Source organism: Bubalus bubalis, chromosome 19 (assembly GCF_019923935.1).
Source record: "Bubalus bubalis isolate 160015118507 breed Murrah chromosome 19, NDDB_SH_1, whole genome shotgun sequence".
Taxonomy (NCBI): domain Eukaryota; kingdom Metazoa; phylum Chordata; class Mammalia; order Artiodactyla; family Bovidae; genus Bubalus; species Bubalus bubalis.
In genome coordinates this window covers 27,913,276-28,057,454 of record NC_059175.1, presented here as the reverse complement: position 1 = coordinate 28,057,454, position 144,179 = coordinate 27,913,276, and positions in this window count along the sequence as shown.

Sequence of the window (144,179 nt, the reverse complement as noted above, 5' to 3'; positions counted from 1 at the left end):
TTTTGTCATGGAAAAATACATTTCTAAAGTATTTTATAATGAGATTTGCACAAGTCAAGTGGGCCTTAGAAAGCATCACTATGAACAAAGCTAGTGGAGGTGATGGAATTCCAGTTGAGCTATTCCAAATCCTGAAAGATAATGCTGTGAAAGTGCTGCACTCAATACACCAGCAAATTTGGAAAACTCAGCAGTGGCCACAGGACTGGAAAAGGTCAGTTTTCATTCCAATCCCAAGAAAGAAAGGCAATGCCAAAGAATGCTCAAACTACCACACAATTGCACTCATCTCACACACTAGTAAAGTAATGCTCAAAATTCTCCAAGCCAGGCTTCAGCAATATGTGAACCGTGAACTTCCTGATGTTCAAGCTGGTTTTAGAAAAGGCAGAGGAACCAGAGATCAAATTGCCAATGTCCGCTGGATCATGGAAAAAGCAAGAGAGTTCCAGAAAAACATCTATTTCTGCTTTCTTGACTATGCCAAAGCCTTTGACTGTGTGCATCACAATAAATTGTGGAAAATTCTGAAAGAGATGGGAATACCAGACCACCTGATCTGCCTCTTGAGAAATTTGTATGCAGGTCAGCAAGCAACAGTTAGAACTGGACATGGAACAACAGACTGGTTCCAAATAGGAAAAGGAGTTCGTCAAGGCTGTATATTGTCACCCTGTTTATTTAACTTCTATGCAGAGTACATCATGAGAAACGCTGGACTGGAAGAAACACAAGCTGGAATCAAGATTGCTGGGAGAAATATCAATAACCTCAGATATGCAGATGACACCACCCTTATGGCAGAAAGTGAAGAGGAACTCAAAAGCCTCTTGATGAAAGTGAAAGTGGAGAGTGAAAAAGTTGGCTTGAAGCTCAACATTCAGAAAACGAAGATCATGGTATCTGGTCCCATCACTTCATGGGAAATAGATGGGGAAACAGTGGAAACAGTGTCAGACTTTATTTTTCTGGGCTTCAAAATCACTACAGATGATGACTGCAGCCATGAAATTAAAAGACGCTTACTCCTTGGGAGGAAAGTTATGACCAACCTAGATAGCATATTCAAAAGCAGAGACATTACTTTGCCAACAAAGTTTGTCTAGTCAAGGCTATGGTTTTTCCTGTGGTCATGTATGCATGTGGGAGTTGGACTGTGAAGAAGGCTGAGTGCTGAAGAATTGATGCCTTTGAAGTGTGGTGTTGGAGAAGACTCTTGAGAGTCCCTTGGACTGCAAGGAGATCCAACCAGTCCATTCTGAAGGAGATCAGCCCTGGGATTTCTTTGGAAGGAATGATGCTAAAGCTGAAACTCCAATACTTTGGCCACCTCATGCGAAGAGTTGACTCATTGGAAAAGACTGATGCTGGGAGGGATTGGGGACAGGAGGAGAAGGGGATGACAGAGGATGAGATGGCTGGATGGCATCACTGACTCGATGGATGTGAGTCTGGATGAACTCCGGGAATTGGTGATGGACAGGGAGGCCTGGCGTGCTGAGATTCATGGGGTCGCAAAGAGTCGGACATGACTGAGTGACTGAACTGAACTGAACTGAGGCCCCTTAAACGGAGAAGGCAATGGCACCCCACTCCAGTACTCTTACCTGGAAAATCCCATGCACGGAGGAGCCTGGTAGGCTGCAGTCCATGGGATCTCGAAGAGTCAGACATGACTGAGCAACCTCACTTTCACTTTTCACTTTAATGCATTGGAGAGGGAAATGGCAACCCACTCCCGTATTCTTGCCTGGAGAATCCCAGGGATGGGGGAGCCTGGTGGGCTGCCATCTATGGGGTCGCACAGAGTCGGACACCACTGAAGCAACTTAGCAGCAGCAGCAGGCCCCTTAAAAATGTTTCCTAAATTTGGGACAATGTCTACTGGAAAAAATATTGTGCAAATTTGTATAATAATGTATATGTTTTCAAAGGTCAAAATGAAAATACATCTTTTTGTTTCGATAAAAATCTCTTTAACTGGGCTGCTTCCTGATCTTCCTCTCCAGAGCAATTCACACATTGCTGGAATTGTTATCCCAAGACTTATTCCAAACATCTTCATTCTTTCCTTAATCTGAGAAACCAGTAGGACATATCAAATTATAGTCACTATACTAAAGTATAATTCCTCAGAGGTACAAGATACTTTCTTGGTGATAAATTTATCTAAAGATGGGGCAAAAATCCCAATTGCCTTTAGGCTGTTGTCAGAGAGTATTTTCAGTTGCTAAATGACACTGGGCTCTATTCTCATCTCTGTAACCTTTTCAGGGCCTGATTCACAATATGACTCCCACCATGCTCTGTGCTGTCATTTCCTGCCTATAAAATGCTTTGCTCACACTGGTCTCCTTAAAGAGTTCTGTGGGTATCAGATCGGATCAGTCGCTCAGTCGTGTCCAACTCTTTGCAACCCCATGAATCGCAGCACGCCAGGTCTCCCTGTCCATCACCAATTCCCGGAGTTCATCCAGACCCATGTCCATCGAGTCAGTGATGCCATCCAGCCATCTCATCCTCTGTCATCCCCTTCTCCTCCTGCCCCCAATCCCTCCCAGCATCAGAGTCTTTTCCAATGAGTCAACTCTTCGTATGAGGTGGCCAAAGTACTGGAGTTTCAGCTTTAGCATCATTCCTTTCAAAGAAATCCCAGGGCTGATCTCCTTCAGAATGGACTGGTTGGATCTCCTTGCAGTCCAAGGGACTCTCAAGAGTCTTCTCCAACACCACACTTCAAAGGCATCAATTCTTCAGCACTCAGCCTTCTTCACAGTCCAACTCCCACATGCATACATGACCACAGGAAAAACCATAGCCTTGACTAGACGAACCTTTGTTGGCAAAGTAATGTCTCTGCTTTTGAACATGCTATCTAGGTTGGTTATAACTTTCCTTCCAAGGAGTAAGCATCTTTTAATTTCATGGCTGCAGTCACCATCTGCAGTGATTTTGGAGCCCAGAAAAATAAAGTCAGACACTGTTTCCACTGTTTCCCCATCTATTTCTCATGAAGTGGTGGGACTGGATGCCATGATCTTCGTTTTCTGAATGTTGAGCTTCAAGCCAACTTTTTCACTCTCCACTTTCACTTTCATCAAGAGGCTTTTGAGTTCCTCTTCACTTTCTGCCATAAGGGTGGTGTCATCTGCATATCTGAGGTTATTGATATTTCTCCCAGCAATCTTGATTCCAGCTTGTGTTTCTTCCAGTCCAGCGTTTCTCATGATGTACTCTGCATAGAAGTTAAATAAACAGGGTGACAATATACAGCCTTGACGAACTCCTTTTCCTATTTGGAACCAGTCTGTTGTTCCATGTCCAGTTCTAACTGTTGCTTGCTGACCTGCATACAAATTTCTCAAGAGGCAGATCAGGTGGTCTGGTATTCCCATCTCTTTCAGAATTTTCACAGTTTATTGTGATGCACACAGTCAAAGGCTTTGGCATAGTCAAGAAAGCAGAAATAGATGTTTTTCTGGAACTCTCTTGCTTTTTCTATGATCCAGCGGATGTTGGCAATTTGGTCAAAAGCAAAGTGTTGCAACAGTGCAGTCTTTCTTAAAATACAATTATCTAGAATCCTCTTTTCCAGGCTGCATTTCTCTCAGAGTGTCAGATGATTGGATTTTAGCTGTGCTTTCTATGGATGGTTCAAGCTACTCTGGATCTCCAGCTCAATCAGGTAGCTTTAAAAGTCAATGAGTACTGTGTCTTCCGACTGAGTAGTACTTTAACATCACAGCTTGTACTAACTTGAAGAAGAGCAAGCAAATAATGGAGTTGCTTTCCACCCCTCTCTCTGTCCCATTCGCTTGTCTCCCTCCAAAAAGCTTTGGCTGAAAGGACAGAGGGGCTCACTTCTGGAGTCTCTGCTCTCTGTGGGTTGCCCCCTCGATTCTTCCCCGAAGTGACATCCTCCTTGTGTATTCTCAGCAGTTTTTCCTTCCACAATTTCCAGAGGAGCCTCTCCATGACTCTGTGGCAGTGGCTGCCCTGTTTTTAGTGATCTCTCAAATTAGTAGTCTACTCTCAGAGTCAGCTTCTCTCAGCGGTGAGAGTCAATGACCCTGACTTCTGGCATCTTCCCGCAGCTCTTTGGAGTGGGAACTGTTTAAACCTATAATGTTTACTGTTCTTGGCTCATGACCAGTACCTGCTCCTAACTGCCAGCCTGCGCCGAGTCTCCAGCCTCCCTTTTCTTTTCTTGGCAGTTCTTAGCTAAATCCTTAACCAGTTAGGTAAGCCAGAATCACTCTCAGTCATATCTGAAGGTGATTGCAAAAAGGTCCTCTGGAGCTCTTGAAATGGCTTTGATGGCTACATTCTCTCAAAAATAGCCTTTCCAAGTTATTTTAAATCAACCTAGAGTTGGAGGAGGGGAGGAAAATCTTCAACGCTTGCTGCACAGTCACTCACTTGATTTTTCTTCCTGTTTATCTGTGCCCTACAGTTAATTTACTCAGGGCAAGTATTCTTAATCATTAATATTCTCTCAAAAGGCCAGTGTTCTTCATCATTAACATTCTTACACAATTTACAGGCAATGACCTAACTCAGAATAGAGGACATTTTGGTATTGTCTCTTCATGAGCCTCTAGATCACTCATCAGTAATACATGTCATGGCTTAGGAATCACTTGGGTACCCCCCAACAGTGTACTGCAAGGAAGATAACACAGCATGGTAGCTGAGAGTATGAGATCTGACATTACAAAAGCCTGTAGTAAAATCCTGCCTCTTTCACTTATTAATTATGTAACTCTGGGCAAGTGACTTTATTTTCCCAGCTCCTAGAATCCTTGTGTGCTACATGAGGATGATAATTACATCTATCATCCTCATTTGTATGGATGCTATGGATGCCTGATGCAGTCAGCAGTCCATAAAATTTTATGTTGTGAGTTTTTGCACACACCATTTAGATGTACAAAGCAAATAGATTATTTTCAACTTTCTTAAAAATCATTTTGGTCTTCCTCATGAACCAAAACAGGAACCCAAAGAACTATCCTGGTAACTAGTTTATTGCAACTTGGTCCTTTTAAGTAATGCTTGGCCTCCTTAGATAAAAATAATCAGTCTTCCATCCCGCTTTGCCTGCAGCCCTCCAAAATGACATCTGATATATGAAGGATGGGTGAAATTAACTATGTCTTCATCACATCAGGGAATAAAGCATCCAGAGATCCATGTGAAATCTGTGTACTTTAGTCTCCATGGTGATGACTTTCTGTACCCTGCTTGGCCTGCTGGTATCCCAGCTCAAGTCTAGGCATTGACTAGTCTTTTTTACAGTTTCATTATTTCCCTGTGAAGCATCCCAGTGACTCAGCCTACTGGCAGTCTGGACACCTTCCCCTCCCCCCAAATTACTTTTGGATTTAAACCTAGAAAAGGGATATTAGCACCTGCATGTCTTTGTTCTCTCTGTTTTGTCTCAATATAGGAAGACCAGGATTCTTTTTCATCTCTCTAGATCCTGTTTTCCTGTTCACAGCTTCAGCTTTATGACTAAAGTTTAATGTTGGATTGGATGTAGATATAAAAGTGAGATTTACTTTCTGATAAGAGAATCCAATTTAGAGGTACTTTAAAATACTATACCTGTTTTACTCTCTTCCTGCTAAACCTTGTACCCTCTTCCCATTTCTGACATTAAGTTTCTAAGATAGACATTAGGTACCTGAGGCTGCAGACAAATACTCAGTCATGTCTGACTCTTTGTGACCCCACGGACTGTAGCCCGCGAGGTTCCTCTGTCCTTGGGATTTTTCCAGGCGTGAATACTGCAGTGGGTTGCCATTTCATTCTGCAGGGGATCCTTCCGACCCAGGGATCTAACACAGTGCTCTTGAGTCTGCTGCATTGGCAGGCAGCTTTTTAGCCACTAGTGCCCCCTGAGGTTCTCCAAATTTGACCAAATAATTCTGGGGGTCTTTGCACCCCTGGATCTTGGTTCTCTCCCTGCCCTGGGATCATTCCTCTTCCACATGCACATCAGCAGAGTCTGGAACAAATCTCCTGTGGGTTGGGAATCACCAGTAGAGGAGTGGAGTGGTGTCTCTGCCTGAAGTCAGCAGGAACTGCATGTCTCTGAGCTCCTGCTAGGCCCTTCTTTCCCTCCCAGTCTCTGAGTTGAGAGAAGAGCCCCTGAACAGAGCTGGCTCCTCGAGACAGGTGCTATGGGCCTTGGTTTCACAAAACTGTGGGTCTTCTTTTTGGTTTGGCTGTCTCTTTAAATTTTTTTTACTGGTCTCAATTTCCCAGCTTTTTCACTGGTAGAACTTGGCTTCTCTCTCTTGAGTCCAAAAAGGGGCTTAGAAATCATTTTCATTGCCTCACTCTTTCTTCTTTCGGTTGACTATTGGTATCTACCTGAGCATTAGATTTTTTTTTTTTTTTTTTTTGAAAGCAAAGTTACTGTCCTGACTTTAAGATGACTAAGTATAGATTTGAAATTAGTCCAAAGTACAGATTTTTGCTAAGCACAAATCTTTTTAAAAGAACAGTCCTGACAGGTTTACCCAGTCTGTCATCCCCAGCCCTCTCCCTAGGCACTAAGTTTTTTCTTCCCTACTCATCCTCACTGGGTTTTTTCCCTTATATTTAAATGGAGTTTGAAGTAAAATACTGTTGCTCAGTGTGTGGAAGAATGAGCACCTCATTTGGTTTCCTAGTGAAAATTCATTTGCTCAGCTTGGGGTTAGAATTTTGTTAGCTACCTGCTGCACAAATACGCCCTTCAGTTTGTTTGCAAAAGTCCAAGGAGATCACTGACTGAGAAGTTTAACAGAGCTTTTAAAAAAATGAGGAATTTTAATTAGAACATATGACAGAGAAGTCAGCTTGTAGCATTCCTAGCATACACCTAAAAAAACCAAAAGAAATGATGCTCCGGTTTTTCTCTTTCTTTCTTGATGTTTATTCAGGACACCAGAGATCCCACTTTGGTTGGGTTAAGGAGATGAGATAAAAAGGAACTTCCTCATTGTGCAGTTAACGTTGGGCCAAGTAGTGACCCTTAGATCAAATTAGTGAACAGGTCACTTGGTATCCATGACCTCACTTTGTCCACCTTTGAATACCTGGTATAGTACGGTTTTCACAGCCAAATATGCCCTAATATGTGGAGCCACATTTAGAGGTATAAATTCTGGACAGAATTCTTATTTCCTCTCCAATCCTCATCTCCATCTCAAGGGCTGAATGATGGTGAGAAGAAGCATGTGGATGAAATGATTATAAAGTTTATATTCGCTTTCATGAATATTAAGTTCATGATTGGGGTGGCAGTTATTATACTTTGACACAGTCTATGTGCTTTCCATATCTATTACCTAGCCAGAGCTATCCACAGCGACCCACAGACAAGTATAAACGAAAATGTAAACTTGAAGTAAAAGAATCAAAATGCAAAATATAATCTAAGTCAAGCTTCCTTTTTTCCTCATAAGTTGTTGTTGTTCAGTGGCTAAGTTGTGTCCAGCCTATCTTTCAGTATCTCCAGGAGTTTGCTCAAATTCTCGACCATTGAGTTGATGATGTTATCCAACCATCTCATCCTCTGCTGCCACTTTCTCCTTTTGCCTTTAATCTTTTCCAGCATCAACCATGTCTTTTCCAATGAGTCAGCTTTTCGCCTCAGGTGGCCAAAGTATTGGACCTTTAGTTTCAGTATTAGTCCTTCCAATGAATATTCAGGGTTGATTTCCTATCACATTGACTAGTTTGATAGCCTTGCTGTCCAAGGGACTCTGAAGCATCAGTTCTTCGGTGCTCAACTTTCTTTATGGTTCAACTCTCACATCCATACATGACTACTGAAAAAACCATAGCTTTGACTATATGGACCTCTGGTTTTTAATATTCTGTGTAGGTTTATCATAGCTTTCCTTCCAAGGAGTAAGCATTTTTTAATTTCACAGCTGCAGTTACTGTCAGCTGCGATTTTGGAGCCCTAGAAAATAAAATCTGCCACTGCTTCCACTTTCCCTTCTTCTGTTTGCCATGAAGTGATGGGACTGGATGCCATGATCTTAGTTTCTTTAATGTTGAGCTTTAAGCCAGATTTTGCACTCTCCTCTTACACCCTCATCAAGAAGCCCTTTAGTTGCTTTTCACTTTATACCATTAGAGTGGTAATATTTGTATATCTGAGGTTGTTGATATTTCTCCCAGCAATCTTGATTCCAGCTTGTGTTTCATCCATCCTGGCATTTTTCATGATGTATTTTGCCTGTAAGTTAAACAAGCAGGGTGACAATATACAGCCTTGTTGTACTCCTTTCCCAATTTTGAACCAGTCAGTTGTTCCATGTAAGGTTCTAATTATTGCTCCTTAACCCACATGCAGATGACACCACCCTTATGGCAGAAAGTGAAGAGGAACTAAAAAAGCCTCTTGATGAAAGTGAAAGTGGAGAGTGAAAAAGTTGGCTTAAAGCTCAACATTCAGAAAACGAAGATCATGGCATCTGGCCCCATCACTTCATGGGAAATAGATGGGGAACCAGTTGAAATAGTGTCAGACTTTATTTTTTGGGGCTCCAAAATCACTGCAGATGGTGACTGCAGCCATGAAATTAAAAGATGCTTACTCCTTGGAAGGAAAGTTATGACCAACCTAGATAGCATATTCAAAAGCAGAGACATTACTTTGCCAGCAAAGGTCCATCTAGTCAAGGCTATGGTTTTTCTTGTGGTCATGTATGGATGTGAGAGTTGGACTGTGAAGAAGGCTGAGCGCCGAAGAATTGATGCTTTTGAACTGTGGTGTTGGAGAAGACTCTTGAGAGTCCCTTGGACTGCAAGGAGATCCAACCAGTCCATTCTGAAGAAGATCAGCCATGGGTGTTCTTTGGAAGGAATGATGCTAAAGCTGAAACTCCAGTACTTTGGCCACCTCATGCAAAGAGTTGACTCACTGGAAAAGACAGTGATTCTGGGAGGGATTGGGGGCAGGAGAAGGGGACGACAGAGGATGAGATGGCTGGATGGCATCACTGACTCGATGGACGTGAGTCTGAATGAACTCTGGGAGTTGGTGATGGACAGGGAGGCCTGGTGTGCTGCAATTCACGGGGTCGCAAAGAGTCAGACACGACTGAGTGACTGAACTGAACTGAACTGAACCCACATACAGGTTTTTCAGGAGACAGATAAGATGGTCTGGCATTCCCATCTCTTTAAGAATGTTCCACAGTTTGTTGTGATCCACACAGTCAAAGGCTTTCACATAGTCAAAAAAGCAGAAGTAGATGTTTTTCTGAAATTCCCTTGCTTTCTCTATGATCTCATAAATGTTGTCATTTTGATCTCTGGTTCCTCTGCTTTTTCTAAACCCAGCTTGGGCTTTTTCATTTCTATTGGAGCAAAATTCCAGGTCATCTGAGAAAAGGAATCTCCTTAGCTTGTCTCATTACTGGGCTAGCAACCTCCCATCTACTTCTGCCTGTATGTCGCCTGAGGTGAACACGAATAGCCTTAATACCGAATGGGCTTTTATATCCTGCAGCATCTGACTGACAGAGGAAACCAACTTCCTTTATGTCAAGGATTATTACTTTATTGACATTAATATTATAGACAAGCAAACTAGTTACCTTAGATGATGCATCAATACATGCTTCAGAGGAATCCAATCTAATTCACTGATAAATTCTTAAATAATCACCTTAAAATTTTTTTATTGGAGTACAATTCCTTTACACTGTTGTGTTAGTTTCTGTTCTACAGCAAAGTGAATCAGTTATACATATACATATATCCCCTCTTTTTGGATTTTCTTCCCATTTAGGTCACCTTAGAGCACTGAGTAGAGTTCCCTGTGCTGTACAGCAGGTACTCATTAGTTATCATTGCAGGCAGACTCTTTACTGTCTGAGCCACCAGGGAAGTACCTATCTAATTTATACATAGTATCAATAGTGTATATATGTCAATCCACTCTTCTAATTTATCCCATCCCCTTTGGTGTCCATATGTTTGTTCTTTATATCTGTGTATTTCTGCTTTGAAATAGGTTCATCTGTATAAATATTTGTTTTTAAATCACTGCAACATAACTAAGTGATAATGGAAATATGGCCGAGAAACTAAACAGATAACTATGAAGGTTAGTTGTGGTGGTGGTTATTATAATCATTTGCTATTACCAAAGATGGTTGTTTTGACATTTTAAAGATCCAAATTGTGTGATATTTAAACTGATGCAAAGAATACCAGTTTCCTCCACTTTCTCACTCCAAATATGTTAGATGTTGATGTCTCCATATTGAATCAGAAAATGATATATCTATGAGCAGAGACTTTGATTTTTTTTAGGCCCATGTCACCTAGATCAAAATAAAGATTTTATTGGAAGCACATTTATTTAGTTCAGCTGGTTAGGAATGCAAAGGAAGCCATGTGAAGATCATGTGACTCCAGGCCAATATAATTTGGGACATGTTTCACACAGGAGTAACTAAGGCCTGTCCACACTGGTTTAAATACACCTACAGCTCAGCTGTGGAGGAGAATGCCTTTAGGTAAGCAAACTGAAACCCATCTTCTGTGGACGATTCTGTTCAAAAAAAAATGTGCAGTGGGACCAAGTCAGCATGCCGACCTCTCAGTGCAGGCTGGCGGGCAGCCAGGGCAAGCCTGCTGAGAGAGAAAATTAAAGGAAGAAAAATAAAGCAGCTGCACAAGGTGAAGTCTGATGGCAGCCGTGGAGACTCCTGGGTGAGCGAGAGAAAAAGGTCAAGGTTTTGCTTATGTGGCGCCTTCAGAGTTGAAGCCACTGCTGGGGTGCCCTAATTTCACAAAAGTCCCAGTCCTTTTACTGGGGGAAAAAATACACACATACACAAACCATCTAGGAGCTTGAGTACTGAAGTGCAGTGTTAGGAACAAATAGCCTCCAGAGACCACTGTTTTGTTTTTAGCATTTGTCAATTGTAGGATATCTAGATTTCAAAGTCTATTCATCAACTTCTGGGTTAGGATCAATGACTCCTCAAAATTAATACAGTGTGTGAAAGTTCTTCATTCCAAGAAGGAATAGGAATAAAGTGATTTCAGAGCAGAAAGTTTTTTTTGGATACGAGTACAAAGTGATACTCAATCTTCTGACCAGAGGCTCCCACACCCAAGTCTTCATCAAATATCTCTCACTGCATTATTAATTGTTGGTCTTAGGGCTCGTGGCTGCAGAACACGGAAGTTCATTTTTCTCTGAAGACTCCCCACCTCACCAACTCATGCTGACCTGTCTCTTTGACAATTCCTATTTCCCAGTTTATTCAGCAGATGGTTATTGAGCTCCTGATGTGAAGAGCTGACTCATTGGAAAAGACCCTGATGCTGGGAAAGATCAAGGGCAGGAGAAGAAGGGGACGACAGATGATGAGATGGTTGGATGTCATCATTGACTCAATGACATGAATGTGAGCAAGCTCCAGGAGATGTGAAGGACAGAGAAGCCTGGCATGCTGCGGTCCATGCGGTAGCAAAGAGTCAGACACAACTGAGCAACTGAACAACTGTGTGCCACAGAAATGGTAGCTCTTGATTCTCAGCATTACATGATTATTTGTCATTCTTAGGACCATGTCCTATCTAAGGCTGCTAAGTTGCAAAACTTGAGATATGTTATCATTCATGTTGTCATCTTTATAAATGACTTCTCTTGGAGCTGTGCACTTCAGAGGTTTTATTATTTAAACAAAGAAGACTGTATGCTCTTTGAGGGAAAAACCACGTATGTTGCTTCTTGAAGTTATCTCTTGAGTTTAGCAGAAGACGCTGTACCTAATAGTTGCTCAGTTAATGGAAGCATATTCTTATGACAATGATGACGGTAGTGAATTTATCTCCCCTGAGGAAATAATTAAGTATATGCACAGTTCAAGTTGTCTGGTTCCTGAACATTAAGCATTAATTACTCTTTCACTACCACCTTTTTCTTATTCCTCATCTTAAGAATGTGAACAATACTCAGATTGGGGAGAGATTTCATAATGATAGATTTTTATCAAGGAAAAGAATTCAGTTTAAATCAAACACAGTTCAAATCATCTTGGTACAGATTCCCATGGTTTTATTTTAGCCAGAGACAGCATACATCTTTGCTTTTACTGCACTATTCAAACTGGTTTCATAGTAAATGAAATAGAAGTATTAATTTTCATGCACACGATTATAGTTCCTTATGTATGCTTTACTACCATGGAGATTGCTAAAAACTCACTTGGGGGACTCTGAAACAAGCTCACGCCCCATTGTTTACTGAGATCACTTGGAAATTATTTAACCCATTTTGTCCCAGTTTCTAAGTTGACTTTGTATTCCATGATAGTTTTCTTATAGATACAAGACAGTTTCACAGTCCATATTTGGAAATTACATATAATTTCGCACATTAAACTTTGCTATTTATTTAACTTCCAGTGAAAGTTCCAAGCTAGTATAGTTGGAAGCTACAAACAAATGCAAGCAAACAGTCTCCCTCCGGCTAGTCAAGGCTATGGTTTTTCCTGTGGTCATGTATGGATGTGAGAGTTGGACCGTGAAGAAAGCTGAGCGCCGAAGAATTAATGCTTTTGAACTGTGGTGTTGGAGAAGACTCTTGAGAGTCCCTTGAGAGTCCCTTGGACTGCAAGGAGATCCAACCAGTCCATTCTGAAGGAGATCAGCCCTGGGATTTCTTTGGAAGGAATGATACTAAAGCTGAAACTCCAGTACTTTGGCCACCTCATGCGAAGAGTTGACTCATTGGAAAAGACTCTGATGCTGGGAGGGATTGGGGGCAAGAGGAGAAGGGGATGACAGAGGATGAGATGGCTGGATGGCATCACTGACTCGATGGACGTGGGTCTGGGTGAACTCCGGGAGTCGGTGATGGACAGGGAGGCCTGGCATGCTGTGATTCATGGGGTGGGAAAGAGTCGGACACGACTGAGCGACTGAACTGAACTGAACTGATGGAGAAGGAGAAGGCAATGGCAACCCACTCCAGTACTCTTGCCTGGAAAATCCCATGGATGGAGGGGCCTGGTGGACTGCAGTCCATGGGGTCACTAGGAGTCGGACACGACTGAGTGACTTCACTTTATTTTTTCACTTTCATGCATTGGAGAAGGAAATGGCAACCCACTCCAGTGTTCTTGCCTGGAGAATCCCAGGGACGGGGGAGCCTGGTAGGCTGCCATCTATAGGGTCACACAGAGTCAGACACGACTGAAGCGACTTAGCAGCAGCAGCAGCATGGAGAAGGAAATGGCAATCCACTCCAGTTTCTTGCCTGGAAAATCCCATGGACAGAGGAGTCTGGGGGTACAGTCCATGGAGTCACAAGAGTCTGACACGACTTGGTGACTAAACCACCACCACCACCATTGTTCAATAAAGTGTTAGACTTCAGACTTGGACACAGATGATTTTAAACATGGCTCTTGTGCTCAAAAAACATATAATTTGAAGACTGATGGAGATGATTACAAATGGTTGAAAACAATGATGTAATGACTGTACTTTGCATTTAATATTATTTTAAATACGCCACAAGAATGATGTAGAATGTGTTGAAGCTTGAAGTGGTACTTTAAAAATGAGTTGAAATTGAATGTTCAAGGATACATAGCTAGGTATCACTTTCACTCTCTGTCATCACTGAGACAGCCAAATATTCACTAATGTCTATCTAGCTCAGACTCCATACACATGCATTTCCCTATAACTTGAAATATTTTTCCTTAGACTTCAAATTAAATTTTACTTCCTCAGCTCCCTTTCAATCCAGATCTGGTTAATTCTCTATTTTACTTTGTTCTTTTGTTGCTTTTATCAGACCTGAAAGCAAATAACTGTATAATTATATTTTTATGTTTATCGCTTTGATCAAAATGCAGGTTCCAAAGTGTGAGGATCAGGTATACTTTGCTCATTATCTGATGCAGTTTCTAACACATCCTAAGTACTTGATGCCTAACATGTATGAATGAACGAGCCAAGCCAAGTAGAAGCTGGGAGAATAAAGATGAACAAGACTTAGTGTTAGTCTGGAAGAATATAGCATATAACAAGAAGAGGAGGGACCCATAATGCAGTTAAGATTTTTAGGGACAGCTTTTTCAGAAAAGTTTTATAATGAAGAATTTTCAATGTGGAGAGGATTTATAGTGTTCCTAACTTGTGAAGATCACTTTGTCCCACAATATATAATTCCACCTACCTAATATAAGCCTGAATGGATACACTACAAGATCTACTTGCAGATTTTAAAAGAGTTATGAGACAAATGCCTTTGAGAGAGTAAATGCATTTGAAGCACAGTACTTTTAAAATAAATTACAATCTGAAATGGTACTCTAGGGAGAGTGGAAAGATTCAAAATGCTCTTTGTTCTTTGATTTTTTTCCCCTCATTCGTATGTAATTATTCTTCTCTTTTGTCTTTGGAATTATTGTTTTATGCTTCACATTTCAGCCTGTTTATTATATGACAAGATTAATAACTGACACAAAAATAACCAGTAATTATAGGCATTTGCTATTTTATGAAGCAAAAGAGATGACAATTAGCAGGTTTTAGAACATTGGAGATTTTATTTTTAGATGTATTTTTCCTGATATTAATTGCTATATGTAAGTCAACTGCAGTACTCAGTTGTAGTAATATAATTATGTTGGATGAAAGAAATGATAATTCAGAAGTGCATATGCGTGTATACAAATATAACACCGTTGTAAAAATTGTCCTTAGTGAAGGCTTAAGAAAAATACAACTGATTCAAACAAAGCTAAGCATTTTAGTACAAAGTGAATCAAGAGAATTGATGTTTTCTCTTGTTTAAAAGAAAAACTAAAAAATGCATTATTCTGGTGGTAAACATTGATAATGGGGGAGCTATGCATGTGTGGGGGCCAGGAATACATGGAAAATCTCTGTATTTTCTTAATTTTGCTGTGACTCTAAAACTGCTCTAAAAAATGAAGTCTTAATAAAAAGAAAAATAAAAACCTGTCTGGAATGTCATCCATGATTGTGTTCTATGATCAGTCACTCAGTCATGTCCAACTCTTTGCGGTCCCATGGACAGTAGCCCACCAGGCTCCTCTGTCCATGCGGATTCTCCAGGCAAGAATACTGGAGTGGGTTGCCATGCTCTCCTCCAGGGGATCTTTCCAACCTAGGGATCAAACCCAGGTCTACCACATTGTAGGTAGATTCTTTACCGGGGAAGCCCATGAATACTGGAGTGGGTAGCCTATCCCTTCTCCAGGCGAACTTCCTGACCCAGGAATTGAACCTGGGTCTCCTGCATTGCACGCAGATTCTTTACCAGCTGAGCTACCAGGAAAGCCCGTCCATGATTATAATAGGAAATAAAAACATGCACAGGAAGATAATCGTATTGGAGAATTTAAGTCCATAAAATTTTTGGTTATCTCTATTTTATCATACTATTGATAGAAACAATTTTGCTATGAATGGGCTTGATGTGGCACAGATATTGCTGGTTCAGGAAAAGGAGTTCAGTCAAATGTTCTCCATCCATGTAAATCTTATGTCTGGGTTTTAGGTATACAGTTAGAGAATACTCTCTTCTTTTTTAAAATTATTTTTTGTTTAGGAGCAAATAAATGTCCTGCCTCTTATTTTTCATTCAAATGTATAAATATGACATATTAGGGATATGTAATGTAATATATAATAGCATACATAGCTGAATCATTCAAGGATACATTCACAATGAGTTATACAGTATCTGACAAACAATGACTTTAAAAAAGTTAAGTTTCTTATGCAAAAATAATTCTGGAGGAAGGAAACACAGGGCGAATGTAGCTACTTCAGGAAGTCATCAGAGAAACAGGTTGCTTCTTTCTTCTTTACTAGAGTGCCCTACTATAGTATGTGGCTTTCATCCTCATGGTCTCAAGATGGCTGCCACATTTCCACGGAACACATCCAGTATATTATGTAACTCATTAGTGAAAGAATCCTTGATTGATTCAGCATGAAGAAGAAGGCAAAAGAGAAGGGGGTTGGAATGGATGTTGATTGTGCCACCTTAAGAAGTTCCTAAACATCTAAAATGTTTACTTAAGAAGCTCTGCCTAACAAGTTCTACCCTCCCTTCAAAAGATCCCTGTAACACAGATACTTAGTCAATGCAGCTGGAGGACAGCTGCTTTGGTTACTCTAGCTGTGTAACAAACTACCCCAACTTGGTGGTAAAAACAGTTAACTTTTTTCTGTGCTCACGTATTGTGTTGGTCAGAAATTTAGATAGGACACATTGGAAATAGCTTGTCTATGCGCTACAGAGTCTGGGCCCTAAGCTAATATGCTGATGGCAAGGGCTGGGGGTGACTCTCATCATGGGATGCCTGGAATCATTCAGAGGCTACTTCACTTACATGCCAGGCATCTGGGCTGGCATGACTTGAAGGCTGTACTCAGCTGAAGGATCAGCTGGAATACCTACACATGGCCCTCTCATGCTGCCTGGACTTCTCTCAGCCCGGGGGCGAGAGTCACAGAGAGAATATCCCAAGAGCAAGTGTGACAAGTAACTCAGGTTAAAACAGCATGGTGTTGTTTTTATGTAGCCTTGGAATTTCAGAGTGACTTATAGAAACAGTCACAAGTGCACCCAGATTCATGGGGAACCAACAAAGACCCTTTTCTCTCAATAGGAGGAGACTCAAGGAGTTTTTGCAACCTTTTAGCTCCAATACTTTGGACACCTGATGTGAAGAGCTGACATTGGAAAAGACCCTGATGCTGGGAAAGATAGAGGGCAAGAGGAGAAGGGGCAACAGAGAATGAGATGGTGGGATGGCATCATCAACTCAATGGACATGAGTTTGAGCAAATTCTGGGAGATAGTGAAGGACAGGGAAGGCTGGTGTGCTGCAGTCCATGGGGTCACAAAGAGTCAGACATGACTGAGCTACTGAAGAAGACAACAAAAACACTTTTACAGGCACTTCCCTGGAGGTCAAGTGGTTAAGACTCCATGCTTTCTCTGTAGTGGGTGCCGGTTGAATCTGTGATTAGGGAACTAAGATCCACCAGGCTGCATGGCCAAAAAAAAAAAAAAAAAAACCAACAGAGTTGAAAATACTGCCTTAGTAACAAAAGTGAAAAGTGAAAGTGAAAGTGAAGTTGCTCAGTTGTGTCCGACTCTTTGCGAACCCATGGACTGTAGCCCACCAGGCTCCTCCATCCATGGGATTCTCCAGGCAAGAATGCTGGAGTGGGTTGCCATTTCCTTCTCCAGCCTTAGTAACAAGGATGGGACTAAACATAGAACATGATTCTCTCTTTTCTTCAATTTTCTTTACCATCTTCACCATTCCTATCACACATTGAGGAAAGGCAGTTTTAAATCTATTGGGAAAAAATCCTTTCCTGTATTTCTGAAGGGTGGTAAGCTGTTTAACCCACCAGGCAGGATGGAGCACCCAGAAGCGAGGCTGGTCCCCAGTGGCCGAGTCTGATTACGGTGGAGCATGGCTGGGACAGGGCTGCAGACATGTAATTAAGCAGTCTCATGCTCACAAAGTGGCTCTCCTCTTAAGTACTGTCAGAAATTTTTCCATGTGTGAATTCTCTGAGTGTAGAAAATCGCTTTTCTATTTTCCACAGAGTGTGGAATGTATGACCTGTGCCTATATGAAAGCAGCCAGCTATAAAGTTAGATCACTGAACAGACAGTGAAGTGGAACCAGAGAAGGCTCCTCTTTATTTGAAGCGAGGAGTGGCGTGTTGTCATATTCTTTACAGCACAGGAAAAATATCACAGTAACATTTCTGAGTGAATCAGGTCCATGAAGAACAATTTCAGGCATTAGATACCATTTCTGGTCTCAAGGCCCTTATAGTAATATCCTTTGCAGCTAAGTGCTGTGGAATGATTTAATCCTGGCTTACAAACACTTACTAACTCCAGGACTCTGGACTTTGTTTTTTTAGCTCTTTCTCTCTTTCCACTTCTTTTTCTCATCTCAGGAGGTGGGGATAAAAATGCCTATCTTAGTTACTGTGAGGATTAAATGCAAATTCTTCCTAGGATACCCTGGACTCCCCGAAGAGTCTCCCTACCTCCCCGTGTCTGTCCCTGGTGATGGACAGTCTGCAGGTCCCTGAAGGGTGTCAGCTTCGCTTGGAAAATGTCCATGATGCTAAGAGACTGGATTAACTGTCTTGTCTATGTACTCCCGAAACGAACTTTGGGCTTACCCCGTCAGAGTTCTTAACATTCAACCATGCACTTCACAGATTCTAACTGAAAAACAATTATGTGCCAGGGACTGTACTAGGGTCTGGAAATGCAGCAATGAATATAATTAGAACAATCTCTGCTCTGGTGTTTTGCCACTCTTGTGAAGCAAAAGAGGCAATAAACAAGGAAGCAAAATAAGAATAAAAATAATCCCACCTTGTGAAAAAGGCTATAGGGATCCAGAAAACATGGTATAACTCTCTGTGTATTAACGCTCTTTATTCTCACAACAACTTCTTGAAGAAAATATTCTTCTTACTCCCACTTTACAGATGAGGAGACCAAGGTAGAAGGGTGAAGTAACTTGCATGAGATTACAGATCTAGGAAATGGCAGAACTTGGATCCAAACCTAGACAGTCTGCTTTTGAAAGCCCATAGTCTCACTACTCTGTTATCAGCTGTCTCTCCAAAGGCATTTGATATTGCATTGATATTTACTTTTCACTTTGATGTTTCTCCTAGTAGACCAGGAATAAATGGATGTTTAGAGTTCAGTCCCATGAATCATGCCCAGCTTTTAGTACATTCTCAATAATTGTTTATTGCATGAATGCATGCCTGCAGTGAGCAAATCTAGATGAAATAAAACATTCATCCAGTGCTTAGCATCATATAAGTATATAAAATGTTAGTTCTCCCTCCCTCTGTTACTCTCCAACTCCTTATGTTAGACTCCCATAGCCTGCTGCAAACTTGAAGTAACTGGAAGATTTATAGGGGAAAGGGGGGTCACCTTCACAATGTATCAAAAAAAATAAATTAAGAAAACAAAGTCTTTTAATTTGTTAGCAAATGATGAAAAAGAGTAACTTTGGTGACTTTTGAAGAAAAACACATGGAAGCAAGGAAACTGTAAAGTAATAAATTTCCTTCCTCCGACATAAAAATGATGGCCCCTGTGTTTTAAAGGAAAGCAATTTGGAAAACTTCCACACATACACAGTTCAGGGAAAATGTAGGGAGAAATATGAAGTTGGTTAAATGTCTTTAATAGGCACTTCAAAGTCCTGGACCATTAAATCATTTCCACAGCTTTTTGACTGTTATCACCCCCTAGCCATTGCCAAAACCACTCCTTGAAAGGTTGCAATAAATTTGAAAGGCAAATCAGATTTGGAAACTTTGCATGAGAGAGAACGGTGTCTTGTACTTTAGAAATGTTTTTCAATGTCAGGACATAGCTGCCTCTTGCAAAGATGAGTTTGGGAGCGGTGACCTTTGTCAATGACTTCTCTTTGTTAGATTTTTGCCCTACAGGATTTTGGAAGCCTGGTCACAGGAACATTTAAGGATACCAGGTGGTTTTGAAATGCTTGGTTGAGCTGGGTGACTTATCTAGACTTGAATGTAACATTTGAAAAAAGCAATTCTCCTATGAAGAAAGTGAACATTTTTACAAGACTGATTAATCACAGGGCTTTCAGGAGTAACTACAATGTACTTGCTGCTGCTGCTGAGTTTGATGGAAAAGGATGGTGCTTAGACTAGATGCTTGTGTCCCTCTAAAATTCATATGTTGAAATTAGAAATCTCAAGGTGATGGCATTAGCAGGTGGGGCATTTGGAAGGTGACTAGCATTTGGAAGGTTCCACCCTCATGACCAGGATTAGCATCCTTAGAAAAGCGAGCTCCCTTGACCTTTTGCATCATGAGGTTACAGCAAGAAGACTGTCATCCATGGACCAGGGAGCCAGCCCTCCCCAGACACTGAATTTGGGAGCATATCATCTTTCACTTTCTTGCTTGCAGGTCTATGAGAAATAAATGTCTGTTGTTTATAAGTCACCTGGGCTATGGTACTTTTTACAGAATTCTGAATGGACTAAGACAGATGGTAAGCCTCAGAGGAAAGCAAGAGGTCATTTCCTATCCATATATATTTTTTAACCCACTACCAGGTTTAAGTTGTTTCCAGTTAAACATGTAGAGTGTCACAGTCAAAATCAGCCCATGCAACTTCTGTCCCAAACACTTTATCTCTTGAAGATGCACTAAAACTGTTCGTAGGTGGTCTAGCAATGTTAGGATGAGACTTTATGTTAAATGAATTACCTGAAATGAGCATAGTTATAAATTAAAAAAAATAGTATTATATATTATTAACCACATAGTTTCCAGGCAAAGTCTCTATTTTCAATCTAATTTATAATTCCAGAGTTAGAGAACTGAGCTTGCTAAGTAGAAAAGCAGCACAAAAAGAGCAGAAGAGACAAGGAAGCAATGTTTGCTTTACCCCAACCTTCCCTGTCAAAGAGATGACAGTGAGGAGTACAAGCAGCCACTGAGGACCAAGTCAAGGTAGGGTAGCTGGATGCAGGAGATACAAAGGAAATGTTGCTAATTAATTAGTATGTTACTGGTGATCTGAGCTTACAGCTATGGCCTTGCACATCATAGATACTCAAGAAATTTTTAAAGACTAATTGAATGAACAGTCTGGTGTGCTTGAAAAGAAAAAGAAACAGGGTTTCTCGTGTTATCTTGCTATTAATTTGGAAAAGAGGGTTGACGAAATCAATGAATGAAAATATTAAATGCAATTAGAGGTTCAGAGATCATGTTGAACTGTGATCATGTAAAAGAGTTTAGCTAGGAATCAGCTCTTTTTTTTCACCCATTCCCTGAGGTTAGCAAATACACCATCAACCACAGACAGAATGTAAAGCCCTCATAAACACAGAATGAACAGCAGGTGGCAGCAAAGGACGCTGAACGAGAAAGTGATTTCAACAAGTATATTTGGGAGAATTCTAGAAAACTTATTTTGACAGGCTGCAGGTAGAGAGGGCACTCAACATGATTGCTTTGTTACCTGTGAGTAAAGCATCTGATATAAAAAGGAAGCGTGTGGGAAGGTTGATCATGATAACTAAGTTTAGATGCTTTTCTGTCATTTTAATCACCTTTTGACTAAATGAGAGGATTAAAAAAAGCTTACTGAAAATACAAGTATTCCACAGCAAAGCCCAACTAATCCTCTTACAAAATGGACATTTATGCTGAAGAGAGATTTTTGTAATAAGATATGACATGCAATATTTATTACAAAAATTATCATTCAGACTCACGTGGAAATGTGCCAGTTGGAAGGTGATTTGTCTCTTGGCTCAGAAGAAATATTAATGGAAGCATATTAATATTGTTCAAAGAAAGGATATAAGTAAAGAAAACATTAAAACATTATTAGGTGTAGGTGGACTCGAAAATGTGACAATGCCATGAGAAAAAAAAAAAAAAAGAGCATGGAGCCTCTGGATCTTCTTAAGTGTGTGTGTTAGTTACTCAGTCGTGTCCGACTCTTTGTGACCCTACGGACTTTAGCCACCAGGCTCCTCTGTCCATGGTATTCTCCAGGCAAGAAGAATGGAGTGGGGATCTTCTTAAAGTATCTAAAAATAGGAAAGATGATAACACTACAAAAATGTGCATTGATTTGTTGCAGTTAGTGGGGGAGTGTGTGAAATGTGACAGTCTGTGAATATTTATAACACAGGAGATCTATTTACAAGCAAAACCCAGAGGGACCTCAATATTAAGAACTACCATCTAGGTTCCCAAGAAAGGCTTCTCTGGTGGCTCAGACAGTAAAGTGTCTGCATGCAATTCAGCAGACCCGGGTTTGATCCCTGGGTTGGGAAGATCCCCTGGAGAAGGAAATGGCAATCCACTCCAGTACTCTTGCTTGGAAAATTCCATGGATGGAGGAGCCTGGTAGGCTTCAGTCCATGGGGTCGCAAAGAGTCGGACACGACTAAGCACCTTCACTTCACTTCACTTCCCAAGAAAACCAAAGCAGTGGTCCTGGTAGATCAATTTTGCAAAAGAATTTATTTCTTTACATTTCAGCTATTATATCTGATGTTCCAGCTGGGGTCCAATAACCTGATGAGTAATGGATGGAGTTGAGTGTTTCCCAAGATACTTAAAACAACTGAGAGAAGGAAAGGCTCATAGCATAATGATTTTAGGTTATGGCATCAGCTCCCAATGACGTCTCGGTCCCTGAATAACTGTATGATGTTGTCCAAGTTATAAAATTCCCCGAGTCACAATTTCTTGAATGTCAAGTGGGCATGTAAGAGTATCTGCTCTCACCAGGCCTTGTGAGGATTAAATATGACAATGTATCAAAATGCTTGCCTCATGTTAGTTACTTAATAAAGTCTATATATTTATTTTCTCTCTTCAGGAATATTCCCAACTATGTTGAGGTACTTCAAGGAATGTCTCTAAAACATCTCTCTTACCAAAGCCTCTGTGTCAAAAATTCCTAGTTATAATATTCTGCCTTCAGATGGAGAAAAATCCCTTAGAGAAGTAACACGGTCCAAAGGTGGGCAGATGCTAACAGTGGAGGACGGCAGACGAAGTGGAAGCGGTCAAGCTGCGGCTCCCAGGTGACTCGCTCTCTGTTTTAAACACAAAGACTGTCTAGTTAACTTTATCTGGATTCAAGGTCATAACCTTGATAGAGAGACTGAATTCTCCCTGGATCCTTGAAAAAGAGATTTACTCCTTTCTGGTCAGTTGTGGGGAGGTGGGAGGTAGGCGTAGTTGGAGTTAAATAGGCTTCTGGAGTGAAAACATGGCTGCCCAAGTTCATGTCTGGCTGGAGGTGGAGTGGGTGTCATTCCCCCCAAAACATTACTATTGCTACACACACATTAATACACACTCACATTCTCTTCTTTATTTCTCTTATGTTATCAGAAAAATTATTATAAAGTGACAGAAGATTATGGATGCTTGTTATTTTGCTTAAACATTACAGATGAGAGGTTTTCTTTGTTAAGCAACCATGAAAAATAAGTTTTTTGAACTAAGTTGCCAAGAATACTGTGAAAGTCTTAAATATCAACAAGACTTCAAAGCAAGTCCCTTGATCAAACTGGTACTTATTTACTAGGAAAAAATTCACCAGGCTGGGAAGCACAACACAGATAAACCAGTCCTGAAGCCACTATGATGAATGAAGTAGGGGCTGTGGACAATTTCAGAGCTGTGTCTTTGAAATGTTCCTTCTTATGGTAACCTTAGAAAATTCACCTCTCATGATGAAGAACACCTCTATTTTACATGGTTAATGATTTATTTTACTACTTAAAAAAATCAATATGAATGTTCATGTAACTATAGATCACCTAAATGTAATACTATGTTATGATTCTTGGTGAGAATAGATGAAGTGGGAACACCACATTCTGTTGCTGTTTATAATTTTTTCTGTTTCTTTTTAGATATTTTATCTCTAGTTGCTTCCTCCCAACGCATCCTTCTGTTGTTACTAATAATGTCAGACTTCTCTGCTAACATTTCCATCAGTGATATTGCTCTGACTCTTGAGAAGGGAAACTTAGAAAAAGTTTCAAAGATTTTATACAAAGACATTTTATACAGAATGGGCAATCACAAATCTTGGCTCACTACTTGGTCAGAGGCTCCAAAGTCAGCTGTTTATTCCCTCCTTTATATCAATTTATTTGTGAAGATCATTACAAAACTGTCAAAAATAGTATTTTTGGATTGCAAGACTGGGGGTTACATTGGATGAATGGGGGTAATAATAAGTTATCTAATTTTATCTTGGTATGTTAACGGTATATTTTCCTTAAGATATATGTGTCATTTTTGGGGGGTGGGTACCATGAAAGCATTTCTAGCTATGTTGTGACTACAGAAAAGACCACATCTCAGGACTCAGCATTTTCAGTAATAGTTGTTATTTCAGAGAATGAATAGAATAATGATACATACATCAACTTTTTCATTGAAATAACACTGTTTTGTTAAGTGAGTTTTAAATTAACAAAGTCTAGAAAGTGCCTTAAAATTACCTAGTGAGATTACTCCATTTATTGAAGAGAAAATTGAGATACAGAATGATTAACGGATTTGTCCAAATTGAGACAGCAACTTACTGCAGTGCAAACACCGGAATCCAGACTCTAGCTGTGAGCCAATTGCTATTTCTAGCCTTTCTCACAATTACAATTTGATACTAACATTATTATTTTCATCATTATTGAAGCTCTACCTGTGTTTACCCCAAGAAAGGAAGAAACTAAGAACATAGTCTCAAAAATCTTAAATTATTTCAAGATACAACCTGCCATTAAAATTCTGAGCAAGGTTCTCCAATAAATTGAAAAAAATCAGTTGAATAACATCTCCCAAGTAGCCTGGGGTAATGATGAGCCATGGTTTTCTAAGCAGAATCAGTAGCTATCTATCAAAGGATGTATATCACAGTTGTGTTAAACCAATCAACTTTTTCACGTGCACTCTAGTAATTATTTTGGAAAGAACCAGAAATTTTCAAATATTGGTTCTTTACCCTGCCTGCATATTAAATTATCTGGGGTGGGGGTGGGCAAAGTGCCTGAGTTCCACCTAAACTCAATGTATCCGAATCCCTGAAGAATTCAGACTGCCCAAGGAATATGTGTGTGCGTGTGTACGTGTGTGTGTGTATGTGTACAGTTTTGTTGCTGTTGTTTAGTCGCTACGTCGTGTCCGACTCTGCGACCCCATGGACTGTAGCCCACCAAGGCTCCTCTGGTGGAAGGAGAGGCTTCCTCCGTGGAATTCTTCTGGGCAAGAATACTGGAGTAGGTTGCCATTCCCTTCTCCAGGAGGTCTTCTGCGTCCAGGGACCAAACCCTCGTCTCCTGCTTTGGCGGCGGCTTCTTTACTCTGGAATCCACTAGGGAAGCCCGTGTACAGTTTAGGCTACAATTTATTAAAACTCCCTAGGTGTTTCTAGTATGGAATCTCATCCTCAGCCGTATCCCACTTTAGTCCGCTAAGGGACAGCATCCGACCGCTGAAACTCAGGCATTCCGCCAAGGCATCTCTTACAGTTTGGTCGCAGTAGGGGGCGCTCGGGCACCGAATTTCCTCCTTGGCCACCTCATCCCCCCCCATTCCCCTAAAACGCAAGAAGTCACCGCAAAAAAAGGCATTCATTTGGAAGCCAACGGAGAGGGAAAAGACAGGGAACTGCCCTTCATGATTTATATATCCGAGAGCCGGCAAGTGGTCCTTTAAACAGTATCCCCAAATTTGGCTTTAGGGAACAGCTGACCCAAAGGCAGCCCCCTTTCTTTTCATCCTTTGGACTTGGAAAAACTTAACTTCCCGCAGGGGTAGAGTCCCAGCCCGGCGGCGGGGTGGGATGGTTTATGGCTTTGGATCTTGAACAGTTCACTGTTTAAATAAATCTTGGTGAGCAATGGAGAACAATCTCCACATTAATCTTGTGTAATTAGCGTTATAACCCTCAGCAGCCTAAGAAGCACTAAAGACAAAGCTTTATGCAAATATCCCTTCCCTCGCCAGCCGCCCCTTCGCCTAGCAGGATCCCTCTCCCCCAGCTCTTTCTGCCCCTCCATTTGGGCTCTGGCGCAGTTTGTGAGCCTCTTTTTAATGACAGGCTCCACCGGATACCTTAAAGTTAATGATAAAGTTCCTGACCTTAAAAATTAAAAAAGGAGAAGCAGGAGCAACCTAAGGAAGGGAGGGGTTTGAGCCTGCCGAGGCTATTAGAACGATTTAGCCTATTGGAAACTGGCACCTGCCTTTGGCAGCCGGTATTGTCCACTTAAGGATAGAACCTACTGTGTGGAGAGAATTAGGGGCTGGGAGGAGGCATTTTCTCCAACCAGCCGCTTTGGGGGGGGGGACACCTAGAGTGGGCTCTCTTTCGACAGGAAGGGGTGGCTATCCAAGTTCACCCCCAAGGACCCCACACCGCCCTCCAGACGCGCATATTTCCCAGGCATTAGTCAGGAACTGAGCCCTCGGCTGAGAATCGTTGCTAAAAGGAGATACAGCCCTAAAAGAGGAGAAGAGTGTGGGGAATTTCAACACACAAGTCTTTACTTGCAATTGCGGGGAGTATGGGGGAAGCAGTGCGCAGAGGCCGAGATGCGCGCACAGCCCGCACAGACACCGAGCCAAGGGCGTGCAGATCCCCTGCCTGGCTGTGGATTATCTGCTCTGTGTTTACTGTTTCGGAGGGCTTTACGTGAAGCGAATAAATTTTTACTTGCTCCCAGGGACTGGCTTGTTGTTTTATGACATGTACTTATTTAAAGCCTCTTTGTCGGTGTTGAAATGGTCCAAGCTCCCAAATACTGTGCAGGACTGGGAGCATGGAACAAGCCGGAATGCAATGAGCATCACTGGCGTAGCCAAACGCGGTGGAGAGGCGAGCCTTATTCTTTTCTTACACACACACACACACACTGAATGCTTGCTTTTCTTTTTCACAAACCAGAACCTAATGTTTTTTAATGTCTTATGCAGAGAGCTAAGGGAATGCAGTCTAGAGAATTATACCTGAAATACTGCAGGCATTGAAGAATTTCCACAAAAACTGTATTCTGATTAAAAACAAACCTCAATACAAATCTATTTATCCTCCTTCCATCTGTATCCGCTTAGAGTTTATTCCTCCCTTTTCCGACTCTCCCTCCCCCCACCCCGTACCTAAAGGTAAGCACAATGCTAGGCAAAAGCTAAGGTTTGGCTCTTTTAACCCGTAATAACTGTCGTCTCTACACTTTGTTTATGAAATGGAATAAGAATGGGAGGGGGACTTCATTTAATGGCACAACCAGGCTGTATAAATACAATACTCATTTTTTTTAAGTGAAGTGGATTTGGTTTACTCTGAAGAACAGTAATTCAAACAGCACCTATCTGCTCCAGATAGAGTAGCTATGCACATCTATACAGGCAAGTTTGAAATTTAGAACAAGGCTTTGATTTATTCCCTTTCTATCAGTGATTAATGCCCCTTAATTAGCTAATCTCAAAGCCATTATTTACAACCAGGGCAGACAAAGGGAAAACTGATGATCCAACACTTATGTCAGTTTGAAATTTTGAGACAACAACAAAAAAAATGCTTTATTCAGAGTGCAGTCCTGAGTCTTTCAAATGAACCTCAAAATAACAAAGAAACCCAAAAGAAAAATATTAAAAGCCAAAACAAAATAAAATAATTAAGACCAAATCAAACCACCCCTCCAAACAATCCTAACTATATTCTTCCCTTTCTTACAGAAACTTGAGAATGTTGATATTTAAACAAAAAGTAATCAATCCTTTGTATCTTCCTCTCACTTAAAATCTACGAAAGTTCTCAATTTTGGTGGGTGAAGATGGGGAGGGGTTTATAGTTGAGTTTTTGAAAATCGTTGATGGGGAGTTTGGGAGTTTGAAAACAGTCTTCTCTTTGTAGGTTTTCAAGGTAGGCGTTCAGGGCTAGGGGACCAGGCTTGCATCTCAAAATCGGGTGCTTCAAAACCCCTTCTCTCTTGGGCTCCTAAGGCGCCTCTTAGCCCAGGGGCGGGACCTAGGTTGAGAATTTTTGTTTTCACTCCGCCAACGCGACGGGCTTTCAGAGGCTCAATTTCAAGTGACCCTTAAAACTCATTTCTCGAGAGAGTTACAATTTCTTCGCTCTTTCTTGGGAGAAAACCAGATAGATCGTGTATCCTTGAGGCGTTCGGAGCTTCCTTCTTGGGGGGCTTGAGCGGTTCACCTCGGGAGCTGGCCTGGTTGCGGAAAGCCTTGGCGTTGCCTTGGAAAGGGGAAGAGTGGGCCAAGCCTGAGCTTGGACCTTGGATCTCCACAGGTCGGTTCAGGCCACCTGGCTGGTCTCGTCTTTGAGGCTCGTCAAAGAGGGCTCGTCTGGCCCTCTTTGTTCCCTTTCAGAACCTACAGAGATGAGAACATCCCCTCATCCCCATCCCTTTTCTCCGGGGAAAAACCGTTCCTGCGCTGCATCTATAGTCCTTTTGCGCTTTGGCTTGTTCATAAATAGAAAATACAGAAAGAACAAGAACCCGGGAAATGTTTCCAAGCCGACGTGGGCAGACAAACAAGGGTGGGACTGAGGGGCGGGGAGCTTGAAAGGCGCCCAAACCGAAAGGTTTGGAGGGAAGCTGTGGATTTGTTCGTGGACTCCTGAATCCAAGACCAGAACCGGAACAGAAAACGATCTCCGGAAATCGGAGCGTGCCCTTCAGGCAGCAATATAATGGGTGTCGAAATCCCGTCTGGAAAGTAGCCGGCCAAGGAGTGGGAAAAAGCACAGGACTGGATCGTAGAGAAGGGGAAGGAAGGGCTTCGGAGCGAGGCGTGTGTGTGTGTGTGTGTGTGTGTGTGTGTGTGTGTGTGATTGAAAGGGGGGGGGCGGGTGGGCTGGGGAAGTGCCTAGGGGAAGAAGGGAGGAGGGAGGAAACGAGAAGGTAGAAAGAACCTACAGGAGCGAAGGAGGAAAAGCAAGAGGACCCGTGTCCTTTGTTTGAAAGCACTCGCATCCTAAATCGTAGGAACGAGGTCGTCATTAGCGCTCTGACCCGGAGGAGAGACGCATTAGAGACAGAAATGAACAGAGAATCTCCCCGCCTGGTTTATTTCGCTTTCCTTGAAATCCTCGGCCTCGAGGTTCCCGTCGCCTAAGCTTGCCCCCTCTCTCTCCCTCCTCCGCCCCTTCTCCGCACAAAGCCAGTGACTGAGAAGGGAGGGAAGGAAGGAGTCAGTAAGAGAAAACCAAAAGCCTTTCCGGATAGAAAATAAAATCTGCGCATCCAGATTACCAACATGTTCCCCCCCCCCCCCCCCCATTTTGCGTCGAGTTCTTTGGAAACAGTTGTTGGAGTGATAATTTAGCCTGAGAGATTATTAAAGTCTCAAAGTTCCCAAAGATTGTGGAATCCTGCCTGTAAAAATACTTTTTTTTTTTAACTGTTTCTTTTTTCTGTCTTTACCAAAAGAACCCCCGAGAATGCACTTCGGTCTTGGGGACTGAAGGCATGGTGGGCAAACAGCTGTTGAATGCAAACAAAGACTATTCTGAATCCGACTCTGGGGTTCCGTCTAGGAGATTTTCCTTCTTCCCATTCCAGTGGAAAGAAATGAACTGGGAATGGGCTGGGCAAAATTGTGCGTTTATGGCAGACAGATGGGACAGGACAGAATGAACCTTAAGCAACAAAAGGATGTTCAAGATTTGGTTTCTAGGTGTACAAATTTGGAACGAACAAAATAACCAAGGAAGCACAGAGATACCAACACTGGGGAAATATCTACAATGTTAACTCATAAACAACTCATCCCTCTCCTTCTCTACCTTCTTATGGATCAAGAATTGTGACCCCATCTAGCAAGCTGCCATGGAAGCCAAAACTGCAGGACATTTTGAGAAACAAGGCTTCAAACCTGCCTGAAACTAACAAAGCAATCCTTTAGTCTGCCAGATCACCTCTTTTTTTCCCCCTCTTCTCCCCCCTCTCTCCTTCTCACCCTCCCTTCTCCTGTCTTTCTCCAGCTAGCCTCACCCCAATTAGCCCCCAAGAGCAAGTCAGTCTTACACCTGCTGGCTGGATCTTGATGGGGGTGGAGGGAAGAGGTGGGTTTGGTTTTCAGCAGAGCAGTGGAGGCACCTTGTCAAGCCTGCCCACTTCCCCCCACCCCACCACCAAGGATCCTCTTCGGGAGTATCTCGGAGCCAGAAGCCAGGCAGGCTTTCTTCCGCCTGCGTCACTGCTCACAGCCACTTTCAGTTTCTTCTATCCACCAGTGCCTGCCACCTCTTTCCTCTGTCCTCTCAATGAGCAGTTCTAACACAGAGTTTGCAAAGCTCTTCTGCTGACTTAGGGTGCCAGGTTTAAAAGGGGGAGAATAGAGTGGCTTGAAAGAGAAGGAGAGATCCTTCTTAGATGCTTTTTAAATTTTTAATTTTATTGACACATCTTTGAAAGATTTGTTTTGGTATAAGGCAAAGCTGCCAATTCCAAATACAAACAGATGGACACACACTGTGTATATCAGATGTTGGGAATAAAAATGGTTTATTGATTGAAATAATAGAGGCATTATTTTGATTTGTCTTGACATGAATGCTGATTTATAAAGCTCTTCCCCCACTGATTTCTTCTTGTAGTCCAGACACATGGAAATGATCAAAATCTCACCAAAGCTCACCTTGGTGCTAATCAAGAGTGCTCAATGCACGTTATAAATCTGATATTATATTTATTGCTTATCTTTATTTGAGAGGTTAGTCCCCATCCTAGGATTGTCCCCTTTCAAAAAAAATGGGGGGGGGGCGGTGCATCTGTTTTCACTTTGCACTTTCAACGGGCTGGAGCAGACAATAGTGTGAAAAACATCTGAAAATATGAGGCGACAGAGCTGCATGTGTGTTTCATTTCTACAGTGTTAGGAGGAGAAAAATAACAAAAGAAACACACCACACACACGCACACTGGCCCAGGACCATGCACAAAAGGCTCGTTGACCCAGGGCTAACATACAAGACGAATTAAAGAGAGGAGCACATCGTAGGAGGGGCCAGGGCAACCTGGGGCCGGGCAGTTTGGGAAAAGATCAAGGGCAAACGATAGTTAAGAAATTGGACACGGGTAGGGAAAGAACAGAAGGAGAAAGCAAAGTGTCCAGGACTGGAACTCGTGTCCCCGAGGAAGAGAATAATAAGTTTTCTTAAAACACTGAGTGTTTTCCTTTGCTGCACGATAAAAGAAAGTCATAAAACATACACAAATCCGTCCAACGAAAGCAGCCAGTCACCCCAAACCTAGCTGTCTCTGATTAACTGTTGCTGGGTCACAAGAGACCCCCATCTGGCTCCGAGACTGCCTCGACGGGACAGGCTGCGGGTAGGCTGAGGAACGCCTTATCCCTGAGGGAGGCAACCAATATTTGTGGGGTTTAAAGAGGCAGGAATACAAAGGCAGGAGTGAGTTTATCTGAGTATCAACGGATCCCCAACAGATAACTACGTAAAAAATAACAAAGCCCAGTTGGTAAGAGGGGAAAAGATTTAGTATCGGGGAAAGCATCAGAGGGAACGAGGTTGAGCACGGCTGCTCCAGAGCTGAACCTCAGCTGCGAGAGGCAGCCAATCCCCGGGCCTGCGGGAGCCGGGGACAGAGCCCTCGGGCCACGGAGAGCTCGCGGGAGCCTTCCCGCCGTGGAGGAGCGAGCGCAGGGACTCGCCGGGACCCCCGCGGGCGGGCACTGGCCAAGCGTTTCTGGACCCGCGGCCGAAGAGGCTCCTAGGGAAAAGAGGTGGCGCTTGAGCAGCGAAGGAGATGCCTGTATTCCCAACTTCTTCGTGCCGTGTCTCTGCCTCTGTTTCCCCCTCGGTCTGGAGGATGCGCTATCAGCAGAGACATCGCCGCGGGTAGGGGATCGCTTTCCTGAGAAAGCCCGGCACCCCAGAGTTAAAGAGCAAACTTCGGTTCATCCTGCTCTGCAGACCATTTTCTTTTTCTTCCCAGTGTCTGAATTCATTGCTCAGCCTGTTGCTCTCGCAGAGCCCCTGGGGGCTCCTTCCCTCCTACCCCCCGCACCGATCTCCAGTAGGGTGTCTTTGCCGGGACGCCGGTCCCCCACCCCCGGCCCCAGCAGGGACACGCGCGTGTTTTCCTGTTGAAAGCAGTCTCCGACTTGGCGTGGCCGGTCCCCTCCTGAAGCTCACCTCTGGCAGTCGCAGGAAGTTCCTGTCCAGTCGTTTGCTTTCCTCTTGCAGGGTCAGGATCGTCTTCAACTCCCGAGGCTGCCTTCTCCGGGCGAGTTCCACGATAACTGCACATTTCTGTACATTTAGTTCTTAGGAGATTTAGAGAGCGCGCTTTCATGTGTATGTACATCGTCTGCCGACAGCCTCTTCGCGTTAGGAAATCTTGTTCCCCCTCCCCACACGTACGCGCACACATTTTTATTTTTAATAAATGATTTAAAAAATCAAAACAAACCTCTGAATCAGTCCGCCTAATTTTATGCTCCATCTCCTCTGTATGTGCTACATCCTCTCTGCCAATCGATGGGAAAGAGTGTTTAGGGGCATTTGCAATTTCCTTTGTCACTTGCCACTCTCTGTGTATAGATTTTACATATCATTTGTTTACCAAATCAGTTGGTGTGTTCTCAGCCCAGGATTCAGGATTTGCGTTCCTGTATTAATTAATTGCCCAATACTCGAAGGAGAGGACTTGCAGAGCAAGCCACCTGATGCAGAAAGGGTCAGCCCACATTAAGGCGCTACAAAGAGACGGTTGTGACAGATCCCGGCCCTGTGGAGGCTCGGAATTAACTCACAGAGCCCTCTGCCTTCCTAGGACTTTTTAGAAAAAAACACCATCGTTTGAAGAGGGGGCGGGGTGCCGAACGTTCCCCAGCTTCTATCTCCAGGCATAACAAGATACTTCTTGCCCAGCCCAGAGTTACTGTGTAGTTTCATTCCCCTGACTGCAGATAATATGTAGCCACTTCAGATCCTCTGGCCGGATGATGCTTTTACCTACATACTGGTATTGAATAGCCTCAGGTTCTTCCTTGGGTCTCACTGGTTTATTGATTGACTTCTTCACTAGACTAAGATCATGATTTTGTAGGGCTGAGTGATAGGGAGTTTGTGGATGATCTTCTTACTACCCTAATTAAAATTCACACACAAAAAATTTAAAGGTAATTTGGCAATGGTGGCATCCTCCGAAAGCTTCCTTTAGTTTATTTCATTTGTTCAATATTTATTGCTTTATTCCACAAAATGACCTTTACATTTTAAGGCTATCAAAATTCCTCTTTAAATGTTTGCATGCCAATTTGAAGTATTCACGGCCACACTACCCTAGGCCGGGGGTGGGGGTGGGAATGGCAAACTGGAGCGAATGATCACTTCTCTACTTCTTAAGCAAATCTTGTAAAGAAAAAAACCTTCATCACCATTCCCATGCCAGTTGAACAACAGGTATCTCTTTGATGGATCAAGAGTTTTGTCTGTTTCAGCAGGTACAAGAGTCTATGGCATTTGAAATTTGTAAGAAAAAAATAACTATTTATGAGATATATTTTGGAGACTAATTTTTACTTGGACCATTTGGTCTATCATTTATGAAAGTTATCTTTGGGTGTAGTATCTCTTTATACCAAGCTTTCAGGAGTAACTAGAAACACTGAGGAGAGGTGGCAGTGCTGTCTGAGATGCTAAGGGCAAGGGCTCCTGGGTAAACACAAGGAAGCCCTGACAACAACCTTACTTTGGGGCACAGCTGTCTCACTGAATTCAAGGTGGCTTCTTTTACTCTTGTCTTTACCATTGAACACAAGTTGCCCTTATCTAAGATTATAATAAAAACCCTGGCACATCAAGGCTGCTTCTGGACCAGGATATAGACTATTTCTTTGGAATGAAAGAACAGTTGATAGAAACCCTTTTGGTTTTCCACGATTTTGTCTTTGTATCCTGTGAGCAGAAGTGAGTTAACAAATGGGATTTGGAATAGACTACAAATGGTTGCCCTCCAAATATTAAGCTCCAGATCAGCATATAAGGAATCTGAGAAAAGAGGTAGAAGGTCTTCCCATCTGATAAAAGTTACATTGTAACCTGATTGAAGGGTTGGCAAAAAACAGTAACAGACACAAATGCTAGCTTGTCCTCATCCAAACATCAGCTAGGCCAGAACAGCTTTGGGCCGAAGAAATTCCAGCCCAGTTCCCTTTATTATATAATCCTATGTTCACTAGGCAATTCACTAATTATAATTTAGCTTGCTATATATATTGGCTTCCCTGGTGGCTCAGACAGTAAAGAATCTGCCTGCAATGTGGGAGACCCAGGTTTGATCCCTGGGTCTGAAAGATCCCTTGGAGGAGGAAATGGCTACCCAATCCAGTATTCTTGCCTGAAGAATTGCATGGACAGAGGAGCTTGGTGGGCCACAGTCCATGGGGTAGCAAAGAGTCAGACATGACTGAAGAGACAGAGCACATATATCTGCTGAGTTATGAGAATATGAGTATTGAGATCTCTGAGATTATCTATCGCAAAGGTTATTCTGGTTTTGACATTGGTCTTAATGACATTGGTCAAAGTGATTCTACTCTGAGTGACACAGTCACTCTTGGTTTGCTAAGAAATAAGTTTTCCAAGCTTCCAAGACTGAGGATTAACCCTTGATGCCAAAGCAATTTCTAGGAAAGGCACCCAGCCATGTCTTTGGGCAATGATCAGTTATATCTTCTTGGGAACAACAGCCAGTCATTAGCCATCTGTTCTAACATTTCAACAGACAAAATTTTGCCACTGTATACCCAGTGTCGAAACTCTAAAAGTGACTAAGTATTATTTTCTAAGTGAACAAATGAAAATATCAAATATGTCCCTATCTTTTATCAAAAATTAATTCATATAAGCTATTCTTGATATTAATGATAGTTTTGGTTCTCCACCAAATCTTGGAATTATTAAGTATGATATCAACCTACCCCTATAATTTATTGTATCCTTTTGTGTTTCAATGCAGTTTAACTGAATATGCTTTAGATGCTGAATTCTCCTATTTGATCAGAATGTGTGTTGATATTTTATTATTTTATAGGCTTTGTTTCTAATTCTATTGACTCTCATTTTTCCCTAGTGAAAGGAACTACAAAATTTATTTAGCTGTCCCCACAGAAAATTTTTATCTCTTGATTCTAACAGTTGCCCATCACTGAAAATTTTATGTTAGGTTTCCCTGGTATGGTGGACAATATTACATCCACTACATCACAAATGAAGGCATCTAAATTTTGTAAAAGTTTAGATCCTACCTCTGGGGCTATTGGATGATTTAATCAGATAAAACAAGCCAAAGATATTTCTGGCACTTAGTGCTAAAAAAAATGCATTAGTTGCCACCATTTTTAGCACAGACATCCTCTGACTAATACTTTTAGGGAATAGAGGTATATTGACACCTGTTCCTTTTTCCTTGCTTGTAGCTAAGAGCTTAGAATTCTTCCTCTTATAAATATATTTGAAGTTATTTTTCCCTAAATACATTTCATTAAAGCTGTTTATGCTCAAGGATTTAATATAAACGTAGAGATTGGTGCTTGCCCTGTGCAACTGTTTTTACAAATTATTTTAAACAAAGTTAAAATAAGGTACAATCCATCACTGAGCTCTTGTTGACCTCATTTTTCACACGTCTCTGCTTATGGATAGTTTACTTACCTTTCCCGTTTCTCTGAATTGTGGAGTTGGAAGAAAACTTGAAGATCAAAAAATTATGGAATCATTGAGTTTTCAACTAGATATGAATTTAGAGATATCTGGTTTCTAGAATACAAGCCAATTCTTTAATCATTCATGGTAACTATTTTTTTTAATCCTCTTAAATGTTCCTTTAAACATGTACCTAAATTATATCTCCTAATTTCCTCTTTTTCAAACAGGCTCTTCCAGCCTTCTTAACACTTTTCTATTAGTGGGTTCATGATTTTTTCTTACATATTCCATGCTACCTTTCCTCTAATAGCTAATTTTTTTTTAAATGACCCTTTGCATTTAAATATATTTTCTCTAATTGCTAGGAATTGAAACAAAACTCCCTGGTTATCTCCAGTTAATTTTTTATAGATGGCATTTTGCTAGCAACTCATCAGAACTGCAGTAGATAGGATTTGCATGAAAAATTATAATTGTCACTCCAAATTTCTCAATTTCACATTTCAGTTTCTTTTTTTAAATAGTATTTGAATGAATATCATTCCATCCAGATTTATGACCTACCTTTTACTTAACTCTTGACTATTCTGTCCTGCTATAACTATGATGACTCACTCTGCAAAATTTTCAGTAAATTTTGAAGCAAAGAAATTCTTCAATTTTAACATCATTTCTTCCCCCTTTAAATGCAGTTTTTATGGATTACTTAACATATATGAAAAGATGAGAAAGGGCCAAAAATTTGAGGATTTGGGCCAGGCTCTGTCATTATAATTTGCTGTGTGACTGTAATGAACCCCATAAGTTGTTCTTTGTCAATTTCCTCATCTGTTAAATGGAGATAGCAATTATTTCCTCCTTATTATAAAGGTTATGTGATGTGTATGAATGTGTGTGTTAGAAAGAGAATCAAGTTAGACCACTTAATTTAAAGACCCAAGGAAGGACCACCTCCAGTGGGCCATACCTTGAGTTAGGTATGCTACATATATTTTTCCATTCAATAGTATCATCAGTCATATTCCTGAAGTACATGCATGTATGCTAAGTTGCTTCAGTCATGTCCAACTCTTTGCAACCCCATAGACGGCAGCCCACCAGGATGCCCCGTCCCTGGAATTCTCCAGGCAAGAACACTGGAGTGGGTTGCCATTTCCTTCTCCAATGCATGAAAGTGAAAAGTGAAAGCAGAGTAGCTCAGTCATGTCCGACTCTTTGCAACCCCATGGACTGTAGCCCACCTGTCTCCTCTGTTCATGAAGTTCTCCAGACAAGAATACTGGAGTGGGTTGCCATGCTCTTCTCCAGGGGATCTTCCTGACCAGGGATCGAACCCCCATCTCTTCTGTCTCCTACATTGCAGGCAGGTTCTTTACCACTAGCTCCACCTCGGAAGCCCCTCATGAAATATATTTTGAGGGAAATGATTCAGCTTAAATTTGCAACTTGCTACTTTCTTCTCTATCTGGTTCCATGTTGCCAATCAAGGTACAAAATCTTGATTTGGTCTTTTTTTCATTACTAGCCTGTGTTTGTTTTACAGATGTGGTGGCCTCTCTTAATCCCATAGGAAAATGATCACACAGATATGCTGAAAGCTCTATTTGTTTTAGAAACATTTTCTCCCTGACAGATGCTTCAGACTTTAGAACTGGGAATCTTGCTGTTAAGGTTTTGGCTTTGCCCAAATTCTTGTTGAATTTTGTTTTTCTGTTTTTTTTTTTTTTAGAACTTGAAAAGGAAAAAATAATTTTTAAAATTTTATTATAGTTCTTGAAAAATTATTATTATTTTATTATTATTATTTTTAATTTATGAATTTTGGTTATGACTTTGTCTTTGTACTTGAGTTTCCCTATTGGTGTGTGACCATATCTTCCGTTTAATGGTTGCAAAGAAGGTTTAGGCTGTATTGTAGGGTAGGGTGTGTAAGTAGTCCATCATCTGAGCTCAGAACATCTTTGTTGTGTTTGGGTTCATCTGCCAACAGGATGCAGTACTGTTTCTTGAAGTCAAGAGTCCACAAGCTCTGGGGACAAATGTTTCTGACACTCCCTCTTGCCACAGAGTCCTTTTGGAAGTCCTCTTGGACTTCCCTGGTGGCTCAGATGGTAAAGCGTCTACCCACAATACAGGAGACCTGGGTTCAATCCCTGGGTCGGGAAGATCTCCTGGAGAAGGAAATGGCAACCCACTCTAGTATTCTTGCTTGGAAAATCCCATGGACAGAGGAGCCTGGTAAGCTACAGTCCATGGGGTCACAAAAAGTTGGACATGACTGAGCGACTTCACTTTCTTTCTTGGCACAAAGAGGAGAGATTTCTGACAGCCTAGCTATCTGGTACTCAAATACCCTGGACACCATAATAAACTCACAGGGGCATCATGGGATATTTTGAAAGAAACAGTGACATTCAACCATCTGATAGACACTGCAAAACTACTATATCAGGACTCCCCAGGTGGTCCAGTAAGGGAGGCTCCATCTCCCAATCAGGGGGTCTGGGTTTGATCCCTGGTCAGGGAACTAGATCCCACAAGTGGCAACTAAAACATCCCACATATCTCAACTGAAGATCCCACATGCCACAATGAATATCAAAGATCCCACATGCTGCAACTCAGACTTGGCACAGTTAAATAAATAAATAAAATACTGATACCTTAAAAAAAAAATCTGAAACTATCAGATCCCATTTTCAACATAAGATCATGCTACATTCCTTTAGATAATACCATATTTTTGTGAAACTGGTATTTTGGAGTTTGCTGTGACAAAAAGCAAGTACCACATCAAAATCAATGTGGAACAGGAAATAGAGGTGACAGTGTCCAATACGTTTCCAGATTTGTAAAGTTGCATGGTGCCCAATATAGATACACATCCTATTTGCAAATATTCGTGGTTATTTAGGAATAGAATTGGAGAAGGCAATGGCACCCCACTCCAGTACTCTTGCCTGGAAAATCCCATGGATGGAGGAGCCTGGTAGGCTGCAGTCCATGGTGGTATCTAAGAGTCAGACACTACTGAGTGACTTCACTTTCACTTTTCACTTTCATGCATTGGAGAAGGAAATGGCAACCCACTCCAGTGTTCTTGCCTGGAGAAGCCCAGGGATGGGGAGCCTGGTGGGCTGCCTTCTATGGGGTCGCACAGAGTCGGACACGACTGAAGCGACTTAGCAGCCAGCAGCAGGAATGGAGTACAAATTTTTTCTTTCAATCACATGTGTTCAAGTGGCCATTAAGTTGTTAAGACATAAATACTTAAGTGGTTTGTATCCAACTACTTGATTGCTGTTGCTGTTTAGTTAAGTTGGGTCCAACTCTTTTGCGACTCCATGGCCTGTAGCCCACCAGGGTCTTCTGTCCATGGGCTTCTCCAGGCAAGAATACTGGAGCGTGTTGCCATTTCCTTCCCCAGGGGACCTTCTTGAGCCAGGGATCAAACCCCGAGTCTCCTACATTACAGGCGGATTCTTTTACCACTGGGACACCTGGGAAGCCCAACTACTTGATAAATAGAACTATATTTATTGTTTATTTCTTTTGACCACAGGATAGGATGAGAAAACTACTGAGACAGGAATAAGAGTGTGAACATGTAATTTTGGGGAGCATCTGGTCTTTCACTGTGGTTTCTAGATCAACTGTTCTAGAACCTTTTCCCTGAGTTGGGCCTCTCAGTGCTGAAACTGAAGCAGACCTGAAACTGCTCTCAACATTTGCAACAGTTTTAAGCTGTGGTTCCCTCTATTTTATTTCCCACCTGCTTTCTGTCTTTTAGAAATCCCTAAAAATTTCTGACCCACTAACATCAATCCTTTATTTTGCAGTGATATTAAGGATTTTCAGAGTGGAATGGAGTAGGATGATGGGGGTGGGGTGGGGAGGATATAATGCCTTGTGTTTAACCTCTCATTTTTATCCCATAAACACATTGGAGTCTTTAGGTAACACTGAGTTTACATACATTTTAAAAATCATTTTTCCCCCTTTATTATTTTTCTAGGTAGTCCCTCAATTATTTATCAGCTATTTTTTTTTCTTGCATTGGAAGTCATATTTTGGAAAATTTCTTCTTTACTTTACTTAGAGATATTTGGTACTTTACTAAACACATCATTTTGTATAGAAGAAATAGTTTTTCTTTGCCAGTTAATGTCATTTTATTTCCTTGAAATTTTACTTTTTGTTTCACTAATGTTTACCAAATTATGTTTTTAATTGGCATTTTATTTTAGGTCCTTTGCTGAAATTAATTTCATGAAGAATTATTTGGCCTTTGATCTCCACCTTGGATGTTGAAATCACTCTCACAACCATGTTGACATCTTGATTTACTTATGAATATATCTCATACTAATTTTTGGTCATGTTTCATTAGAAAATGGAATGTTTTCTTTTCTGACCTATCTTTACTACAGATATGCAGTCATAAACACTGACAGATGATTAATGATCCAGTTTAGAAGTCTGAAATTCTCATGAATTGCTCTTTTCTGAATTGAACTTTTTAGTAAAATAGCTCTCCTTTTCATACTTGGGACAGCACTAAAGATTTCTCTTCATAAGAGAAAAAGTCATCCCTCTATTTTAGTCATTTTGAGCTGCTATAGCAGAATGCTACAGTCTGGGTGGCTTAAACAGCAAACATTTATTTCTCACAGTTCTAGAGGCTGGGAAATCTAAGATTTGGGTACCAGTAGATCTGGTATCTGGTATCTGGTGAGGGGGTTCTTCCTGGATTACAGACAACTGCTTTCTTCTTACCTCCTCACATGATGGAGAGAAAGCAAGCAAGCACTTCTGTCTCTTCTTTTAAGGCCACTAATCTCATTATGAGAGCTCCACCCTCAAGACCCAGTTACCTCCCAAAGGCCCCATCTAAAAATATCACCACATGAGGTGTTAAGACCTTAAGGCCTGTATTTGGGAGGACTCCTTCCACCACTGTTAAGACCTTAAGGCCTGTATTTGGGAGGACTCCTTCCACCACTGTTTATAGATTTCCTCAGTTGGCTAGCACTAAGCATAGAAAAAGCCAAAGAACTCTTTAGCCACGTGTATCTGCATCTGCAGATTCAGCACTTGTGAGAAAGTCAAATGAGATTATATTTACATGACATAAAATAACTGATTAGAAACTTCAGTCACGTTGGCTATTAGTCCTCACACACACACACAGACACACACACACCCCCCACTGTCAGGCAGGTGCGCACACCAAAACACAACCTGAGCCACCCGCAGTTAAGAGACAACAACATGTATCAAAGCTGCCGTAGCATGTACCACCTGGAAAATTTCAGTGGATTATAAAAAACTCAAGACACATCTTTGCTCCTACCCCTGACTGCAGTCTCATTTCTCATCAGGATACTGCAGTGCCTAGTGCTAACTTGTCTAACTGTACTGTTGGAATCCATTAGTTTAGTCTACCGAGTGAGCTGTAACAGAGAAAGCCCTGAAGCAAAGAGACACTGAATAGGTTGATTTTGGTGAGTGGGCAAGAGGGTGGAAAACTTTCAAGGCTTTTTCAGTGTCAGGAAGGTAGTAAGTAAAGTTGTCATGGCCCATGCTAAGCCTGGATTTCCCAGGGTGTAAGATGAGCACCCAGCCATCCTGGAAGTGGGTTTACGATATAGAAAGTGAGATACAAACCTTAGCTATGTTGAAATTTTGCCTTGTGTCAGTCCTGTATGTCTCTTTGAGTTTGTTTCTCCAAATAACAGATTTCTTCAATAGACCCTGGAGAAGGGAATGGCTACCCACTCCAGAATTCTGGCCTGGATAATTCCATGGACAGAGGAACCTGGCAGGCTACAGTCCATGGGGTCACAAAGAGTTGGACATGACTGAGTGACTTTCACTCACTCACTCGGACTATCATTCTAATATGTATCTTTTGCTAGTAATGGGTCAACTCAAAGAAGCTCCTGTTTGAATTAATACAAATTCCAAGGTAGTGGTTCCAGTTTCTATAGTGGGGTTTTACTATATATTATTTCCTTTGCAGAACTCCTGGAAATTGATGAGATTGTTTATATAAAGGACTTGGAGTAATTTTGCTAAAAGTTCTGAGAAATAACTAAGAGATCTTTCATCTCATGGGACTTTGGGGCATAGGGCCCTGGCTAAGGCTTATATTCTATTAGCCTATTAAGTTTTGGATGGTTATCTAAGGAATGTAGGGGAGAAACAAACTCAGAGAGACACACAGGACTAAAAGGAGGCAAAATCTTAACATAATTAAGGTTTGTACTTCATTTCCTTTTTCACAAACCTACTTCTGTGACGACTGGGTGCTCATCTTACACCCTGGGAACTCCACGCTTAGCATGGTCCATGACAACTTTACTAACTTCCTTACACTAAAAAAACATGAAAGTTTTCTTTCAATTGGAGTTTTCCTGGTGACTCAAATGGTAAAGAATCTGCCTGCAATGCAGGACACTCAGGTTTGATCCCTGGGTTATTAAGATCCCCTGGAGAAAGGAATGGCTACCCACTCCAGTAATCTTGCTTGGAGAATTCCATGGACAGAGGAGCATGGCAGGCTACTGTCCATGGGGTTGCAAAGAGTCAAACATGACTAATCGACTAACACAAGGCTTCAATGAGAAAAATGTGGAAAACTTAAAAAAAAAATTGCTTGGGAATAACTTTTACTTCTTTATTCTTCATTTTGTTGGTCTAATTAAAGTTTATATGCTAATTCAATTAGACTCTAAAAATTGCTTAATTAAAATTTCACTATTTCCACTCTTTTCTGGAAGGCAGATTGCTAGCCTATTGCTACAAAATTAGTGGTGCATCTTGACTGATAAGAATTCTCAATTTCTTAGCAGAGTTTTGTCCACAACTACTTTAGAGACGGAAAACTTGAACATACGTATTTAAGGGATACTTAAATCAAACTTGAGTTTCCTAATTTTGTTTGTATGATTGGTCATGCATGCCTAAGCTAGAAATATAAACTAGTGAATAAGTTCAAAAATATCCAGGTAACGCTAGCTGAAATGTTCCCAAACTAAGATAATGATCTTGATCATAAGCTCAGCTTGGCAGGCGAAGCTCCTTATGTCCCATTTCTTATTTAAATATTTGATTTCTTAGAGGATTGCTTAGAACAGGGCCACTATAACCTGGGGGAGAGAAAACACTCACTCAAAATGTAGTTACTAGAACAAAGACAGACTTCTTTGTAAAGAAATCCTATTTTGGGTATGTTTGAGTTGTCAGTGGTTGAGGTACGCTAGAGTGAAGGCATTACTGTGTTTGATCTTGTGATTCACTGTTTAGCCAACAGAAACTATGTCCCTATCATTGCAGCATTGTAGAAAAATAGCATTATATTTGAGAAAACATGCTATAGAAAAATATTGTATTATAAAAAAATAGCATTATAGAAAAATATTTTGATGGGTCTTTCTGGTCATTGTTTATCACATTTATTTTCTGTCACAGGCCTGCCTTGTGGTCTCTTCAAATGGCAGTTCATCCCCATTACCATGGATACTTTTATTTAGTCAATACACAATAGCACATTACAACCGCAACTGTTGTTTCAGAGATGAGGAAGCTGGGACTCAGAAAAAGAGAGTGAAGTACTCAGGGTTACACAGAATTGCTTGGTTGGAAACACAACAGGAACAACAACCCAGTTCCTCTGGTTCCTAATCAAATTCTCCCTGATCTCTTCAAAGCCCTGTTCTTTCTGATATCATTTCAAAATGCCTAGCTATTGCTAAAGTTTCACTTCCAACTTTTGATATAATTTGACCCTGGAAGGGCAAGTTAGATTGAGTTGATTCATGAGCAAACAGTGTACAGAAAGTGATAAATGCATTTTAGAGATAAATATGTTTAATTAGAGAAGAAGTATGAATACCTATAAAAGGAACCTCACTTACTACTTCCAAAGCAAGATAAAGCATAAGTGTAATTTTTCATGCTCTATTGTTTAGAAAATGAATTATGTATAAATTGTTCTTAAAATAGCATAGTAATTTATTAACATACTTTCAATGAATTCTGGGAGAATGTTCTAAGACACAAAGCCTATGCCAGTATGCAATCATGGAATTTACCATTTTAATGTAGATTGAGTTTTTGGCAGGACATTGTATCAGAACACTTTGGAATGACAGTGGTACAGATGAACTGTCTTCTTTGTCTGTTGTTTTGTTTTATAGAAACAAACAAAAGTAAAAAAAAAAGGAATGAAACACTACTGAATCAGCTCCATTTGAATGTGCTTTAAACATCCTCTGTGGAACTGGTTCACCTTTTTTTTTTTTTTTTCCAATCTTTATCTCTGTTTTTTCTGTTTTTTTTTTTTTTTTTTTTAAGTAAATGTAAGAGATGACAAAAAATGTGAAATTTTTATGATGTTTCCATTTATGTCAACTCATTCCAATACATTCATTATTTATTTGGCAATTAAGAGATTCTGTACTGCTATTCAGTTTATTGTGTCAATAAGCATTTGTTATAAAGTTACCAATTTTCCTGGGTTCAAAAGAATTAGAAGTCCTGGAATATTCCTGAATGCCATAATATTTAAGAATTCAAAATACTTAGTAAATAATATTCTATTATTTAAATTGCTCTGTTTGGATGTGGGAGGGTACAGTTTCATTAGAAATGAGTTCTGAAATAAGTTCAGAACAAGAGCAGGATGGAAGATGCACATATTATACCATCACAGTACAACATATTTAACATTGAAAATTTGACTCTGTATCACTTCTTTTGAATATTAAGTGGATATGTTCTACTAAGCCTGGCTCCAACCTTCATTTAGATATTATGATGAGGAATACAATTTTTCACACTGCTGTTTATAAAAGACTATTTCAGATATGAGTTCATCCTAAAAACCCCAAATATAAGATCTGATTCTTTTTCAGAACTGTAAAACCTTGACCATACAAATTTCATAATATTATATATGTATTAAATCCTCTAATATCTCCAACATTTGAATAATCTAAGCTTTGTGTCCCTCACCCTTCTAAGATAACTCAGTGTCTTGTGTTCAGAGTGACAAGACTGAAGAACATTTGATAAAATAAGTTTTATGTATTATTTATGAGAAAGACACTTAAAGATTTAAATAAGCCTTTAAAATATTTACATCTTTACTTCTGACTTTCTGCTTTACACTTTTTTTAAAATGGGCTTTTCTCCTATATTTGATGTAGATTTCAAACTTTAGATTTATAGTTCAACACCTTGCAACAAATTTTGTAAATATTCGGTGGGGACTTAGTCTTGAAATATAAACATTTCTTGCGATTGAAGCACTGAGGAAAAACAGAGCCCCTCATTCATTATGAGACATTCAGAAGACTAAAGAGATTTTGAACTTTTTTTCCTTTTTCTGGAACATCTTCTTCAACAAGAAAAATGAAATGTCATCATGCTAAGGTGAATCATAATAAATGTTATGTCTTGTCTGACACTGAAAATAAATCCAAGTAAGTTTGGAGAAATATTGGTGGCTTTTTCCCCCATAGAGGTTTAGATCAGCTTTATAAATTAAACAGTATGCGTTGACAGCTCAGGGGCAGTAAGTAAACTATTCAGTAGATAATCTCCATAGAAACCAAAAAAGTTAACCATCTCAATCTAAAATTGCACTTCTGGGCTCAAATGATGGATATAAAAATAGTGAAACTTTCTTTACTTCAAATTAATCACTAGGAACAAAAGTGCCATTAAAACAAGGTCTGATATCAAATAACTTAGAAGAAGAAACACACAGATATAAATGGCTGTGATGGTGAGCTCGGTATGAACGTTTTCCTCTGACGTTTTCTAATAACCTTTGTTAACTTTTAGAGACCATTGCTTGTTTGTTAGGCATTTTTCTGAACACTTCATACATATACACTCATTAAATCTATATCAATATTAGGAGATTTTGTCATCCCCATTGCATAGGTGGGGAAACAGGCACAGAGAGTCCATTCCTGCCCTCCCCTCCCTGCCCCTGACCCAATGTAAGTGGTGGAGTTTGGACTTGACTCTGGGCTCTGTGGACTGTCATATTTCCTAGGTAAACCACATAACTTTTTTACAGCAAAAACCTATGTGAACATTGGTAGCAACTGTTTTGGTGACAAGGAGAAATATTAAGTATTTGCAATTCAATGATAAAATCTTGAACTGCATTTAGTTATCCATCAACCTCTGGCAGTGTTTTCTGAAGATATTAAAAGGCAACTTCTCCAAGATTTGCCTGCTTTGGAGTCTGCAAATTTCTTAAATGTAACTTATTTTTCCCTTCTTTGGTGATAAAGGCATTGTAGAACATAACAGGAAATCTTGTAAATTGCGAAGGCCAACAAATAAGCATGTTTTGTGTTTGTTTAGCTACTATGTTTGGTTGACTCATGTCCCTCTCATATTTATGTCCATTTGCAATCTGTGAACATGACTTTATTTGGAAAGAGGGTGTTTGTACAGGTAATCAAATTAAGATAAGGACAGGCGCTATATCCAATAAGAGTGGGGTTCTTATAAGAAGGGGAAATTTTGGACACAGAGACACTGACACACAGGGCAGAGGGCCATGTGAAGACAGAGGCAGAGACTGGAGGGACACAGCTGCAAGACAAGGAACACCAAGAATTGCTGGCAACTGCTAGAAGCTAGAAGGGGCAAAAAAGGTTTTTTCCCTAGAGCAGAAGTCCCCAACTTTTTTGGACCAGGGATGGGTTCTGTGGAAGACAGTTTTTCCATAGACTGGGTTGGGGCTGAGGGATGGTTTAGGGTTGATACAAATGCATTATATTTTTTGTGCACTTTCTTCCTATTATTATTATATCAGCTGCACCTCAGATAATCAGGCATTAGATCCCTGAGTTTGGGGTGCCCCTGTCCTAAAGCCTTTGTAGGAATCAAGGCCTCACTGTATTACTGAATCCTGGGAGCCTTCACTTCAGTGTTATCTGTTCTGGGTGGGCCAAGACACTGCTGTCAATTTTGCAGTGTTTTCTCTCTTTTTCTTTCATTCTCTCATCACTTGCCATGGCTACTACCCTTTATTGACCATTGTACCCTCGATATTTAGTATTTGTTTATTAAAATTAGCATCTCTGATAGTTAACTTTATATGTCAACTTGTCTAGACTAAGAGATGCCCAGATAGCTGATGAAACACTATTGTTGGATATGTTTGTGAGGGTGTTTCCAGAGGAGACTAGCATTTGAATCAACAGACTGAGAGTGAAGATCCACCCTCATCAGAGCAAGTGGGCACTACTCAATCTGCTGAGGGCTTAAAAAAAAAAAAAAGTAGAGGAAAAGCACCTTTGCTTTCTCATTGAGCTGGGGCATCCTTCTTCTGTCCTTGATCATCAGTGCTCTTAGTTATCAGACCTTCACACTTAGACTTAATTATACCACTAGCTTTCCTGGTTCTCCAGTTCACAGATGAAAGCCCTATAATAAATCTCTTCCCTCTCTCTATCTCATGTGTATATCTGTATCTACTATTGATTCTATTTCTGAAAACCCTCATATGGTATCAAAAATATGGTTTTAAATAAGGAATGCAGCAATAAACAAGATGGCTTGTGCTTTCAAAGCATTACTGCTTAGTAGGGCAGACTGATGTGTGTGTATTAGTCAGTCATGTCCAACTCTTTGAGACCCCATGGACTGTAGCCTGCCAGGCTCCTCTGACCATGGAATTCTCCAGGCAAGGATACTGGAGTGGGCTGTCATTCCCTTCTCCAGGGGATCTTCCTGACCCAAGGATTGAACCTGTGTCTCCTGCACTATGGGCAGATTCTTTGCCATCTGAGCCACCTGGGAAGCCCTGTACATACACATAAATAGATCACTACAATTCACTGAGATGGTGCTTGGATAGTATGGAAGACCTAGAGTAGGAGTGACTTCTCTCTTGGAGAAGCTGTTATAAATACAAGTGAACCCTATCCATGTGTTTCTGTGTCTAAACTGCAATAGGTAGGCCTGTTAAGCACTATTTACAAGGAAATATAAATGGTTATCAGGCCCATTGTCGTATTTCTCCCAGATACAGGATTTCAATGGACATGAACCCATAATTATAAAATTTTGGTCTTTTTGCTGGTCATAAGAGATATAGTTTTTTGAGAAGTAGAACTGAAACAGAAGGAAAATGGGCAGGACAACCTTTAAAAAAGCGACATGGCCCAAGGACACAATGTAAACTGATTAGAACCAAATAGGTCCAAGATGGCAAATGAGTTGACTTCCACTAGACTTTGAAACTCAGTATACACTCTGTGACACACTCACAGGAACTATGACAGTTTCAGCTGACCATAATGGTTAAAAAGTAGATGGGGCCTAATTCCTGGAAATCCCCACTCCTTTACCAAAATAACTGGAATACTCTTCTGACTCCAGACTATGAAACAACCCAGCCCTATAAAAACTGACAACCCCATACCCTGGCGGTGCTCTCACCTTCTGAGATGACCCACAATCTCTTTGTGGAGTGTATTTCTCTCTAAATATATCCAATTCTTACCTATCACTTTGTGTCTCACTCAATTCTTCCTGCTCAGAACCTGAGCCTCATTAAGTCCTGAGACCAGGTATAATGTCAGCTAAAAGACCATAGGTTCAAGTCCCAGTCTGAGTTAGATAATTTCAGAACTCTTTTTGTGCCCTTGAATAGCTGAAATTCAGTAACCTATGATTTTGCCTTTTGTGTGACTAATATTTTTTTTACCTCTTTGTCTAGAACTTGTTATTTCCTCTGCAAGGTTGGTGAGAAGCCATTCTGGTAGAACCTTAGCAAATATCTAGTGATATCACTCTGTGCCAGCTTCAGCACAGTCACTGGGAATTCATCCATCAACGAGTGAGACAGGTTCCCATCCTCCCTGCAGCTTGCTGTCTTGGAGGAAAAAAAGGAATTGCTTCCCTGAATTACTTGGGTCCTCCTTCAAAGTTTCAAGGCTATGCTAGAGTTGATATTGCTAGAGCTTTCAGCCATTTTAAGATTATTCTACAACACCCTCAATAATGGTTTAAAAGGGAAGCATTCTGCTTGTTTTTGTCTATTTAAATTAAGCGAGCACTTAGTCTGAGATACTCCTCCTACCTCCAGCAGAATTTAAACCAAGCAAAGAACTTGGTCTAGTGTATAGATATTTGTACCTTTGTAGCTGCCAAAAAAGAGAGACCCCCAATTAAATGCTCAAAAGCCTTTAATTACTTTCCTTTGAGACTTTAACTTTAACCCTGTTTATTACTCTTAAGCCACTCCAGAGGGCAATATTTTTTATTGGTGACAGATTGCCCAAACTGTTGCCAGTGACCTAATCTCTCTCTCCGCAGACATGACTGCATTTTACTGAGAAGTGTTCTCTGCAAGGACAAGAAGGTGTGTGTCTATATTAAGGCAACTTCTCTGCTCTTTGTTTTTCCAAATCTGGATGTGGTTTTGTACAGATCCATTATGTAGACATTACCATTTTCACTTGAAATCTAAGCACTGGATATAGTGAAACACTCATCGTTGTAGGCTTAATTCTCTGCATCAGTTCCTCCTTGTGTTAGTAGATTGGTATTTGGTATCTGAAGTTAATTGTAATGTGATTTTTGGAGCCTAGGAGGAAAGGTCTATTTGGGATGGTGGTGGTGATTTAGTTGCTAAGTTGTGTCTGACTCTTTGAAACCCCATGGACTGTAGCCTGCTAGGCTTTTCTGTCCATGAGGTTTTCCAGTCAAGAACACTGGAGTGGGTTGCTCTTTCCTTTTCCAGAGGATCATCCCAACCCAGGGATTGAACCTGGGTCTCCGTCTTGGCAAGCAGATTCTTTATCACTGAGCCGCCTCTGCAGTCCCTTCTGTTTAAGATATGTCAAAACCAAGTGTCAGAAAAAGGGGGCCTATTTTTAACTTTGCTAATCAACTTTAGATACATTACTGACCTTTGCCCCTCAATTTTTTACATATACTAAACATACTATTCACAGCTGTGGAGTTTGATGAGCATAAGTCCATAAAAGATTAGAACATAAGTCCATAAAAGATTAGAGTTAACTATTGCTGCAAAGGCAGTGGCAGTATCTCCTGGCTTATAATCACATTTTATTATCTCTACCTTTCCCAGTACTTCACATGAAGTTAGTGTTCATTTGTTTAAATTACTTGAAAGGGAAAGTGTTAGTGGCTCAATCGTGTCCAATTCTTTGTGACCCTTTGGATTGCAGCCTGCCAGGCTCCTCTGTCCACGGATTTCTCTGGGCAAGAATACTACAGTGGGTAGCCTTTCCCTTCTCTAGGGGATCTGTCAGAATAAAGTTAGTTTAATATGTTGCATCAGTTAAGAAGCATGTAATGACAGATTTAGATACAAATAATATTAAAGACTATGAAATCTTTTCGGCCTTATCTCCTTGTATATAATATATATAATCATATATGTGTATAAGCACATAATTTCTTAATTATTATCATTGCAAAAGATTATTTGGCACTTGCTATTGATTTGGCACTCGCAGGCACCTGGCACAAGAATTTATACAGAGATAACAAATGACAAAGTATTTTTGAGGCAAAAAAAGTATGCCCAGTTCTGGCACATAAAACCCAGTCAATTTCCCACCCAGTCCCCTGCCCTTATTGGACATGGATTAAAATGAGGACAAAAAGAAGGGGAAAAAAAAAAACAAAAAACAAACACAGAAATCTTCTGTATCTAAACCATTGTAATTTTCAACCTCAAATACTATGATGTTTCAATGTCATGTTTGGTAGGAAAATAACTGGCTTTAGATTATGCAGAGTTACTTTCAGAGGGGCTAGAGAACTTTACTAGGTAGGTATGACCTATAATGGACTTCCCAGGTGGCCTAGTAATAAAGAATCCGCCTGCCAAAGCAGGAGATTCAGGTTTGATAGTTGGGTTGGGAAGATCATTTGGAGAAGGAAATGGCAACCCACTACAATATTCTTGCCTGGAGAATTTCATGAGTAGAGGAGCCTGGTAGGCTTCATTCCAAAGGGTCACAAAGAGTTGGACACGATTGAGCCACTAACACTTTCATTTGCAAGTAATTTAAACCAACAAACACTAACTTCATGAAGTCCTGGAAAAGGTAGAGATAATGAAATGTGATTATAAGCCAGGAGATACTGCCACTGCCTTTGATAGCAATAGTTAACTCTAATCTTTTATGGACTTACGCTCATCAAAACTCCACAGCTGTGAAAAGTATGTGTAGTATATGTAAAAAATTGAGAGGCAAAGGTCAGTAATATATCTAAAGTTGAGATTAGCAAAGTTAAAAATAGGCCCCCTTTTTTCTGACAGTTAGTTTTGACATATCTTGAACAAAAGGGACTATACAGGTGGCCCAATGAGCTTCTTGTTATTTTGAAAGAAAGACTTTCCATCCTTAAAAAATTATGTGCATATATAAGAATCAGTAGTTCTGTTTTAAAAGGAATTTCTGTGCTTTAAAGGCACATTTGTGTTTGCTCATAGAAGTGAATTAACTTCTTAGACACTCTTTATCTGACATTCAGCATTGTCCTCATGAGGTACAACTCTTTTGGAATTCTTACATAATCTCCAATGGTAGTTGAAATATATCCACAAATTAATTGTTGCTCCTCTTAAAAACCTGGCAATTAATTTCTCTCTCCTTAACTGTTGGCTGTTTATTAAGTTCAGTGACTTACTTTTGACAAATTGAGTATGGTAGAAGTGACTAGGCGTGATCCAGGACTAACCCTAGAAGATGTTGTGCTTCTGCCTTGCTCTCTCTTGGACCCTCCCATCTGGGGCAAAAGGCAAAGGTAGGCAATGGAATGGAGGAATGTGGATTTCAGGCAGGTGATAATTGTACTGGTTGTTGAGGAGACTTCAGTGTTGCAAAATGGACCTCTTCACAGGCTGCTTGAATGTCAGTCTGATGTCCCTGTTGGCCCCTTGGCCAAATGAAATGGATGCCAAGGAAGCAAAACTATGGAGTAATTTAGCTAAAATTTAGACTCTGTGGAAAAAGAAGAATTTTGAGAAGGTATTTTGGGGACAAATAGCACTAATATTCTTTTCTAATTATATATGATTAAAACAGATGACCAATAAAAATAATTGAATAAATAAATGATGGAGATAGTGGAAAATTTGAATTTAGTCCAATGTTAGTTTTCAAGATCACTGTCTGTCTTAAGTATGAATTAACTATGAACTCAGTTATACGTGATTTTTAGTAAGACGATGTATTTTGTAGGGAAATGAGCTGAAAGAAGAATCAAGATGCAGAAGGCAAAATTGTAAGATGGCTCCTAAGATTTCTAGCCTCTGGGGTATATGCACTTTTGGTTATTTACTAACCAAAGAGATTTTACAGGTGTAATTTACTTCCCAAATCAGTTGCTTTAAGATAAGAAGATTATCAAGATGACCTGACCTAATCTCATGAGCTCTTTAAATATGGATTTAGAGTTCAAAGCCAGGAGCTGCAGATTTGAAGCATGAAACTAAAGCATCGCTGACTTGCAGATGGAAAGGGTCACATGGAATGGAATGTGGGTAGCTTGTGGGAGCTTAGAACTGTCTTTGCTTCCACGAAAGTTGTTGAACTTCTGACCAAAAACTGCAAGGAACTCAATTCTGCCAATAACAAAACTAAATGTGGAAGTAGATTTTTCCACAAAGGCTTCAGATGGGGACTTCCCTAGTGGTTCAGCGGTTAAGAATCCACCTGCCAATGCGGGGGTCATGGGTTCCATCCCTGGTCCAAGAATATTCCATGTGCCACAGAGCAACTAAGCCCAAGCGCCACAACTACTGAAGCCTGTGTGCCCTAGAGCCTGTGAACCTCAGCAAGAGAAGCCACCACAATGAAAAGCCCGCACACCACAACTAGAGAGTAACCCCACTGGCCTCACCTAGAGAAAGCTCGAGCATGGCTCAGCAACGTGATCCAGCACAGCATAAACGAGTGAATAAATAAAAAAAAGTGTGAAGCAATCTTGTAACCTCCAGCCCAGCCCAGCCATCAGTTAAATACTACTAGTGAAAGTGTTAGTTGCTCAATCCTGTCTGACTCTTAGAGACCCCGTGTACTCCTGTAGCCCACCAGGCTCTGTTGTCCATGGAATTCTCCAGGCAAGAATACTGGAATGGGTTGCCATTCCCTTCTCCAAGGGATCTTCCCAACCCAGGATCAAAACTGGGTCTCCTGCTTTGCAGGCAGATTCTTTATTGTCTGAGCCACCAGGGAAGCCACTAAGTGATCCAATTAATGTCATGTGGAGCAGATGACTTATCTAGCCAAACCCATCTGAATTCTTGACCTACAAAATCATAAGAAAAAAATTAAAATTGTTGTTAAAAAAAAAAAAAAGACTTCAGATGAGAACAACATGGCTGACACCTTGCTTTTCATCCTGATACCCTGAGCAGAGAATCCAGGCTGACGGTATTAGAACTCTCCACATACAAAACTGAGCTATAAATGGGTGCTGCCTTTAGCTGCTAAATTTGTGGTAACTTCTTACACATCAATAGAAAAACTAATACTAAATGAAAAAATTAGTGTCACATTCATACTTGATTTTGGTTAATGGCCACAGCAAGAAAGAACAATGAACAAATTCTTGAGATGGGCTGCTTTTGGTATAACAGAACACAATCATTTATATTTAGATGTGTATCAGTCATGCTCCCTGCTCCAAGCTTCACATGCTCCAAGCCAGTAAAAACAATGTATGTGACATTATGAACAATATACTAATCTGAATTATCTGTTAAATTAGGGAGAAAAGAGCTTAACAATGAAAGAACAAATTTCTCTATGATATACTTTCACCAAAGTGCTTTTGTGGGAAAAATAAATATCATAGGAAAAAGAGAAATGCATTATGGTAGAAAATAGATACAAAAACCACAAGTGACTCTTCAACTCTCAAAAGGTCTCTGGTTTAAGAAACACAGAACTGTGTTTATTGTGTCCACTCTCTTTAAAGCATTTTTAAAACATATATATTTGATAGATGCTTTTGGTCCATCGAACCTATAATTGCAAATGTTACAATTCAAAAAAGAGACTTAGGATTCTCTATGTAATTGTTTACCTTTTCCCTGGAAGATTATTTTGTGTATGGACAGTTTTTGAATCTTGTAATTGCATCACACTAATGCTGGGAAAGACTGAAGGCAGGAGTAGAAGGGGATGAGAGAAGATGAGATGGTTAGATAGATAGCATCACTATTTCAATGGCCATGAGTCTGAGCAATCTCTGGGAGATGGTGAAGGACAGGGAAGCCTGGAGTGCTGCACTCCATGGGGTCTCAAAGAGTCAGACACGACTGAGTGACTGAACAGCATTGCATCACAAAAACACAGAAAATATTTAAGCAAATGTCAGTTCCTTAACACAGCTAAGGCAGAACAATGGCCTATATTTTCAATTATTTATTAGGTTAGAAAAGTTTAAAAACTGAGTATTAGTACTGTTATTCTCTGATTGTTGTTGTTGGAAAAAAGCTTGTGAGGAATTGTTCTTGGCTCCTTTTGAGATTTTCTTTCTCCCTCAAAATGTAGATTATAATTCATGCACGTACATCCATATATTATCAGTTTGAATTGATTGCATACTATGCAACCCCCTCCCTCACTTTGTGCTGGTCTCAGCATATCACACATACAGCTTTATCTCACTTATTACGCAACATCTTGGCCCAAGAAACTGGAATCTCTCTCTCTTTCTTACACACACACACACACACACACACACAATAAAGCTAGCACATGGCGGCACAAGAGCCAAGAGAAATGGGGATGAAGTTCAGAGCAGTCATGTAAACTTCTGCATATATTACCCCAGATGGTCTTAATGCTTTGAGAAAATGGAAGTACTCCATCTGATTTCTGCTCTAGGGGTTCAGTTAGATAAAAATAAATCACCAAACCTTACAGTTCCACTGAAAGAATAAGGGGAAAAATGAGCTTTTTCCCCACTGCCACTCATGAAACCAAAAATATTAGGGAATGTATTTCTGAGATAAGCCATTTTTGTCCTAAGTTCCAGAGCCTGGTCAATGTAAAAGTAATTGTCCAAGTCATGTGACTATTGTCTTAAGCAATTACAACATCTGCAAGGTGCTTTAAAAAACACTTAGACCTGATTTCTAAATCATTGAGACATAGAGGAGAATTTATTTTGTGTGGTTTCAGGCTGCCAATTCTCTTTTCTTGTTTTACATGGTGTTGGCATGGTGCTACTGAATTGGACCGGAAATGCAAGATCTATTGCTGTAATCAGTGTCTCGCCATTAATCACTTCCTTTGTCCCTTTGCTCCACCATCACTCCTTCTTGGCAATAGCTCAGGGGCTATTTCAATCACCTACATCTACTGGAGGATCTCACAACCAAAGGGCTTAGTGCTGAAAGAGTCAGGGGCCTGCCAGAAGTTAGAAGCCAATTTGAGAATTTAAAACAAGGAATTTAATATGGGAATTGGTTACCAAGAACTGAAAACCCACCAGAGACTGCAGGTAAACTCAGAAATAAGCAAAAGCATGAAGCTGTATTGTCCCTAGGCTGAAGGCACAAAGGCAGAAGGGTTGTTGTCAGAACAAGAAAATGTCTAGGAATAGAGCTGAGACTGAACAGAGTTTGGATATACACAGACACCATGAAATCTTTAGTAATGGCCATTGGAATTTCAACCCTCCCATCTTCTTTGTCAGCCTCCAGCCCTTCTGGAGAAAGGCGCTTGCAAATATTCTCCAGATGTCCAAATATTTGGCTTTTGCCAAATCTCTCTACCCTACCATGTGGCCCCTCACACACTCAACTTGAAACTCCTCATTTTCATTACAAACTCACCCATCCTTGTGATTATCATGGATGCACCATCTCTGTCCTCCTAACTTAGTTATCCTCCCTGCGCTTTGAATTCAATCTTCCTTCTTTGCACCAGGGAATTTAGATCATCAACTTTAAAGCTCTTCTGTGTCTTCAAAACATTCTGCTAGTCATTGCCAGTAACATTTTAACAGTCTCCCCTATTCCTCACGGCATCTTCCTCCACTCCCGCCCCCCACAAAAGACAGCGAAAAAGCCCACCTCTCTATCCTCCCATTCACAGTCAAGATTCTGAAAACATTGTTTGTACTCACTGTCTACTCACCTCCTCACTTTCCATTCACTTGTCACCTCATTGGGATCTGCCTCTTGCTTTCTCTCCTTCTGTTGAAATGGCACTCTCTAAAGCCACAAATGACCTTCTGTCTTGCTGTAATGAAGAGAAGTCTTAGGAGTAGGACAAAAATTTATTTTTGTCTTTTGTAACTGCTAAATTCCAGCTTCCTTTAGTGCCCATTACAAGAGCCATCATAGAAGGTTTCAGAAATCTGGATTTTAATAAACCCACCAGCTTATTCAGATGTGTGCTAAAATTTGATAACCACTGAGGAAGGAAGAAAAATTGGAAAATAGAGAAGAAGTAGAGGGGAATGAAGTTTATAGGTTCTAAAATCTTTGATTTGTTCTATTCCTGTTGATGGGATGGGAATGAGGAATATCAAGAGCCAAGGGGTGTAGCAGAAACTGCCAGAAAAAATTGTATGTATGTTGAGGGGAAGGTGAGTGATGAGCCAGGTGCTTCTCCAGGCAAAACCTGGGGATATTCATGCATCATGACAAATTGTGATCCTGAAGAGGCCATAGCCTCAAATTCATTGCAGCCAATGGATAAATCTCATCCAACCTTGGTGACCTGAGAGCATAACTGGAATTCTAGACCAGGTGAATCTTCAGGACAAGAAGAGCAGGCAACTGAAGGCACAGACCTTGGTAACTGGAAGCAATCTTGTATCAAGCCATGGTGGATGTTGGTGCTTGGCCAGAAGTCCCTATCCAATCAGTTGTAACTTGGCAGTGATCAGTCCCAGTGTAGAATAAAATAGACCCTAACTACAGAGACATGAGCACAGAGTATACTCCACTATAGGGACCCAGTAAACTTTTGTGCACTCTCACCTTCTGAAGGATGGGGAGGGAGGTTATTTGAAAGACTAAAAACTTAATTAAAAGGAACTTTTGTAAAATTAGGGAGAAAATTTGAACTAGAAGGTCTTCCCTGTGGCTCAAATGGTAAAGAATCTGCCTGCAACTCAGGAGATCCAGGTTCAATCCCTGGGTCAGGAAGATCCTCTGAAGAATGGAACAGCAATCCACTCCAGTACTCTTGCCTGGAGAATCCCATGGACAGAGGAGCCTGGCGGGCTACAGTCTGTGGGATCACAGAGAGTTGGACACGACTGAGTGACTAACACTACTACTATTACTACTTGAACTAGAAGAGTTGGTGATATTATGAATTGGAAAGTATGTTTCCCTTTTTCTCAGCAGGGTGAGAGCTCATGGAGAAGTTTAGATCACCGGTGAAAAAACAGAGAAGAGAAAATTCTCCCTTCCCCTCCTTTTTTTGTATACCTGTGTGTCCCTTGGCGTCTTGTTGCTTTTCTTGCTATTCACCACTACCTTTTTCCTGAAGATTCTCTTCCTTTGACCTCAGTAGCACTGTGCTTTCACTGTCTTCCTCCTATCTTTGTGTCAGCTCCTTCCCCAGGTGCATAGTAGGCTGAAGTTTCTCCATTCATTCTTAAAACATTGATAGTCTACAAAAAAATGATATCCTCAACTATTATCTTTCTGTAATCTTTAATTGTGTTTTTTACTGGCATAAATCCAAGATGGTTCCAGTATCTTCAGAATCATCTACATCTAAGAAAAGAAGAAGAAGGAAAGGAGAAAGAGGAAAGGCAAAAATCCCCCTACTTTTGAAACTTTGCTATTTTAATTAGCAAGTGAAGCTCTCTCCAAGGGAACTCTGTATACATCTGATTAGTTAACATGTTGGAAGGTGGAAATATTGAATAATATCTTCTGAGCTGAGAAGGAACCATTAAGTCAAATGTTAAGTTTATTGTGGGTAACTTACATACAGGGTGATGAGACGAGGAGGGGATGACCATCCAGAAGCATTTGAAGCTGCACTCCTTAAGGCCGCAAAGGCTACATGGGGATTTAAGGAACTGATAAGAGATTTAAGAGGGCTGCCTACTGTGTTAAGAGGGTGGGCTACAGGGAGATTTAAAGGGGCTGAAACTAGAGATAGAATCTGACTACTAAGGAATAAGCACATCCAAGCTGATGGGAACCAGGGTTTTCTACTCCCCTTAGGGGTGCCATGACCATTATTCTTTGCAGATCATTATTACCATCTGTGTCAGAAGAAGGCATCCCTCCAGTTTTCATATCAGATGTAGGCAAGAGTTAAGGTTGATATGGAACTTATCTGTCTTGGGAGAATTCCTTTTGTGTAGGTTAGAGCTCACTTACATAGAAAGGCAAGAGGGTTGGATTTCAGGTCTAAGATAGAGCTGACAAAATGGCATCAGTGTAGTTCAGCCACACAAAAAATTGCATCCCATCACTATTTCTAGCTGCAAGAGAGTCTTGGAAGCTGACTGTTTTAGTTTGGTTTGTTTACATTAAAGCAAAAGGAGGAGAAAGACTTTTAGGTAGGAAATTACTAGTGTCTGCCTCAATCTCTTTGTAATTAGTGTTTCATAAACAAATCATAGTGATTGGACCCAAAATGAGAATCTTCTTCCAATTCCTAGGAAAAAAAAAAATCCTTCAATCATTTTGATAATATTACTCATTATTGATAAAAATCAAAATTATTTATTATAGCATGTAAATAAATCCACTCCTGATCTGGCCTTTGTTTTGTACTCCTTCCTTGTCTCATCACATTCTCCTGCCATCATTTCATGCTTTAATGCAATTGAAGTGATCCTGGTATTATTTGTATATTTGCCTATATGACTTCCTTTGTGGAGAACATTGTTTCCTGCATTTTCATCTGGATAAATCATATTTATTCATGGGGTTCTAATTAAATGACAGGAAGCCTTCCTTGACACCTGAAGCTGAGTCAGAAACCCTCCTATGTCTCTCTTATCCATAGAGGCATAATTGTACTCTCTTGCAACTTTCTGTTTATTCATCTGCCTTCCCATGAGACTACAGAAAGTAGTCTCATAAGCATTATGCTTTATTTATGGTTGTATATCCATCCTGGCACATAGCATGCACTCAATACATATTTGTTGATTGAACAAATAAGTAAAGTAGGATCAAAGTTCAGGTTTGAGTCAGTGAATTATATAAATCAAATATATAATAATGCCTGTAAGTGTTTAAACTAACTACAATTTGCATTTGACCTCTATTTTACTGCTAGGGAAGCCTATAAGAACTGCTTAGGACTTTTCTGGAGAAAGAGGGTCATCAATAAATAATTTTGATTCTAGTTGAAAGTGTTGTCACTTTTAATCAACTTTTAACTTTCATTCTTGTTAGTAGCACATTCATGTTCCTGATTTCTTACTGTGAAAAATCTTTCAAGTAATCTTAATATAATCAAATTAAATAGGTACAAGCTGGTTATTAAGATTAATAAGTTTTGGAATAATTTAATGCAGTTTAGGTTGTCAAATAATCATTGTTTTTGATGGAATTATAAAGCATTTCAATTGTTAAATAGGGGCAAAATATGAACCAAACACAAAGATTTGGTTCAGAGAGGGTACAGTAGAAAGACTATGATATTAAACCACTATGTTTTCCATAGTAAAAGCTGAAGCTCCAGTATTTTGGCCATTGATGCAAACAAATCACTTGTTGGAAAAGTCCCTGATGCTGGAAAAGGTTGAGGGCAGAAGGAGAAGAGGGAGTCAGAGGATACGATGGCTGGATGATGTCAACAATTCAATGGACATGAATTTGGGCAAATTCCGGGAAATGGTGAAGGGCAGGGAGGCCTGGTGTGCTGCAGTCCTTGGGACCACCAATGGTCAGACACTACTGGGCGACTGACAAACAGCAACAACAATGGTTTCCATATTACATATAAACCTACATATGACACTCATATAGATAAACTCATGTTCAGATAAAAATAAATATACTAACTTTCAAAAGTACAAACTCACACAAGATCAGTCATTCGCCCAAGAAGCTATAGAAATCTTATTAAAGACATTGTTCTCTATATCAGTCAATACTGACAAATTTTCATTTTCCTCCAGGAGATGGTGAAGGACGGGTAAGCCTGGTATGCTGCAGTCCATGGGGGTCACAAAGAGTCAAACAAAACTGAGCAACTGAGCAACTGAACAGAAACAATAACAAGTTGAGAAACTTCCTTCATGCTTTCTGATTTTTCTTCTTCCTCGTCTTTAAAGACAGTATGCCTTATATACTGATTCTCTTTTTTAAAATTAATTTATTTTTTAAAATTAATTTATTTATTCAAGAATAATTGCTTTACAGAATTTTGTTGTTTTCTGTCAAACCTCAACATCAATCAGCCATAGGTATACATATATCCCCTCCCTTTTGAACCTCTCTCCCATCTCCCACCACATCCCACTCCTCTAGATTGATACAGAGCTCCTGTTTGAGTTTCCTGGGCCATACAGCAAATTCCCTTTGGCTATCTATTTTACGTATGGTAATATAAGTTTCCATGTTACTCTTTCCATACATTTCACCCTCTCCTTTCTCTCCCCCTGTCCATAAGTCTATTCTCTATGTCTGTTTCTCCATTGCTGCCCTATAAGTAAATTCTTCAGTACCATTTTTCTAGATTTCATATATATGTGTTAGAATATGATATTTATCTTTCTCTTTCTGACTTACTTCACTCTGTATAATAGGTTCTAGTTTCATTCACCACATTAGAACTGATTCAAAGGCATTCCTTTTTATGGCTGAGTAATATTCCATTGTGTATATATGTACCACAACTTCTTTATCCATTCATCTGTTGATGGTCATCTAGGTTGCTTCCATGTTCTAGCTATTGTAAATACTGCTGCAATGAACAATGCATCTTTTTCAATTTTGCTTTCTTCAGGGTATATGCCTAGGAGTGGGATTGCTGGGTTATATGATGGTTTTATTCCTAGTTTTTAAAGGAATCTCCATATTGTCTTCCATAGTGGCTGTATCAATTTACATTCCCACCTACAGTACAAGAGCATTCTCTTTTCTCCACACCCTCTCCAGCCTTTATTGTTTCTAGTCTTTTTGATGATGGCCATTCTGACCAGTGTGAGGTGATATCTCATTGCGATTTTGATTTGCATTTCTCTAATAATGAATGATGTTGAACAACTTTTCATGTGTTTTTAGCCATCTGTATGTCTTCTTTGGAGAAGTGTCTGTTTATGTCTTTTCCCCACTTTTTGATTGGGTTGTCTGTTTTTCTGGTATTGAGTTGTATGAGCTGCTTGTATATTTTGGAAATTAATCACTTGTCAGCTGTTTCATTTGCTATTATTGTCTCCCATTCTGAGGGTTTTCTTTTCACCTTGCTTATAGTTTCCTTTGCTGTTCAAAAGTTTCTAAGTTTAATCAGGTCCCACTTGTTTACTTTTGTTTTTATTTGGGTTACTCTAGGAGGTGGGTCATAGAGGATCTTGCTTTGACTTATATCATCCAGTATTCTGCTTATGTTTTCCTCTAAGAGTTTTATAGTTTCTGGTCTTATATTTAGGTCTTAATCCATTTTGAGTTTATCTTTGTGTATGGGGTTAGGAAGTGTTCTAATTTCATTATTTTACATGCAGCTGTCTGGTTTTCCCAGCACTATTTATTGAAGAGCCTGTATTTGCCCCATTGTATATTCCTCCCTCCTTTGTCAAAAATAAGATACCCATAGGTGCATGGGTTTATTTCTGGGCTTTCTATGTTGTTCCACTGGTCTATATTTCTGTTTCTGTGCCAGTACCATATTGTCTTGATGACTGTAGCTTTGTAGTATAATCTGAAGTCAGGAAAGTTGATTCCTCCAGCTCCGTTCTTTTTTCTCAAGACTGCTTTGACTATTCAGGGTCTTTTGTGTTTTCATATGAATTGTGAAATTCTTCGTTCTAGTTGGGTGAAAAATGTCATTGGTAATTTGATAGAGATTACATTGAAGCTGTAGTTGCATTTGGTAGTATAGTCATTTTCACTATATTGATTCTTTCTACCCAGGAACATGGAATATCTCTCCATCTGTTTATGTCATTTTGATTTCTTTCATTCAGATCAGATCAGATCAGTTGCTCAGTAGTGTCCGACTCTTTGCGACCCCATGAATCGCAGCACGCCAGGCCTCCCTATCCATCACCAACTCCCGGAGTTCACTCAGACTCATGTCCATCGAGTCGGTGATGCCATCCAGCCATCTCATCCTCTGTCGTCCCCTTCTCCTCTTGCCCCCAATCCCTCCCAGCATCAGAGTCTTTTCCAATGAGTCAACTCTTCGCATGAGGTGGCCAAAGTACTGGAGTTTCAGCTTTAGCATCATTCCTTCCAAAGAAATCCCAGGGCTGAGCTCCTTCAGAATGGACTGGTTGGATCTCCTTGCAGTCCAAGGGACTCTCAAGAGTCTTCTCCAACATCACAGTTCAAAAGCATCAATTCTTCGGCGCTCAGCCTTCTTGACAGTCCAACTCTCACATCCATACATGACCACAGGAAAAACCATAGCCTTGACTAGACGAACCTTTGTCGGCAAAGTAATGTCTCTGCTTTTGAATATGCTATCTAGGTTGGTCTTTCATTAGTGTCTTATAATTTTCTGTGTACAATTCTTTTGTCTCCTTAGGTAAGTTTATTCCTAGATATTTAATTCTTTTTGTTGCAATGGTGAATGGGCTTGATTCCTTAATTTCTCTTTCTAATTTTCACTGTTAGTATATAGAAATGCAAGTGATTTCTGTATATTGATTTTGTATCCTGCAATTTTGCTAAATTCACTGATTAGCTCTAGTAACTTTCTGATACTATCTTTAGAGTTTTCTATGTAGAGTATCATGTCATCTGCAAACAGTGAGAGATTTACTTCTTTTCCGATCTGGATTCCTTTTATTTCTTTTTCTTCTCTGATTGCTGTAGCTAGGACTTCCAAAACTACATTGAATAATAGTGGTAAAAGTGGACACCCTTATTTTGTTCCTGATTTTCGGGGGAATGCTTTCACTTTTTCACCATTAAGAATAATGTTTGCTGTAGGCTTATCATATGCAGCCTTTACTATGTTGAGGTAGGTTCCTTTTATGCCCATTTTTTGAAGAGTTTTAATCATAAATGGGTGCTGAATTTTGTCAAAGGCTCTGCATCTATTGAGATTATCATGTGGATTTTATTTTTCAGGTTGTTAATATGGTGTATCACATTGATTGATTTGCATATGTTGAAGAATCCTTGCATTCCTGGAATAAACCCAACTTGATCATGGTGTAAGAGTCTTTTGATGTGTTGCTGAATTCTGTTTGCTAAAATTTTGTTGAGAATTTTTGTGTCTATGTTCATCAGTGATATTGGCCTGTAGTTTTCTTTTTGTGTGTTGTCTTTGTCTGGTTTTAGTATCAGGGTGATGGTGGCCTTGTAGAATGAGTTTGTAAGTGTTCCTTCCTCTGCAATTTTTTGAAAGTGTTTTAAGAGGGATAGGCATTAGCTCTTCTCTAAATGTTTGATAGAATTCTCTTGTGAAGCCATCTGGTCCTGGGGTTTTGTTTTCTTGTGAGATTTTTGATCACAGCTTCAATTTCAGTGCTTGTAATTGGGTTGTTCATAATTTCTATTTCTTCCTGGTTCAGTCTTGGAAGATTTAACTTTTCTAAGAATCTGTCCATTTCTTCCAGGTTATCCATTTTATTGCCATTTGGTTGTTCATAACAGTCTCTTACAATCCTTTGTATTTCTGCATTGTCTGTTGTAACCACTTCTTCATTTCTAATTTTGTTGATTTGATTCTTCTCTCTTTTTTTCTTGATGAGTCTGGCCAAAGTTTTGTCAATTTTGTTTATCTTCTCAAATAATCAGTTTTTAGTTTTATTAGTCTTTATTGCTGTTTCTTTCATTTCTTTTTCGTTTATTTCTGTTCGGATCTTTAGGATTTCTTTCCTTCTACTAATTTTGGGGTTTTTCTGTTCTTCTTCTTCCAATTATTTTAGGTGTAAAGTTAGGTTGTCTATTCGATGTTTTTCTTATTTCTTGAGGTAGGACTGTATTGCTATAAACTTCCCTCTTAGAACTGTTTTTGCTGCATCCCATAGGTTATGGGTTGTCATGTTTTCATTGTCATTTGTTTCTAGAAATTTTTTTTTATTTCCCTTCTGATTTCTTCAGTAAACTGTTGGTTATTTAGAAACATATTGTTCAATCTCCATGTGTTTCTTACAGCTTTTTTTCTTATAACTGATATCTAATCTCATAGCATTGTGGTTAGAGATGATGCTTGATATGATTTCAATTTTCTTGAATTTACTGAGGTTTGATTTGTGACCCAAGATGTGGTCTATCCTGGAGAATGGTCCATGTGCACTTGAGCAGAAGGTGCATTCTTTTGCATTTGGATGGAATGTCCTTAAGAAATCAATGAGATCCATCTCACCTAATGTATCATTTAAGACTTTTGTGTTTCCTTATTAATTTTCTGTTTTGATGATCTGTTCATTGGTGTGAGTGGGGTGTTAAAGTCTCCTACTATTATTGTGTTACTGCCAATTTCTCCTTTTATGTCTGTTAGTGTTTGTTTTATGTATTGAGATACTCCTATGTTGGGTGCATAGATATTTACAATTGTCATGTCTTCCTCTTGGATAGATCTCTTGATCATTATATACAGTGTCCCTCCTTATTTCTTGTAATCTTATTTATTTTAAGGTCTATTTTGTTTGATATGAGGATTGTTACTCCAGCTTTCTTTTGCTTCCCATTTGCATGGAATATATTTTTCCATCCTCTCACTTTAATGCAATTGAGAAACCAAAGATGAACCCCAGACAAAGCGCAGTTATAAAATCAGGCAAATAACAATTAAAATGATGGAATATACACATATACTTATACACCAATAAGGAAAGTCAAAACAGTCCAGCTAAAATAAAGTACAGTAGATTGACCTGGCAAATAAAGGAAATAAAAAATTATATTTACCAGTTAAGAACAAAACTAACTAAAGCACAAACCAGAAAACAAAACTAAAGCAAGGTGCTAAGTGGGGAGTAAAGCAATGAAAACAAAGCTAACAAATATGTTGAAAGGAAAGGAAAGAAAGAAAAGAAAGAAAGAATAGACATGCCAAGTTAAATAGTGGTAGATGAAGAAGATTTATATACATTAAAGATTAACTGCAAGGGGAAAAGAACAGTAGGAAAGGCAAACAAAGGAATAAATGTAGAAAAAATATAATGGGTGTAAAAAATTAAAAATTGTAGAAAAGAGAAAAAGGAAGGAGAAAGAGAAAAGAGGAAAATTCCACAGAACTGCAAAAGCACAACAGAGTCAGAGGTTTATAACAACAATAAAAAGTGTGACTGAATATACACATATACATATACACACATAAGCAAAATCAAAACAGTCCAACAAAAGTAAAGTACAATAGATTGACCTGGCAAACAAAGGAAACCAACAAAGTATCTACCAGTTAAGAACAAAACTAACTGAAGCACAAAGTGAAGTGAAGTCACTCAGTCGTGTCCGACTCTTTGCGACCCCATGGACTGTAGCCTACCATGATCCTCCATCCATGGGATTTTCCAGGCAAGAGTATTGGAGTGGGCTGCCATTTCCTTCTCCAGAGGATATTCCAAACCCAGGGATCAAACCTGGGTCTCCCACATTGTAGGCAGACGCTTTACCATCTGAGCCACCAGGGAAGTTACAAACTGGAAAACAAAACTAAAGCGAGGAGCCAACTGGGGAATAAAGCAATGAAAGTAAAACTAAGAAATATGTTGAGAGGAAAGGAAAAAAGAATAGATATGCAATGTTAAATAGAGGTAGATAAAGAAGATTTATATGCATTAAAGGTTAACTGCAAGGGGAAAAGGACAGGAGGAAAAGCAAACAAAGCAATAAATGTAGAAAAAATATAATAGGTTTAAAAAATTAAAATTAAAAAAGAGAGAGAGAAAAAAAGGAAAACTCCACAGAACTACAAAAGCCCAACAGAGGCAGAGGTTTATAACAACAATACAAAATATGACTGACAAAATATATAAAGCTCAAAAGCTTAATTAGATTTCATAGTGCCAATAAAATTGTCAATTACAACAGTGGGAAAGAAAAAAAAGAAAAAAATCCTAAAGAATCTACATAACAAGTCAAAACATAAGAATAATAAATGTTTTCCTTGTGTCACTGCTGTCAGGGTCCTTGCTGGGAGTCATAGTCCACCTCACCTCCGGAGGATGTCTTCCATCACTGTGCTGATCTCTGTGCTGATCTCTGGACCTGCTGTGGGTCAGCTTAGATTCTAATCTGGTCCTACTCCTGTGTGTCCTTGCCTCCAAAGTCCACTGCCATCAGAATTAGTGTGTTTTCTTTTGTGGGAGCTCTCAATGTCCTTTTATATATTCCATAGACACAGAGTCTGCCTAGTTGATCGTGTGGATTTAATCTGCAGCTTGTACAGCTGCTGGGAAGGTTTTGGGTCTTCTTCCTTAGCCACACTGCCCCTGGGTTTCAATTGCGGTTTTATTTACACCTCTGCATGTGGGTCGTGGGGTTTGCTTCTGAGGCTTCCCTGGAGGACTTGGGTTTGCCCCTGTGAGGGCCAGGTGTGGAGGTGGTGCAGCTGCATGGGTCGCAGGGCTTCGGGCAGCACCAGGTACTCAAGGGAGTTGGTGGCTAGGGCACCAGGAAACGCAGTGCTCTAGAAGGGTATGGCAGCCAGTATTGGCCAATATGCTCCAGTATTCTTGCCTGGAGAACCCCCTCCCCGACAGAGAGGCCTGGCAGGCCACAATCTACAGGGTCGCAAAGGGTTGGACACAACCAAAGTGACCCTGCATGCATAGGCACAAGATTTTTTTTGCGTGTGACAGCTTTCTCCCAGTGAGAGTCGAGTGTGAAGATGGTGCAGCTGCTTGGCTTGTGGATACCCTGGCAGCACAAAGTGTTCAGGGACACGGACTGCCTCCGCCACACAAGTTATGGCCCTATCAGAGTCTTTTTTCGAACCTCTTGTAGCTGGTGATCAGAAGGCCTCTTTGGCCAGTCTCTTCACAGCTCCACCCATTCAGACACTTAGAAGGCTCCCTTGCCTGGTGTCCTTCTCTGTTGTTCGGTGCGTCAGGCACATAGAGGTGTCCCCCTGGGTGGGGTTCTACTCTGTAGATCAGTGCATCAGGCACTTAAAGGGGCACCCTGGGTGGGGTCCTACTCTGTAGCTCAGTGTGTCAGGTGTTTGACGGGCCAGCCTCTCTATTGTTCAGTTACTGTTGCTGGCGTGTGGGGAGAGAGGCTATGGTGATGGCTCCACCCCGGTCCTGTGACTCTGCAGTACCACCTTGATTCCATGACTGCCTGGCTTTCCTCCACAGACATTTCCCTCCACAGTCTCCTCCCGCACATCCCCTCGATCTGTCTCTCTGCAGTCAACAGCAGCCCTTGCCCTGGCATTCCTCCACAATCCCTAAACTCCAGCTCCCAGCCCCTGTGCCTTCCAGGGGACCTGAGTCCTTGTCCAGGGTCTGTATGGCTGCAGCAAGGACCGTCTGATTCTCATTCCATTTAGGCTGCCACAGATCAGCTGTTTCACTCTCAGCCTTAAATGTTTCTCCTCTGACTCAGACAATTGCCCTGATGTGGGGATTGGACCCCTGCTTCAGTTCCCCGACCCACTGAGGGCAAGTCCAGTCCTACTAACACTCCTGTTTTTCCCCCTAATTCCTTCATCCTACCAAGTTTTGCGTGTGTCTATATATTCTTTTCTGCTGGTCAGGTACTCCTGTCTGCTCTTAGCTGGTGTTCTGCATGCACTTCTGTGTCTGAAGGTGTATTCCTGATGTATCTGTGGAGAGAGATGTACTCCATATCCACCTACTCCTCCACCATCTTGTTCTCTATATACACTGATTCTTTAATGCCAATAGTGATCAGAGCTAACTCTAAAATTCTATTATTGTATTTACATTGGCTCTTATATTTTGATTTTTTGTCTTCTAAGTTTACATAGTCTTGAATTTCTGGCTCAGCTTATATAAGCTTTAAGATTGCTTTCATATCTCTATTTTATTCGAATTTTATTACATACAGTCTGTTGTAATTTTTCTTAAATCTTCATGGAATGAGTCATGGTATAAACAAACAAATATTCTTTTCCATACACACTCATACTTTCATGAGACTGAAAATACTTAAGGGAGATACTTGCCTATGCCTGTGCTGAGAATGTTTCATAGAATCATTCTAAATGCAACTAATTAGGACAGTCAATATCCTGGTTGCATGTTTTCTTGGTCAATATTCTCTTGCCTTACTGATATATCAGTATGCTGATTGATCTGACCAAAACTTATATCTCCTGAAATTATTCTGCTTGTTTAAGTATCAACCCAACAAGTGAGAATTGAGGTTTAGTGAAAAGCAATGACATAGTAAAAATTTAGGTCTGTGAGAATTGATTTCAGATTTTTTATAGCAGGAGAATAAAAAATGAATTTATCAGGCATTTAAAGGTTTTCTATGGTTGAGGAGCTATAATGAACTTTACATATCATCACCTTCCTGGCGGCTCAGATGATAAAGAATCCACCTGCGATGCAGGAGACCCAAATTTGATCCCTGGGTGAGGAAGATCCATTGGAGGAGGGAATGGCAACCCTCTCCAGTATTCTTACTTGGAGAATCCCATGGACAGAGGAACCTGGTGGGCTACAGTCCACAAGGTTGCAAAAAGTTGAACATGACTGAGTGACTAAGAACAAAGATATTCTGTGGTTGAGAAACTATAATGACCTTTACATATCACCACCTCTCATTTTATAGATGAAGAAATTAAGACTCAGAGTGGTTAAAGAACTTGTCACTGTCACAGAAGTGGTAAGAGACATCCTTCAAAAATGTGATGACTTTAAAAAGTCTCTTGTTACTCTTCCTCTGGAGGTTAGAATTGCCATTAAAAGAATGCCCTTTGTTTCAAAACACATCTATAAATCTTTTAATCTAATCCAGCTGTGTGATCCTGGACAATTATTTACTTCTCTGTGGTGGTGGTGGTGGTTTAGTCACTAAGTCATGTCCAACTCTTGCAACCCCATGGACTATAGCCTGCCAGGCTCCTCTGTCCATGGGATTTTCCAGGCAAGAGTACTGGAGTGGGTTGCCATTTCCTTCTCCAGGGGATCCTCCCAATCCAGGGATTGAACCCCAGTCTCCTGCCCTGCAGGTACTTTACTGCATTGCAGGCAGATTCTTTACCAGCTGAGCCATGAGGGAAGTCTTAATTCTCCGTGCCAGAGCATATTTACCAGAGTTTGATTATAATTCTATTTATTTCTATTAAATTATTTTGAAGAATAAATGAGATAGTAAATATAGAATTGACAGTGCAGACTCTGGCATATAGGTATTGTTTAATAAATGTTAACTCATAAATGAAAGATGAGATTTTAAAAATATAAAACAGTGAACAATGGATACCTTAAAAGATTTACATAGAAAAGAGATACAATCATAAGTTCTAACTGGTAGGTCATTTTAAGTATGAGCTACTTTATTTTCCCTTTCAGTAAATTGAGTATATTCTTAACTTGATTTTAATTTCCCCAAACTTCCTGTGTTATATAAGAAAGTATATTATTTCCCAGGTTTTTATGTGAACTTTTTGATTCGCTTAAATGGAATCAGATAGCCAGTAGGATACCTTGTGTTTTCATGAGCATCTTAATCATTCATACTGAGAAGAAAAATTCCTCCAGTCAACCTATATTCTTATGTTTCTTTGATTATCATCATCATCATCATCAACAGCAACAAACACTGATTTATCATAACCCTGATATAATAATAATCTAAGATGGATTGACAGATCTATGAATAGCAAGAACAAACTGATACAGTATGGTTCCTGAAGGCAAGAGAGCAGGCAGAGGTGAATAAATTGAACCGGAGTTTGAATGAAGTAGAATTGTGATAAGTAAAGTGGGAATGGGAGAGGCTCTGGGAGAATGGCCAAGAATAATAAGGGAATTAAGTCAGTGTGAAGCGTCTGTGCGTGCATGGGTGGTTATGTGGAACAGTGGTGGGAATAAGAGTAGCAGGAATGAAACTGAATAGGTGGATTTGAACATGATTTCAGAGGGAAGGACTAAAAAATTTGAACAGGATTCTAGTGAATTAGGATCAATAAAATTCTGTCCAAAATAGATTCTGTCTGATTTTGAAAGATACTTCCTAATTAGCTCAAGTTTGATTTTTAAGTAATCAGCATTCTAAGATGAGTTTTAGTTTGATGGACATTTACCTTCTCAGTTCATTAAGAAAAGTTTCCAAGCCCGAATAGCCATGAAATCTTGACAAAAAGAATAAAGCTGGAGATATCATACTCCCTCACTTCAGATTATACTACAAAGCTGCAGTAATCAAAACAGTATGATAGTGGCACAAAAACAGACTTTTAGGTCAATGAAATAAAATAAAAAAGCCCAGAAATAAACCCATGAATTTATGGTCAATTAAACTATGACAAAGGACATAAGAATACACAATGGGGAAAAGACAGTCTCTTCCATAAGTGGTGCAGGGAGAACTGGAAAGCTACATGCAAAAGAATGAAATTAGAACATTTTCTCACACCATATACAAAAATGTGCTGTGCTTAGTCACTCAGTTGTGTTCAACTCTTTGTGGCCCCATGGATGTAGCCTGCCAGGCTCCTCTATCCTTGGGGATTCTCCAGGCAAGAATACTGCTGTGGGTTGCCATACCCTCCTCCAAGATCTTCCCAACCCAGGGATTGAACCCAGGTCTCCTGCACTGCAGGCAGATTCTTTACCATCTGAGCCACCAGGGAAGCCCATACACAAAAATAAAAGACCAAAATGTAAGACTGGAGACCACAGAACTTTTACAAAGAAACATAGGCAGAACACTTTTTGACATAAATCACAGCAATATTTTTTGTATCTGCTTCATAAGGCAAAGGAAGCAAAAGCAAAAATAAACAGATGGGACCTAATTAAACTGAAAAGCTTTTGCACAGCTAAGGAAACCCTCCAGTCAACACAACAAAAAGAAAGCCTACAGAATGGGAGAAATCATTTCTAAATAATATGACCAATAAGGGAATAACATTCAAAAGATATAAACAGTTTATACAATTCAGTGTCAAAAAGCCAAATAATCTGATTAAAAGATGGACATATGACTTGACGGAATGTTTTCAAAGAAGATATACAGAATGCCAACAGGCACATGAAAAGATGATCAAAATTACTAATTATCAGAGAAATGCAAATCAAAATCACAATGAGATATCACCTCAGACCTGTCAGAGTGGTTATAACCACTAAGACCATAAATAACAAGTGTTGGAGAAGATATGGAGATTTGGGAACTCTAGTACATTATTCTGTGTGTGCAGTCACTTAGCCACATCTGACTCTTTGCAACCCCATGGACTGTAGTCCTCCATCTTCTTCTGTCCATGGAATTTTTTAGGCAAGGATACTGGAGTGGGTTGCCATTTCTTACTCCAGGGGAATTTTCCTGAACCAGGGACCAAAGTCACGCCTCCTGGGTCTCCTGCATTGGCAAGTGGATTCTTTACCACTGAGCCACCTGGGAAGCTCTTAGTACACTTTTAATGGAAATGTAAATTGGTAGAGCCATAATGAAAAAAATATGGTTATTCAAAAAACTAAAAGTATAACTACCAGTAATTCTACTCCTGGGTATATATCTGGGTATATAAGTATACACTGTTGGGTATATAAGTATATACTCCCAGGTATATACTCCTGGGTATATAAGAAAAAGAAAACACTAACTAAAAAAATACATGCATCTCAATGTTCATAACAGCATTATTTGCAATAGCTGATATATAAAAGCAAATTGAGTGTCCATCAACAGATTGATGTATAAGAAAGTTTTATATATATACAATGGAATATTACTCAGCCTCAAAAAAGAATGAAATTCTGCCATTTGTAACAACATGAATGGACCTGAAGGGTGTTATGCTTAGTGAAATAGGTCAGACAGAGAAAGACAAATACTGTATGTTACCACTTACATGTGGAGTCTGAAAACTAAAACAAATAAATCCATATAACAAAACAAACAGACTCACAGATAACAGACAATAAACTAGTGGTTACCAGTGAGGAGAAGGCATGAAAGAAGTAGGAGATTAACAGGCATAAACTACTATGTATAAAGTAAATAAGCTACAAAGATATATTGTACAGCACACGGAATATACACAATATTTTGTAATAACTTTAAATGGAATATAATCTATAAAATATTGAATCACTTTGTTGTACACCTGAGACTAATATAGTAAATCAATTTATACTTCAATAAAAAGGTTCTAATTCCACTTTCTTTCAAATTTTATGTAAAAAATTTGGAAAATCAAACTGCATGATGATTGCGGTGGGAGAGTGGAGAAAATCACTGGGTTATAAAATAATATCTTTTCAATTTAGAGTTGGTATAAGATCTGAAATATCACCTCTGGAGTAAGAATTCAGACGATAAAGGACTACATTTCTACAGGCTTAACTCTGAAAAGCTGTTCAGTTTTTCTTATAGAAAATTCTATAATCTCGTATGGCTATCTTGGCTCAGTTGTTTATATGCTTTTACCAGTTGGCTTATGATATTTGGAATGTGAGATAATAAAACTTGCCAGAGATTAATTTTCTCATCATACAAGAATATCTTTAAATTTTTCTTTAGACTGTTATTCCTGACCCCCTTAATATCCTAGTTCCTATGATAGACAAAAACATAGATAAGATGTCTGGTGGTCTTATGTATTAATGGGAACTTGGACCAGTAGAGTAAATACTGTGCAAACATGCTCTACTTGGGCCCATGTGGGTGGGGAAGAAGTAAGTAAACCATGCTGTGTCTGCCAAACACCTCTGATGATAATGGAAATGGGACTATTATATTTCTCTTCTAAATGGCTGGTTATTGCCCATCTTCATAGCAGAGACAAATGGATTCACTTGAAGAACCCTGACTGACTACATGGGTGGCCCCATGTAACTGGTGCAAAGAATCTTATCCATGAATATGCTCACCTCCTAAATTAAGTGCATGTGTACACACACTCACACAACTTTTAAGAGCAAAAAGTCCATGGTTAACTAGTCATCATGGAATAGTTAATGACTATTATCCCTTTTAATTTGTGAATATGAGATCTATATTTCTGGGCCTAGCATAATACAAACATTGTGTATGCCTTTGGTGTTCCTTCTATGGGTTGCAAATATAGTTATCATTTGTATACACATCCATTAACACAAATTCATTTACACTTGTATACACAGTCTTATCATGCATAGAGTAAATAACATCACTCTTTCTGACTGAACAAAAAGCGCAATACATTTAAATGAAAATCTCTGCAAGGTCAGATATACAAAAATAGCAGTGATACATCACACTTTGAAAGAGCATTTCATTAATAGATGGATGAAAACACACTTCTTGTTGTATATCATTTAATTGTTATGTATTTAAAATGAGACATATTTCTAATATTCTTTCCAGGCTTTCATATACTTCAGATTTATTGTATCAGTTGTTAGTGGCAATGACATCACAAGATGAATTCAAAGCAATGATTGCTTTAACATTTAAAAAGCTTAGAGTGTGCTGATTATTCAGGCTGCTAAGTGAAAGTACAAATGTCAGTTTAGCTATCTATAATCTCAAACTGTTTAAAGGTTCATGAATTACACATGCAGTGGATAGAAATGGCGGAACTGAATTTGACTAAAAGAGCTTTTTCACAAAAAATTCGCTGAAACGGTTTCTTCTAATGTATTTTAGTAATTAATCAATTTGATTTAACATGTTAGAATTATTTAAGGTCTGGACTTTGGATTTACTGTGAATGTGAAGCATGTTTATATTTATTGCATCTACTAAGTAAACAGCATATGCTTAATGCTTTTAAAATGCTCTCCAGTAAAATTTAGGTCAGTGCTTACTTGTTAGCTATCAGCCACGAAGATCCATTGACATATTTGATTAACGGTGTGCTTCCACCCCAGGGCTTGGTGTAATTTCTGCTGTTTTATGTCATTGGCAAAAATTCAGTATCAGCTGTTATCATAGACTTAAAGATGTTTTACTTACATTAATTTTCTGTATTTTTCAATGTTTAACAATTTTCTTTTCTAAATTATGTTTATCTTATTTGAAGAGCAAAAAATTCTACTATGGTACATAAAAATTGAAATACTTGGGATACATTGATTTCTTTAACACAGAGTGCTGCTGGATATAGCTTCAAAAGCAGTGAGAATCAATAGTGACTGAAAATTAGGATTATTTGAAATTTTAGCTATTATCTGACCCTGTTAAACACTACTATTACTATGCAGCTATATTAATGGGGCCACAAAACCAGATTGTCTAGAAAGAAAAATCTTATTTCCCTTCTCCAGCAAACAATTTCTGGTTTGGGGCCAGATTATTCCTATAAATAGTAATGGATAAGTGCTACAGTGGACCCTAAGAAAAATAAAAGGAGATAACTCAGCTAGAGATTGAGGAGGAGAAACAGTTTGATTATATGTTGGGATCTACCAAATACCTCTTCTCTCTACTCAAGATATTTCTTGGTTATTAATCTTCCTATTCACCAGGGAAAGAAAAGAAAAAGGGAAATTGATGAATGTTAGTCCAAAACATTTAAATCTGTCAAGTGAAAGAGAGAATGAATATATTAATAATTATACAAGTGTGGGCATTGAAAAACCCTGATGGCTACATTTATCCAGAGTAAAATGCCATGCTGGATCATGGTCGTTTAGTTTAAGATAATGGAGTGTAGAACCATGAGCTGAAAAATGGGAATTACAAGGCTGAATTTACTTAATTAAAACAATTGAGGCCACCAGACACCCCTTGCATGGCTGCAAAGTCTTGTAGAGTGAATGCTGCTAGTCTACACTGACCAGATGTACCAGTACTGATATCTAAGAGAGACCAAGAAGAAATTAGCACAGGATCCTTTTAGCTTTAGTTTTGAGAATGGTAGAGGAGTCAATGGACTGAATTCATTTATCAATTCATCTTGGTAAAGGAGAAAGACAAAAGATTCAAGGATTCTGCCTCATGCTTTGGAATAGTCCCCATTGTCCCTATGTTTCTAAAATATATTTCCCACTTGGAGTTATTTGGATCAGAGCATCCTTTATCTTCACCCAGATATCTTCCATCCCATCTCATTTATTCCAAAATCTTCAGGTTATTTCTTTTTGGAAGTCATTTCAAAGCTAGCATATTCAAATCGGAACTCAACTTTGTTTCTACCCCAAGTCAACCTTCCTTTCCCTTTGTGGATTGTTTAAGTCATGGAGAAGTTCCCAATAACTCACATCAACATTTACTTCTCCTCTCCATCTTTTCAATCTGCCTTCACCCCAGCATCTTCCTGTTATTTCTACCTTACCTGGATTTAAATATTCAAATTTTCTTTTGTCACTGGCCACCTTTTTCAGATAATTCAGTCACTACTGTGCTTTTAAACATACAATTAATGTAAAGAAAATATTTTCATGTTAAATAGTTGAAATAATATACTTGTGATTAGCTCTGGTTTTGACAAAGTCTAGTTTTCAAAGATCTTTCTAGTTTGGCTCCTTGGGTCTTACATTAGTTTTCTTTGGCTCCAGCCATATCACGCTCCCTCCTGAGCCCTGCCCGCATATTCCAATTGCTGATCAGAATTCAGATTTCACATCCAGAAATAACCCATATGCTTCCTTGCCCTATTCCAAAAACTATCTACTCTTTGAAGTCCCTTCAAGCCTCCCAGACTTACCTTGGAGGCCCCTGAGTACAGTTCTCTTTAATGTGTGTGTATGCACTTATCTTTGACAATCACTGTCCCAACCTGAAGCCATCAGAAGTATCCAGAACCGTGATTACATTTTCTAAAATCCCTCTTCATATCTCTGTTGACTAAAAAGATGCACAACACGAGAGTTGTGAGTTAAGTTTTATTGGGGGCAAAATGAGGACTGCAGCCGGGGAGACATCACCTCAGATAGGTCTGAGAGACTGCTCCAAAGTGTCAGTGGGGAAAAGTCGATATATATGATTTTGTTGAATAGGGATTTCAATGCAATCAAATGCTTATTATACAAAAGGTTTTCTACTAGTCATGAAGAAGAGCTGATGTCACCAAGAAGGGATTTAACACTTTTCTATATATGAGGAGATACAAGGATTGGGATCATGAAATCAATTCCTGAAAATATGTAACTATCTAAGGACCTGTTCTACTAGTTTCCCTGGAGCACAAAGTGCCTCACTCTCTACCCTGAACTGCCTTAAGGGCATGTCAGGGACCAACAGCTGCATCAACACACTATCAGTCTTCACAGAGGCAGATGGCAAATGCCCTTGGCAAGCACCAGTTTGTAGTTGACATCTTTTAAGAATCCCTTTTTCTTTCCCCTACTACTAACAGTGTTCCAAGTGTCCTAGGAGTTTCAAGCTCCCAGACCTGATCTTAAAAGCCCTGCAATTGTTGAGCTTTCCTAAGTCAGTTTGGTTGTGCATGCACTAGCGAGAGCGAGACTTAAAGGTATACTTTGACCTCAAGTACGTGTTGGAGAAGACTCTTGAGAGTCCCTTGGACTGCAAGGAGATCCAACCAGTCCATTCTAGAGGAGATCAGTCCTGGATGTTCTTTGGAAGGAATGATGCTAAAGCTGAAACCCCAGAACTTTGGCCACTTCATATGAAGAGCTGACCCATTGGAAAAGACTCTCATGCTGGGAAGGATTGAGGGCAGGAGGAGAAGGAAACAACAGAGGATGAGATGGCTGGATGGCATCACCGACTTGATGGATGTGAGTCTGAGTGAATTCTGGGAGTTGGTGATGGACAGGGAGGCCTGGCGTGCTGCAATTCATGGGGTCGCAAAGAGTCAGACACGAGTGAGCGACTGAACTGAACTGAACCATCAGATTGAAAAAGCTTTTCTAACAAACTAAAATCAACAACACTATTCTGGGTAGGATTTGAGTATGGAAATTTGCAGCACTCTACAATAATTTTCTAAGTTCTTGCAATAAGATCCAAATCTCCTAGCATGTAGGGCTTTTGGTTCTCTTATTTCCTCCATGGTGTGTCAGGCAATTAATCAGTACTTAGGTGGCTGAACTGAATTGAAAATGAGTAGAGAGAGAGGAGTGATGTAATAGAGAGTAAGAACCTGGGTGTTGAGTTGACCAGGCACCAAAGAGGGGGAAGAGAGACTTAGTAGCTTGTTATGAAGACTTGGCAGCTGGTGGAATGGGGGAGATAAACGAGGGCAATTTGATTTCCCTAGCATTAGGATATAGATTAGTGGGTCTGTAACATAGATACACATTTTAATCAGTAGGGAGGTTTAACAAACTTGCTTCACTCACTATATCCCTCTCCCTCATTCTGATTTATTTGATCTGGGAAAGAGTACTTGTTTTTAAAAAAGTTTTATAGGTAATTTTAAGGTGCAGAGAGGCTTAAGAACCACTGATACAGGACTTCATTACTCAGAGTTTGGGCTCAGGGTCAATATCACAGGCATCATCTGGGAGGCTGAATCTCCAGCCAAATCTGAAACTTCCAGAATCAGAATCTGAATCTTAACAAGAATTCCCAGATGACTCCTCTGCACACTGAGGGTTGAGATGTACTGCTCTAAGGATCCATGCTGATTTCAACCTAGGGGACCACCTTCACAAGTTAAAACTCTAATTTTTTAAAAAAGAAAGACTCTAACTTAGACTTTGGACACATTAACTTACTTTGGACACATTTACTGGGCCTGGCTCCGACCCAGCCCATCAATCGTCCCAGGGTTGTTCACATGCTGAATGGGTCTGAGAGGCAGGGAAGGTAGAAGAAAGAAAATGGGGCCGATAGGCAGATAGGGCTAGAAATCACTGCAATTATCCTTACATCTTTCTATTTTTTTCAGGATCAATTTTGTGTACTGTGACTCAGCACCTCTGCCTCCTTCCTGTCTTCTCTTCTAACAATTTCACTCTCCCCCAAGAAAATCTATTTCTTTGTTGATTATCCAGAGTTTTAAAGCTATTTATCCAAAGCTTCTTATGAGGCACATTAATGCTAATGGATTTAGTGCTAACCACACCAGTCAAGAAGGGAACCACATCCATGAAAGGATATTCCTGCTTCCTGCCTTTTTCATTCTGGGGAAGTAATCAATGTGAAATTTGAAAAGGATGTGAGTGTGGCAGTGAGAAGACATAATCTCGTAATATTGACAAGGGCTCTCTGTCTTGCAATAACTAACCCAAAGTTTGTTTTTAAACTTTGAAAATTTTAAATTTTCTAATTTTAAATTTTCTCCTCTAACCAAGGAGATCATTCTTGGTTCACCCCCAAAGTCATCAAGTAGAATGGTCCAGTACTTCACTGTCCAAAAGATAGCTATTCACCACTGATACAGGACGACTGAGTATTCTGAATGTGGCTAATCCAATTTGAGCTGTGCACACTGCATTTTGAATGTAAAACCACTGACTAATAATTTTACAGTGGTTATATGTAATTGCATATGTTGAAACCATAATATTTTGGATGTATTGGGTAGAAACAATAATAAATTAATTTCAACTATAACTTTTTGGTTTTCAAAAATGGAACTACTAGAAAATTAAAAATATACATGAGGCTATGCTATATTTCTATTGGAGAGCACTTATCTAAAAGAACTAAGCAGCCCTTTCAGGCCGTAAAAGTCTAGGTCAGAATTTACTCTCACCCTAACTTAATTACAAAGCTAATTTACAATTAAGTAGGAAACTCATAGACCTAAGCTACAATTTAGGAGGCAGCTATGATTTGGGTTGTGCAAGCTGGGACAGAAAATAGCAGAAATATTAAATTATAGGTAATTTGCTTTGAATACATTTTTTCCTCTTTACACAAGACTATCCAGAAAATGTATAAGCTTTCACAGTCTTAGTGTGACTTTCACTATTTCAAAAAATATTTTGGAAATGGTTTTGCTTGTGCTAAAATAATGGCGTCTATTGTTTGAGGACGTATTCAAGAGATAAATCATGTTTAAATAATGAGTAATTGAACACTGATTATGTGCAAGGCATGGTGATGCTCCATGCTGAAAAGAGTACATATCTTAGAGAAAGTGAAAGTCACTCATTCAGTCATGTCTGACTCTTTGTGAACCCATGGATGATACAGCCCGTGGAATTCTCCAGGCCAGAATTCTGAGTGGGTAGCCATTCCCTTCTCCAGGGGATCTTCCCAATCCAGGGATTGAACTCAGGTCTCCTGCATTGCAGGCAGATTCTTTATCAGCAGGGCCACAAGGGAAGCCTAAGAATACTGGAGTGGGTAGATGATCCCTTCTCCTGGGGATCTTCCCAACCCAGGAATCAAACCAGGGTCTCCTGCATTGCAGGCAGATTATTTACCAGCTGAGTTATCAGGGAAGCCCTGTCATATCTTAGAGGGGAGATGGCAAATGGGAGACAATGAAGATATTGAGTCTATTAGACCCAGTATGTCCAAACAAAACAGGTGGGGCAATGTCAAGAACATGTCACACACAGAAGTTGTGTCTTTATGAATCGGGCACACTAAATGTTCCACATCTGCACCCAGTTTGCTCTTGCCATATTGACATTTTCAAATCAATTCTCAGAATTATTTCTTTTCTTTTCTATTCTCCACCTATTGATATATTACTGAGAGTGTTAGCTATTTTCCTTCTTAGGCTTAGGTGGGCCAAGTATCAAGCTAACCTTGTGTCATATCTTACTGCTTAGAATAAATGAATTGTCAATAGTTGAAACAAATATACTGTATACTTGCTTTTTTGGGGGAAGAATGTGATGATGAAATTAGACTCATATTGGTCTGTGGTTGCCAAATACTAAATTCTTAAGATATCATAGGTAGGTCACTTATTTCTCTTTAGACTATTAAGTGAAACAACTTTTCCATGACATAAACAACTTTCAGTATCTATAGCAACTTTTCTTTTGACATTTTAAAAGGAGTATTTAAAAGACACAATATAAGCTACCAATACTATACAAAGAAATCATATACTGTGAACAGAGATCAATAATTGTCAGCCTTGACAAGCTAGTTAAAATGCTAATGCAGGACTTCCCTGGTGGCATAGTGAATATGAATCCACCTACCAACACAGGAGACACTGGTTTGATTCCTGGTCTGGGAAGATTTCACAGCCCATGGAGCAACTAAGCCTGAGCGCCACAACTACAGAGCCTGTGCTCTAGAGCCTGGGACTCACAACTACTGAAGTCTGTGTGCCCTACAGCCTGTAGTCCACAAGAGAAGCCTCTGTAATGAGAAGCCCTCACACCACAACAAAGAGTAGTCCCCACTCACCACAACCAGAGAAAGCCTGTAAGCAGCAAAAAGACCCAGCACAACCAAAAATAAATACATTTTACAAAATGCTAAGACAGATAAATTCTAAATAGAAAAATAGGAAAGCCATCCTGAGCCCAAAGAGAGTTGATACAGTGTAATGCCATTCATAGCAAAAGTGAGCAAATACAGAATCCATCAGATACAGCACATTCACAGAGTCCGTTGGCAGGAAGGTGGAGAGGGACTGTGCATTAGACATCATTAGGCCAGTGAACACACATAGACACACACACACATTCAAAAATCACTGAAGAGCTTAGGACCTCACAGATTCTCTTGCACATGAGTTTACAGATGAGACAAGTAAGAGGGAAGTACACTGACAGAAGGAAATGGCAACTCACTCCAGTATTCTTGCCTGGGAAATCTCGTAGACAGAGGAGCCTGGTGAGCTACAATCCATGGGGTCTCAAAGAGTCGAACACGACTGAGTGGCCTGAACAGAATATTGATAGAAAAATTTCTTCTAGTCATATATTAGGTTTAAGTAACAGCAACTATTTTCATACTGAAAAAAGGGGTGGCTGCTGATTTTGTCTCTTCTGAGCTGAATCTTGGTGATAAAAACAAGTGGAAAGACAGGGATTACCAGACAGCAAATTTGATACGATACAATGAAAGCATTTGCTGCTTTTCTCAGCTCTTTAGGATTATTGGATCCAGTGGAGAGCGCAATCATGAATTTTAACCAACTGCCAAAGGGTTTCTTCAAGTGATTTGGGAGCAGGATTCAGTAAGGTTGGTATGGAAGCTGAAAAAAGTCTGAATGGGAGTACTTGAAAGTAAGACATTCTAAGCCATTATAAACTAATGTAAACCACTATTATTGCAACAAGTTAAATGGAAGAGAAAAAAATGTTCTGCAACCATAAAAATATATGTTCCAAATGGAAAAATGGTTCAACATGTTTCTTCAAAAATGGGAATCTAAGATAGTCAACTTTTTACCATATTATGAAGACACATTTGTATGCATCCTTAAAATCATTAGCATCTGCTTTAAGTGTATATTAAGAATGCAGGGACCTGATGCTTTAAAAATCCCTGTAGAGATGAAAACCAGGCTAAGACAAAATGAAGAACTTTGGACAAATTTGGATTCATTCTCTTCCTTGAATCAACCCACCCTGAACCACTGCATCTTAGTAAGATCCACACAAAAGTAATTCTATCATTTCTAGCAACCCTGGCAATTTGTTAGTTTCTTTTCAGTAATAAGAATGAAAACATGAAACTCTTTCTAGGAAAGTAGTCTCTTACCTTTTGATTTTATAAGCATTTTAGGACTTGGCAATTTTTCTTCCAAAATATTTATGAATGGCTTATATACATGTATAGGTGTATACACGCATAATTTAGACAATTATATTAGGATATTTATAGAATTACTTTTAAATTACTGGTAGAATAAGTATTTTTTCAGTGCAGCTGTATTAACCTCACCAGTATTTTTATTGACATCTTAATTGTTGTAAAAACATGTATTTTCATATAATTATCATTAACCTACAAACAATAACCTTCTGCATGTTTAAAGTGGTTACAGAGCTTGTTATTATAGACTGCTTTCAGTACTGTTCATTTAGTATGCTGTGTTTTTAACACAAATGTAATCCACTCTGCATTTTCCATTTAAAATGCATAAGGCAAAGTGCATCATAACAGGATGTAACTATGTATTAATCAAATTAGCACAACACTTCAAAGGCTTGGGCTTTTTGCTGGGTTACTGTTAGATCACAATTCATGAAGGAGAGAAGCAGCATAATGAACGGCTTGGCAAGAGAGCAGTTTATTTTCTTTCCAGAAAGATATAGAGTGGGTTAATTTTCATGATGGGAAAACATGTCGAGAATGGGGTAACAATAAGCATTAAGCTAAAGGATAATAAGTAGAATTTAGGGTACTATGGTGGGTTTGCCACGATAAAACATAAATTCTATAATTATTTGATGACACAACAGAACTCCAATGACCTATTGTTAAATTATTAAATCTTCATGACCCAAGCAAATACAAGTCAGTATCATCAATATTAATATTAAGAAGATGGCAGATTATTCCTGGTCACTGTGAGCAGCATGCTCTATAACAATGGAAAATATAAAAGATACAGTGTGTCAAAATGTAGAACTCAATACAAGCATGATATATACCATGTAGTTTGTTATAATTCTAATTAAATAATTACTGATCTTAATCAGTGTTGGGCTCTGCATAATCTTAAATACCCACTCAGCACAGTAGACCAAAAAAAAAAAAAAAAAAAAAGAAAATCACCTGAATGAAATTTTTGGTCAGTCATGTCTGACTGTCTGTGATCACATAGACTGTAGCCCACCAAGATCCTCTGTCCATGGAATTCTCCAGGCCAGAATACTGGAGTAGGTAGCCATTCCCTTCTCCAGAGGATCTTGTCAACCCAGGGATTGAACCCAGGCCTCCTGCATTGCAGGCAGATTCTTTACTCTCCGAGCCACCAGGGAAGCCCCAAAGAAGAAAATAGACCAAAAAATGGAAGTCAGTTATTTCATTAAACATTCAGCTAATTGCTATCATTAGATGCCTAACACATGCAAACTTCCTCCTCTCTGCTTCTGACAAATAACAGAACAAATGAACAGCTAATTTCCTTTTGATCTAAATTTTTTTTTCTTGCCATGGGGGTTAGGACGAGGGGAGCATACTGAGAAGCACTCATCTACTTTATGAGTTTCTTCATAAAAAGGTATACAAGGTTATTTTCATGCTAGGCTCAGATTTGTTTTTTCCCATGTACAAAGTCCAGGATTGTAGTCAACTTGGAGCAAGAAAGCAAACAGAGACTTTTCAAAGCCAGAACTGCATTAAAGTAATTGTAATTTCTGAGTGATTACAAGTTAGATGCAACTCTACATGAAAGAGGAACTCTTTTTTCCATTCTGCAAGTCCAGATATCTGCCCATGTACAAAGGTGCATGGTTTTAAGAGTAAGAAGATGAGAAGAAAAGATAAAGGTTGAGAGTGTGTTGGAATATGGGCATAGGCAAGAGACAAGAGAGAGGAAAGAAATGGGAAAGGAGACCACTCAAGCAAGATAGAGAGGAAATAATAAGAATATACAGACCACACTCTGCATCCATGATTCCACATCACGGATATGGAGGGCTGAATAAGGGACTTGAGCATCCTAAAATTTTGGTATTCACCAGACATGGTGAAGCAGTTGGTATCCTCAATCCCCAAAGGATACTAAGGGACGAGTATAATGGCAAACAGAGAGGAACACAGAGACAATGGAAAGACCTGAAGGACTCACCACCAGAGCAGACAGGCGAGTTTAACTGGATGTCTCACTCTGTTCTCAGTCTCTAGAATGATAGTGGTGGTGGGGATGGATTACAAAAGCTCTGAGGAGTTTATGATTTGTGACCCAGTGGCCTTATGACTAGGAAGTTCTTCTACAAGTGGCCAGCAATAATTCTCTCCTTCTTTACCCTGTTTATTTTTAAATAAGAGAGAAGATTTCCACTTTAAAAGGGAGGTTACTAACAAAATCAAATTCAGGGGCATTCATGTTACTAAATCCTACCATTTGCCCTTTTTTTTTTTTTTTTGATTGTTCACTTTTCTCTTTTATACAGACTGGAATTCAAATACACCAGTTTCTCTACCTCCACACAACTGACATTTTGGGCAGAAAACTGCTTGTGTGCCATGGGTATCGTAAGGTTTAGCAGCATCCTGTTCTCTACCTACTACTTCATGCCTGTGGTACCACCTGTGAGCTGTGAATAACTTAAAATGTTTCCAGACATTACTGAATGTCCCTGGGGATCAAAAATTGTACCTCTTTGAGAACCAGTGGCTTAAACCAAAGATAGAGCATATAGTGAGGACATTCAAAGAACAGAGATAAAAGTAGAAAACCTGTTTATATTTCATAGCATGTATCATCAAATGTTCAGGTAAATTGAAAAAAATCTCCAGGCCAAAAGTTAAGTTTGTGATAGCCAGACGCCATTATAAACAAAATAGACTGTTAGAGTAAGTAAAACTTCAGAATTTTAGGGAGAAAATAAATTTGAGTTTTAAATATTTTTAGACTGAAAGAAGAAATGCAAGTATGGTGCAAATGGGTTTGAGAGAAAGAGAGAGAGAGATCGACAGACAGAGAGAGAGATTCCCCCTTTAAGTCAAAGACCACATGATTTAAATATGACACATTTTGAAAGCACCTATATCAATTTGGCTTCCCTGGTGGCTCAGACAGTAAAGAATCTACCGGCAATGCAGGAGACCCAGGTTCATTCCTTGGGTTGGGAAGATTCCCTGGAGAAGGAAATGGCAACCCACTCCAGTATCTTTGCTTGGAGAATCCCATGGGCAGAGGAGCCTGGTGGGCTACAGTCCATGGGGTCCCCAAAGAGTCAGACACGACTGAGAGACTAATACTTTCACATTCATATCAATTTAGTAAACGCATCATGAGCAGTCTTGAAAATTGTCCCAGAGAGACAAAAAGCTACACTTGGGTCAATTTATACTCACATCACTCACTGATTAGAATCCAAGAGCAGCAGGAGCAACATGGCATCAGCTTCTGGGGAGAGGAAAAAACAATTCTGTGCAGACCTTGCCTGACATTGGGGTTTCCTCATAGCTGTGCTCAAGGTAAAGATATTTAAGTAAAAAGACTTTGGTACTGGGGCTATTCTGGGGATAATTTGGGTGAAGACCTTGTGTTTTCCTCACACTAGACACAAAAATGTGGCTCATGGCAGCCAAGGGTCCAGTGAGAGCTCCTCCTGTGGAGCTTTACCCTGCCATGTTTCTCTAGCTGAAGAGTGGGCTTCAGAGTCACCTGGAGGACTTGCTAAAATACACATTTCTTGGTTCTAACCCTAGAGGTTGACTCTGTAGATCTGGGTGGCTCTGATAATATTCATTTCTGACAAGTTCCCATGTGATGCTGCTGCTGCTGGGCTGATCTGAGGTCCACCTGTTGCACTGTATCTGCCCTGATGTTTTCCTGGGCTTCCCTGGTGGCTCAGAGGTTAAAGCATCTGCCTGCATTGCAGGAGACCTGGGTTCGATCCCTGGGTCAGGAAGATCCCCTGGAGAAGGAAATGGCAACCAACTCCAGTATTCTTGCCTGGAGAATCCCATGGATGGAGGAGCCTGGTGGGCTAGAGTCCACGGGGTCGCAAAGAGTCGGACACGACTAAGAGATGTTTTCCTAGATGAACCCCAAACAAGGATTATTCCTTTCAGCTGATATATATATATATTTTTTATTGCTTAGGTGTTTAGTTAGTGATGCCTATCTTATACTTGCTCATATGTTGCCTTGACTATTTCACTCTCTTTTTGTATGTGATAAAAGCCCTGGCTTCTTCTATAGAATAGTTGCCCTGCCTTCCACTTAACACATAGTGCTGAATGCACAATAGATTCCTAATAAATGAGTCCTGAATATAGAATGAATGAAGACCATGTAAAGCATAAAGTTACAGTATATTTTATCCTTTTGATTTCTCTTCATCACAAGTAGCTATGTTTTAGCTTGGCTTAATACCAACTCCATTTTCTTCCCACTTTAAATCTTTTTTTTTCCCCCTGCATATAGACCTCATTTAGGAAGAACAGGAACACATATTATGGCTTACATACTTCAACATGAAAAGCAAATAAAAGGACTTTATAGCCATACTTCTATTTTCATTATCTCAGCGTATTAGTAAAAGCAAACCTATTACATCTTCCTTTTGGGGAAGCCAAAAACATCTGGAATTTATGTTATGAGAAAAAGCTTTGACAGACTTTATTTGACATGCACATCAAATGTAGAGAAAAAATCACTAGAGGAAATGTTAAAGTAAGTTATGATGCTGGCCTGCCCATAGAAGATTTAAGCTGGTTGGTTGGCTGTGGCCTAAAGATGCCTGAAAATAAGATGGCACAAAATGGACAGCTGTTTCAGAGAGATCAACCCCGCATTATCCTAACTGATAAATAAATGTGCGATTTAATGTATAATTCCAGTTTGGAGCTCCAGATCTGAGATAATTCTTCAGAGCAAGGCTGAAGTGGTTTGTTACCCAGATCCTTAGAAGCAAAGCTTTGTGTTACATGGCTGCACACTTTGCTTTTATTTAATGGGAGCTATATCATTTTTATTTGATTTCTTATTTATATTTCAGAATTCTTGAAAGGTTATTCTACTATCAAAGTGAAGCTACGTATATACTGCCAAGCCATTTGAGCTCATATATGTATAAATAAGAGATTTCCCCTGCCCCTGACTCTTCAAGGTTCACTGAGAAGTTCCAATTTTCATACTATGATCTATAAGAGGGACTGGACATAATATATCTGCCCTGTTTTCTCCTCTCTGGCTCCAGAACATACCTCCAGATGTCCTCTGAAACTGTAGAAAAGAGGAAACAACCCTTTTTTGTCTTCCTTTTACTCCTCTTATTTGTGCATAAGATGTCATATATGTGTGTATCTGAACTTCAGATTCAGAAACATAATGTAATATTTGAAAAGAAGATTATTTCAGAAAATCTATGACACACAACCATTTTAAGACTGTAAGAGTCATATTGAGAGACAGAGGTTTTCTTAGAAATGCATGCTTTCAGCATCACAGCTGCCTACCAGGAAGAAATCTGGAGGGGTTTGTTTCCAGCTTTCTAAGCTTCTCTTATGTACCTGTCCATTATCCTTCATAGTCAGATTGCATTACCCCCAGGAAAGTCCATGCTGCCCCAAAAGAGACACAGCAAGGATTTCCCACTCATATGACATAGGTACCTGGCTGTGCTGTTGGGCGGATGCTCTGAGGACATACTGCCTTCTCCTCCTTAAACAAACCTGCAAAGCACTTTTCTCTAATGCTTTAAGTGTGATCGCTTCAATTTCACTGGATCAGAAGATTCTGACTATGAAAAAATGAATAAAAGCCAACATAGAATGGAATGGAAAAACAATGAAAGCATCTAGGATTCAACATTTATAATAGCCAAGATACTGTACACATGAAAAACAACCTAAATGTCCATTGATAGAAGCATGGATAAAGAATGTGGTATTTATATATAATTGAATATTATATAGCCTTAAAAAGGAAGGAAATACTGCTATTTTCAACAATATGGGTGGACCTAGAGAACATTTGCCAAGTGAAATAAGCCAAACACAGAAGAACAAATACTACATGATGCCAAGTGTATGAGGAATCTGAAGTAGTGAAACTCATAGAAGCAGAGAGTAGATGGTGGTTGCCAAAGCCTGGAGGGAGGGGGAAACCGGGAAGTTTTAGTCAAAAGGCACAAAGTTTCAGGCATGCAAAATGAAGAAGTCCTAAAGATCTACCATATAGCAGGGTACCTATAGTTAACAACACTCTATTATACACTTAACATTTTGCTAAGAGGGTAGATCTTACATTAAGTCTTTTTATCACACACAAATATAAATTAAAATAAAACTTTAATGGACCTTCTCTTTGCTACAACCAAGCTAAAGGAGGAAATGTAAAAATTTCATCAGGTGTGGCTCTGCAACCATTAATGAGCTTCATAAAGGCTTTGTAGAATGAACTCAACTGTACCCTCACTTAAAGGCAGTTTCCAGTGTATAAAACTGCTCCAAGTCAAGATGTGATACACATGCAGGCTTCTATGGCTTTGCCTTTTCAGGATTTGGACATGATTATATTCCACTGGAGAAGGGAATGGCAAACCACTTCGGTATTCTTGCCTTGAGGACCCCATGAAGAGTATGAAAAGGCAAAATGATGGGATACTGAAAGGGGAACTCCCAGGGTCGGTAGGTGCCCAATATGCTACTGGAGATCAGTGGAGAAATAACTTTAGAAAGAATGAAGGGATGGAGCAAAAGCAAAAACAATACCCAATTGTGGATGTGACTGGTGATAGAAGCAAGGTCTGCTGCTGTAAAGAGCAATATTGTATAGGAACCTGGAATGTCAAGTCCATGAATCAAGGCAAATCGGAAGTGGTCAAACAGGAGATGGCAAGAGTGAACGTCAACATTCTAGGAATCAGCGAACTAAAATGGATGGGAATGGGTGAATTTAACTCAGATGACCATTATATCTACTACTGTGGGCAGGAATCCCTTAGAAGAAATGGAGTAGCCATCATAGTCAACAAGAGTCCGAAATGCAGTACTTGGATGCAATCTCAAAAATGACAGAATGATCTCTGTTCGTTTCCAAGGCAAGCCATTCAATATCACAGTAATCCAAGCCTATGCCCCAACCAGTAAAGCTGAAGAAGCTGAAGTTGAATGGCTCTATGAAGACCTACAAGACCTTTTAGAACTAACACCCAAAAAAGATGTTCTTTTCATTATAGGGGCTGCTACTGCTAAGTCACTTCAGTCGTGTCCAACTCTGTGAGACCCCATAGACTGCAGTCCACCAGGCTCCCCTGTCCCTGAGATTCTCCAGGCAAGAACACTGGAGTGGGTTGCCATTTCCTTCTCCAATGCATGAAAGTGAAAAGTGAAAGTGAAGTCGCTCAGTCGTGTCCGACTCTTAGCGACCCCATGGACTGCAACCCACCAGGCTGCTCCATCCATGGGGTTTTCCAGGCAAGAGTATGGGAGTGGGGTGCCATTGCCTTCTGGAATGCGAAAGTAGGAAGTCAGAAAACACCGGGAGTAACAGGCAAATTTGGCCTTGGAATACGGAATGAAGCAGGGCAAAGACTAATAGAATTTCGCCAAGATGCACTGGTCATAGCAAACACCCTCTTCACAACACAAGAGAAGACTCTATACATGGACATCACCAGATGGTCAACACAAAAATCAGATTGATTATATTCTTTGCAGCCAAAGATGGAGAAGCTCTATACAGTCAGGAAAAACAAGACCAGAAGCTGACTATGGCTCAGATCATGAACTCCTTATTGCCAAATTCAGACTTAAATTAAAGAAAGTGGGGAAAACCACTAGACCATTCAGGTATGACCTAAATCAAATCCCTTATGATTATACAGTGGAAGTGAGAAATAGATTTAAGGGACTAGATCTGATAGACAGAGTGCCTGATGAACTATGGACCGAGGTTCGTGACATTGTACAGGAGACAAGAATCAAGACCATCCCCATGGAAAAGAAATGCAAAAAAGCAAAATGGCTCTCTGGGGAGGCCTTACAAAGAGCTGTGAAAAGAAGAGAAGTGAAAAGCAAGGAGAAAAGGAAAGATATCAGCATCTGAATGCAGAGTCCCAAAGAATAGCAAGGAGAGATAAGAAAGCCTTCCTCAGTGATCAATGCAAAGAAATAGAGGAAGACAACAGAATGGGAAAGACTAGAGATCTCTTCAATAAAATTTGAACTACCAAGGGAACATTTCATGCAAAGCTGGGCTCCGTAAAGGACAGAAATAGTATGGACCTAACAGAAGCAGAAGATATTAAGAAGAGGTGGCAAGAATACACAGAAGAACTGTACAAAAAGATCTTCACAACCCAGATAATCATGATGGTGTGATCACTGACCTAGAGCCAGACATCCCTGAATGTGAAGTCAAATGGGCCTTAGAAAGCATCACTACGAACAAAGCTAGTGGAGGTGATGGAATTCCAGTTGAGCTAGTTCAAATCCTGAAAGATGATGCTGTGAAAGTGCTGTACTCAACACACCAGCAAATTTGGAAAACTCAGCAGTGGCCACAGGACTGGAAAAGGTCAGTTTTCATTCCAATCCCAAAGAAAGGCAACGCCAAAAATGCTCAAACTACCACACAATTGCATTCATCTCACAAGCTAGTAAAGTAATGCTGAAAATTCTCCAAGCCAGGCTTCAGCAATATGTGAACCATGAACTTCCAGATGTTCAATCTGGTTTTAGAAAAGGCAGAGGAACCAGAGATCAAATTGCCAACATCCTCTGGATCCTGGAAAAAGCAAGAGAGTTCCAGAAAAACATCTACTTCTGCTTTATTGACTATGCCAAAGCCTTTGACTGTGTGGATCACAATAAACTGTGGAAAATTCTGAAAGAGATGGGAATACCATACCACCTGACCTGCCTCTTGAGAAATCTGTATGCAGGTCAGGAAGCACCAGTTAGAACTGGACATGGAACAACAGACTGGTTCCAAATAGGAAAAGGAGTATATCAAGGCTGTATACTGTCACCCTGCTTATTTAACTTATATGCAGAGTACATCATGAGAAACACTGGGCTAGAAGAAGCACAAGCTGGAATCAAGATTTCCGGGAGAAATATGAATAACCTCAGATATGCAGATGACACCACCCTTATGGCAGAAAGTGAAGAGGAACTAAAAAGCCTCTTGATGAAAGTGAAAGTGGAGAGTGAAAAAGTTGGCTTTTTCAACATTCAGAAAACGAAGATCATGGCATCTGGTCCCATCACTTCATGGAAAATAGATGTGGAAACAGTGGAAACAGTGTCAGACTTTATTTTGGGGGGGTCCAAAATCACTGAAGATGGTGATTGCAGTCATGAAATTCAAAGACACTTACTCCTTGGAAGGAAAGTTATGACCAACCTAGATAGCATATTGAAAAGCAGAGACATTACTTTGCCAATAAAGGTCCGTCTAATCAAGGCTATGGTTTTTCCAGTGGTCATGTATGGATGTGAGAGTTTAACTGTGAAGAAAGCTGCGCACTGAAGAATTGATGCTTTTGAACTGTGGTGATGCTTTTTGATGCTTTTTGAACTGCAATCCCCTTGGACTGCAAGGAGATCTAACCAGTCCATCCTAAAGGAGATCAGTCCTGGGTGTTCATTGGAAGGATTGATGCTGAAGCTGAAACTCCAATACTTTGGCCACCTCATGTGAAGAGTTAACTCATTGGAAAAGACCCTGATGCTGGGAGGGATTGGGAGCAGGAGGAGAAGGGGACAACAGAGGATGAGATGGCTGGATGGCATCACCGACTTAATGGATGTGAGTCTGAGTGAACTCTGGGAGTTGGTGATGGACAGGGAGGCCTGGCATGCTGTGATTCATGGGCTTGCAATAGGTCGTACACGACTGAGTGACTTAACTGAACTGAACTGCTTTATATAAGGTGATATGGCTTTCTTTTTAGATAGCGTGCATGCATGCTAAGTCACTTCAGTCATGTCCGACTCTGTGCTATCCTATGGACTGTTGCCCACCAGGCTCCTTGCCCATGGAATTCTCCAGGCAAGAATACTGGAGTGGGCTGCCATTCCCTTCTCCAAGGGATCTTCCCAGCCCAGTGATGGAAACTACATCTCCTGTGTCTCCTTCATTGGAGGTGAATTCTTTACCCCTGAGCCACTGGGGAGGCCAGTGATAGCATATGTTTCAAAAAAGTTTAAACATCATTGAGATTGTGTTACCAAGTCATTCCAGCTGAAAAAGTTCAATTTGCTTGGTTAAGCTATATTTTATGTTGTAAATCCCATTGGTTGTATGCATCAGGCTTTTTATACTCAACTCAGTGTTCCATGTCCTGCTGCCCATAATGTCCCTGTGTGGCCAGTGGAGACTCTCTAGTTATCTCTCTGGGGATAATTTTTTTTTTTTTTCCTGGAGTGAGATTCCAGCAATTCTATCCAATTTTGGTAGCTTCCTCATATTCATCCTCCTAAATTTCCCTTAAATAAATGCCCCATTTACTGAATATAACCTGAGGCATATGTCTAAGAACTCTTTCTTTACCACACTATTCATCAAGTGCTTGTGGTTTCTAATTCAAGTTTTGTAAAAGTGTACAATTGTACATTTCTCTCTCTTTTTTTTTTTTTTTGGATTCTTATCCGCTCTCTTTTGAACCAGTTACTTCTTTATAAGCTTCCAAGTTTGCATTTCCTATGTCAACACTGTAGCTCAAATCTGGAAACATATATATAAATTTCTTTCCTGGTCACTATTCCCATTAGCTCTTGGTAACAGTAACTCAATTTGGATGCTGAAGAGACCTCCTGACTACAAGCAGTTCTGTGTGCGTTGGTAAGTTCTGTATAATGAATTTAGCTAGGTCACGTGATCAAATACTATGAAAAGTCTTTAGGGTAAGTGGAGAATTTTACATATATACATAATGGAGGGTGAAGAGTGAAGCATCGCTAGTTTAGTAAGTAAGGAATGATATGCTGAAAGTAAAGCAGTGATTTAAGATTATTAAATCCACAAAACTGGTGAGTATTAAACTGCCTTAAGGCTTTGATAAAAATATAGATTTCAGATATATTAATCAGAATTTCCAGGTGGGGAGACCAAGAATCTCTATCTTCAATAAGCATTTCTAGGTAATTCTAATACACAAACAGATTGTGAAAAATTGAAAGTGAAAGTTAGTCACCCAGTCGTGTCTAACTCTTTGTGACCCCATGGACTGTAGCCGGCCAGGTTCCTCTGTCCATGGAATTCTCCAGGCAAGAGTACTGGAGTGGGTTGCCATTTCCTTCTCTAGGGAATCACAAACAGATTAAATGGTTTACAAATTGAGTACAGTTACCTTCACAATCATAATAAATATTAGGCTTCCTGAAATTTTTTTTCTCATCATTTCATTCAATCTCCCCATCATGAGATTCCTCTGCTTTCTTTTTTTTTTTTCATTTTAATGTGGACTCTGAGATGTATATTAAAAACAATAATGGTTGTCTACCCTAATGTAACTCAATGTCCTTATTTGTGAAGTAGGTTTAATTAGGCCAATGCAGTTGCCTGATACTTCCTGGGGGCTAAAAATTATTATCTCTTTCTATTTTCTCATCTTTATTTTCAATCTCATTGGAAGATATTTATTTTCTCCTGCTTATTTCTCCTGTGCTGTGCCACCAACCTCATTCCTTGACTCTGGCTTCAAAACTTTGTCTCCTCAGTGATCTCACTGTTATTTTCTTGTCTTCTTTTTTTAGACAAGCCACTGCATCCTGAAGTCAGAGTGGTGGAAGCATCTTCTCCCACCTCTTCTACACTTTGAGATATTAAATTGTCACCAAGAAACATTAAGAAATAGCTAGTCTTCTTGGGCTTCCTGGTGGCTCAAATGGTAGAGAACCTACCTGCAATGCAGGAGATCTGGGTTCGATCCCTGGGTCAGGAAGATCCCCTGGAGAGAGGAATGGCAGCTCACTCCAGTATTCTTGCCTGGAGAATCTCATTGATAGAGGAGCCTAATGGGCTACAGTCCATGGGGTTGCAGAGTCGGAGAGGACTGAGCAACTAACACAGATAGTCTTCTAGTTGAAGGAGATGTCTAAAAAAGGTATGAATGACTCAGTCCCTTTCTCTTTATTTCTAGAATTTATTTATTTACCAAGTCTTATAGTTTCTGCCTTTGCTATGTCTTTAGGATCTTTTTCTTCCTACTTCATTGCCCTAGTTGAGGGCACTTCAACCTGGATCAATGCAAAAGATTTCTGACTGGCATCTCTGTCCTCAGGCTCTTTTCCTTTCAATTTAATCTGAAATCAACTATTGGATAAATCTTACAACAGTGCATTTAACACATAATGCTCCTGCTCAAAAATCTGTAATGTATCCAAAGTAACAATAAGATAATTTCTGAACTTCTTAGATTGACATTCAAGGTCTCTACAAACAACTTTGCAGATTTATCTTCCTCTACTTCTTATTGCTTCTTGACAGTAGTCCTCAGGCTCAGACACATTCACATGGCCTCATCTCTTAGATGCCTTTTCCTTTCTGGCCTCTGTATGTTCTAACTCCACTATCTTTAATATTCCCTCTTGATTCAACTAGCAACTATTTTTTTAAATATCCGTTCTTTATGAGGCATTGTGGAAAATTCAATTATAATATGTAAAATTTTTTCCTACAAAAAGACTTGTGACTTGCAATTTATTGAAACAGTATCTGTAATTTTATAAAGTACACACCCTGGTATAGAAGGGAGACTGACATGCTAAACTGAATGCCTTTACATAAGCTTTCAGAAGACAAAATGAGAAAAATGGTTTTTTTTTGTCTGGGTGTTTGTAAAAGGCTTTATGGAAGAGATGCCATTCCAGTTGGGTTTTGAGCAATGGATAAATACCAGCATATTGGAGTATGGGTATCAAGGGTTAAAGGAATAGCTAATGGTTCAGGATGTTGGAGTGTAGCTTGTGTATGTTGTTGGTATAGAGGAGAAAACACTGGAAATGAGGCTGGAGAGATGGAGCAGCAGGGCTAAAGATTTTGGACTTTGCTCTCCACTCAACAGGAGACTTTGAAAGAGTCTGAACCATGGAAAAATAACACCATAAAATCTGTTGTTAATGAAGATATCTCTGGAAGCAATATATCACGAATGGCTTTAAAAGCAGGAAAAACTCAAGCTGGTGATCAAAGGAGGGGCTCTTGTAATAATCTATGCCAATGGTGATGAAATCATGAACTAGGAAAAGTAGTAAGATTAGAAAGGGAAGGCTAACAAGAAAAGCATTTTTGCAATAGATTCTGTAAGCTTAGAAAAAGACAGAGGTAGGTGTTGGGAATTTGGGAGAAATACTGATTTATTCAATAGCATTTCATAGGACACAATATCTATCAGAGCTCTTTTGAGGGCTGGAAATAGAAAAATAGATATCATAGTCCCAAACTAAAAAAGTTCACAATCTAATCAAGAATAGAAATATAAATGAATAAATACCATGAAACTTAATTATCTATATTTACATCTTGATCTATCAATCATTTTTTTCTGGAAATGGAGATACAAAAGTGATGCCTTACTATCACACTATTAAACTGATGCTTAAAAGATAGAAATTTGATAAATAAAATGGGGTAGATGGGATATTGAGGCCCAGGGAAGAGCTTTTGCAAGCACATGGATGAGTTATAGTACATGGTGTGTTTTGTGGGTTCCTGAGCAGCTAGAGAAGCCAGCAGAGGTAACTGGTCAGAGGTAAAAAAGAAAATTACCCACATTGTGCTCAACATTGCAATTTCTTCTGAAGGTGATAACAAAACAGAAAAGGCCTTACTGGAGGTCTGTATTTAGAAAAGTAGCATTGAGCTGAAGATGAACTGGGGGTAAGGATGGAAGGCAGGCAGTTCAGAAAGGAGCTGCTGCAATAATTCAGGTGACAGAGGATGAAGCTCTGGACTTGGGCATCAGCAGAGGGAAAGAAAATGGAAGATTAAACATTTATGGAGTTGGTGGAGACTGGATATAAAGCAAGTTGAGTGTAGAAAGAGGTTAGAAAGTGACTGAGAATTTCAGTATGGATAACTGAGCTGCTGCCATGAACTAAGAAGGAAGATCCAGCCCCCGAAAAACAGGACTTATGCTAGAAAGGGTAAGTGATAATAATGACAGCTAATATTTAATGAGCATTTATACCAGGCTTGTTCTAGCACTTTGTGTGAATTAACTCTTTAACCCTCACAATAGAGTAAGGGCATAGGTACTCTCATTATCTCCATTTTACAGATGAAGACATTAAGACAGAGAGAACTTAAGCAACTTGCCCGAGGTTGCACAGCTACTAAGAAGCAGAATCAGAATTCAAACTCAGAGAATGTATTAAACAAAATGCATTCTTAATTTTATACTGCCTACCCTTGCATGTGACTTGGGACTCATGGAATTTTCTGTATTGGTAGAGTTAGAATTCAATAGGGTGGGAGAGAGGTCCTAGGTAAAGAAGTGGAAATGAGAATCAGTAATGTGAGTAATGGGTGGAGTGAAAGTTCAATGGCAAAGGAAGAGGACTGAAGATTGAAACTTACAAAATGTTCCTCATCATTTAATATTATAGTGCACTTGTCTGACTACTGTGAAATTAGAATTCATTTCAAAGGATTAGACACTATCCTACAACTTCTCAATCCCTGATATTTCATAGGAAGCTGTGTTCATCCTTCTTTTAAAAACCAGTACTTTTCATCTGTACATAAGAGCCAGTCTCCTCTCATCCACCCCCTAAAGAATTTATTCTGTTTCTCACACTGTCTTTCTGTTGTCCGCTCATCTAGTTCATTGTTTGCTGCTCCTTGTTGGAGCAACTTACAAAATGTTCTTCATCATTTAATAGTGTTTGGAAGTGGTATGTGAATCAAGGCAAGACTCAGGTGTGATCAGAGGTGTGGTGGAAAGGAAGGTGAGTGTGTGCCACAGAACTCAAGGGAGCAGATCCTGCCAATAAGGAAGATGTGTTCACCAGCACTGAGACCAAGATGGGCAAGGACTGATACATGGCCAGGAGATGTGCCCTTTGAGAATGAATTCATGTCTTTTGAGAAGGCAGTTTTCCATGAGTGTTACAGAGAGAAACTAGTAGCCCATAGGCTGGGTTAGACACTGTGGCTGGGGGAGGGGTGGTAAACAGTCTTTGCATTTTCAAGATATTGTAATAGAAAACACATAAAAATTGTAGTAGAAAATGAGATGCATTCTATTAAATGTTTCAGTGTATAGTACAGTGTTTTTAACTATAGGCACAAAGTTGTACAGCAGACCTTTAGAATCTTTTCATCTTTTTTATTTTTTTCCGGCTGTGTTGTGTGGCTTGTGGGATCTTAGTTCCCCAACCAGGGAAAGAGCTGAGTCCTAATCACTTGACCGCCAAGCAGTTCCTTAGAATATTTTCATCTTGAACAAATGCAACTTTATACCCATTGAATAGAAAGAAGTAAAGATAGATAAGTAGCTGAGGAGGGTCAGGAGGTAAGGGGGGGGGTTACTTTTGTTTTTCTTTTTAGTGTATTGAAGACAAATAATATAGTAAGCCAACAAGGAGCAGCAAACAATGAACTAGATGAGGGGACAACAGAAAGACAGTGTGAAAAACAGAATAAAATTTTTTAAGGGATGGATGAGTGGAGATTGGTTCTTAGGTACAGATGAAAAATACTGGTTTTTAAAAGAAGGATGAACACAGCTTCTATGAAATATCAGGGATTGAGAAGTTGTAGGATAGTGTCTAATCCTTTGAAATGAATTCTAATTTCAGAGTAGTCAGACAAGCGCACTGTAATATTAAAAATCCGTCTCAGGTCTTTGCTACCTTATTAATGGGATTCACCCAGACCACCTTCCATTGGTGAAACTCATCATCTTTCTCAGTGTTCTTGGTCCACTGATTCCCTCATAATGAGACTCAGCATGGGTTTGCCCTCCAGTATTGGTGTCTATGCTCCCTAACCTGGTGAAAGAACTACTCTCCTCCTCTCCCCCTTCCCTGGTGGGTCATAGTAGCTTGATCTAGTCTTCTACTCGGCATTAAGGGAAAGTGATCAAATAGAAACAATCCGTGAAGAGAGTTTAGAAAGTGTATGTTGACAGACCTCAAGGTCCTAAGGGAGGTAAGAGCTGAGATCATTTGCCAACCATGGGAGAAAGGAGCGGACTTAAAGGCTTGAGGAAATCGGAGGATGTTTGGAAGAATTTGGAGAGTTCACTGTGAATAAAAGGATTTCTTGACAATCTGAAGGGGCCAACTGAGATTAGATATCATAAATTTGTAGGGGAGCCAACCGGCATTTCTTGACCTTTTCCAATATAACTTGGCAGTGGGATAACAAGAGTGGAGAAAACAAATGGCTGGATTTGTCCAACCCTGAGGATTGGCAGGACAGCTGCAGAGGAAGCTTGAATTGGGTTAAAGGATTCCTGGTTACCAGTGAGGGAGGAGAAAGGAGAAATGCATCACCATGGTGTTCAGAAGAAGCAGAAAAAAAAGTGAACCAACTAAAGCCAGATGCGGACTGAGGACCAGGGGAGGACAGAGAGGAGGGAAGGCTTTAGAGACACACCAAGGGTCTAAAGGACAAGGAACCGGGTTAGTCAGTGTAAGAAGGATCTGGGCATTACTTTTAGAGTGGAATGGCCAGCTTCGGCATCTGTGAGCCTGCTGGTCAAAAAAAGAAAAAGGTTCAAGTGATGATAGGATGTAATGCTTGGCTTCCAACATGTGGGTTTCCAGAGCAGAATAAAGCAAACCAGAAAAAGTAGAGGAAATGAAGGTCTTGGATGTTGAAAAAGTTATCAGGTATAAAGTTGAAATTAGCTATGGGTGAGCTGGAGAAGAAATCTGTGAGGCAAGTGTGAAATTCCTCAAAGGTGAGAAAATGAACAAGGTTGTGAGAGATTAAAAAGGCCTGGCTTTAAAATCATCAACCTGAATGTTTGTCAACCATGTGCAAATATGGAGGGTGAAAAATAAAAAAAAAAAGAAACAAATAGTTTAATTTTACTTCATTGGCATAAAAATATTTAAAAATTTTTAAAAAGCCACAAGAGCACTTTTATTTAATGCCACTAAAAATAGTCATTGCATCTCTTTTTCTGAGTTAACATATGTTAAAGAAACATGTAAAGAAGGTTCTGTTGTGATGTCTGCAGAAAGGTTCTTGGTCATATTCACGTGCCTAACTTCTCAGCTCTATTACTGACTTATTATTCATTAAGTTTTATTTATTGACCCTGGATATTGTTTTTAAATTCTGAAAATAGCAGTAACACTCCATGTTTAATTGCAGGGTTTGCAGCCACACGACAAGCACGTTTCATGAATAATTCTGTTTTCTCTATCAGTTGTCTTCCTGAGATGACTTCTTGAGATGACATGGAAAGAATCATCTGTTACAATTTTGCAACACTCAAAACGGCTGGAAATGATCACTTAGTGGTCGGGGTGTTGGATGACGTCATCCTCTCAGGGACCGATCACACACCTTAGCTCCGTGGTGAGAACTGCTCTGTGAACTGCTAAACAGAAAGACCTACTAGGTTATCAAACCGTCCCCAGTCAGTACAAGATTAGTTTCATTTACATATTCCTGCGTGTTTTATCCACCAGGCTTCTAAGTACCTTGAGTCACATGGCTCCAGCTCTTTATTCTGTCTCACTTTCTCCTTGTTCTCTCACAATCTCTGAGGAAGCACTTAAAATAGTCTCGTCAATTTTATTGTCTCACTCCAATCAGGAAGAGCCCGCACCGCTCCCCCCCCCAACCTTTTAAATGGCAGTGTCTCAGTAAAGACATGTTAGTATGAGTAATCTATAATAAAAATATTTTGAGGTTGACACTGCAATAGTGAGTAACTGGGCGGGGGGGGGGGTTGTTGATGTGAATATGCTATTACCTAATTTATCTTGAGTAGCGGGTTCTTGTCATTGAAAGGATTATTCTCCATCAATATTAGACTCTTTGGTTATCTCACTGATACAGTTTTGACCCAGCTTGTGTATACTAAAAAAAAAATTTTTTAATCTGGCTTTCAGATAATTTCCGCTACTTGTCTCCACTTAACTTTCCTCCAGTTTAATTCTCAAAGTCATATTTCTGTCTCACTTTCATGCTTAAGAGTTAGTGCTTCCTAAGATGACCACTCTTTCAATATCTGTTCTTTAGTCTTTAAATTCCTAGGAGTCTCTAATGTATTTGTTTTACTGGTGTTCCCCTACACATCACCCTTTCTTATTATTCCTGTAATCCTTGACTCAGGTGCCATTTTCTTCAGGCAGTCATTGTGCTTTACCTTCTCCCTATCCTCCTCTGACAGGAAAAGTACCTATCTTAGGTTCTTCTGCAATATTCAGTGTGTTGTCTGTTCATGTACTAGCATGTTGAATTATGTTTATTTGTTAATATCTCAGCTTTTCTACTGAATTTTGAGTTTCTTGAGGGTAGAACAATGTCTTATTCTTCTTTGCATTTCTAGTGTTAAGCATAGGCTAGATTATCAGATCATGCATGTTGAGTGAAATAATGTACCACAAAATAGCAAAATCCAGGATTTATTTTTACCATGTGGTCAATGAGCTTGGGTCCTCCACAACTTTAATAAACAATAGTTAGTAAAACTGTGTATTTATTTTGATTAGGAAACAAGTAAGGCAAGATAAAGTTGGATGCTGCATATTATCATATCTCTATAAGCAAGTAAACTGATTTCCTTCGTTATCCTGTAAATCTCACTCCCTCCCCCACAAAGTGGGTTACTGATAGTGGTGCTGGGGAGACAGAAAAACAATTCCAGATGAATTAATATTTTTATGATTAAATCCTCAAGCCCAGTTCCATTTGGGGGAATTGATTGGACCACTTGTAAGACAGAAACTACCCATTAGGGATCAAGAATTAGGCTAGATAGAACACCTATGCTCATTTCAGCATAATTTACAATGAGCAGGAGGTGAAATTTAGTTTGTGAGATGAAAAAGTTCTGGACATCATTGTATGAAAGTGAAAGTCACTCAGTCGTGTGTGACTCTGCCACCCCATGGACTGTACAGTCCTTGAAATTCTCCAGTCCAGAATACTGCAGTGGGTAGCTGTTCCCTTCTCCGGGGGATCTTCCTAACCCAGGGATCAAACCCAGGTCTCCTGCATTGCAGGCTGATTCTTTACCAGCTGAGCCACCAGGGAAGCCTGATCCATTGTATAACAATGTGAATACAGGTAACACTACTGAACTATACATTTGAGAATGGTTGAGATGGTATATTTTATATTATGTGATTTTTATCACAACTTAAAATAAAATAAAATAAAATATTCTTAAAGAAAAAAATTCTAGGCTAGATCCTAGCAAGGTGGGTGCCTCTGACCCTCATGCCCAAATCCTGATGTTAATTCTCTGGCTCTGAAAGATCTAATGTTGACAAGAGGTGCAGGAAAGTGAACTCAAGAGGAGAAACTCTTACCTGCTTCTACACCAACAGCAGAATTGGTCTAGCATCTCAGGTCATGAATCTTTTACAATCAACCTTATATTGGTTCCCATAAGAAAGTTTAAGAATTCAGTTCTCTTTCTCTAGACCGTGAGATAATCTAAGAAAAGGTGCATCCATTAAAACAGCTGTATAGAATAGCCATGAATAATAGTAAAAAAGTTAGGCAAACTATATGCTCAGTTGCTTTAGCTGTTTCTGACTCCTTGTGAGAGTAGACTGTAGTCCACCAGCCTCCTCTGTCCATGGGATCCTCCAGGGAAGAATACTGGAGGAGGTTGCCATGCCCTCCTCCAGGGGATCTTCCTGACCCAGGGATTGAACCTGCATCCTTTATATCTCCTGTATTGGCAGGTAGGTTCTTTACCACAAGTGCCACCTGGGAAGTTCAAGCTATATGCTAAGGAATGCAAATTTTTTACTAACAGATTTAATGTCACAATGGAGATAAAATAACAACCCTGGTGGCCTGAGAAGTGAATGGGAATTGAGAGATTGGAAAGAGTGAGTATAATTGGTGTCCTGGGAAGGGAAGCAGGTTAAGTATTAGAGATGAAACAGTTTAGTGGATTTTTTTCTGCCAAAGATGGAAGAGATTTAAGCACAACTAAGCAAGGAACACTGCAGATGGTGACTGCAGCCATGAAATTAAAAGAGGCTTATTCCTTGGAAGAAAAGCTATGACCAACCTAGATAGCATGTTGAAAAGCAGAGACGTTACTATGCCAACAAAGGTCCATCTAGTAAAAGCTATGGTTTTTCCAGTGGTCATGTATGGATGTGAGAGTTGGACTGTGAAGAAAGCTGAGTGCCGAAGAATTGATGCTTTTGAACTGTGGTGTTGGAGAAGACTCTTGAGAGTCCCTTGGACTGCAAGGAGATCCAACCAGTCCATTGTGAAGGAGATCAGCCCTGGGATTTCTTTGGAAGGAATGATGCTAACGCTGAAACTCCAGTACTTTGGCCACCTCATGTGAAGAGTTGACTCATTGGAAAAGACTCTGATGCTGGGAGGGATTGGGGGCAGGAGGAGAAGGGGACGACAGAGGATGAGATGGCTGAATGGCATCACTGACTCGATGGACGTGAGTTTGAGTGAACTCTGGGGGTTGGTGATGGACAGGGAGGCCTGGTGTACTGCGATTCATAGGGTCTCAAAGAGTCGGAGACAAATGAGCACCTGAACTGAACTGAGGCAAGGAACTACAGAGAAGGGGAATTAGAAGATACGGGAGACAAAGGGGTAATTGACAGATGGAGTTGTAAAAGGGACCCAGAAGATCTAGATCTGGGAAAAGGAATTAACATTTGAAAGAAGAGAGACACCTCTGTTTTTAGAAGAGAGAGAAAGAGAAAAGGATACATGTGAGATATTGAATTTAAAAGATTTCTGAGGTTGAACAAGTTAGTTGCCCTTCTCGATTTGCAAAGTGACAGATCAGAGTCGGCTTTTCATAAGTATTATCCTGCTGAATTTTGATTGGGTTAATTTGTATGAATCAAAGTCTAGAGACTTTGACTAAAGCAATGGAAAATAGATTCAAGGTCATTATTAAGGGTAAATTATAGATGTTTCTTATCTTTACTGGAAAATAGGACAACCAAGACACAGAGGTTTTCCATAAATGTCCTTTATTGTGTTGAGCATAATGGCTACTTGCCAGATGACCTGGCCCTCAGAGAAGCACCAGCCCAGGGATCAGGTCAGTGCAATGAAAGCCAGTGAAGGACACGCCTAATGAAAAATAAACTTGCCTAAATAATGCAGAATGTGGCTTGAGATGAAATTCAAATCATTTTCTTATTAGATAATTTTGCAATGATCTCTTTATAGGGAGACTGGAAGGTTGGGAATCTTTTTTTAATGGTTTTGAAGTTATTTCATGATGATTCAGTTTCTATTTCTGTTCAGAGTACTAAGATTATTTATAATCTTGTAGCAGCTTTTTTCCCCCAGCTATTTTTATATCATTACAAAAGAACTCCTTCAAAATGGTAAATTGTCGACACCCTTTTCATATTGCCTTGACTATTCCTCCTCATTTCATTATTTTTTATTATGTAAATAACTGTATCATAAAATTCTCAACGCAAGCTCCCATTGAGATGTGAAGGGTAAGCATTCCCAAGAAACACAATCTTATTAAAATGCATTGCTTTATAGGGAACACTAGGCCCATTGTGAATACAACAATATGCAGCCATAAAATGATTAAAATGCCTCTGATAATAAAATTTGACCCCAAGTTACTGACAACAGATTGCTATCCTTTAAGCATCGACCACTACCTGTTCCAGCAGGAGGTAGAGATGGGGAGATGGAGTATTATGAAGGTCTATTGCAGAAGAGATAAATTCCTGAGTTAGAGGAAAATAACTGATGTCATTTTCCATTATAAAATGTAACATATTCTCCGAAATATCTGATTCTTCACATATACTTTGACTATCTTCTTTCATCATTGGATGAATATTGAATATGACAGTATGTGGCTTCTACTGAGCATTTAATAATAAAAAACTTGGTCAGTAAATGATCCTTTGTCATTCTCTTCTTCCTCAAGGCAATTTCTTTTTGATTAGGAGGGCTAACCTGTTTGAACTATGTATATGCATATATATATATATATATGTTTCTGAGGTAATGTTAGTGGTAAAGAACCTGCCTGCCATTATGGGAGATGCAAGAGATATGGGTTCAATCCCTGAGTTGGGAAGATCCCCTGGAGGAGGGCATGGCAACACACTCTAGTATTCTTGCTTGGAGAATCCCATGGACAGAGGAGCCTGGTGGGCTATGGTCCATGGGATCCCAAAGAGTCAGACATGACTGAAGGAACTTAGCATGTATATACATGTAGAGTCATGTCTGACTCTGTGACCCTATGGTCTCTAGCCCTCCAGGATCCTCTGTTCATGGAAGTTTCCAGGAAAGAATATTGGATTGGGTTGCCCTCCAGTAGGTTTCCCCCTCATATATATATATATATATATATATATATATATATATATATATATTTTAATGTTTATGGATTTTTTTGTTACATAATCACTGCAACAACTTGAAACAATTCTGGGAAATACGAAGACAAAGTAACCCTGAAATTCTGTAGTCTTGATCTGAAATTCTGTTTTCTTGATGTTAATTAACTAATTGTACTTTTGATTCAAAAAATATCTATTGAGCACTGATTATACCCAAGGCGTTATGGTCAGTTCTACTGAGTTGGCGCTTCACTAGAGCAATGAACAAAATTAGCCCAGTAGTTGCTATTATGAGAACAGCACTATATAACATTCAGGCTAACATCTCTCTAGATATCTCTCTGTGAATATGGCTATATGTGAGTGTGTCCTCGTATTTTAAATCCATGAACACACACATTTACATTTTATTTTTATTTTTTTTGCAAATAAGTCTTTTTTTTTTTAAACTTTACAATATTGTATTAGTTTTGCCAAACATCAAAATGAATCCACCACAGGTATACACGTGTTCCCCATCCTGAACCCTCCTCCCTCCTCCCTCCCCATACCCTCCCTCTGGGTCGTCCCAGTGCACCAGCCCCAAGCATCCAGTATCGTGCATCGAACCTGGACTGGCGACTCATTTCATACATGATATTATACATGTTTCAATGCCATTCTCCCAAATCTCCCCACCCTCTCCCTCTCCCACAGAGTCCATAAGACTGATCTATACATCAGTGTCTACATTTTATATAGAGGTAAATTAATGACTCATTGTCCACTGCTTTTTTTTAGGAATCAGTAGGTCATGACTATCTTTGTCAGTTAATATGAAATAGAGCATCACTTTCCTTGACTCTATAGTATTTTATTGACTGAATGAATGTCTTAGGTTGGGTTCCTGAGTAAACAATCTGAAACGGAGGTTTGTCCTGCAAGAAGACTACAAAGGAGCAGTCTTGTGAACACCTACAAGAAAGAGAAGAAAGAATCATTGGTCATGGGGAAGGGCTGAACTGCAATGGGCTAGCCATAAAAGTCTCATACAATCACAAAGGGAGCTAAGGAGTTTGCATGGCCCTTCAGTGATGTCCCCTGCTTGCATCCTCACATCAACCAGTCATTGGATGAGAGCTGTCCTCTGGGAGGGGTAAGCTTTTGGGAGTAAGAGCCTAGGGCAGTTACTGAAGAGGGACACCTACATAAGGCGTTAGAACTGTTGTAAACATTCTTTGCAAATGGGGGAGGAAGACCCTGTATGATTTTTTTCTTTCTTTTTTTTTTTCAATATGTTAGGGTATATTTTATGAACCAGAATGTAGTCTGTCTTGTTGAATATTCCATGGGAGCTCATGAAGAACGCATATCCTGCTGCTGTTGGATGAAGCAGTCTATCATTATATCATTATACCCAGTTGATGGATGGTTTTGTTGAGTTCAGCTCTGTCTGTACAGATTTTCTGCCCATTGGATCGGTCCATTTTTGACAGAAGGGTATTGAAGAGATGAAGAGGATTCATCTATTCCTCCTTGCAGTTCTATTAGTTTTTATCTCATATAGTTTGATGCTCTATTGTTTGGCACACACACGCACAATAAGAATTGTTTATCTTCTTGAAGACTTGACATTTTATCATTATGTAATGTCCTTTGTTCCTGATAATTCTCCTTACTTTGAAATCTGCTCCTTCTGAAATCAATATAGCTACTTCTACTTTCTTTCAGTTAATGTTTGTATGGTATATTTTTCTCCATTCACTGATTTTAACCTATCTGTATCTTTATATTTAAAGTAGACTTCTTGTAGACAATATATAGATGGGTCATGTTTTTTAGATCCATTTTCACCATCTCTGTCTCTTAATTAGTGAATCTAGGCTACTGACATTCAAAGTGATTATTAAGATAGTTGAATTAATATCTACCATGTTCATTACTGCTCTCTATTTGGTGCTCATTCCTTGTTTCCATTGTGTCTTCCACTTTTTTAAAATACCTTTTGTGGTTTTAATTTAGCAGTTCAAATAACTCTATTTTCTCTCTTTTCTTTGAATATAGTTATATATATATTAAAACTTTTTTAAGTGCTTGCCTTAGGTTTCCAACATACCTTTAAAACTAATCCCAGTCCACTTTCAACTTACATTATGCTATTTCATGGATAGTGTGAGTACCTTATAATAGTAACAAAATAATAAAAATTTGTTTTTCTGGTGTCTTTTGCCATAGCTGTTATTTCTTTCACTTACATACAAACATACATAAGGACATACTGGCATATACATATAATGACATATATGTAAGCATACATAATCAAATATATTTTTGTTATCCTTATGGAGAAAGTCAGGTAGAAACTTCTAAAACTTCCTCTCCTCTAGCCAATATAGTAAATCAAAAATAATATCACATTCCAGGGAGAATGGTAGAGATTAGTGACACTTTTAAGGATTAAGGGCTTCCCAGATGGCTCAGTGGTAAAGAATCTGCCTGCCAATGCAGGAGAGATGAGTTCTATCCCTGGACTGGGAAAATCCCCTGGAGGAGGGCATGGCAACCCACTTCAATATTATTGCTTGGAGAATCCCCATGGAGAAGCCTGGTTGGCTACCATCCATAGGGCTGCAAAGAGTCAGACACAACTGAAACGACTTAGCACACATGCATACAACCTGATATTAGATATGCCTTACCACACAGACTATTACAATAATACAGGTAAGACTTGACAGTGGTTTGAATCAAGATGGTAGAATTTTAAGTCAACACTTTAATGGTGAATGGATGAATACATTTTGAAGGTAGAGATAACGGAGTTTGTTGATTAATTGGATGTGGCTTGTAAGAGAGAAACAAGTCAGGGAGGATCACAGGTTACCTATCAGAGTAGTAGTGTAAATATTTGTTTAAACATCATGTCCAGGAATGAGACTGTACGTTCCTAGAGAGTAGAGATCATATCTTATTTCTCTTAAGTCTTCTGGACCTTGCTGAATGTCTGGTACATAGTAGGCCCTCAAAGCAAGTGCCTAAGATAGTTCAATACTCATGTGTTTGCAGTGTGGCCATTACAAATACTGTGATGGATTTTATTCACTTATATAAAGATTACTTAATAAAAAAATTTCATAATTATTTATAGTTGTAGAACATTAATATTCTCAGCTTGATTATTTTTTGGTACAGAAATGCAGGAGATAAATGAACAAGACATGACCTGGAATAGTTCAATGTTATTTTTCCTGATTCCAAAAGCACAATTATTGATTTTATTTTTATCATGGTTAGAATAATACTAACATTTGTCATCTCTGTCTTTTAGCACTCAGCTCATGTGGAACTATTAAAAGTTGCCCTTATAGATTGTGCCATAAATAAAATAAGGCTGCCATATATGGTAAAACATACCCTTTCAGAAGGGTAGACAAATGCAATCTATATGCTATAATGACTAGAACATTTGGGTAGTGATCAGTAAAGATAATGATGAAGATACTTTATGGATGAATTATGTATCAGTTGTTTTTCTGAAAAAAAAAATACAGTGGAGAAGAACTTTATTTATGACTGGAGTTCTTTAAAAGGGTTAGAAAGGTTGCTGTTTTATTGTATGCTCTAGGTTCTCAAATCAATATTTATACTTGTCCCATGCTAATGCAATCCTATCCATTTGTTAAAATAAATAGTAAAATGTGACCTAGTTACAGTGCTCTCAAGTCAACTTGCCCAAGGGTAGATATTGGAGAATTAGTAACATAAGATCTCTTTTTCCAATGGTATTTTAGAATTTCTCATGAATACATGGCTTAGGTATTGTCACCCTTCCTTCTATATTTATTCTCTGGCCACTTGGTACTTCCAAGGGTCTTTATCTATCATGTAATGATTCTTGAATTAGTGTCTGGAGTTCTTGTGAGGAAATATTTCTCTTTGCAAAGTTATAAGATTTATTAATAAGCTCTAGATGTCAACTCCACTTTGATCTGTGCCTGCTTTGCCCCACCCCCATCCCTTTCTTATGAATGAAGAAGGTATTTTTGTCCACTTGCACATTTGTCTTTGGTGTTCTTTTTAAAGCAAAGATGACAGATTGTCATGGCCAGTATTCCCTTTTGGATAACATTGATTTAACTGGCACAGAACTACACAGAGACTACTAACTCTTTTTTTACCTGAAATCTCTGTCCAGTATGAAAAAAAAATGACTCAAATGTGATTTGCATCCAGAGAAGCTATTAGGTGTGGCAGTCTGGTAAGAAATTCATCAGTTGAACCCACCATTTTTCTCATTTGATTGGGAATTATCTTAAATCATTCTTGTTTAACAATTTAATACCAGGAAGTTCAGGTATAATTCATCAGGACCCATTTACCAATAACGATTATAATTGCCTTTTTTTTGTTGTTTTACTTTTAGGTGGCTCTCTAAAAGGGATATGAATCATGTAGATTCTTGGTCAAGAGAACAGGTAATAGATTTAGGTTTCAAATATAAACAATACAATCTCTAAATCCCCTAGTAGGGGCTGTGCAGGCAAAGTTTGGCTTAATAGGTACAGACTCATTATAAAGAACACTAGAATTCTATTTATGGACTAATTTTCCACAAACCGTATTACTGAAAAATTAATATGCTAAAGTAAAAGTCAAGACAGAAATTTTCACCCTTTCTGCAATTGTAACACTTTACCTTTTTGATTCAATATTGAGATTCTCCTAATTCACTGCTTTTAAAACCCTGATAAGATATACTAATTAATAATATATAGATTACCTACAAAAAACTAGGCAATTTAATAATTTTTACAGTGATTAAGCAACTGTTCTTTGAAATACCAAAAAAATCTAATTAAGCAAACATTTTGTATGTAGGTGATTGAAAGTAAATTAGGAAACACTGATTTTCATTAGTTCTAAAAACATATTATTTAAAATGATTTCATAGTTCTTTGTATTCATACACTGTTTATATTTGGATAGTCTATTAGATTTTATAAAGTGTAATTCTATTCATAACTGAATGACATAGACATAAGTGAAACTACCCTTGAGATTATTATTTTTTATTTTGCAAAAGGAAACCGTAGGGAAAGATTAGATGACTCATCCACCCAGTGACCAAATGTAGTTTATTAAAAACCATAAGTTTAAGGTTTATTGCATTTACAACAGAAGAAGAAAAACAGGAGAATTAACTATGTGCTGTGCTTAGTCGCTCAGTCGTGTCCCTATGGACTGTATGGACTGTAGCCTGCCAGGCTCCTCTATTCATGGGATTCTCCAGGAAGGAATACTGGAGTGGGTTGCTATGCCTTCCTCCAAGGGATCTTCCCAACCCAATTAATAACATCACAGTGTCTACTTCTGATTTAAAACACTGCACTGCAATCAGAGATTTCAAACTATTTCCTATATCCTATTAGAAAAACATGGGAAAATATAATGGAAAGGACATTTTTAGCGACTTCAAAATATTGCACTTAGTTGCATGTTTCAAAAATTTGGACAAAATAAATTATGAAAGGTACTTTTATTTAGACTTTTTTTTTCAGTTGCATTTGATTTACATTAGGCTCTCATAGAGTTTCCTAAGGAAATAAGGGAAAACTAATTTTAACAAATCATTTTTTTTTTGCTATCTTTAATTTTCTATCATCATGATGAGCATTGAACAATACACAACCAATATTCCTAAATTTCCTGAACTTTGCCCTTCTCATTAGTGAACTTTGACTAAGTTAACTTTGGTTATGAAATACAAAACCAGACAAGTTTTGATATGATTTTCTTCACTGTGGAAAAACATTTATTGTGTTTTAAGAAAGATTTAAATCAAACAAATTAATGTAATTACTACTAAAATAACAACTGGAGTTACAAATACAGATTTCTTTTTTGTGTTTTGTACTAGTTGCTTCTTGGAATAATCTATTGAGGTCTTTCAATAGGTTACTATTGCTATATCTTAATATGAAAATATTGTTAAAGGTTTATTTATTATTTATTTCCAATGAGTCCAATTCAACCTAGCAACAGTGATGATAGAAATGATAGAAGTGAAATTAATTACAGGTTTATTACCTGCAGAAGCAAGACTTTTTTGTATTGGATAATATTACAAAGTTATATATATATATATATGTAACTTTCATTGGAAAAGTGTTTTAAAATGCACAACTTGCTTTCTCATATACTGTCTGGTTGATGTCCAAAACAACCTTACTAGGAACTAAGGCAAATATGTAGTTCCCATTTTAATGTGAGCAAACAGGGTAAGGAAAGTTCAGTGATTTCATTAAGGTAAAAACTCAGGTGACACCTAGCAGGACCTCACTCCCAAGTCCTCTGACTCCAATAACGTAAAGTTCTGGGTCAGGAGAATCATAGGCACCCAGGGAAGCAGGCTTGCTCAGGCACAGAGGTATCAGTAAGGACATAATTATTGCCAGGAGTGCAAAAAATAAGGACATATTCCTAGAGATGCCTACAAGTATTATCAAAATAAATCGAACCAAATATTAATATTGTCAATTCCATAGGCTCAGTGTGTTTCTTAACACCCTGCCATATTTAGAAAGTAGCACATATGAAGAAAATCACATCTTCTTTAGACTCAATAATTCTTGCTTTTAGTATATACAATATTCATTCTGGTTTCGTCAGGAATAAAGTCATATATACAACAGAAATTCTCTGAACTTCATGAAGAAAAGGTTGTTTTATAAATATTGGTATTATTATCATCATTAACATTTATAATCTTGTCACCTTTCTGCCTCATAAAGTTACTGTGAACGTTTGAATGAGGTAATGTCTGCGAAGCTTTATAAGTTCTCTAAAAGGGAATTAATATCTAAATACAAAATGTTTTTATCAATAAAGTATTAGGTGAATCTGGTCTAGACAGAAAGTAATAAAATTTGGTTAGCGAAGTAGATGCGAACAGCTCTTCGCAAACAAGGCTGGTGATTGGGTCTCACTGGTTTAGATTGTGGAATATAAATCTTTGTTTTTCTAAGATTGTACTAGTCTTAAGTAAAATTTTAATAGGAATCCTTTGAATATTCTATCCAGAGTGAGCTTATATGTAACAATCCTATTTTAAAAAATACAAACTTCATGTTATAAGAAAAAGCCAATTCCTGTAAAAATTCATGGTTATTGCCATTTAATACAACAGCATCCCTCAACTTTTTTTTGTATTTTTTTCTTGACACTTGTATATATCCAATAGAAAGAGTCAACTGCTGCTTGTTTAGTTATTTAGCAAGATTATTTTCTTTTTCATTCATCATTTCCGTGATCTTGCACCAATTTGCAGATAAGCTGAAATACATTTTCAGAATGCATATACAGTAGTCATAATCTCCCTTCACAAGGAATTTTGCAATACTCCTTTGAAAACAGCAGAGACACTGCTGATAGAACCAAGGCAGACTACTTTAAAGAAATGTCACCTGAAGAGCAATGTTTGGCTGCTTTTACTAGTTCCTTCACTGTTGATAGTTATTATTAGTAAAATGATCATCTCTTCACAGGGAGCCCTGCAGAGTCACACTTAAGGAGTTTCATGTGTACTGCTGTGATGTTATATGAGTTTCATTCCAAATGACAGTGGATTTCTCATCTAAATAAATGAATGAAATGGTTTGTTCCTTGTCAGAAAAAAAAAATGAAGACTTTGTAAGTTGAAGTCTTCATTACTATGTTAAAAAGATTTCTCCTTTTGGGTCTAGTCTTTAAATCAAATCATATCTTTACAGGCAGAAGTCTTAAAATTAAACTCCACGATCAGACAAAGACGAATGCACCGCAGACACTTCTGTTCTAGCCTGTCATGACAATAGCACAATTACTGGGAGAACAAGATGAGGGGATGGGGGTGTCTTTATGCTGAAGCAACTTTAGAACCGAATTGAGGGCAGAAAATGAAGTATGCTTGTGGATAGCCTCTCACCGACACAACACTAAAGAGTATCATATTTGCTTGAATCATTTTGATAACGAAAAAGATTACTTAAGGAGTGACTAAATTATAGAGACATAATTAGAAATTATATAATTACAATCATAATTAAAAATTACACAGCCCCAACCTGTCTGACCATGATGGAGAAAAGTTTACTTTCTGATATCAATCAGGTTGGAAAGCCTTAATATCTAATGGTCACTGGGACTCATAAACAATGTAGGAGAACCTGGGAGTGAGTGTCTTTCTCTTTCTACCCCACATACGCTGCTTAGTTTACCACAGATTTCTTAAAATCTGAAAAGCCTGGGGCTGATCCAAGTGACCTGTTATTAGAAAGGGAACCTTAAAAGTATATGGAGATTATTCTAACAATTAATAGTCACAGGAAGTTTCCTAAAGACTTTCTTTGGCATTCATATATTGGATTCTTATTTTTCAATCATTCAACTCAAGCATTGAATCTGGATTTCTTTCCACCCCCTTCCCACTTCCCTTATTGGAGGAATAATTGCTGTTCTTTTCAGATCTCCTAGGATAGTCTTCTGCTCTGCAAAGTTGTAACAAGATGTGACATCCAGTCCCGGTTAATCAGTGTTCAGCCCAAACCCACAGTGGCAGTGAAGGAGGTGGCACTTACAATTTGCCCGTGACACTGACCAGGTTTTAAGGAATAAGAGTGAGGGAAAATAGCATGAAATACTTAAATTTTTATGGAAAAGGTATAACTTGGTGAAAAAGCACCATCATAAATTCCCAAAAAGTGTATCTTAATGACACACTTAGAGTAAATCATTTGCCTTGAGAGACAGGAGGTCTCTGGTGACCTGCATTGCAGCCACATGAGACTCCTAGACTAGCTACTTTCAGCTAAATGTACTCTCATATTAATATTTTAAAATGCCATAATGCCTCTCTGAAAACCTCAGAGGACAGATACATCAATTTGCGAGGTCTTCACTCCAGGAAATAGAAACAGGGATAATCTGCCATTAAAAGAAATAGTTCATTATGTCTGCTTCTTGGGAGCACATAAACTATGTCCCTCACATACTTAAGTTGCAAATCCTCACTTTAATGTGAAGGGAAACACCATGCCCCAGAGCTTTATTGTCCCACTGTTTATTAGTACAAAAAGGTTTGTTGTGGTATGAAATCTTAAGCTTGTTGCAGTAATCAATCAGCTTCAAAGAGTCTTTACCCCGAGCCAGATTCATTACAAATAAATCAATTAAACATAAAGTTTCTATTTTCAGGAGGTTCCTGATGCAGAATAGAAGCAAATGCATCACAGTTAGAGAAAGGAATTTTCCTGGAGCAATGTCTCTTCACAAAGAGCTCTTTTGCCTTTATGGCACCATGAAGCACATGCTGGAGTTTGCTCTTTTATTTTAGTTAATTGCAGACATTCTTCTTCTTAGCATATATTTTTCATTGGGGAAAAATCACATCCATATGAAAAAAGATATGTGGTAAGCTAAAAATATTGCTGGAGGCAGGAAAAAATAAACAATTGGTTTGTGTCTTCTTGTCATTACCAGACTAAACGTTTCGTAAGGCATCTGGGCAATTTTCACTCTTCAGGCTTTAGTGTATTTTTTCAACCTCTGTGCTAAAATTGTTTACAGTGTAGGCAGTTCAGTGGCAGAAGCAGAAAACAAAACAAAACAAAAAACCCCCAAACAAAACAACTAACCAAAAACCAAATAAACCCAAAATCCTCTTAATATAAGGCTTCCTCATTATTCAACTAAATAATGAACTACACATTCTAAAACAGATGATCTCTTACATTCACTTTGGGAGAGTGATAGGGAATAGGAAGAAAATAGGAGATTCAGATACATCTTTCATTTTTAGCATCAAACCTGATAAGTCAAAATTGGTGTTTGACTTATCAATTGAACATCAAAAAATTACAAATCGGTGTCTTTAAATTGTTTTTCCACACATTTTGTCCTAATGTGTTTTTCAATAAAATTAGTTGTTTGCAGAGATTCCCAAAAAGGGAGAGACCTTGGCTGTGAGAAAGGCCAAACCCAAATAACTTTTTACAAAAGTATAGTCAAAAGTCTTATGCCACAAGGGGTAGGGTTCAGTGCAGGCCAGTCCAAACTCAAAAAAAAAAAAAAGATGAAAAGGACTCAGCACCCAAATTAAGTATCTTTCTTTCATCAATCAGGACTTGCAGTTGTTTTGATGACATATGATACACTCTACATATGGTGACATATGACCATTCACTTCTAGAGCCATCTCAGAAAAAGGGTAGAGAAATGACCAACTGTAACAGTAGCACTTCCTATGAGGCAACACCCTCTGCCTGCCTCCACATGGGGTACACATTTAATAGGAAATATAAAGCTCCAGTTAAATATTTTCTCTTAGGCTCCCAGATGGTCTTTTAGAAGAGAAAAACAAAAAACATCTTTTTCCAAGAATTGATTGTGATGCAGCTGATTCTTTTGGTCTCTGATGGGGTTCCATCCAAGACCCATCCCCCACAGGGTAATAGAACACCTGCTTGGAAAATAAACAAAATATACCAGAAAGAGAAAGAAAAATATGAGACATTGGTAGGCTTGTCCAATGTGTTTTAAAGTTTTCTCAGATGTATTGCTTTCACAATGTACATTCCTTCAATTTTATCTTCAACAAAACTTAATTTTTTCCTGCAGTGTGGCAATATTAAAATGCACTTATGATAACATCAAATTAGCTCATGGAAATAAAGAATTTGTATTATAATCAAGCAAATTAGAACTTGCCATGGTAAATTTTAGTGTTCACTAATGAACAGCATGTATATGTTCTGCAGATATGTGCATTATTTATGAAAGCAAATATATATCCTTCACATTTATTATAGGAATATGTACTCCTAAATCAGGTATGCAGTTATTTTCAAAGAACTGTTAACTTCTAGAACTGGCTTGGGATATATTTTTCAATATGTCTGTAAGATTATAATTTATATGTGATTTAGTTATATCCTTTGGTCTAAAAGGTCTTTGAAGAGATATAGAAAATACTATTTAAAAAGTCAAGATATTTAAGTTAGAGCTCATATCATAAAACAATAGATGAAACAGTACACGTAATAAAATAATTAGGTCATTTTTGTAAAGGTGATTGATTCAGAGTACAACCAATAAAGTGGCTTTGGCTACTTCCTCTTACATACTTACTGGAATTATATGACAATGGAGGATCATTAGGCATTCTCTTATAAAAAATGAGGGCCAGTTGAGAGTTTAGAACTGATGATTTTATAAAATATTTTATTTTTATAGAATATTCTATTAGAAATTTAGCCTCTCTATCTTTAGGATAATTAAGAAATATAACAAAATAATTGATCTCACAACAGGTTTTAAAATATGCAATATCTAAAATAAGATGTGTGCTCTTAGCTGGTTTTGAAAACACATCTGCTTTGGCTATTTTTACTGAGCTAGTCATGAATCAATTTGGTACAAATGACTCAAACCGGAAATGTAGACATAGCCAAAATACCAAAATAAGTGTGTTCTGGACAGACTGTCATGAAAAACAAAAATAAGGTGATGATGATAATGGTGGCTCTCATAAAAGATGTAAATTGGAGGAAGATAAAGTTAGCTCAATTTTGGCATCATTGATACTGAAAATTTATTTTTAACTATAAATAACCAAGTGAACTAACTTCTTAATAAGATTCTGAAGTAATGGAATTAGACCATGAAATATACACCTCTATACTATTATCAGGACAGAGAGAATATTTATCTTTACATTTGTTATGATAGGAATGTTTGTACCGAATTATTAAGAGATGTGATATTATTCACAGAAAAGTTCAAGTATAAGGATAATAATGAACATTCGGATTAGATAATTTGAGAGAATTTGACATATGGTTGATAACCAACTTCTATTTTAATTACAAAGCTGGTATTATGATACAAATTTTTCAAGAAAATTAATAGAATGGGAATTTTATCAATATTTTGTCTCATCTGTAGATTTAGAAAAAGAAACAAAGATTGATAAAGAAATAAATATTGCAAATGATCTGAGTTATTTTCTCAGTGAAGCTTCCCAGGTGGTGCTAGTGGAAAAGAACCCACCTTCCAATGCTGGAGAGAAGCAGATTTGATCCCTGGGCTGGGAAGATTCCCTTGAGGAAGGCATGGTGACCCACTCCAGTATTCTTGCCCAGAGAATCCCATGGACAGAGGGGCCTGGCTGGCACAGTCCATAGGATCACAAAGAGTTGGATATGATTGAAATGACAGCACATACGCACACACATACATACACATACACACACCTACACACACACGCACACACAAACACGCACACATTTTCTCAGTGAGCTAAAAGAGAAGACTGGGCTTCTCTGTGGTCCAGTGGTTAGGAGTTTGTCTTGCAATGTAAAGCACTTGGATTCAATCCCTGGTTAGGGAACTAAGGTCCCACATACTACAGAGCAATTAAGCCTGTGCATCATGTGCCTCTGATGCAGTCAAATAAATATTATAATTATTTTTTAAAGGATTCTGATCAGTAAATTAGTTGTCCCTGAAGCTTGCCTGTGGTCCACATAGGAGATGAGACTGAGAGCTCAGAACAGCTAGCTAATGAGAAGAAAGTTGATAAAGACTTTGACACTGAATCCAGTGAGCCCTTATATATGCAGCTGGGAATACAAATTTCCTTTTTGTTAACCTAAAAATCCATCACTCAACAGAGAATTTAGATAGTTCAAGAAGAAAAAGTTTTTTTTTGGGGGGGGGCATCTTTATATATATATACATATGAAGTGAAGTAAAAGTCATTCAGTAGTGTCCGACTCTTTACAACCCCATGGACTACACAGTCCAAGGAATTCTCCAGGCCAGAATACTGGAGTGGGTAGCCATTCCCTTCTCCAGGGGATCTTCCCAACCCTGGGATCTAACCCAGGTCTCCCGCATTGCAGTTGGTTTCTTTATCAGATGGGTCACAAGGGAAGCCATGTATATATAGGCCATCATGTGCCTCCCTAATTCTAGTCAGGGATCATTCTTTCATCTTGAGAGCATACAGAGATTGTCAAATGGCTATGGATTCAGGAGAAATAAATCACTTAGTCATTTAGTAAAATTTGCCTTCTTACTAAAATTATTCTTTGGCAATTAAAGCCCCCGAATTTCATTGCTGTGGTAAATAATTTTTGAATCCCAGGACTTCTCATTGAAGTTTTTTTTTTTTTTTTTTGGATTCATTAAAAAATAAATTGTGTAGAAAATGTGATACATCTTTTTTTTTTTTTTTTTAGATATTAAAATTAGTTTATTTTTCTACTTAACTCTTAATAAATGAGAAGAAACACAGTAGTCTGTCTCATAAAGAACATTTATAATACATAACAATCCATAAAGCCTCATGGTGAGGTAGGAACAGCTTTGGAAAACAATACACAGTCAGAAACATACAAAAAGATAGGTAAAATGTTGCAGCGCTAAAGACGTTTTATCTGCATCTGCATTTCATGAGATGATAATTGCATTTAACTGTGCTACATCTGGCCCAGAGGACACCCCGTGACAGACACAAAACAACACAACACAGAGGTTTCATAAAGCTGAGTCTGTTTGAGAGTATGCTCTGAATACTTAAAAAATATATTTTTAATTACAGAATAATTGCTTTACAATACTGTGTTGATTTCTGCCATATATCAACATGAATCAGCCATAGGTATACATGTATATGGGGGTTCCTTGGTGGTTCAGATGGTAAAAATCCACCTTCAATGTAGGAGACCCAGAGGTATATCTTTGGGTCAGGAAGATACCCTGAAGAAGGGAATGGCCCCACTCTAGTATTCTTGCCTGGAGAATTCCATTGACAGAGGAGCCTGGTGGGCTACAGTCCATGGGGTTGCAAAGAGTCAGACATGACTGAGCAACTAACACATTCACAGTTTTCATACATATATCTCCTTTCTCTTGATCCTCCCTCTCTCTCCTCCCACCCCATTCCATCCATCTAGGTTATCACAGAACACTGGATTTGGCCTACTTTTATCATAGTATTTCTGGCTTCTTGGCAGCTGATGGCATAGGATGAGAAGACCAACTTTCTATCTCAGCTACGAAAAAATGGAATATTCAGAGGTGTGTTTGGACTTGCCTAGATCAGTGGTTAGGTGGCAAACTTCTTTCAGAAGACAGTTGGAGGAGAGTGCTCTGAATTCTTAGCACCATAATGCAAGATTACTCATGGTATTAAAGAAAAACTTCATTTAATTTCAGCCTAATAAAATCTCTGAGCTTCTTATTCCAGCTAAATGTTTAGACTTGGGAATATCAGTGTTACAGATCAAACTTAATCAGGAAATTCTAGCATATTCATTTTATGAAGAAGTTCATGTATACAAAAGGTAGTTATTAATATTCAATAAAACTGGCCAGTGGATCAAAGATATTTTGTTTTCTTGGACTAACAAGTGGGTATAGGAGATGTGTCAGAACCACAGTGAAAAAATTGGACAGAAGGTAGAGACAGTAGAGACAACTATTTTAAAAGTCGAGCAAAGAAAGGAGAGGGTAAAATGGTGGAAACGAAAAGAACATCAGGATTGAGTAATAGAAAAAAATTTTCCCAAGTACAGTATTGCAGGCAGTGGAAAAAGAGGGGAGAGTTTCACCATGAGGAAGAGCTAGGTGGTAACTAACAGGTCGTGTCTCCCATCATTACAAAAAAACAAGGGAGGCTCTGGAAGGGGGGCTGTCCTGAGTCTAAAGGGAGAATCCACTGCGATGGTTTTGTTTTTCTAAGGAAAATAAATAATTAACTTATCTGTTTAGAGTGAGAGGATGGTGTATTGAAAATTGAGGAGAGCTAAGATGTTTAGAATTGTTTTTGTGAGCAATAAGTGAGACCATTTATATGAGCCCAAGGAAGAGTTAAATCAAAAGATTTGAGAAAGCCACTGTGAACCCAGTTTGAGTGAGAAAACTCTGATTTCAATGCTATTTTTAGGCTGCTTTGACCTACTTTGAAATTTCCCAAATGCTCACAACTTTTTTGCTTTCTCTCTGGACTGCCACTGTGAGGTCATACATTGCCCCTTTGCCTCATGGGGGGAAAAATTGTGTTTCAAACATTTCCCACCTCTAAAAACAAGTTTCATTTGTTTCTTTTGTATCAAATGAATTTGGTAAATGTGCAAATACAGAAAGGTATTCTAGTTGCTTTGCCCATCCCTACAAGCTTTTTCAGCTGTCATTCTTCCCTAAGTAACATTGTTTATCAGTAAGATAATTCAGAATATATTTCTAAATTCTAGAGGAGAAATAAAAAATTCAGGAAGTCTCAAGCAGGTTGGGGGGCTGGACAAGCACCCAATGTGGGCAGTGGATTTTGGATTCCTTATATCACATAACATCAAATAATTGACCACAAGTAATATAAAATATCTCACATGCTAGTAAAGTAATGCTCAAAATTCTCCAAGCCAGGCTTCAGCAATACGCAAACCATGAACTTCCAGATGTTCAAGCTGGTTTTAGAAAAGGCAGAGGAACCAGAGATCAAATTGCCAACATCCGCTGGATCATGGAAAAAGCAAGAGAGTTCCAGAAAAACATCTATTTCTGCTTTATTGACTATGCCAAAGCCTTTGACTGTGTGAATCCCAATAAACTGTGGAAAATTCCGAAAGAGATGGGAATACCAGACCACCTGACCTGCCTCTTGAGAAATCTGTATGCAGGTCAGGAAGCAACAGTTAGAACTGGACATGGAACAACAGACTGGTTCCAAATAGGAAAAGGATAATGTCAAGGCTGTATATTGTCTCCCTGCTTATTTAACTTATACACAGAGTACATCATGAGAAATGCTGGGCTGGAAGAAGCGCAAGCTGGAATCAAGATTGCCAGGAGAAATATCAGTCACCTCAGATATGCAGATGACACCACCCTTATGGCAGAAAGTGAAGAGGAACTAAAAGGCTTCTTGATGAAAGTGAAAGAGGAGAGTGAGAAAGTTGGCTTAAAGCTCAACATTCAGAAAATGAAGATCATGGCATCTGGTCCCATCACTTCATGGGAAATAGATGGGGAAACAGTGGAAACAGTGTCAGACTTTATTTTCTTGGGCTCCATAATCACTGCAGATGGTGATTGCAGCCATGAAATTAAAAGATGCTTACTCCTTGGAAGAAAAGTTATGACCAACCTAGATAGCATATTGAAAAGCAGAGACATTACTTTGCCAACAAAGGTCCATCTAGTCAAGGCTATTGTTTTTCTAGTAGTCATGTATGGATATGAGAGTTGGACTGTGAAGAAAGCTGAGCACTGAAGAATTGATGCTTTTGAACTGTGGTGTTGGAGAAGACTCCTGAGAGTCCCCTGGACTGCAAGGAGATCCAACCAGTCCATTCTAAAGGAGATCAGCCCTGGGTGTTCTTTGGAAGGACTGATGCTGAAGCTGAAACTCCAGTACTTTGGCCACCTCATGCGAAGAGTTGACTCATTGGAAAAGACTCTGATGCTGGGAAGGATTGGGGGCAAGAAGGGAAGGGGACGGCCGAGGATGAGATGGCTGGATGGCATCACCGACTTAATGGATGTGAGTCTGAGTGAACTCTGGGAGTTGGTGATGGACAGGGAGGCCTGGTGTGCTGCAATTCATGGGGGTCGCAAAGAGCCAGACATGACTGAGTGACTGAACTGAACTGAACTGAATGGAATATAAAATATATTTATCATTTATATGTATATATATACAATATCTAAATGATTATCTATATAATAAATATTACTTTTGAATTTGGTATTTTTTTCCTGAAAAGCTAGAGAGAAATGATTGGGCTGTAGCTACATAAATGTTTCTTTCTGATTATACAGCATATAAAAATAAAATGACACTTTCAAAATACTTTACCCTGAAAACTTTTCTATTACTCAGGGAAGCTCTTCTTAACTGCTTCCTTCAAGTTTGTTCTGTGATTTACTGGGACCATTTAGAGACAGCTCATATTTTCTAGACATACTGTAGATATTTTAATGCCTTAATCAATTTTTGCCACTTTAGTTCTTCTACTGGGCTAGATTAATCTTCCCCTATGTTCCCAACTTTCAAAGAAGATCACTTATCAAAATTATCTTTACAGGAAAAAATGAAGCTGCAATTAAAAAAAAACACACTTGTCTCTCTCAAGTCATATATCACAAATATTAACTATGATATAAACAGCTTTTAGAATAAAGACTTAAGATAAATGTGTTCTTTGGTTCTAGAAAATGCGTAAAAATGGTTATTGTTTGCTTTCCAGTTTAAGTTAATCTGATTTTTTATTTTACTCCATTAATGTATTATAATATATGTCACTTCCAAAGGAGTAGAGATGTCATACCCGAAAATTGTGGAATGGGTGAAAATGAGGTTTTAAAGCAGTGGAAATGAAATAAAGTAAGAAAGGGCATAGCAAGCCCTCTATAATGAATCCGCAATATCCAGTTTGGGAAATATCTTATTCAGTAGGTTGCTGATTACTTTCTCCAGGTTTTCATTTTCACTGCGAGCTAATGTGTTTTCACCATATACACATTCTCTCCTCTTCACAACAGATTTCCCCATCCTGTTTTTCAAGGAGGCCTCAGCTGCCATAGAAAGGGACTTAGAAGAAAGATGCTCTTCTACTGTAAGAACAGAGACAAAAAATTGCATTGACTACTTTTTTCTCCCGTTTCCCAGAAGTCAAGGGTTTCCAGGAATACTGCTCCTGACTGGCTTATCAAGGCAATGGGTTATGACGTTTGACTCTCAGTATTTCTCTTGTGATGCCATTCCTCTCTGGTAAGTATCCAAAAGGAAGAAATACACTCTTTTTTTTTTTTAACCTTTTTTATTATTGGCGTATAATTGCTTTACAATGCTGTGTTAGTTTCTGTTATACAGTGAAGTGAATCAGCTATACATAAACATGTATCCCCAAGCCTCTCTCCTACCTCCCTTCATTCTTAACTCAGGCTTCAGCTAAAGTTACTTCTCTAGGTCCTCTTGATGTCAGGGTTGATAAACATATATGAAGGGGATATAACTGGCAGTCTAGTCTTGGAATCCCAAGTTCATTTTCAAAGAATATTTTATAACATGTCAAAGTTTGAAAAGAGCTTATGTTTTTAATAATAAAATAAAACTTGGGCCTCCTCTGAAATAAATTTAAAATCATTTCTAACTGGAGCTGAACTGTAACATGGGAAACTTTCTACTCTCTCCCTTAAAAATTTTTTGCTGTCATTTCACAAGTTTTACTGGTAAAGAAATATGGTTCTGGTCAATCATGTCTATAAATATCATCTAGAGATGTTTTAATTACCTGAAGCCTTTGTGGTCATTGTTTCTTGCCTTGGTGAGTCTAGAAATATGCTAACTCTCTACAAGAGGCAAGAGAGGAAAACTTTGGGCTGAGAGTTAAGCAAATTAGGAGAGATGGGTTCTTGGCTGGATTCTGGTGTTAACTTTTTAAAATCAGGTACACGGCTTCAGGGGTCCTCAATTCCCTCACTATGAAAAGAGGAATCGAAGTTGGAGTACTTTGGGAGGCTTTTCCTAGCAGTAAAATCTCTGCTTGAAAGGCGTTGTCCAAAGGATCAGATGCAACCATTCAAAAAGTGTCTACAACAAGGAAACTGATAAAAACTTTCCAACTTTTGCTTCTTGATGTCTCTGATTTACCCCAAGGCTTAAAAAAAAAATACACCTGCATGCAGCCAAGTGAAGTGGATATTTTCTTTCTTTGCTTTTTTATATTCAGAACAGCCCAGCAGAGCTGTGAGAGGCCATAGGAGTGCCCTAAAGTCAGCAAGGAGGAGCAGCTTGCAACCGTCACTCAAAAAACAGACCCAGGCTGATGGGAGATGTTCTTAGTGGGATGGTGTGCCCCTTCCTGCTCTTGTTTAATTGAGCCTCCATATTCGGAAGCCCATTGATAGAAATAAGTAGAAACCAATTCTATCCTTCGAAAGAAAACTGTGAATGATATGCTATGTGAACATGTTTTTCTTTTCTGCCCAGCAATTTGTATAGGCTCACTCCTTATTTGTCTCTTGATAACCTCATCAATCTCACCCATGCCCTCCTGACCACAGTGCCTGATTGGAGTAATTCCATTTTAGGGGGGCTTTCAGAAGAACTTGGCTTTTGCATTTAGTGAGAGCTGCACGATGGAGTGATTGTTTTTTTCTGAGCGTGAGCTACTGAGATCATATTATGCTTGCCTTGATTTCTTTGTAAAGCCTGCCTATAGAATTTCATATTGATTTTAAGCTGGCGCTGTTTCATTTTTAACTCCTTTGTTAGCCAAGAGTCTGGTTATATTAGTATCTCCTCCCTGTCATTCTGACAGGCATTGGTTATCTGCTTTTTTTTTTTTTTTTGCAGACTTTAGTCTTTACACCAACCTTGGTAGCTCTTTCAGTGTAGAATTTGTTGCCTTTACTCTTTTATATTGTGATTGTTTTGTTTGAAAAGCAGAGAGCAGAGTAGTGCCAGGTTGCAAGGCTAAGATGCAATTAAAAAAATAATATATAAATAAGAAAGCAAAGAGCTTCTAAAAACAGAGAGGTAGGTAGAGGATGGGTATTCATGCTGAGGACGCACGGTGGCATTGATAGGCTTACATCGTTCCAGAAAGAGTTTTGAAGAAGTGAGCCTTGCCAACTAATGGGCAGCAGGCCCCAGTTGTCAGCTGAACTGTGAGAAATGGCTACAGGTGTGACTTATTGAAAGCATACCTTAGTTTCAATGTTTATCAACTGGCTGTCCTCCAGAATCTCAATTTGGTGTCATTTGGCAAGAAGTCTGACCGAAAGTAATACAGATTTATAAGTGGCGCCGGCACTAATAGCACAATCATTTTGTAGCTTTGGAATTTACAAAGCCTTTCAAATCCATTGTCTCATTGGATCTCTGCAAAGGCCCTGTAGCATGGGCAGGTAGGTCTTAACATGTCCCACTTCAGAGGTAAGGAAACAGAGACCATGAGATCACAAAGTAGTCAATCATTAAGATATATGATGGATAGAACCAGGGCTGGAATGTCTGTTTCCTCACACCAAACTTGTTGCTCTTTAATTTTGTACTAATCTGAATTAATGCAAGCAGAAGCATCACTTGAACATGTTTTGCATTGCCTTTCTATGTACAATTCCTTATTTATTTCCTTGTCTTTGTACTTTTCAGGGTGTCCTTTCAGATTTATCTCCAGCATGGCATTGTTACTTTTATCACAAAGGAGAATGACAGAAATCAGGGTCTCCATGTTAAGCATATTATTCTTAACTGCTTAGTGAATTTTCCCACTGGATTGCCCTATTGTATTTTAAATTTTATTTTAGCTCTATTTTCTTGTCTGTGAAGTGAAGGGGTTAGGTTGTGTTCTTCTCATTCTATGGTACTGTGATTAGGAGAATGGGAGGTGAAGAAAGAATCAGAGCTGCAAGTGAATGTGATTATCACGGAATCACAAGTACAGTGCATTATGCATGTTTTAAAACTGGATATAGTATTTATATTCTAAAGTGTTTCCTTATGAATTACCTTCATCCTTCAGTGTACTGTTTAGTCTTACTGCAAACATAATCCTTACACAAATCCAAATCAATCTGTTTGTCCTCCATATAAGCTACTTAAAATTTTCAAAACGTGTTTATGTCCAAAGGCAAAATGTTTAGTTCTATCAAATTCTCTCAGTTGATATAGGGTTTTGTAAGATTGACTATAAATATCCTCTAAAATACATTTTTCCCCTTAGTCATGACTTTCTAGAGTGCTTAAGCATCAGCGATCATTTTTAATTTACTGATTCCATATTCTTTATTTAATGCCTCAGTGTTATATTTGAAACTAAATCATGCATTTTAAAATTCAAGAACAAATGTATTTTGGAAAGACTTGTGTGGGATTCAATAATCTTTTTCTTGAAATCATTTCAAATTTTAAATGAGATAAATTTACATTTCATATTTTAATAATTGTTCTTATTGCATAGAGCTAAACTAATTGATCATAGTGGTTATTTGCTAACCTACTTATTATTTGATAGAACATGAAGCAATTAAAATATTCAGAGACTTAGAACAAAACAAGATTCATAAAATCTTCTCTTATGAAGCCCTTGGATAAATGCTGACTTTTGAAAGACTTAGGTTACACGTCCAGGCTTCAAATATGGACTTTGGAAACCAGTGACACCAACACCAATAAAGCAACAACCACAATACAAAGCCCAGGTCACTATGTTTAAATAGTAAAACTTTCTCTTTCTTTCCTTCAAATTTAACCTTTATAATCCTATTAACAGGCTGCTAGTAATACACTTATAATTTGACCTTTCATCTTGTTTCTTTATGTATCTAAATAAATAGGAACTAAAATTGTGAGGAAATTTAGAGCTCAGTTTCTATTTGTGATTTCTAATATTTCATGGGCAGAAATACAAATCCAGCCTACATGACTTGTTTTCAGTTTTTGAGCATGATTTCCCCAGAATTTATTTGTGGCAAAGGCCACCAGACTGCTTTTTCTTCTTAACACATATAGATTTTGCTCCCAAGATTTTTAACATGATGGCTTTCATTCCCTTAAATTCAATCCTAAGGTGGATATGATCAAAATTGGTGAAGAGTAAACATATTCCCTGAATAGAATCCATAGTCATAGTTACAACTGTGCACAACCATACCAGTGAAACCCTAATTGAGACAAAACTCACCACTTTTTCTAAAAAAAAACATCATTCAGTATGAAGCTTAGTTTCATTAAATGGCTTTGAGAGGTCTGAATGTCTCTCCATGAACCTGGGTCACCTTCTGCTCTCATTCTGGGAGATCTCTGGTTCCGATGGAATCATTCCTAACTCGCAGTGTCCTGAGGTTTGCTTTGAATCTTAGAATTTATTCATATGAAAACTCAGGAGATATAAACTGAAATATAAATGTTCAAAGAGTTGCCTGAAAGTTGAAACCACCCAGCCTCACGCAGCTGCAGCCATTGTGATCCTCTGACCAGAGTGTCTGGGAAGCTTACCCTCGGTGAAGTCATTAACAGAGTAATTGCTCGAAATTTTTATAGGCACATCAACTAGTGATGATAGAGCTTGGTTTAATTTTTCTAGTCTTTTTGCTTATATCTCAAATGTATTTTCTGTGAGGCTTGTTCTCAGGACCAGGAGAGGTAAAGAAAAATAAATAAAATACATAAAATACGGGGAGGAAAAGTCCCAACTTCTAAGTGTGCATTCTCATGGATGTTTCTAATAGAGAATCTTAGAGTGGTCTTATGAGGGGCGTGCTGTGTGGGAGCATATACTGATGACTTGGTGGGCAGTGCTTCCCACTGTGTGCCAAGCTACAGATGTATTCCCAATCAATTCCCACTCAGTTACAGTTCAGAGAACTGTTCTGAAAGCAGAGCATGGCATCCGGGGTGTGAGAGGCAGAAACATCAGAGAAAGATTGGAAGAGAGCAAATACCCAAACCAAGCAGAGCTCGAGCAGGTCTAAAGAGACCTACTCTTTAATCTGCAAAATTAAAGAGTAAAAAGCCAGTGTGTGTATGTGTGTATGCATGCATGTAAAACAGATGTAATAAAAATACTCAAATAAATTTCCATGAGTTTGTTAGTCATGAGCTATATTGGGATTTGCCCTAGGTAATAGGAACCAGATACCTACTGTTGAATCAAATGAAATGGAATAAACAAAGTCCTTAAGAATCCCAAATACTGAACAAACAAGAGCTAAAAATATTATGTATTTCATATACATTACTTTTTAATGCATTTTTGGTAATAAAATCTGATCGAATAACAATTTATAGGTTGAAAACTGACTTCACTAACATTTTATCTGAGAACCTTGCATGCTGTGTTCTGTAATCCATTCTGTGGCTTCAGAGATTGTCCCATGAGGGTTCTCTACAAGTGTGTTCATAAATGTGTATTAAGTTTATGTATATGCTAATATAAGTTTGCTATGTATTACATATATATATGCAATATATGAAACTATTTTTTTTAATTCAGCATAAAATATTAAATATATATACACTATATACATACTCTTTATGTGCCATCTATAATCTGGCAAATGGGACTTGCTGGAGAATTTTTAAAATCAGAAGATAATTTTGAATATAAGACATTTTATATTAAATTTAAAGTTAAAACTATTTATTTTTAAAAACTAAAAACCACAGCTGCACTCATCTCACATGCTAGTAAAGTAATGCTCAAAATTCTCCAAGCCAGGCTTCAGCAATATGTGAACTGTGAACTTCCAGATGGTTTTAGAAAAGGCTGAGGAACCAGAGATCAAATTGCACATATCTGCTGGATCATCGAAAAAGCAAGAGAGTTCCAGAAAGAAACATCTATTTCTGCTTTATTGACTATGCCAAAGACTTTGTGTGGATCACAATAAACTGTGTAAAATTCTGAAAGAGATGGGAATACCAGACCACCTGACCTGCCTCTTGAGAAACCTGTATGCAAGTCAGAAAGCAACAGTTAGAACTGGACATGGAACAACAGACTGGTTCCAAATAGGAAAAGGAGTACATCAAGGCAGTATATTGTCATCCTGCTTATTTAACTTATATGCAGAGTACATCATGAGAAACGCTGGGCTGGAGGAAGCACAAGCTGGAATCAAGATTGCCGGGAGAAATATCAATAACTTCAGATATGCAGATGACACCACCCTTATGGCAGAAAGTGAAGAAGAACTAAAGAGCCACTTGATGAAAGTGAAAGAGGAGAGTGAGAAAGTTGGCTTAAAGCTCAACATTCAGAAAACGAAGATCATGGTATCTGGTCCCATCACTTCATGGCAAATAGGTGGGGAAACAGTGGAAAGAGTGGCTGACTTTATTTTCTTGGGCTCGAAAATCACTGCAGATGGTGACTGCAACCATGAAATGATAAGATGCTTACTCCCTAGAAGGAAAGTTACGACCAACCTAGATCAGATCAGATCAGTCGCTCAGTCGTGTTCGACTCTTGGCGACCCCATGAATCGCAGCATGCCAGGCCTCCCTGTCCATCACCAACTCCCAGAGTTCACTCAGACTCACGTCCCTCGAGTTGGTGATGCCATCCAGCCATCTCATCCTCTGTCGTCCCCTTCTCCTCTTGCCCCCAATCCCTCCCAGCATCAGAGTCTTTTCCAATGAGTCAACTCTTCGCATGAGGTGGCCAAAGTACTGGAGTTTCAGCTTCAGCATCAGTCCTTCCAAAGAAATCCCAGGGCTGATCTCCAGAATGGACTGGTTGGATCTCCTTGCAGTCCAAGGGACTCTCAGGAGTCTTCTCCAACACCACACTTCAAAAGCATCAATTCTTCGGCGCTCAGCCTTCTTCACAGTCCAACTCTCACATCCATACATGACCACAGGAAAAACCATAGCCTTGACTAGACGAACCTTTGTTGGCAAAGTAATGTCTCTGCTTTTGAATATGCTATCTAGGTTGGTCATAACTTTCCTCCCAAGGAGTAAGCGTCTTTTAATTTCATGGCTGCAATCACCATCTGCAGTGATTTTGGAGCCCAAGAAAATAAAGTCTGACACTGTTTCCACTGTTTCCCCATCTATTTCCCATGAAGTGATGGGACCAGATGCCATGATCTTCGTTTTCTGAATGTTGAGCTTTAAGCCAATTTTTTCACTCTCCACTTTCACTTTCATCAAGAGGCTTTTGAGTTCCTCTTCACTTTCTGCCATAAGGGTGGTGTCATCTGCATATCTGAAGTTATTGATATTTCTCCCGGCAATCTTGATTCCAGCTTGTGTTTCTTCCAGTCCAGCATTTCTCATGATGTACTCTGCATATAAGTTAAATAAACAGGGTGACAATATACAGCGTTGACGTACTCCTTTTCCTATTTGGAACCAGTCTGTTGTTCCATGTCCAGTTCTACCTGTTGCTTCCTGACCTGCATACGAATTTCTCAAGAGGCAGGTCAGGTGGTCTGGTATTCCCATCTCTTTCAGAATTTTCCACAGTTTATTGTGATCCACACAGTCAAAGGCTTTGGCATAGTTAAAATGGGTTTGTTACTCCCTGGAAGGAAAGTTATGACCAACCTATAGAGCATATTAAAAAGCAGGGACATTACTTTGATGACAAAGGTCTATCTTGTCAAGGCTATGGTTTTTCAGTGGTCAGGTATGGATGTCAAGTTGGAATATAAAGAAACTGAGCACCGAAGAATTGATACTTTGAACCGTGGTGTTGGAGAAGACTCTTGAGAGTCCCTTGGACTGCAAGGACATCCAACCAGTCCATCCTAAAGGAGGTTAGTCCTGGGTGTTCATTGGAAGGATTGATGTTGAAGCTGAAACTCCAGTAGTTTGGTCACCTGATGCAAAGGGCTGACTCATTTGAAAAGACCCTGATGCTGGGAAAGATTGAAGGCAGGAGGACAAGGGGACGACAGAGGATGAGATGGTTGGATGGCATCACCGACTCAATGGACATGAGTTTGAGTAAACTCTGGGAGTTGGAAATGGACAGGGAGACCTGGCGTGCTGTGGTTCATGGGGTTGCAAAAAGTCAGACATGACTGAGCGACTGAACTGAAAAACCAAAAATATTTGATTTTCATCAAGTTTGAAATACTTGCATGTGTGTGTGTTAGTTGCTTAGTCATGTCCTACTCTTTGCGACCCATGGACTGTAGCCTGCCAGGCCCCAGGCTCCTCTGTCCATGGAATTTTCCAGGCAAGAATACTGGAGTGGGTTGCCATTGCCTTTCCATAGAAATAACTTAAATTGATGAAAATGGACATAAATTCACTTTTACAATATTGACTTAAAATTCAATAGCAGGTAATTATAAAAGCAGTTTTCTAGTAGAAAAATGAAAGAATCTGTCTTTTATTGTCACTAATTTTTAACTCAGTGATTTAAAAATATGTATGTTATTAAAAATTCCACAATGTTCTTTTTGAAGTTTATGTTCCTGTTATTAGATTGGTTAACTGGCTGACTTAGGTGGAAATACACCATAGACTGAAAACTGCTGCTGCTGCTGCTAAGTCGCTTCAGTCATGTCTGACTCTGTGAGACCCCATTGATGGCAGCCCACCAGGCTCCGCCATCCCTGGAATTCTCCAGGCAAGAGCACTGGAGAGGGTTGCCATTTCCTTCTCCAATGCATGAAAGTGAAAAGTGAAAGTGAAGTGGCTCAGTTGTGTCTGATTCTTTGTGACCTCATGGACTATAGCCTACCAGGCTCCTCTGTCGTTGGGATTTTCCAAGCAAGAGTATTGGAGTGGGCTGCCATTGCCTTCTCCAGACTGAAAACTACATGTCAATAATTCCTGCAGTAAGCATCATGAAATAAGAAAAGTCAAGGTCAATGAACAAAAATGGTCATATTTAACTAAAGAAAAAATGTAGAATTCATTTTCAGTAAGTTTAACAGGACATGAGAGATAGGTGTGATATGACAATTTCAGAGGTAAATTTCTGACAGGAAGATGAGTTGTTTACAATATTGTGAGGTCTCTCTTAGAAGTGTCATGGACAAATTCACTTCCTAAGGTAGTCCAGACCCAAGTAAGGAGTCTCAACAAGGAGCACATAAAATAATATTCAGGGTTTTGCCTTATATATAATTTGCCTTATATATTCCACAATTTGCACCTTTATAAATATACATTTATTTTTAAGTTAAAAGATTTTAAAAAACAAAAACATATTATATAGCAATTACAGCTTGACAGTTACTTAATTTACATAATCTCACTTTTATCTTTGGTTCTTCCAACCATGCTGTGAGGTTTTCCCACATTCTAGACAAGAAGCCTGGGTCCATGATGATGAATGAAAATACTAAAATAAAACCATGCATTTCAAGCACTGATTTACTTGGCACATCTTACTTTTCTGGAATATAGTGCTGAAATCATATATTTCATAAATACTTCATGATGTATAGATAGAATGATTACTATTAACCAAGATTCTTATCTCCTGTGAGATACTTACAATAGCGTCTAAGACAACAGAACAAACACCTCCTAATTTTCATGAGCTCTTGTGGCTTTTTCCAGCTTTCCAGGAGTCAAGCCTAACAAACCTCTTTTCAAGTACAAATAACTTTTCTTTCCTCAGAAGTCCCCTGCGCTGTCCCCACGCCACCCTGATCAATGTAGTACAAAGGGTAAATGGGTTCGTTATCAGCCACTAAGGATTTACTGAGAACCTGTTCTTAAAGACATAGAATTATGTGCAAAGTAGGGATGGATGGAGAGGGTGAGAGGAGGAAAAACTGGCTTTTCTCTTTTTTTAAAAAAAAAAAGTGTTGGAGTGTAGTTGATTTACAGTGTTGTGTTAGTTTCAGGTGTACAACAAAGTGAATCAGTTATATGAAAAATAGATATCCACTTTTTTTAGATTCTTTTCCCATATAGGCCATTACAGCATATTGAGTAGGGTTCCCTGTGCTATACAGTACTACGTATTTATTTTATATATGCACTGCAATTAGTCGCTCAGTCATGTCTGACTCTTTGAGACTCCGTGGACTGTAGCCCACCAGGCTCCTCTGTCCATGGGGATTCTCCAGGCAAGAATACTGCAGTGGGTTGCCATGCCTTCCTCCAGGGGATCTTCCCAGCCCAGGGATCAAGCCCAGGTCTCCCGCATTGCTGATGGATTTTTTTACCCTCTGAGCCACCAGGGAAGCCCATGAATACTGGAGTGGGTAGTGTGTATATGTCAATGCCTGTCTCCCAATTTATCCCTCCTTACCCCCTGGTAGCCATAAGATTGTTTTCTACATCTGTGACTCTATTTCTGTTTTGTAAGTAAGTTCATTTGCACCAGTTTTTTTAGATTCCACATATAAGAGATATCATGATAACTGTCTTTCTCTGTCCAACTTACTTCACTCAGTATGACAATCTGTAGGCCCATCCATGTTGCTGCAAATGGCGTTTTTTTTTTTTTAATGACTGAATAATATTCTATTGTGCCTATATACCACATCTTCTTTATTACTATATGGATGGACATTTAGTTTGCTTCCATGTCTTGGCTATAATAAATAGTGCTGTAACGAACACTGGGGTACATGTGTCTGTTTGAATTATGTGTGTTTTTTTTCTCCTGGTATTTGCCCAGGAGTAAGATTACTATGTCATATGGTAGCTCTATTAGATTTTTCGGAACCTCCATACTGTTCTCCATAGTGGTTGTACCAGTTCACATTCCCACCAACAGTAGAGGAGGGTGCCATTTTCTCCGCACCCTCTCCAACATGTTTGCTGGCTTTTCTTTACACTGAACTGGCCATCTGACTTTGGAAAAATCACTTTTTCACCTGCCTCAGTATCTCACCTGTACTGTGAGTGTCTTTGACAGGTTAATTCTAAGATTCCTTCTAGCTCTGATAGTCTCTGCTTCTATTTACACAGCATCTTTGTTTCCTGGAGGGGCATCCAGAGAAATACACTTGGAAGAGTGGTAATATTCTGAAATGAACAGTTTATTAAACTTATTCCAAGGAAGAATACATTCTATTTTTTCTCAATGGCTTGCTCATCTTTAGGTTTATATTTTCAAAATGACACCTTCTGACTAAATAGACCCGGGCAATAAAAGCAGCCATAAAAGCAACCCAGTAAGGAGGCAATAAAGTGTGAATCACGGTTCCCAGGATTAGAGCATTGTTGGAATGTGCTCGTCGCCGTGTGGGATGCTAACAACTGTCCTGTTCACTGAGGGGCTGGGAAAGGCATGTACTAACCAAGGACTGAGAAGACGTTGAGGGAAAATGGGGGGAAGGGCATTGAAAAACTATCCATGTCTCAGAGTCTTTCTGGCTCAAAAAACTACCATTTGGAAGAGTTGTAGCTGTATCTGGCGTAATCCGGCAGACAAAATGGAGGTCAAGGAATTGCAAGCGGCCATTTCTGTCTCTTGGAGAAGGCAACGGCAGCCCACTCCAGTATTCTTGCCTGGAGAATCCCATGGACAGAGGAGCCTGGCAGGTTACAGTCCAAGGGGTTGCAAAGAGTCAGACACAACTGAGTACACACACATTTCTGTCTCTGATTCTGTCCTTAATATAATGTGTGATGTTGAAGGAAGTGATCAACCTTTATGTATCCATTTTTTCATAATGAAGTGGGTGAAGTAACTCTTACTATTTCCCTTGGTTGCAGTTTTAATAGGTTTTATAAACCTATTTAAAGGTTTTGGTTTCTCTAAAAGGACAAACTCAACACAACTAATAAAAAGAACTGTATTCATTTTCCACTATAAATGTTCATGAAATAAAATGAATGGTGTCATAGAGCAATTTGCTAAACTATATTTTATAAGTACAAATAGGAATTTTCTGCCTCACATACAATTTAGTCTATCGAATTAGGATGAACATTAACCAAAGAGAACACAATACGGGAGCTGTAATTTAATGATCACACTAGACAGCCTCCTCCCACATAGTAAGAGGTTATCATAATTATTTACATTTGGGTGTAGAAATAAGACAAAATGTGTCATCTTTTTGGTTGCTGCTTGCATTCAAAAAGGAAATGATCTTCTTGAGAAGAGTGCAGTCAGCCAAATGAATTAATTAAACCTCATCAAGTTTGATAGTGGAAACACTTTTATATCAAATAAAGAATTTCTCTAATTCAAGACAAGAGGTTCTCTAGAGAAGAGAAAATCTTAAAAAGGCATTGAGCAGGGAAATCATGACTTTTTGACATCTCACCACAGCTACATTTCCAGTAGTTAGCTCACATAGTGATGGAATCCACTGGAGAAATGCAGATTCTGAAGGTGCTACACCTTGTCTTCTGTTTTTCTTTCATTTTCAAATCCCCAAGATCTATATTTAGTATGTGTACTGCTCCCTGTTTAGTCAAAGCTATGGTTTTTTCCAGTAGTCATGTATGGATGTGAGAGTTGGACCATAAAGGAGGCTGAGTGCTGAAGAATTTTTGCTTTCAAACTGTGGTGTTGGAGAAGATTCTTGAGAGTCTCTTGGACTGCAAGGAGATCAAATCAGTCAATCCTAAAGGAAATCAATCCTGAATATTCATTGGCTGGACTAATGTTGAAGCTGAAGCTCAATACTTTGGCCACCCGATGCAAAGAGCTGACTCATTAGACTAGACCCTGATGCTGGGAAAGATTGAATGCAGGAGAAGGGGATGACAGAGGACAAAATGGTTGGATGGCATCACCAACTTGATGGACATGAGTTTGAGCAAGCTCTGGGAGATGGTGAAGGACAGAGAAGCCTGGCATACTGCAGTCCATGGGGCCTGAGGGTCAAAGAGTCAGACACAACTAAGTGACTGAGCAATAACTCCTTGGACCTAGAGAGATTGTTACTGAAAATGTGTTACAACCAGTGAGGGTAAACAATGACTTTTTTTTTTTTAATTTATTTTAATTTTATTTTATTTTTTAAACTTTACATAATTGTATTAGTTTTGCCAAATATCAAAATGAATCCACCACAGGTATACATGTGTTCCCCATCCTGAACCCTCCTCCCTCCTCCCTCCCCACACCATCCCTCTGGGTCGTCCCAGTGTACCAGCCCCAAGCATCCAGTATCGTGCATCGAACCTGGACTGGCAACTCATTTCATACATGATGTTTTACATGTTTCAATGCCATTCTCCCAAATCTTCCCACCCTCTCCCTCTCTCTCAGAGTCCATAAGACTGTTCTATACATCAGTGTCTCTTTTGCTGTCTCGTACACAGGGTTATTGTTACCATCTTTCTAAATTCCATAAAAATGTGTTAGTATACTGTATTGGTGTTTTTCTTTCTGGCTTACTTCACTCTGTATAATAGGCTCCAGTTTCATCCACCTCATTCGAACTGATTCAAATGTATTCTTTTAATGGCTGAGTAATACTCCATTGTGTATATGTACCACAGCTTTCTTATCCATTCATCTGCTGATGGACATCTAGGTTGCTTCCGTGTCCTGGCTATTATAAACAGTGCTGTGATGAACATTGGGGTACACGTGTCTCTTTCCCTTCTGGTTTCCTCAATGACTTTTTGAGTTGACTTCAAACAGGAAATGTTTCCTGACCAGCTGCTTTTGGATCATCAGCTTTCCATTTGAATAGAAAGCAGACTTAGGGATATAAAATGATCTTAGGCAGAGGTACTTTTCCCAATCTTCTAATGAAGTCACCTTCCTCTATTCCTTTCTTCTTTTCCAACCTTTCCTAAGCATTGAATTGAATTAGAGTTGGAGAAAAGCCTTGCTTTGGCATATGTTCTCCCCCACTGAAGTGGTTTTAAGGGTAATGATATCACTCCTTCTCCATAAATACATCCTCACTAATTTACTAGAGGGAAGTGAGGTCATGATCCCACAGCCTACGGGATCAGGGTGATGAGACTTTCTAGTTCTATTTACAAGAAAAGAAGTATAAAAAGGGCCAGGACCAAAACCAATCAAATAAAATATAGAGAAGATTGGAGTATTGGAATGTGCTAGAAACTGGAGTATTTCCAAATAAATGTGATTTTCAGAAATAAGGATATTTGGGCAACCAGGAGTGGGGAGGAGGACACTGGAAATATTTTACTGAAGAGAGAGCTTAGAGGTAATTTTTACTTACTTTGTATCTTTTCCAAGCTTATGCTCTGGAAAACTTTGTTTAATAGTCAATTTTTATTGCATCTTCTCTGAATACTTTAAATTTGGTTAAATTTAGCAAGCTGAACCTACCTATCACTTAATGAAATGCTTCACTAGTAATATCAAAGAGCTGTGCCCCTTTGAACGCTTATACCCAAGAATTGCCCTATTTGTAGATGTATTCTTGATGTACTTGTGAGGACCAATGAGAACATATTGTATAGCACAGGAAACTCTACTTAATACACTTTGGTGACCTGACAGGAAGGAAGTCCAGAAGGGAGGGGTTACATGTATACACATGGCTGATTCATTTTACTGTACAGTGGAAACCAACGCAACCTTGTAAAGCAACTCTACTCCAATAAAGATCAACGTAAAAAAATTAAAATACAAAGAAGCTAACGGAGATGAAAAAACACAGTTATACCCAAATTTATATGAACTATATGAGAGAAATAAAAATTTACCCAGAAATTCAACCAATATCTACTGAGTGATGACAATATGCTGAACACATCTGCAGGTGCTGGGGAAAACCTTAGAGAACAGGATAACTACCCCGACCTCAAGGAGCTCATGTTCCACTGGGGAAGGTAATAGTCAATAAGAAAACAAACGTGGAAAAATATGTAGTGTGTCAGAAGATCATAAGTTTATGAAGGAAGATAAAAAAGGAAGAAAGGATCGAGAGTTTCCCAAGCAGGTAGAGGAGGTGGAAATGTGCCATTTCATCTGGGAAATTCAAAGAAGTCTTTCTGAGACTGTGTCATTTATGCTATACTTGAAGGAGTTTAGGGAAATTTGTATACAGCATTTAAAAGAAGCCTTCAGCTTTTAAATAATCTTATATGAACTCAACTGTCAATGTGACTTATCTGAATTTCATTTGATTCTTTACCTTTTCCAATGTAGATTAACTCTCATGAAGTACATATTACAAAATACAGTTATTCTCTATTTTTCTACATCTTTTCTAAGAAAAATGGCAAATCTAAGCTCAAGAGTGATTTAACATTCTTAAATATTTACAATTGTCATCTCTTTATGAAAAGTTGCCTCATAAGGAAAAATGCAGTGTGTAGCAGAAAATACAAAGTGGAGAAGCAAGGAATTTGGGTTCTATTTGTGCAATTTATACATCATCTATGAACCTGAATCTAGAGGTTTCACTTTACTTAAAGAATGAGTGCATTGGACTACTTTAGCATTTCCAAAATGATGTTCCTCAGAGCTCTAGTGCTAGAGACACTTTTGGGAAACAGGAGACTTCAGGGAAAATTACATTTGGAAACACTATTTATCACATGGACCTTAATTGGGGTGTTTGAAAGTAAACAAAGAATCTGGGGAAGTATTGGATTCCTATAAGGAACCTACTTAATAGTAAACTTCATTTAACTCCAAGTTTCCTAAACATTCTGGAACAGACCTGGAAGAAGCTGATATAAATCATAAATGATCATTTTCCTACAGTTGAGAATTTTTGTATTGGAGTATAATCGCTTTATGGTGTGCTAGTTTCTGATATACAATGAAGTGAATCTGCTCTATGTATGCATATATCCCCTCCCTCTGGGACTTCTTTCTCCAGCCTCTCTCTCACTCATCTAGGTCATCACAGAACATGAAGCTGAGCTTCCTGCACTATATAGCTGATTCCCACTAGCCCTTGATTTTGCAAGTGGTAGTTTATTTATGTGCAATGCCATTTACAATAGCCAGGTCATGGAAATAACCTAAGTGTCCATTAACAGATGAAAGGATAAAGAAAATGTGGTGCATATATACAACGAGTATACAATATATACTCAGCCATAAAGAGGAATGGAGTTGGGTCATTTGTAAAGATCTGGATGGACCTAGCGTCTTTCATAAGGAGTGACCAGAAAAAGTAAACCAGAAAGAAAAAAGCAAATATATATTAATGCACATACATGGAATCTAGAAAACTAGTACAGATGAGCCTAGTTCCAGTGCAAGGATAGAGACACAGTCATAGAGAACAAATGTGTGGACACATAGGGGGATGGGGAAGGTGGGATGAGTTGTTTTGACATAAATGCAGTTTAGAAATTGTATAATTGTTCTTTTTTCTTAAGTTATTTCATTTTTATCAATAAAGATAGGCTGAATTATACTGAGGTTAACAACCACTGTTAAGTCTTAAGAGACTTAAGAAAAAAAATTTATTTCTTACTCAAGGGGCATGTCCCATGAAAACTGGCTCTAAACTCTGCTCCATGTTTTTACTGAAGTTCAAACTGGGTAGAATTTTCACAACCTAGAACATCATAGTCACTGTATTAGGAAAGAGACCTGAGCATGACCAAATTTTAAGGCACAATGGGAAGTATGCATTTGACGTGTACTCAAGAAGAGTACAGGCATTTGGTAAAAGCATTAATGACTCCATATGTACCTCTTGAAGTAATTTTATGCTTAAAGTAACTTTAGTGGATGGCAGCTTTTATGTTGTTTTGTGCTGGGTTTTGTTGTATTCCAATAAGGAGCATTATATTTTATTCTGGCAGACAGTATGAAGAGTTGACTCATTGGAACAGATCCTGATGCTTGGAAAAATTGGGAGCAAGATGAGAAGGGGGTGACAGAGAATGAGATGGTTGGATGGCATCACTGACAATGGACATGAGTTTGAGCAAACTCCAGGAGATAGGGAAGGACAGGGAAGCTTGGCATACGGCAGTTAATGGGGTCACAAAGAGTCAGACATGACTTAGCAATCAAGCAACAACAATGATTACTCACTCACGAATGAATTTTATCCTTTTGAGGCTTATTTTCAAGTTCTTTTAAAATAGCTTTAGAGTTGCTTTTTCTTTTTTCTAGTGCCAATTTATCCCCACTTCTAAGGTATGACCCTTAAATGGCCTCTATTGAATGTTCTGAGTATTTTCAGAGTAGAGAAGAGAAGTTCAGAGTAGAGAAGTCCACTCTGGCTAGTAGGGGTTTCACAATTCCTGGCCATGTGTGGACTCTGAAAACTAATCACTGGTCTAGCTCTCCAGAAATTTTTTTTTTCCTTAGAAGTTGTTCTTGCCTTCTTGGGATTTCATTCTTTCAATAAACAGGTTGATCTTCAAGATTGAAGAAGATGCCTCTGCATATTTTTGCTGAAACTTTTGCCACCTAATTCCCTCCTGCCAATTCTAGCTGCTTCTTCACTCAGGGAGGCCTCCAGACTCTGAGACCTCCTCATCATGCTACAGTTTCGAAATTTTTTCTAGTCAGAAAGCTTGGATAACTGTAGATCTCACTTTTTTGTTTCCTTTCTCTTAGAGATCAGTGTTGCGCTGTCTGTTGTTGAAAGTATGAGAGTATTTATTGCCTATATTTTGTCCAGTTTTCTAGTTGTTTATGGCAGAAGGTTAATTCAAAAGCCTGTACTCCCTTATGGGTAGAAACTCATGTCTCCTAAATCTAAATTTAGCTCTTGTTTTATAAACACTTTGTTTTTCAGCATGGCAGAGCACCATGTCTTGAAGGTCAACAAAATGGATTTCTTGTTTTTTTCCTGGGAGAACAGAAAGCTATAAACATGATAAACTCCAATATGATACTTCCAGTTTCCTGAAATTTAACTCTTGGAACCAGTAGGAAAAGCATATACGGACTGAGGAAATTGTCAAGCTATGTAAACAAAGAGAACGATTTCTAAGGCAAGTTAACTTATTTGTCTCTGAAGCATTAAGGCATGGTGAAAATATTCCAGATCCTATAAATACTATACTGAAATCATGTAGAAATTAAACTACATTATCAAGGAAGTAGTGTGAAGCTAATCTAGAAAAATAGTACTACTTTTATTACATATGATATTTCATGGTAACTCAGTGGTTTGAGTTTTTACTTTGAAAGATTAGGCATTTCCCTGTACTTAATTATGACAATAATGACCTAAGAAATTGTCACTGAAGGGCTGAAATCGATATGGTAGTTCTTGGAGCCGCTGCATCCTGGTGCTTATGAGTCTAGGCACATTATAGGCTGCTTAATAGATATGAAAGGATGAGCTTATTTGCGATATGGTAAAGATCTTTTCTTAGAAGGCAGGTGTTACTCTTTACTTCCCAGAGGTACTGAGTTCTGAAAATGTCCACAGTGGAAAGCTGATTTTTAACAACATACAGATGGACTGATAGGCTTCTCACAAGAATTCTAGAGATAATAATAATAACCATAATAAAATAGTACAATGATGATGTTATAATAAAATGAATAATGATGAATAGTATATTATTCATGGTACACTTCTTATGCACCATTCATAAATTATATTGCACTTTTTATATGTACCTCATCAATCCTTTACTGTAACACCATGAGGTGGATATTATTATCCCATTTTATAGTTGTGGAAACACAGATGGTAAGTATAAATAAGATAAACATAGAGCTGATAAGTACCCTGAGCATTGTGACATAACTAGATCATATGGATATATAACATGTAATAATACAGGTAAGTATGTTGTTGTTTAGTTGCTAAGGCATGTCTGACTCTTTTGACCCCACGGACTGTACCCCTCCAAGTTTCTCTGTCCATGGGATTTTCCAGGCAAGAATATGGGAATGGATTGCCATTTCCTCCTTCAGGGGATCTTTCCCACCCAGGGATCAAATCTGCAGCTCCTGCCTTGGCAGGCAGATTCTTCACCACTGAGCCACCGGGGAAGTCCCATAGGTAAGTACACCAAACCATGAGCATGGCAACACAGCTAGTTGGTGGCTGTGCTAGAATCAGGTTGTAAATGTATAGTCTGGCTCCAGGGCCCACAGATTCAACCACTGGCCTGTATTGGCTCTGTGTACATTGGACCAAGCATAGAGGAGCCTACAGACACTGAAAGTAAGGAAAATCCCCTTTAGAGTTAATTTATAAAACTAACAACAAACTGATCATTGAAAAAGTATGAAAATCATCTGCAAAAGATTGCAAGCCAGCAATGCTTATCAGGCTGATTAGATGTGTTAACAAATCCTTTAAGAAAGAAGAAATATCTGAATGGGAAGATGCTGGTGATGAATGAAAGCAGTAAAAACTAAATTTGGGAAGAGAAGTTCTTACCAAAAGTTCAAGCTGCTGCTCTCATTGGTAGGTGTCACTTTTTATTGTGGAGGTGTATACCTCAGACCTTCTACGTTTAAAACATTAAAAATGAAATCCTGTATGTCCTAGTCATGCACACTAAGCAACTTTCTCATTACAATTTTTCTTTCATGTAGTTTGCTACTATGGAGTGAAGATACTGAATGGGGTTATAAGCAGTATCTCAATAGAAATTAAATTTTTATTTCCTGCTTTAGATAAAGTCTAAAAAACTTAGTCACTTTCAATCTTTACTATCCAAAACAATGAACTCTAGTAAATTGACAATGGAATCTCCAGTTCATCCTGCTTCTGCTGCGTCGCTTCAGTTGCTTCCGACTCTGTGCAACCCTATAGACAGCAGCCCACCAGGCTTCCCCGTCCCTGGGATTCCCCAGGCAAGAACACTGGAGTGGGTTGCCATTTCCTTCTCCAATGCATGAAAGTGAAAAGTGAAAGTGAAGTTGCTCAGTCGTGTCTGACTCCTAGCGACCACATGGACTGCAGCCTACCAGGCTCCTCCATCCATGGAATTTTCCAGGCAAGAGTACTGGAGTGGGTTGCCATTGCCTTCTCCGCCCAGTTCATCCTAGCAACCTAGAAATTCTGCCTTGAAAAACTGATTTTCCCTCCAGGAGTGGTATTCGTATCTTCCTCGATTTACAAGGGAGTTATCTCCCTATAAACCATACAAACCTATTTTAAGTTTGAAAATACACCAAGTTGAAAATACATTTAATGCACCTAACCTAGTTTAGCCTCACCTACCTTAAACGTGCTCAGAACATTTACATTAACTTACAGTTGGGCAAAACCATCTAACAAAAAGCCTATTTGATAATAAAGCACTAAATATCTCATGTAACTTATTGAATACTGTACTAAAAGGAAAAGAAAAAAAAACAAATGGCTGTCTGGGTACAGAACGGTTGTAAGTGTATCAGTTGTTTACAGCTGACTGGGCTGTGGCTGACTGGGAGCCGCCCTTGGCTAGCATTGTGGGACAGTACTGTATTATATAACCCTAGCCTGGGAAAAATTCAAAATTCACACTATGCTTTCTACAGAATGTGTATTGCTTTTGCACCATCACAAAATCAAAAAATTGTAAGTCGGGGACCATTCATGTTCAATAAATTACACAGTATTGAACACTCTAAAACAGGCTGTGTATTAAAGGATTTTGCCCTCCTGTAGCCAGTGTAAATCTGAGTCTCTTGAAGGTAGACTGGGCAAAGTTATGTTGTTTGGCTGCTGTTATTTATTTTCTCAGGCATGTCTGACTGTTTGGCGACCCCATGCACTGTAGCCTGCCAGGCTCCTCTGTCCGTGGGATTTCCCAGGCAAGAATATTGGAGTAGATTGCCATTTCCTTCTCCAGAGGATCTTCCCAACTCAGAGACTGAATTCATGTCTCCTGTATTGCAGGCAGATTATTTACCACTGAACCACCCGGGAAGCCCATGTTGTTTGCTAGATTAGGTGTATTAAGTGCATTTTCAACTTACGATGTTTTCAACTGACACAAGTTTATCAGCATGTAACCCCCTTGTAAGTTGATGAAGATCTGTGCTGACTTAAACTGCAAATTATTCTTTTACTTCTGTCCTCCCTACTGTTGTGGCCAAAAAGAAAATGATTATTATTTCATTGTCTGTCTATGAAGTCATACAGTTTTGAAGATTTGCATGGATATTCAGAAATATAACCATATGATTAACATTGATGGAACATTCATCATGAGCCAAACACCATCCTGAAATCTTCCATTCTTTATCTTACTGAAGCCCTATGATGTAGGTCTTATTATCAGTCTCATTTGTGCAGAAGAGAAAAACGAGGCAGAGTGACCTGAGGTCACAGATCAAGTTGGTAGACCTGAACTCTGGTTACCCCCAAAGCCTGTGTATGTTCTCTAACATTTTGCTACACCATCTTCTAAAGTAACATCCTCTAAGAATGCAGATAGTATGGAATTGAAATCTAAACATATAGCTAATATATTAATTTTCTTTTTCTTTCTAATCTTAATTATTTTTGCCATTGGTACACATGATACTACATTTGCCTAATACCACTAGGTTTGCAAATGTTAAAAAACAGTATCTCTTATGCTGTGTTATTCAAAATGTAGCAACAATAAATTCCACTTCCATACATTATAGTGAGATCAAGAGCGCCATTCAATATTGGAAGTTCAGAGGTAGTCTGCCTCTATTCTGTCTATTTCTCTACACATATTGTGATGAATTATGAATTATTTTCCTTTTACTTTATTTTTCCCTGTGATTTGATTTGTGGGAAAGAGTAAAAGGGTTAAAGTTCCCAGGCTCAAAGTAGAATTTACCAGAAACAAGGATATGTGTAATAATTTCTAAATTGTATTTACGGATACCATTTTATTCTATTGATTGGAAACTCTACTCAGCAAAGGGAATCATACAAAGGAGATAAGAGAGAATGAGAAATTGAAACAGAGCATTGATGGAAGTTTCCTAACAGCAAAAAATGAGAAGGCTGTGCTATCCCAGGGGAAGCGGGGGTGGACCTGATGCCTGAGACAGTGAACGCTGTGATGGAGTCAACTGCAGTGAATCCCGTAATTACTAAATTAGACTGTTCCATTTCTGGATAATGCATACTGCATTTTGATCTTGATTTAAAATCCAATTAGTTCAGGATCATCATTCCTGTTAGTTCTAGCTTCTCTCCCATGGCTTTGAGAATAGAGGAATAGATAAGTATTTTTATGTTTGTTCTTTGTAGGGCGTCTTTGAAGACATGACTTTAAATCTATGGCAACAGGTGTCCGCCCTCCTACTCTCACATATTTTACTGATTACTCTCTCAGTGTATCCTCAAATTCTCTCAAGTCCTAGGAACCATTGAAATGCTACATTGATACACATTTGGCCTTTCCAGTAAATAATGACACCCATGACCCTCTTGTCTTTGAAATGACTACTTCTTTTTAAAATTTGTATGCTTTCTTTTGTATGTAGAGAGACTGCCTTTATGGATTCTTGACTTTTTATGGATTCTGTTCTTCATGCTCTTGTTTTTATTTGCTGAAATCATTAGGCAAGTCTTACTTATATTGTGAAAGAATGAACCTTCAAAGGAAAAGAACAGATTTTAGATTTGTCAAATGTGAGGATGAAAACTTCTGGGAAATGAGCATTGTTTTCTGGTGTGAAGGAAAAGGGAACTTCAGGCAGCCCATCGAAATGACTTCAGTTTTTTCACTTGACTACATCAGTAACTGATTGAGGAGAGTATGAAATAGCCTCCAAGGAAAGACTTTAGGATTTATGTATTAGAAAATATTAATCTGTGACTCATGGTTATGAAATTATTCTGCTTGTAGTTTTGCTGTTTCTTGTTAAATACATTTTAAAAACTTCCACAATGGTGGTAGAGTATACATTATAAAAGTATGTTCTTCATAGCGAAGCATGGAGTTACACTAAACAATAATTTTATACCCCAAGAAGGAAAACAGGCACTTTCTTTCCTCCATGGTCTTGCTGAAGAAAATGTGAAACATTGATTGAGAGCTACTTGTTAATTCACACTAGGGAACTATGTAAATTACTTAATTTTAAAAATTATAATGTAAACAAAACCAATGCCATAAAGGAGTTCAAGGGCCCTACATCAATATAATATTTTGTTCATTTACTTTGACAAGTATGGTTCATATACTCAAGTGTTACTTAGGATTATATTATTAGAATTAACATAGTGCATTTCATCAAAATAATGAAATTTTAGTATATAATAACTTACAGAGAAAGTTTATCATATTTTTCTGATATGTATTATTTTAAACAATTTATATGCATTTATGGGTGCATAAATGTTACCCCATCTGTCCTTCTCACTCTATTTCCCCCTCTCTCTCTTTCCTTCTCTATTTTTAC